Raw genomic sequence first — 144,179 nt, forward strand, 5'->3', positions numbered from 1 at the left:
GTTTGGAGGTCTGGAAGCATTTTAAGTTAGCAAAATACCTGCTAATTCCTGCTCTGCTTGGCTTCTGCAGCAGTCACCACTTCCAAATCATGGTTAAACTCAGTGATTTTTAGAGGTGTTTTCCAGCCTTAAAGATTCTGGGGAAATCATGGTTGGGTTCAATGATCTTAGAGCTTTATTCTAACCTAAGTGATTCTAAGGCTGTGTGCTGCTGCCTCTGGCTTGCAGTGAGAAGGTCCTGCCTGCAGCATCCAACTTCCTAGATCTGCTCTAAATGATTTTCTTCCCCAACACTGGATTGAAGAGTTTAGGACTGCAGTCATTAAGCCAGAGTGGGGATTTCTGCTGGAAACAGCCTGGTGCAGTTCCTTTGCTCAGCTTTTGCTGTGGAACCATCCAGTGTCAGCTGAGTCACTGCTCCAAGCTGGCTTGTCACTGTGGATTGGGAATGCTGGACCTGGGGTCACAGCATCCTGACTCTGTAGAGCCAGGGACGGGCGAAATGACTCGTACGATTTCAGAAGGCAAATGAATGTTTATTCAAAAGCACCTCTCTCTTTTATAGAGAACATCGTGAACATTAATTCCATTGGTCTTAAAGTTAAAACATTTCACCTGATTGGTACACTGGACTTAGGTCAGTGTGGTAGAACATATCTATAAACAGTTTGAACGGAAAGCAAGATAACAGATTGTTTACATTCCTCTCGGACTTTTTCCCAGGCTTAGCCTGGCAGAAATCGTTCTCCTTTTCTCTCTGACTGAACTGAGAATATCCACAGCATCCAGCCATTCCCTCCATGGGATTATGGCATTTTTCTTCAGCAAAGGTCTTGGAAGAACCTTCCACATCCCATCTTGGCATTAAAGCACTGGCGCCACTCTTCCATCCGCCATGTTTGCCATTTTCTGGTGGCCAGAGGGTCACTCTGTGCCATGTTGTGAGGAAAACAATTTTTAAAAGTCCCCAAAAAGTTGTATGACTCCAGGCTTTCTAAGGAATGCCGTGGACCCAATAAACATTTTAATGTTGACTTCAGAGCTGTGGTTGGAGAGGCAGTTCTACGTGCACTGGCAGTGGCTTCTTGCTCTGCCCTTTAGATTGTCACCTTCTTCCGGGCCAAGCACTGAAATGGGAGGGAATTCTGAGGGAAAACCAGCAGCTGGATTAGGCCAGGGATCTAAATTTTCACACTTTGGGAGAATGCTGGCTTTGGCCATGGTGGTGTGACTCAAACCCAACATGGCAGAATGTTGTTTTCTGTCGGGAGCGCTGTCATCTCCCCGTTGGATTTTTGGCTGAACTAAGAGCACCTTTAGGCAATAATGTGTATTTTTTTAGCCAATTCTACATCTACATTTATTTTTTCAGAGGTTTTCTGCCTTCTTTTCCTTTTAAAGAATTCCTTGGTGTCTCTTTTCCAGCCTTCCAAGAAACAGTTAAATGACTGAACCTCAAAGGTTTGAGCAGTTCTACATACAACAGTCACAGGGAGGAAAATTAATGGTTTTCTGTTAATGACTCATATTAGTCCTCTTTGGTGGTCCGAAGCAATGGATCAGATATTTTTTTTATTTTTCTTTTTTTCCCCCCATTTCTTCCACATGCCTGTCATTGGGGTGCTTTTCTGATTGCTAGTTTTGTTGTTAAAAATGTCACTCTCTTTATTCACCCTTCTCCCCATAGAATCTTTAAAACTAAATGCAGGAAAAGTGGAATATACCTGTCATTTAGACCAGCTAGAACAAAGGTTGATAGAAAATACATTCCTAGTTTGAAGAGGCTTCCCTGCTGATTTTGTTTATCAGAAAATGGCAAGTTTTGTTCCTAATGGACTGAAATTTAAATAAAATCTGACTCTGGAAATAAAAGCAGCCATTATGACAAAATAAAATTATATATTTTATAGGAGAAATTGAATTAAAATGCTAGTTTCCTTTGGTTAAATTCTTTTACATAAGGAAATGAATAAACGAGAGAGAGTGGAATAGAATGAGATAGAAAGCTGATTGTTGAAGTAAGCTTTTTAAAAATCAATAATCTCTTGTAATTTATATTTTTGAAAAAACTTTGAACAGACTTCCATACGATATCTTGAATTATAGCTACATTTCTATGTTTCCTTTCATTAGAAGTTGAACTGGGGGTTAAATAGAGTTTCCCCCCTGGGATTGCAAATTCTTATTGGGCTGTGGCTTTGGACTACAACCTTCTACAAAAGCAAAGCATCTCCAGAACCTGAGTTATTTGAACAACTTTATTTATTAATGTTAGTGAAATGATTATTTTTTTCCAAAAATCAAGTTATTTTTTGTCCCAGGATGGGAACTGAACTCTGAGGGGAGGTGGTGGAGCCACATCAGATCTGAGGAAGGTGATGACTGGGGAGCAATCTACCTGTTGGAGACTTGGCCTCCAGGGAGTTATTTCATCTGAATTCAAGAGGTTTAAGATTCAGGTCCAAAAAATAAGTGTTTAGAATGAAAATTAAAATTTCTGTACACAAATGTGTGTTCTTAACAGCAATTTGTGGACCTTACATTGGCACAGAATGCTTGAGAGACATCCTTGCATTCCTTGCAGGTGGAGGGGTTGTCCAGATTTTCAGTGGCACTGGTTTCCCTAAAAATAAATAGCTGGTTTTGAGATAGGCAAGTAAAGGAGTTTGTAAACCCTAAATTATTAATGAACTTTAAAGGGAAGTCTAGGGTTGCATGGACCTGTTATAATAAAATTTAAAATGCATTCACAGGTGGATCATGACTCTAATTTGCAAATTTCCCTCCACGAGCAGAAGGTGCTCATGGATGAGAGGTAAAGAGGTGGGGAGGGGTAGTTCATGCTTCTAATTTCAATTCAATTTTATTTCATCTGGGCCCTAGGTGAGACTGCATGGGAAAAGAAGTCCTGGCATATTGCAAATCCTAATTCAAATTTAAAGTAAAAATACCTTAAAAATCCAAAAGTACATTCTTGAATTCTCCTCTGTTCCCTCAAAATTATGACACTTTCCCAAGTGCAGTGTTTCTTACTGGGATGGAGGATGAGGGACGTCTGAGAGCACCAAAATGTTGGTTCCTGCACTTCTTCTTGGTATGATGGGAAGAACCACGTGTTTCCATGGAACCTGTCAGTGAAAATGTCAAATGGCAGCCACGAGGCCTGGGTGTGACTGGAATGGCATCGTTATCCCCCCAGGAATCCCTGCCACCCCTGAGTGTCAGCAGGGCTATAATTATTGTCTTTAACCAGCAGCTGGGGACTTCTGTCAGAAGATGTTTTAAAAGTGCTTTGAGGATAAAAATATCTAAATATTTTTTATTATTGTTAATTATTATTATGGCTGTCCACAGTGATTAAAGTGATCACAGAGTGCCTGTCTCACCTGTTCCTGATGACAAAATATCCTTGTGGGCTCTGAAGGGTTGGAGACTATTCCTCTGTCCCACAGGAATGTGTATAAGGTTCACATTTTGGGCAAAACTTGGCTCTGGCATAGCTTCAGATCTGCTTGTCCTAGTGGTTTTTGGGAGGATGGACATACCTGGGACATTTGTCCCCACCAAATTTCCATCTAGGGTGTCAGGGCTGTGGGCTGGCACTGGTCACACCTTCACACCAGTGGTTGCTTGATCCTTCCTCAGTGAGGAAATGTGGAATGAACTAAGGAAATTGCTATAAACCCACTGATTCCTACAATAGCATCACACAAGATTCTTATTTTTTTTTTCTTTTCCCTTTTTTTTCTCTTCAGCTTACTGAAGTTGTGGTTTAACAACTGGTTTAGCTCTTTCATTTCCAACCGAAGCCTAAGCCAAAACTGAGCTAAACTGAGGTTCCCAGGTCTATATTTAGACATCCAAATGGAAGGGGGGTGATGTTTCCCATGCACCCTTAATGGGCTTCACACAGCACCCACCGAAATGAGGGGTGTGAGAGAACATTCCACCTTTCCAGCTCCTGCCTCATGCTCAGAATATCAGGTTTCAAGCCTAATTTTAGCAGACTGAACTGAAAGATTCCAGCTTTCACAAGGACAATGCAGTTTCCAAGATTATTGCTCAGTGCTGGGGATATTGCTTGCACACAGGTGGGAGTGCTCCTGCTTGGTGGAGGACAGGAACGTCCTCGTCGGCTGTGTGAGGGCACCAAGAGCTTCACGCTTCCCTCTGAAGCTTTAAGTATTTTGAAACCCTTCAAAAACATTCTCTGGTCTCTTGTCCGAGGGTAATCAAAGCTGGAGGAGTTGTTTACATGCCCCTTCTTAGAGTAGTTCACCCCCCTTGAAGATTAAACCACCTCGAGTAACTTTGACCGCCCCGCGAGCAAGTCCTGAGTGGGTGTTTGGTAATCAGGAAATTCAGAAATCCCTGTAAGGTTTGTGGGCAAAGCCCAAGCTCAGACAAAGGGTTTCCAGAAAATAAATTGCTTGTGTTAATCCTACTAATTCATCTTCAGGTTTTCTTCTTCCTAAACAAACCTGCACTGGCTGAACCCCCTTGTAACACAGCCAGTGAATACACATGCTTGTATTTTAACTCTCATTGAAGAGGTTTCACTTTCTTCTTTCCCACTTGTCTTTTTTTTTTTTTTTAATTATTGTTATTTTATATTTGATTGCATCCTATTATATCTGATACTTACCAGAATTAATCTCTCCTCACTGTAATGAAACCTCAGTGAGCCTGGAGGGCTTTGGCAAAAATAACCTCGGGCTCGTTTGTCGCGACGGTTTTGCCAAGCCCACACAGCTCTAATTATGTCTTTTCACTGGCCTGGTTTAAACTGTCCCCTCTTTCCAAAGTCTTTTGTGTGTTGTTCAGAAATACATTGTTACAATGAACACAGTATGTTTAGAATAACTTTAATTGGATTTGGTAGCCAAGTAAGTGTACGTTTTTATTAGAGGTACTGACGGCTTCCAGTGGAGATAATATTTATACAGTGGTCCAGAATTGTTTGCATTTAGGAGAATAAATAAAATGAATAATATCCAAACAAGATAATTAAAATGTCAATTACAAAGTACCTTTAATTTGCTCTGGCTTTTGATTTGCATATTTCTTTCTTTACTTTGAAGACAAAGAAAAATACACTCGATACCAAATTTCCAGCTCTCAAATATATCACATAATATGATATATTAGCAAGTACCTCCCTTCTGCACTGTATTTACAGTAAGATTGCAGAAGAACGCCCATATTTGCATATTGAGCCATTTTTTTTAATGCACAAACATGTTCTGTCTGGCTTGGTCAGAAGTTGACTTTCATTTTCGTTAAACCACAGTGTTGTAGATGAGAAAAAAATTCCTCAAACCAAATCTAAATAACACACAGAGAAATCCTTAAAGTTTTATGGAGTATTGGCTAAAGGCTGTGATGGACAGGTAGTTGTAGAAAATGGCTTTTATTTGCCAGTGACCCCTCTTTATGTAGATATCCATGTTTTATTTTTTAAACATCAATGTTAAACAAAATAACTTGTCCTGTTATTATATATATATATATATTATTTATAAGACATCTAACCCTAAAGAAGTGGACTTTGAGAAACTATAGCACTGTTAAAATTTTGTTTGGAGCTTCCAGGCAAGAACAAGATGACAGAAGGCCATAAGATTCATTAGAACCTTTGTGAACCTGTTGCTTTTTACATACCTGGAGTTTAGTCTTTGTTTCCAACATAGTCAGCACTTCCAAAAATGTGTAATCTTGCAATACCTGGGGCTATGTTTGTGTTTTGAATGAGCAAATTCTTTCTTGTGATTCCTGAAAATGGCCATTTTTGAGCAGGTTGGACATCTTCTGTCTCTTTATTTTGCTGTTGTTTTGGTAAACCTGATTTTTTCAACTCCTACCGTGCCTGTACCATGAATTAGTTGTTGTCAATAATTATTGCTCTCCATTTTGATCTTCTGTGTGGGTACTTGGCAAAATCTGTAGGGACTACTCAAGATGAAAGGGTTGCTATGCAAATAGGAAATCTTGCTCCCCAGTATTTGTCACCAGTTGCAAAGCACAGATTTGGAATGAGCAGTTGTGTGGCATCCTAAGTAAATAGGGATGCTGGGCTAACACAGCCTGTGGGGCTCCGAGACAAGTGGGAAAAGCAAGTTAAGCTTTTTATTTTTATAATAGTTATTGCTACTCTCCATTTTTTTTTTTTTTTCTGGCGGGCTTTGTTAAGCAGATCTTTATTCCCAGGGACTGAAATGTACTCCTCTTTCTTTTTCCTTGAAAATTAAAAGCTTCTACCTTAAAGAAGTGAATGATACATTATCTGCTGTCTCTAAATTGAACCCATTTGGAGCTATTTGCATCCTGTAGAAACCTACAGCTGAGTGCTGTACTCAGAGGTGTAATGACTGGTTGTCACAACACGCTGGAGGTGGCCCCATAACAAAATGATCCCCTGTCAATCCCCTTGCAGGAAATGCTCTGGCAACCTGTAATTCAGCCTCAGTATTAACATCCTGCCTGGGTTTTGTTAAATAGCACTTTCTAGGAAGTAGATCTGCTGAACTTGTGCTTAATAATGTTTTAAGGGGAATATTTGATGGAAGTTTGAGAAAGCATCACATGGGGTTAACATTGATTTGTCATTTGTTTCTAATTAAAGGACTTAATCTCTTATCACTGGAACAGCCTATTTTTTTAATACTAAAGGCACAGATGTGAATAGAAACATATTAATGAGATGTCATACTACACAGTCATTTAGTGTTTTGTTTAACTTAAACATAGCAGAAAATGTGCATCTAAGTAGACACATGTAATGACATTGAGATAGAATTCTAATTCCCTGCATTTGCATAACCTTTCACAGCTTCCACCTTGCTGCAGTTACCCTATACCCAAAATTGCTGTTTGTTACAGCAGTGGAAAGGTCTGAAATCACACCATGACATTGTTTTCCTGTCTGAGGTGCTGGGGTTGGCCATAAACCAAACACGGGCCTGTTTGACTTGGTTGGCTCCTCTGAAGACTAAAAATAAAAAAAAAAAAGTGTGTCCAGTTTGTCAGTCATGGCAGCTGTTCTTGTAAAGTGCTGAGGAACAACGACTGGCCTCATCCTTAGATGTCAGACATTCCAGGTACGTGACATCTACTCTAAATATCTAAAAGCTGGAGAAAAATGGCATGAACTAGTCTCAGAATCACTAAATCATAGAGGCTGGGAAAGCCCTCCAAGGTCATCGAGTCCAACCAGCGACCAAACCCCACCTTGGTCACATCCAGTTTTTCCTTGGATACTTCCAGTTCTCTAGAGTAAATCTTTTCATGTGGGTAGGAAAGGTCCCTATGTATTAATTGAGTGATTTAGACCATGAATGAACTTAAACCCACATTTAGGAATATTTGGGCTGCTGTTCCTCTTTCCCTTAGTGCTTTGCTTTGTTATTTTCCTAGTGGGAGACAACTTATAATGGGTTACATCCCTTCCTTTATGACAAATTGGTTTTTTTTTTTGGCTAGGATGGGTATGAAAATTAAGGCTATTGATTCAAAATTCCAAGTTTTTACCCTTTCCTCACTTGCACCATATGTTTCCATTAAAAATGAATGCAATGACATGCTAAAACCAATCCTGGCTTATAAAATAAGAATTAGGAACAACTACAGAGCAAAATTAGATTGTTTTAACATGCAGAGATTTTTATCAGTTGACTCTAACCTTTGTTGCTCACAGTCAAGAGCAGCTCATTACTTGGGGACTCCATAAATGTTTCCTGGCATTATGAAACATCCATTGAGAGAAAAGGACAGAAATGTTTTATTTAGACAAACATTCTCCTTTTTTGAAGATGTTCTCTGTTTCCTAATGGAAAGATGGTGGTGCAAGTGAGAATATTTCAAATTTTTGCACTGGCTGTCAAATACAGCAGAACTGGATAGTCTTAAAAGTTAATAAAAAATAATTGAAAATTTGAGTGCTTATGTGCACTGGCTAAGAAGCAAAATTGGATTCAGTTTTGGAGAGGAGACCTTTGGTGTTCAGTCTTTGGTTTTCTTATTCTAGTCATTTGCAGGTTTTGATGTTGAGTGAAACTCAAAGGGCTGCACCAGAAACTGCAAACAAAATCTGGGGGTTGATTTGGCTTTTCCATTTCACTTGTGGTTATTGATGTGCTCAAGAATGTGATGATGTCAGAACTCTTTATTATCAAGGATATCCACACGTGTAGCAAGGAAAATGTTGTGCACTTTTAGGATCACAATGACAGCTGTGCTGGTTTTCATGAGCTTCATATCTAGGAAACAAAAATTAATTTGTGCCTACTCAAATGCAGATTATTGATTATTGATTATTTCTTCTCTTCTCCCCATAAAATAGCACAATAAAGCCCAGGCAGGACAAATATGTGCAGATTTGCCCCAGCCTCTCCATCCAGCCTGAGGTCTGTGTCTGATGGAGAGCTCTGGTCCTTTCAAATGTGCGGAGTAAACTTCAGCCCAGAGTTTAGTCAAGTGTTTCTGGCCCTTTTTGCCCTCTGTAAAAGTTTGAAAAGGGCTCATAAATGGCAAGAAGGCAGTTTGTATACAAGAAATGTAGCCTGGCAATAAAAGCCTGTTTTGAAGTACACAACATGGTTTCAGAATAAATATTTCTTTAATGCATGTAATTACCGGATCAGCAGAATAAATGTGGTCATGTCCTTGTAATTAATACATTGTCAAAAGTTCATTTAAGTATAATAATTTCACAGCAAAACTGCTGCCTATGTAGTTTGTGTGATAATTTGTTAAATTAAGTGCAATAAATATAAAATTATTGGTAGATATATATTTTTAAAGTTTTTATTCATTACAGCATGCTATCTAATACACTTAAAGGGATTTTTTTAATTTTCATTAAAAGAAAAGCCACTAAAAATAAAATTGCTGTAATGATGTTTTTCTTCTTTTTACTAAAGGAATTTTCAAGGAGCACCACTTAGTATCGCAGCTGCAATTGCCAAATATTTAGTTAAGAATTGTGTAATCAAGTTGGCAGAGGCTTCAAGATCCAGTGAGGAATGCACAAAGATGCCTGTTTATCCATTGTAGAAAAGCAAAATGTTTTTTCCTGGATTTGGTGTCAGACTCTTTCAGTTGTACCCAGAGCTAATTACAGGGCTGGGTTAAATGTTACAGCTGTACTGAGGTTTTAGCAATGGGGAGAGTGTTGTTCTTGACTTTTGGAGCTTATTTGGAATAATTCTGGAGAAAATTATTCTGATTCTTCACTGCCCATCTGAGAGTGATGACTTTGGGTGGCTTGTTTTGTGGTGCCCATGGAAGCAGAGGCTGTGCAGCAGGATGTGACCATGGATAGTGGTGGTGGCCAAGCCCAGGCTACCTGGAAATGTCATTTTGTTCTTAATCAGAGCCTGTGTTAATGAGTGAGAGGTTAAGCATTGGAAGAGGCTACTCAGGGAGGTTTGGAGTCCCCATCCTGGAGATGCCCAAGGAATGCTTGGCAATGGCTCAGTGCTCTGGGCTGGAGACAAGGTGGGGATTGGGCACAGCTTGGACTCCATGGTCTTGGAGGGCTTTTTCAACCTAAGTAATTCCATGAAAATGTCCTCAGAGCCTGGTCAGAGATTAGTTTCTGAGCTGACCACACAATGACTAATTCATTTTAAAAATAGAACTGGGATTCAATCCCCCAGTTTCCAGACCTGTGCTTGGTGGGTGCTCACAAGACCACACTTTTTCCATATGATGTAACCCATGGAATGACTGCTGAAGTTTATAATGTTTGTAGTCAGAGCCTTAAACTTATCCAGGCAGTAGAAGCTTCTTATTCTATTTATGAGACAGAAAAGTCAAAGTTTTAATCTCTCACTGAAATTTCCTAAAATTTCTTATCCTATCAGAGTTTAGTATGTGGGTCAGCATTCAACAAATATGGACTAGGAAGGAGTTGGTGTGTTTTCAAATGGAGCTAGGACCAAACCAAACCAACCCACCCAAACCTGGTTGGATGAGCAGGCTCAGAGAGGGCAGCAGTTCATGGGTGGAGAGAGCTGTAACCCCAGGATGTCTGTGAGAACTGGTAGAACCTGCAGGGCTCTCTGAGGCTTTTTTGCTGATAACATCTTTATCAGTGACCTGAGGCGGCCACAGAGGGAATTCTCAACATGTTTGTAGAACTTTCTGCATCTTTGTTTTTTATAATGAGGGTGGTGAGGCCCTGGCACAGGTTGCCCAGAGAAGCTGTGGCTGCCCCTGGATCCCTGGAAGTGTCCAAGGCCTGGTTGGATGGGGCTTGGAGCATCCTGGGATAGTGGGAGGTGTCCCTGCGAAGAGATGAGTTTCAAGGTCCCTTCCAACCTAAACCATTCAATTCCTCTCCTCTGTGATCCTGGGCAGTCTGAGCAGGGATGTGACCTGTGACCACCTCCCTTTGCTCAGAACTTTGTGTGGGGCAGCAGGATGAGGGACAACCAGCACTACTTGGAAAGGTGGAGTTTCACACCACACAGCTGGGAGAACTTTGTCCCCATGAGGATATCAAGCAGGGCAGGAGTTTTTCCAGAGTAGCCATTTCCACCCCTGGAGGTCTGCAGGGCAAGAGTGGATCAAGTGCTCAGCAACAGGGTTGGACCACAGCGCTGACCCTGCTCGGGCAGGTGGTTGTGTCTGAGTCCTCCCAAATTTTTTGTGAGGACAAAAAAAATCCCAATCCCTAAATCTGAGACACGCTCATCCGTTCTGACTTACACCCCAGGAGTAAATTACAATATGTAACGAGAATTCCAAACAATTTCTGACGTCTGTCAGCTCCAGTTGGAACCCATGGAGCGCTGCATTTCAGTGCTAACAGCTCCATTGCTCCAGTGAGATATAAATGTTCCTTGACCTCAAACACAGGTCACAGAGCACGTGTGACATCTTGTAATTAAGCTAAAAGATTCATTGACAAACACCGTTCGAGTGGTGAGACTTAGATGGTTACAAGAAACCATAAAAAATGTGATCCTGCAGGGAAATTGACTCCAATGGGTCTATTTTATGTCTTGGCTTGGAGACATTGTATGCAGCAAGAGCAAAGCAGTGCTGCTCATAAACAGTGGAACATTAATTATATACATTTAATTTTATGTAACTTGTGGAAAACATAAGAAAATTCATGTATCGTAAATGTAATTTTTTTTTCCTGAAGGGATTTCCCATTATTATTTTATGATGACAAAATAAGGTGTTCAGATGAACTCTCAAAATAATTTTTATATTTATTTTTACATATTTCAGTAATATTGAGTCAATAAAGATGGTATCAGGAAATCTATGAACTATAATGAATTTTATTTACATTTTTATTATAGCTGTAACTTCACATCAGTTCCCTTCAAGTGTACAGTTGAAAAAAAAAAAGTGCAAATCATCTCTTTTTAGCAAAACTACCCGAAACATCTCAATCACTTTTATAATGGATTTTTTATTGCAGTGATAGAAAATATTTACATTGAGACAAAACGTTCATCAAATGAGGTCATATTCTGGGAGAATAGGGAAAATGGATTAATGGAAGGGGAATTTTGAGAACTGGTCCTTGCTTCCATAGCCTTTTTCTGGAAAACAGTAGTATCTATATAGCAAGATGTGTATCCCTCAGCATGGAGAGAAGTTCCAGAACTTGGTCTGCCGCATAGTGCCAGTAGATGAATCTTTCTCTTAAAAATTGTGCTTCAGGTTTGTCATGAGTGTATAAAATGGGTTTGGTGGTGGTGCATAGAATCCCAGAAAAGTCTGGGGTTGAAGGGACCTTAAAGTTCATCAGTTCCACAGCCAGGGACACCTTCCACCATCCCAGGCTGCTCCCAGCCCCAGTGTCCAACCTGGCCTTGGACACTTCCAGGGATCCAGGGACAGCCACAACTTCTCTGGGCACCCTGTGCCAGGGCCTCCCCACCCTCAGAGGGAAGAATTTCTTCCTATTAATCTAAATTTCTAATTTTAACTTCTATTTAACACTAATTAAGTGTTCTGAAAGTATAGTCTGAAGTCGTCCTCATTGAGATTTAAGAACTGCTTCCTGTCCAAATGAACCAACTTTGTCTTCACAAGAGCTTTTAACAAAATTCCCGGGGAAACGAGTGTTTTGTTGCCTGCGAGAAATTTTGAGGGTGGGTGGACAGCAGTCAATTGGCAGAAAAGTTTCAGGACTCGATGTTCCAGAGCAGTTAATGCAGTGATTGTGGATTGGAACCTGGGAGGAAAATGGCATTTCTGGCAGGGAGGGCTTGGCCACCTCCAAACCGGTGTCACTTCACTGGGAAGCGCTGGTGGCACGACGGATGGCGGATTTGTTTAAGGCAGCCATCTGGTCAGCACGCGAGTATAATGCACCATATTGCACCCCCAATAATATTTAAACTGTTCTGCAATCACAATAAACTTTTAACTTTTGAAGCACACGCACAGGGGTGCATTCAGCCACCACGTGAACCTGATTTTCCTTTCTCTCTGCTGTTGGAGGGAAAATCAGGCTCACATAGCGGCTGAATAATTCTGTTTCCAAAAGCTGCAAAGTTGACAGCCAAAAATAAAAAAGCAGGCCAAGAGCAGCAAAAACTCATGAAAACCTCTGGTAGCTGCTTTCCAATTCTGTTTTATTCATCCTACCACTACAGCTTGGGGCTGGGCTGATGGATTGGGCCACTGGGAGCTTGGGAGCTGCAAGGTGTGGAACTCAGTTGTTTTCTCCACAGGAGAAGATTTTTTTGGAAACTGGTTTTGGGAGCGTGCAGAAGTATCTCCAATGGGCAGGTACCTCAAATCCTAAGTAAATATATAAATTTTTTTGTTCTTCTTTCTCTTTTTTTTTTTTTTTTGGCTTTTGCTGTGTATTTTCCACTCAGTGAATTTTTTACTGTGAGGATGGTGAGGCCCTGGCACAGGTTGCCCAGAGAAGCTGTGGCTGCCCCTGGAACCCTGGAAGTGTCCAAGGCCAGGTTGGATGGGGATTGAAGCACCCTGGGAGAGTGGAAGGTTTCCCTGCCATGGCAGGGGGGTGGAATGAGATGAGCTTTAATGTCCTTTCTGACCCAAACAGTTCTGGGGTTCTGTGGACGAAGAGATGAAGCATTCCTTGTTGCATTTCTACTCTTGGGAAAGCAACAGAAATGATGGAAGAGCAATTTATTTCACCTATTGACTCCTCTGCTTTTCCTTTTCTCTCCCATCCCATCCCAATCCTAATGTCCACAACTAATTCTAAGTTTTATCTGAACACATCTCCTGTATCCTTTGGTGTCGTGTGGCTGCTCTGGTCTGGTTGTGACTACCCAGTACAAGGACCCTGTGACTTCATCATGGACCAGAAAGAAATGACTGTTCTTCTAGCCATCCATATAAATCCAGAGCTGAAGGAATCTTGGATCATGTCAATTTTTTCCCAATTCCAAGCCTGAATTCTCTTTATCTCTCTCCTCTTGCACCTATTGCATTGAATGGACATTTTTGCAACCACGTGGTTATGCAGTAGGAGGACAGGGTTTCCCACACTGAACCACTGCTCAAGGTAGCAACAAAGAGTTGCCCTCTTGTCATCCATTTCCCGCTTTTGTCTGGATGTTCCAGTGTCACTTTTAGGACAGAGACCCATTAATATAATATGCCAGCTACTTCTGTCAAGGCATTGATATATGTCATTAGCACAATGGAAATAAATTCAAATTCATACGTTGCATGTCACACACTGAGTTTTATCTTGACCTCCTAAGGTGAGAGACAGATGTTTTCCATTGGAAATGCTTTGGTTATTTGTTTATACTTGTCAAATGCACATCTGAAACCCACCTATATAAAACTGGAATATGGGCTGCATTTTAAGTGAAACCAGGGAAAAATATGCAGACTTTGAGAGATGAAGGGGAAAAAAAACCTGCAGCAAGCACCAGGATATGGGAGTGAATAAGCATAATAGATCAGAATAAGGCCCTAAATCAATTTTATTTTCACAGTTCTAGCATCATAAAAAGTGGGTGGCAGTAAACCAATTATTATGCAACTTAATGAACTAATTAGGAAAATCAGAGCAATAATGGTACTGGTACTGACTGATCTGAATATAAAAAGTAGAATTAAGTTCTCAGTATTGAATTTTTCAATGCAAAGGATTGCAGAACAACTTTTAAAGCATTCTGAGTTTGGAAAGAGGGAGACTGCCTCTGTAGTTGCTGTGAGTACCCTGAACTCTTGGGGTATGTTCACTCCTGTACAGCTTTATAAACAAAAAAAAAGTGAGGAATAGGTCGTTAAAAGCTCTGCTTGCATTTATGTGCCCCTAAATGCTGTTGAAACTCTGGTGTCTGTTGGCAGGAGGCTCTTAAATACATTGAGCATGGGGTTGGGTGGCTCAAACCCTGTGCACTGGGATTTTTGAATAAACCCAGGCCCTGATTTGAGCTTTCACAGGAGTGGAATTTGCACCAAACCCTGTGCACAGGAACAGAAGAAAATAATCACAAAAGCACAGCTTCTCTCCCCTAATATTGGTGTTGTTAGCACATGCTATGCTTTAAAGTGTTTAAACCCTCACCTAATGGGGTTCATGTTGACAGAAGTTATAAATATGTTGGTATCAGAGCAGGATTTCTCATTATACCTCTGAGATTATGTATGGGTGTGTCAAGAAATTCAATAGTTTGTTGATTTTCTTTCTTTATGCCATTTCTGACTGTTCATACTTGATAATATGATGTGTGACTATGGGCCTAAACCTTTTCTCTTTAATATCAGGGGCAAGTTTCTTTTTGCCTTTGGTGCCGAAATTGAAATGAACCCTCATAAATTCCTCCATCGTTTCCTTGCTATTGTGAAATGCTCTGCAGTGTTTTCATTGATTTATAACATATTTTTTTTTATCATACAGTTGTAGCACAGGGGTTCCTTGCTGGTTTTCTTATAATTCCATGTCTGCCTTACCCATGTTTGGCAAATTGAGTAGCTGTTCTATTTGCAGATAGCACATGTTGATTTTTTTAATGGTCTTTATGGTATTTGGATATGGTATTTTTCCCTGGAAGGAGTTGTCTGGGCCATGAGTGTTTCATCCCAAAGGAAAGGTTGAAATCCTTTTCCTAAAATATTTTCATGGGTAAACACAAGCAAAAAGAGAAATGATTTCTGCTTTCCATGATCAAAACAATCGATGTGAAGAGTTTTGTTTATTTTCCTGGTCAAAAAGCCACTGTCAGAGTCTATTTAAAACAAATGGGGAGATGGGAGGGGCAAATGGCCTTAAAGCAAGTGTATCACATCCAATACTTTTTAAAAAAGAGAAGGAGCCCAGGCCAGCACGTTAAAAATGAGCATTTCCAATACAATTTGTCACCCATGCATAAATCTTGCTGACATTTTCAGTCACTTTAATAGCCTTCCCATTTTATAAATCAGTATGAACTTGCACAGTTGCAAAAAGTGTGTATTTTGAACATCTCATTTGCATACTTTACCAAAAGCCAATGAGGCAGTGGAAGCAACACTGGTGATCATAATAAGTGTTTGGGAAAAGGCAGAAAGATCACTAATGGTTTGCCTTTAGGGATTTCTGTACTCCATAGGGGACGAAAATGAGAAATATTTTTCAAACAGCAGGGGTAAAGGTTTTAAAACTAGAAACACATGGAGTGATAAAAATGTTAGTGCCACAGGGCGCATAGCAGGAAAAATTTACAATGTAAAAACTGTAATTTCAGCATTAGGAAGTAATAATCGTGTTTCATCATTGTTATTAAAGCATGACCCTTAAAGTCACATAAATTAGATATAACTTTCTAGAGAAGTGTATTAATCTTCAATGGAAAAATATTAGGAAAGTTTATTATTGTATGAAGATCAGAAGAAACTGGGTTTTATTAAAAAAAATGAAGTTAAACTTGGTGGGGTTTTTTAATTAATTAATTAATTATTAAATAAATCTCCAGCATTTTGAACCAGCAGACTGGCTTGTGTTTACTCAATGCAAAGTGCAGGGACCAGCTTTGCTCTGAAAACCAACAGCAGTTGCATGAGAGGAAACACAACCAACAATTAAATAAGGAACTGAGGAAATCAGGGCATAAATGGTTTCTATTTTGTTTGTCAGAGTCATCTTGGTGTGGATGCCAAATGCATCCAAATGATTAAATAGGAACATTGTAGTTGTTGGGAAAAAATAAAAATATCACAAGAATTTCCACTGGGAGTCTTGAAATGGGACCGGTTGTCCAAGGTGTGTAATTAGTGACGGAAGGAGTTCCCATCCTGCTGTAAAGTGCAATTTTATGAGGGCCTCAGAATTTCCTGGAAGTGCTGCTCAACAAGGGCACTTCACCTGCAAGAACTTTTGGGTAAACTCATATTTCTGGAAATCTAACACCACCATGAGTGGGTGTGAAGGCCCTTTCTCCTGCCCTGGGCTGTGGGAAAGTGGTGCAGTACGGTGGGACTTGGTGGACCACTGGGTGCATCCAGGATGAATATGATTTCTGGCTTTTCTGGCTCCAAAGTCCCAAAGTGTTTCCTGAAGTGAAGTGTTCTGGGTATGGATTCAGCACTTTCTGCTAAGAAAGGACTTGCCTGGCTGATATATACAATAATTTTATGGTTTTATCTTGCAATTTCTCCGTTTCAATTTAAAAAAAAACTAACTGCTAGCATTGACAGACTGGGCGTGCTTTCAATGAAAATTTAATTTTAATATGGAATGGAACAGTTTGATGTTACTGATTAAGAGTTTTGACTTCCTGCAAGGCAAACAGACAAACATTGGCACGTTGGGTTTGGGATACTGGATGTGTCCTGTGTCAGAGCAATGAGGATGTGCTTCCAGAGTGGGATCCAGCCAATTCGCTGCTCACTCATTAGAGAGACATCAGAAAGAACAGAAGAGTAGAGAAAAGCTCCCTTTTCATCCCTCACATTCGGTGCCCTCAGCTTTAGGACCCAATTCTCAATTTCCTCTTGCTCTGTGTTTCCTTTTTGCACATTGCTCACCTGCAAGAGGGAGATGTCCAATTTGGAAGGGCAGCAATTTGTAATCCGAAGCTTGATTTGTGGGTAGCCACTCTCCAGAGAAGAATAAAATCTTTCCCAAGTGGTCCAAACACAGGGATGCTATGCATAAGGAGGGCAGCATTATTGTCTCTCCTTACAGCTGTGTTCTGATGTGAAAATGGCTGTAGCTGTTGTTTTTTCTGCCCCTTCCTGCCAGTCCCTCAGGCAGTTTATGATGCTCATGCACAGCCAAAGATGAGGCATCGTGCTTCTGTCTGCAATTGGAACTAACAAGACAAACTTGCCCAAATGGGAATAATTTTTTTTTTCCAGGATGCTTTTCCTGTTTGCATGAGAGAAGATTGTAAGATTTCCATCAGTGTCAGAAACTGTCATTTTTCAAAGCAGAAAAGGTCAATTATTTTCATTTTGTAAAAAAATTACCTGTTCTCTAACGCCAAAAGTTTATTTTATGAGTCCATGTGTTGTAAACACCTGCAACTGCAATGGCACTGATGGAAAGGGGCTCCATCCTTTTCTCAGTGAAAAGGGAAATATTGCAGATCTTTATCTGGAATTCTCACTCTGCAGTGCAATCTACTTCTTTAATAATGATCTACAGAACAGAATTAAAATGGTAATTAAAAAATCCTTGTATATGGTAGATTTATGTATATTTTTAGAATTCCAGAGTAAACTGGGGGCACAGAGTCCAGTGATGAACTGCAGTGATTTTAAGAATTTTTAATGACACATTCCAGCAGTGTCTATCCAGGGATGGGATTAAAATGAGGCTTAGCTTTGGAGATCAGGAGCTTTGGTTTTAGATTTCCTTGATATTTATATATCAGTCTGCATCACTCAGTACAATGGGCACATAAAGTGTTTCTAATACAGAGTTCACTGTGGTTCTGTACCTTTTGGAGTTTGGCTCAAAAAAAATTCAGTCTTTTCCTCTGGGAATTTGATAACCTCTTAAAAAACTCTGATTACATTAATTCAGATGTTGATTTGGTAAGAATTTGTGCATTTGCTTGTATCTCTTTATTTACTGTATATACATATTTATACAGTCTGGACTTTGTGGTCTAACAGTTGTGCTTTTCAGGAACTGAAACCTCTAAGGTAAAATCAAATATTTATAACTCGAACCATTTAAATGAATAATTTCAGATGGTACCATTTAGAAATTGATAGAAAAATTGTGATAATTATGGTATATTTATAGGACCAGCTGTAGCAAATATAAGCTGGAGTGCAATAAAAGGAGGACAGGCTGGAAGAAAATTCAAGGAGATTATCAGACTTAAAACTTATTTTATGTAATATTTTCATGAATGATCTTTCCAAAACCACAAAAAAAAATTCTTTTTGCACACAAAATTTGAAAACATCACCAGTTCAAATTTGAGATCTAGAGGAATAAGTAGACACACTGAACCAGTTTATATGAAATTAAATTTAACACTACTGAAATGTAGCTGCTAGAGGAAGAAATTTCCTAGGAACTGGAATTTCTCAACACAGAACAACAGAGGGGAAAAAAGGATTTGATTGCACCAGAGTGTTAACAAATGATTGAGATCTACCAATACAAAACTATTATGAAAAAGATTAGACACGAGCAGAGATATTTCCAGCAGGAAAGATAATATAATTCTACAAGGCTTTTGTAATTTATTTTTCTCTCTCTTACAGTGCTGTTGTTTAATTTTCTTGTAATTTCTTTCTTCTTTCCCTGGGTTCTGTGGGATCAGTTTCCCTTATTGCATCCATTCTTTGGCATGAATTTACTGTAAGCACACTCAGAGTGATTATAGCTTATGACATGTGGAACTTTACCGGTCCTAAAAATAAAATTAGGGATCTGAAATAACCCCTCCAATCCAAGAGTAGTTGTGCAAAGGCAAAGCTTTTACTCCAAGTGGAAACGTGACAGTTTCTGGATTTCTCTGGAATGTCAGGCAGATATCTTAATGTCAGAGATATGTCCTGATTTTCCCTGGATAAAAACAAACCCAACTTCTGCCCTTTTATTGCCTTTGGCTGCTGGAGCTGAGATGAAGGCTTGGAGCTGTTATGTGATGTGAACTCTTTCAGGGAAAGCTCCTGGTAACAGCTGGGTGAATCCTCCAGGGAAGGATCTCTAAAAGGGAACTTTTCCTGATGAGACAAGGATTTACACCGAGGAGATCCCGACCAGCATCTCCTGGGCAGCAGGAGAAGTGTCTGTCCTTGGCTTGGACCCAGAGTGCTGAAAGACCCTGGGCTGCAGGTCAGACACTGATCTCCAGAGATCTTTTGTCAGAGGGCATTCATAGACATGGGCAGAGAGAAATAATCAAATTTCGTATTTTTTAAATACTTCTGACCCCCTCTAAAAAACACCAAAGCAAACCAACCCAAGCCCCCATCAAGCAGGCTGAAATGAAGTGAAATCCACTAATTTAGATTTGTTTTCTCACTTTTCTCTATAAAGTCTATTAATTTCTTGGTAAAACTCTCTGAAAATGAGGCACGGTAATCTTGTTTTTCCCAAGGTCAGGCAATCAGTCAGTAGTGGGCAGTCAACATCCATGGAAAACCCTACAATAAGAACGTTCATCCTCTAAATAACAAACTGGTTCCTATGCCTAATAGAAGGAAATAAATTTTGAGAGTGATTTCAGTATCAAGTGATTGAGCTGTTTATTGAATAAACCAGAAGTGAAACACATTATTAAAAGTTATGAAAAAATAACTGTAGAAAGACAGTCAAAACATCATATTTTGCCATGCTACTTAAATTCAGCAGCCTTTTCCCCATGAAATATATTTTCCCTGTGAGTTTTTAAGTAAATATTTTCCTGAGAAATTATGAAGTGTATAAAGAGGATCTAGTCTTGAATAAAATGATTTTTTTTGTGTTGGAAGGGTTGTGGTAATAGTCCCTACTGACCCCAAAATATACAAATAGTTTGGATTTTTACTGATTACCAGTTTTCACAGTTTTGATACTGAAACAAAGAAATATTTTTTTAATTGTACTTTGATCTGATACAAAATTTGCACCCTTCAAATTGAAAAGTCTGTGCTTTACACATGGCATGAGAAACAGAGAAGCTACTCTGGGACCCAGTGAGGATGAATTACACTGAGGGTTTTCTACAGCTGGAGGAAGAGAAATGTGGTTGCAATCATCCCCAAATTTGTGGGTGTGTAAAACATTTGCAGCTGGGAAGAAAATAGAATGGTCAAATTCAGCTGAAATATTCACAGGTTGAATTCTCTTCTGCTCTGTGATGGTTTGACCCGTTGTCACCAGATTCAGTCATTGTCCAGGAGGAAAACAATTTCTGGTAAATGTTGGCTCTATTTTCAGCCAGCTAAACATGCAATGAACCAGTTATTAATTTTTTTTTTCTCCCTACAGATTTTAGATAAATGACTCATATTCCATCAAAATTATGATTACTGATAGTTGAAATCACTCATTCAGACTAACATTCTGAGTCAAACCCCGTATTTTTTGGCAAAATATTAATTGAGATATAAGAAAATCACATTCCAGGTTCATCAACCACCCTCACGCTGGTGGTGTGAAGCTCAATATAGCTTTGAAGAGTAAGATATTTTCATATGCAGACAATATAATTTGCATTAACACAATTAACTTTTGCAAAATTCCAGGCTGATTTTCTGTAGCATTAAGTTGTAAATCCTACCCATTCCTACATCAAGCATCAACTCCTGCTGAACTAAAGCATAACCTCTTAGAAAAGTAGTGCTAAATTTTATTTTAAGTCCTGAAGTGAAGATGATGCAAATGAATTATTTCTGTGATTAATTATTAGAAAACTGTGTTGTGTTTCTGCTGTGGACTAGAGTGCACTCCTATTTACCAATGTTTGCAGCAATTTGTACCATTTCTCTAATAATAACTGAGTTTTCAATTTTGCCACAGTTTAACCTTTGCAGGAGATAACTAAGAAGGATTTAGTTTAGTAAGTCAATTCCTGAGAGAAAAAAAATTTCAAAAACTTTCACAAACGCCTTTCTAAACCTTTCCCAGGTTTGTCACCTCCAAACAGTAAATAGAGGGACACATTTTCCTGCCTGATTCTTCTAAGATGGAATAATGATGGATGTGGTCTCCCAGTACAGCAAGGTAAGACCTGGGCCAGACAAAAAGCCAAGAGATGGTTTTGGCAGCATTGAAGTGTTTAATTTGAGCTCTGATATCACCTCAGTGCCTGAATACTGCTTTTTTTTTAAGTTGTAATATTCAGACTGCAGCTCTTCGTGTGTCTGAGCTGGTGCTCAAAGTACCAAAAACCAGGATGGCTGCACAGTGCAGATCCCATTGGCTACTCCAGGTTGTATTTTGAAGTCTGGGCAAAGAGATGAAGCTGGAAATTCAGGTGAGGGGGAAGCTCAATCAGGAGTAGCATGACAGAAGCAAGGCAAATGCTTTGGGAAGGAGCAAGGAGCACGGAGCTGTGGCCAATGTCCCTATGGCCCATCGGGGCTGGAATTTGGGAAGGCATGTGTGGAAGGGGCTGACAGCTGGTCTGTTAGTCAGAGAGAGTTAGCTGAAGAAGAGAAGCTGATAAGAGTGGTCTTTGCCCCTGAAAGGAGTTCTACCAAGACTGTCAACATGGAAACCGAGGAGAAGAGATAAACGTGGGGGCCTTGCAGTTGGACGTTGGTGGAAAACAGTGGTGGAGACCATCCTCCACCAATGAACATTATGTCTATTTATTGTAGCCAATGAATAGGTATAAACTTTGTAGAAAGGTATAAAATACAGCATGCTGTTAAAATAAACAGAAAGAAGAAGCCTTCTGAAGTTCATGGTGTTCTTCTGTGGGCTGTGACTGTCTCAACAGCGTGGGCACCTGGAGAGCAGCACCAGCCCTGGAGAAGGAGTGCCCTGCTCGGGGAAGGAGCAGAAGGAGAGCAGCTGTGGCTGCTGGCACACCCAGCCACCCAGAGCTGCCCACCCTCGCAGATGAGGCTGGCAGCAGGCTGCAGGAACAAGGCTGGGGTGATGCTAACGAGGCTGGATTGATCTGCATGCATTACAGAGCAACGCCGCAACGCTGGCGTGATCACAGAGCTGCAAAGTGGGTCCAGGGGAACACCTTGACTTCCTCAGGAAATGAGGAGGCAGCTGTGAGTGGTTTTATGGCAGAAAAGTGCTGCTGCTTTTGAGAATTGTCAGCCCGGTGTTGTTGGCTCTCCTCGCTCGGCATTGCCCCACCACAAGATTTAGTGGTCTCTGTTATAGACCTGGAAGGAAACTCCTGCCTGAAAAATCATGTTACAACACCAACACTATAAATGTATTATGGAAAGCCTGCTTTGAAGGAATAGAGAAAAATGTGGAGCATTTGTTTTGTAAATGGGAAATTCTCTCTCTCTCTCCCCGATATAAAATGAGATTGCTGGTCAAGAAGAGTTATATAGATTTAAAATATGTTTTTTATGAATGTATGAACACTCTCTGGAGACATTTGCCCGGTAGTTTGAATGACAGTGGTGAAGTTACAGAAAGCTTAAATGACAAAGAAAATGGAGAAAAATGGAAAAGAAAGAAAAGAGGGGAAAATTTAAAAAGAAAACAGAAGCAGACAGAGACAAGGAAATCTCTTATCCCTTTTTTACCATAAAGAACAAACCCTAATCAGGACTTGCTGATAAGCTGTAAACTTCTGTATTCTGCATTTCCTTAGGCAACCACAGTTGTCCTCCATAAGGATTGTTTCAGCAAATCCTGCAGGATTTGAGGGAGAGCAGGAGGCTTCAGAAATGCCCAGAACTGCAAGCTCAGTCTTGCACTTGGTGAAGTGCAAAATGTAAAGTGATGCCTTTGGAGAAAGCAGCCTGTAATGCAAGAAGACAAATCACTGATTTGGAATTGATATGTTCCTTGTACTTGATATGCTCATTTATATGCAAGGAATTTATTTGATCCCAAATTCAGGAATTTAACCAAACAGGCAGATAATTATGTGGTCATTGAGTGAAGAAATGAGGAAAAAAACCCCATCAAGATCCCTGTTGCAGAAAACAAGTCTAAAAAATTAGAGAACAAGTGAGGAATCCTGAAGAGGGAAGGAATATCCTAAATAAAGTCCCATTCCAGAACCTGTGTAACATTAAGGCTGTGCTTGTACAAGAAGTGAAGAAACTAAAACTGGAGAGAGACAAGTCAGCATTAATGCTGAACCCTGCCCTCCTAATTTCTAAAATAAATTTATTTTTATGTTTCCATGCTCATAATGCATATGCCAATGTAAATGACAGAGCATTATTAACACAAACAATATTAAGGCATTGAAATATAGAGAGCTTAGATGTTATTTGGTTTTCAGCTCCGAATGAACAAAAACAATGTACAGCTCCCTCCTCCCTCACACACATTTGTTAGGCAAGTGTGTTTTGGTTCTTAGTGTGAATTCTTTTTTATTTTAGGTTTAATTACTAGTTATATAGTTAATGCATTTATATTTGTAGATGATATATAGTTTTATTTATAGCTGTAAAATGTACTACATTTTTAAGCAGAGATATGAAATAATTATGAAAATTTCAAGGTCACACATCTATTCTCTTTGGGTTTTTGAATAGCATGTGTTGGCTAATTTTGAGACTAATTTTCCAACCCTCAGGAAGCATTTTAAAGTATTTCAGCTAAGAAGGAATCTCAGAGTCAGGAACAGTCTGTTGGGTTTGGATCTGAAAGGACTTAGGTCATAGTGATTTATATTTCCTTGCCTCTTTTCCTTTTCTTTTCTTTTCCTTTTCCTTTTTTTCCTTTTCCTTTTCCTTTTCCTCTTCCTTTTCTTTTTTTCCTTTTCCTCATCCTCTTCCTCTTCCTTTTCCTTTTCCTTTTTTCCTTTTCCTTTTCCTTTTCCTTTTCCTTTTCCTTTTCCTTTTCCCTTTTTTTCCTTTCCCTTTCCCTTTCCCTTTCCCTTTCCCTTTCCCTTTCCCTTTCCCTTTCCCTTTCCCTTTCCCTTTCCCTTTCCTCTTTCCCTTTCCTCTTTCCTTTTCCCTTTTTTTTCCTTTTCCCTTTTTTCCTTTTTCCTTTTTTTTCCTTTTTCATTTTTTCCTTTTTTCTTTTTCTCCATCCTTTTCCTTTTTTTTCCTTTTTCCTTTTTTTCCCTTTTTCCTTTTTCCCTTTTCCTTTTTTTAATTTTCCTTTTCTTTTTCCTTTCCTTATCCTTTTCCTTTTCTTTTCCCCCCCCCTTTTTTTTTTTGTAAGAAGTTTATTGTAAAATGCTTATTTTTTATAGATAAATCAAAATTGACTAAATATTGCCTTTAAAAGTATAAACTCTTCTTACAAATTAGCACTTCACAGTGTTTGATAGACAAACAACACCCAGGATTCTACTCAAAACTGTGAGGAAACATATTTTATGTGAGTACTAATTATTATAGTGAATTGAAAGGGCTCTACATATAATATATAAAATTGTAAGCATAGAAAGAATTTATACTTGAAAAAACTGACTGGATCAAATATTGTTTTGATATAATCTGATTTATAAAAGCTGTAAATATGAGCATGGAAATGATCTTGTTCAAATATGGATAATTTTAATTGTCTTCATTTAAATTCCATAAAAAACCCATCAGATTTTGACAAAGATGGTAAATTGAAAGGTTCATTGTTGGTGTTTTTGAAAATACACTTAAGAAACATGTAAATGTTTTTTTTTCAAGTTTTACCTGGGTTTTTTTGGGCTCTGAAACTGAAAAAATGAGAATTTCATGCACTGAGAGAAGCGGAATTGCCCAACAAGTCTGATGGTCACATCTTTAAATTCTGTGGGAAATTTCAATGATCAGAAATTTAACCAAAGAGATGAGAAGACTTGGAGTGTCACTTTCTCCACGTAAATTCATATTAAGCAGAGCAGACATGCAGTGTGACTCAAATCATTAAATGGGAATGTTTGGAATAGTCCACAAAATGCATTTCACTCAGGTTATTATTTTTTTTTCTCTAAATACCGAGGATGCATTAAGATAATTGCAACAGAGTAATTAGACTTTCTCCTAAAAATCACTTGTCTACAAGTGGTTTAATAGATTAAGGATTTTAAAGGGGTTGGAGAGAACCAGTTACAGTAATCAGAGAAGAAAAAGTGCTGAAGGTATCACGAAGGCTCATAATTAAACTGAAGCTTACAGCTCAATTAAACTTGAGCATCATTATGCATAAAACATCAGTGGGCATCAAGAGCCCCATAAAAAGAGATGGGATCCATGTGAAACAGCTAAAAGGTAAGGCAGGGTATGGATTGATCCAAGACTTCCAGATGAAGTCAAGGAAAACTGGGAATAAAATTGGTGTTTTCATGTTCTCTTTTCAATTCAGAGTCCTGTGTTAGTTTTTGTTAAACCTGCAGCAGTCAAATAATTAAAATATTGTGGAATTCCTATCAGTGTAACAATGTTAGGAGCAGCACATCAGTCAAAACTGCTGTGCCATAAACTCCTTGGGATATTACAGGCATACAAAGTTTGTTGCAAAAAGAAAATTTCATATGAAAATTTGTTTCACAAGAAGGCAGATTTTGGTGCTTTTCTCTGAAAAATATCATTACAGTTTCAACTAAAAAATTAAAAATGCATTGATTGTGCATGTTGTGTTTCTATAAAGGGAAATTTAAGATGGTGAGGACTGGGAGAAGTACTGTGGAAATTAGAAGTTGGAGACTAGCACAGGAAGAATGAGGAGATCCTGGAATAAAAGGTTTGACTAAGATCCTATAAGATTCAAAGTTATTAATAAACTATTACATTTAGATATTCTTGCCCTTTTTATTTGTAGCTCTGGATGATTTAATATTCTTTTTCCCTCTGTGCTGCCCTCTGGATTAGTACCTGCAGGAAACCTCCCAGCTGCCCTTGGAGAAATATGATATTAGAAATCAAATTTCATTATTAAATGCAGAGAAACAAGGAAAATCTCAAAGTGAATGGCTTGGAAGTACAAGTGCCAGCACATTTCAGATCCAAGCTCTTCCCTTACAAATACAATATAAAATTCCCATTCTCCTCCTAGGAAGTGCTTTGTAGTGTTTGTTGGATATTTTTGGGCAAAGGTTTTTAGTCAGGAGTTAAATTATCACTTAATACTGGTTTTAAAGAAGTTTCATCTGGAAGAGTTTCCAGGTACCAGGTGGAGCTTGTGAGGCAAAGTGAGTTGCACTAAAAACTGCAGGAGGCCTGCTGTGGTCCAGGTTCGTGTCTCTCCTGCATCCTGATGGGATGTCCCCAGTTCTGGAATGTTCCTTGGGGGATTCTCTTTTGAGGAGCAGAGAAGGAGGTGGAATCACTTGGTGGCTCATAACTCTAAGCAATATCCAGAGGGGTGGGATCACAGAATCCCAGATCTGAGCATTTCTTTGACCATGTCTTAATTAGTGACCGTGTGTCTTAGGTTGGAAATGGGGGTGTGTGTTCTATCCCCACCTGTCAGAGGTGGGGCAGTTCTCTGCTGTTCATTGGGCAGTTTTCTTTGTCTCTCCTACAACCCATCCTCCCTCCAGGAGATCTCTTCTGTTCATGGCCATTAATTATTAATTATCTTCTGTCAATGGCCAGAGAGTGTCCCTGCATGGCTGAGAAAATTCCATCATCCCATGGGGAGATGCTCCACCCAGGGGGAGGAGCCAAACATTCCTACCTGGATACAATCTGAGACCTGGAACACCACAGCAGCCTTTGCCCACTGCATTCCCAGAAGACCAGGCCCATCTCCAGCAGCCCTGGAGCTTCAGAGGAAAACTCCACCCTTGTGCAGGATCCTGCTTCAGTAGAAGCACAGCTGGCACTGCAGGAGGGCTGAGCCACCATGGGATGGGACTGCTGCCACCTCCCTGACCCACAGGCTGTCAGGGCCTGTTCTCACTCTGGCAGGGGTTTGTTTTCTTTTTTGTACTATTGCATTTGTATTTTTAGTTTTCCTAGTAAAGAACTGTTATTCCTACTCTTGCATCTTTGCCTGAGAGCCCCTTAATTTTAAAATTATAATAATTCAGATGGAGGCGCTTTACATTTTCCATTTCAAGGGGGGTTCCTGCCTTCCTTAGCAGACACCTGGCTTTTCAAACCAAGCCACCGTGTCTTTGATCATGTCTTAATTTTATTTGTCTTTATAGTGAAATGTAGATGCTCCAGTGTTAATTGAGAAGGGTCTATCAGGCCCTGTAGAAATTCCCTCCTAATTTAGAGCTCCAGTGTGGGTTAACTGGGCACGGATGGTTCTGCAGTGTGTGGCCCCGTCCCTGCTCTGTGGTAAATATGAATTTAGCTCAACTCACAAAGAGTGCAGGATAAACCAATTTAAATTTGTCCTGCCTGGTTAGTTCCTGTGAGGCAAATTGGTGCTCTTTGATAGTACTTAGATTTTATTGTGAAATCAACAGTTAAGTGTACATTGTACATTAGCCAAAGCAGCATGTTTGTTTCTGCTCAGGACCTTAAATATTATTTTTGTTATTATACTTGTTAGAGCGTTGTTTTATTACACTAAATAACATTAGCTAAAATTATAATTACCATCATTATGTTCTTATTGTATTAGCTGCTATGTTGTGATAATATGATCACAATATTATGGCACTATCAGTGATGGAGGTGGCGATAAACAGGCAATTCTGTAAATTCTTTGTACAGCTCAAGCCATGGTAGGAGCATGATGGGATAAAATCTTTAATGTTTACACTGACATCAGCTCAAAGAGTAAAGATCTAAAATTGGCCAAAGCCAAGCCTTAGAAATTTGGATGCTCAGGAAAACACATCTGAACTTCCTGAAGGAAGGACTCTTCTTTTAGGGCCATTAGAAAACAAAGGCTGAGGTGCCCAGAGCATCACATTGGTGTTAAATTTACTCACCAGTCCTTCAGGTCAATTTGTACCTTTTGTTTTGCATCTCTTTGAATAAAGAGAAAACCCCAAGAGAAAATACAGTTACTAAAAGCTGCAGAGGGACACAAATTCCAGCCATGCAATGTCCTTAGAGTCTTTACACAATCCCATAGTTCAATAAAACACTTCTAAGTGCCCATACAGACAAATCTTCTGAGTTTGGCATGTTTTGTGTGAGCCCTCTATTTCTCAATTTAAAAATACACAGGATATTAATATATTAAAGAATTTCAAGGGTTTGCTAAGCCAACAAAACACGTGAATTTGTGAATCCCATTATCTGTTTCTTCATAGGTAGTTCAGTGTGCTAACAAATGTTTGGACCATAGTATTTCAGTGGCCCAAGTGAATGAGCAAGGAATGAGCAGAACAATATTTCATCCTGAGGCTTTTTTCACTCTTTCCCAGAAGATGCTGTTAGCAGCGTGCAAAAAAATTGTATTATACCAAAACTGTACAAAAATAAATTCCCTCCCCCCAAGCCAATAGGTATTGTTTTACAGCTGGGAGATGGAAAACATATTGGTTGAAAACATTACAATATTTAAAAACCACATGGAGTTGTAAAAATTGGAATGAGTCCTCTAAATCTTGGATAAAATGGTTAATCAGTTGATGCTTAACAACTGCTATGTACAGTACAGAGAGCTTATAATTCACAAATGCAGGTTCAAGAAGTGTTCCCCAAGGATGGGGAAAACAGATTGAAACACTGAAAAGAAAGGGGAAAGAGACAGAAGGAAAAAAATAATTAAATAAAAATGTCAAATTCTGCATTGGCTTTTTCTTTTATATTTTGTGTTTTCTCAACTCTTGTTCTCTGTCTCTTAGCCCTGAAAAAAAAATTCTCTCACTCTCAATGGAAATAATCAGTTCAGTATTTTTTAAATACTAATTATTAAACTTACTTGCTGCTTTTTCCATCTCTTCTAAGAAATCATCTGTATTTTGCAAAATTTAAAGCCAAAGGCTTGCTTGTAGTGTAAGAAAGCAAAGATGTATTTTTTTTTCTTTTTAATGACAGTCAATAGTCCCACAACTCACCAGTGCATTCCAAAAATTTCATGCTGTCATCATAAAAATCTGACTGTAGCAGAATCTGTCTGGCACTAGACAGAGCCCTAATGACCCTAAACTCACATACGATCCCTGGTGATCAGAAGAAGAAAAATACAGTAAAAATAGAGAAATATGTAAACTGCTTAAGTGACAGAAAAATATCCTCTGGAGAATGTCATTCATTTTTTTTTCCTGTCTTTCACAACTGTCAGAGGTACCAGGTCTCTGAACTTGTCTTTTGTGTTGTTTAACAGGAAGCACTGGAGAATTTTCCAGTCACTTGGAAAGTAAAATTAGTGATGAAGTGGGGTTGTTTCCCCATTCCTACAGTTTTAGCTGCACATTCCCACTGTTTAAACAGGAAGCCCAGCATAACTTTTACAAATGCTGGGAGTGTCAGATTTCCCTCACCACACTCCTGTTTCCAAGGGTTCATTTAATGAGAAATTGTGTTGCATCACAACCCAATAAACAGGGTTTTATTTGGACATGGAAATAATGGAATATACTACATTTAAAAAAACTACATTTGAAAAAATATAAGTATTTTTTATATGCTTTTCCCTTTTTTTTTTTTTTTCAAAATAGCTTGATAGCTGATTGATTTCTCACGTTGTTATAAATTAAGCAGGGAGGAATTGATAGGATTCTTTGAAAGTTCAAAAGCATTCCAGAAATATTATGCTGAAGAAACAAAGAATTTCATAGAGTTTAATAGATTTTTTGCCATATTGTGTGACATTTGATGTTTTTACCTCCAGCTTTTGAAATCAGCCTGATAGTAGAGGCTTCCTTCTGTCTCTCTCGACTGCAGAGAGATAAGACTGAAAATATGAATCATAAATGTGTTGACCCCAAAAGAAATGAGAAATATCAGTATAGAGTTGTTTTGAATAAATTACAGGCACTTTAAAGCCATTTGGTGTTTAATTCATTGTGGGTTTTAATGCCAGCAGTTAGCAGGAGCCTTTCTGTGCTCTGTTGTGTTTAGCTCTGCCACCACAATGTGTTTTACACATTTTCATGAACTCATTGATTTCCCTGTGATTGGGTCTTGCTCTGGATTTTGGATTGGGCTCTGAGTACCATGAGCAGGATTTTTGTTCAGATCCCCTTCTTCTTCTCATGGGAATCCTTGAGGAAACAATTTGGATTTTGTAGAGCACTTCTGAGATGGACAAAGTCAAACTTCCCTACAAATGAAATAGATTGATCAGTAACAGAATCCTGGAATGATTTGGTTGGGAGAGAACTTGAAGCTCATTCAGTTCCAGTCCCTGCCTTGGTTGCTCCAGGCTCTGTCCAACCTGGCCTTGGACACTTCCAGGGTTGGGGCAGCCACAGCTTCTCTGACAAACTTCTGCCAGGACCTCCCCACCCTCATAGAGAAGAATTTCTACCCAATAACCAATCTAAACTTATTCTCTTCCAGTTCAATATGTAATTTTCTATTATTAAAAGTGTACAAAAAAAAAAAAAAACCCAAAAAAAAAAACAAACCCATATGACCAAAGATCTAAGTCACAGTTCAGACTGTGATCTGCATTGGGAGGGGAGGAGAAAAATCCCTCTTATCTGCAAGTTCTGTCCTTTAAGGCTTGGAAATAACAATACTGGGATTCTTCCTCTGTGTGAGCAGCAGTTGGGCAAGAGTCTCTCAGGAAAAGGCATTGTTTTAGTTGCTGATTCATCAGGAATCTTGGTATCTTTGTCTCCTATCAGATAAGGTAAAAGTGGGCAAATTGTTGGCTCAACACAGTCCTAAGCTCCATTTCAGCCTGGAGGATATGTTCCCAGCAAAAAGTGATTTCTTCCCATAAAAATTGATATCTCAGCATACCAGGAGCCTGAAGAATGAGAAATCCTGATGTATAAATCCTAATTAAAGGTGTCAGAAATCCCTGGAATTGTCCAAGGCCAGGTTGGAGGGGGCTTGGAGAAGCCTGGTCTAGTGGAAGGTGTCCCTGTTCATGGCAGGAATGAGATGGGCTTTAAGTTCCTTTCCAACCCAAACCATTCTGGGATTCTGTGAAGCGCTGCACTCCCCGTGTGCTCAGGCTTACGTCAGCATTGCTGATCCCACTCCCTCCTGCTCCAGCCGTGCACATCCTCATGTTTAGCTGGAATTTTATAGGCCTTTGTCCACATCCCTGTGGTATTTAATGCCTTGCAAATCTTAGCAGATCAAGCTTCCCAACATCCTGAGAGGCCTTGTCAGGAAAGCTTCATCTAAATACTTTAATCTCTCTTCTTGCAGTGGAACTTTCACTTCCCTTGCACACATCCTTTATGTTTGTTGAACTTGTATTTATAGGGCTAAGTTTTCTTAAACCCAAACAAAACAGTAATTTATCTACTTTATTTCTTTCAAAATGGTGTTCTTAAAGTACATCTTGCAGATAGATTATCTGTCCCTCACAGCAAAGCCTCACAATGGGAGCCTAATAATTGCTCTTTTTCTAATTTCACTAAATGAGTTATAATTATTTTACGTCTGCTTTATGGTTACGGAATAGTATTAACCTAAGCTCTAATTATAATATAGCTTTCAAAGAAATGTATGGACACTAAATTGATGGACTGCCAGCTCATGTAGGAGCATCACATAAAGCAGATATACAGCTGATGGTTTAAGGCATAGCATGTTGAAATTCAGGGGCACAACTTGTTCATGAATAAGTAACAGGGTGTAAATTCATTGGCTATTTTTTTTTTAGTGGATCAAACAGAGAAGGGCACGGTTAATCCTTGTCAAAATGCAAGTAGAGTTGAAGTTGGATGTGACTTGCACCAATGGGATTGGGAGACTCAAGCAGAGCCTGGAAGTCAGGTTAGTCAGCACTGCAATGGTAATAATGGATATTTTACCTGTTTTCTACTGGTTTGCCATGTCTTGGAGCACTGGGAATGTTACTGCCACAAATTAACCCCTTGCTTTTTATGTATAAAGTGATTCTTGACCAAATATCTTGCAATTCCCCTATTGCCAGAGGTGGTAGAAAGCCAAAAGATTAAGAACCAAAGTTTTTAACATCTCTGTCTGCTTTCCAGAGCCTCTACCTACCCCTGCCAAGGTGAAGCCTGGCTGCAGATCTGCAGCCATGGAGCTTCCTCCTGTTCATCACTGGAGGGTGAATCTCCTCCCAGCAGAGCTTTCTGCAGCCCCCAGCTTCCCACACACACTCAGCTGCCTCCTCTATCCAAAAGAGGACTACGGCATGCTGCTCTCAGAGTAGAAAATCAGATATATTTGGGCATTTATCAGCTTTTCACTGGGCTCTGCAGCAGAGAGAGGTTATTTGGGCCTAAATCCCTGGAAGTGACTTTCAGGGTGGTTTTGCCTTTAGTATGAGAGGATTTATTGGACAGCACTGACTTTTTGCTGGTCATCTGGGCCATCTGATGGAGCCACCATCCCTGAAAATGTCCAAAACACGAGTAGATGGGGGATTTTTGCTTTAGTGCAAGTGGTGGTGATCAGCTGAAGGTTGGGCTTGATGGTCCTGGAGGTCTTTTCCAACCTTCGTTAATCCATGATTCCACCTCAGCACAGCCATCAGAAGGATGCCTGACCACCCTTCAGCCCCAAAACCAGCACACCAGAAATAATTGACAATTTCCTCCCCACAAAGGTGATCCCTCTCATTTAGGGTCCCTGACTATATCTGACTGAGATTTTAGATGTCGGGTGCAAACTTGGAGATGAAAAGTGCTGTTTGAATGAGCTTCAGACTAAACAAATTAGATGTGTAAAACACACCTGGCTCTTATCTCCTTCACAGCTAAACCCTGGACTGTGAGAACTAAATAAAACCTACAAGCCATTTCCTGGCCACTATGGGAGATTTCTCCTAAAGTTTATTTTTTAAGCCTCGGTGTCTGTTTCTTAATTACTTAAAGGTCCATGGATTCGTTCTGTTGTATGAAATTTGATATAAATTGTTTACCAGACTTAAGGGGGCGAGCAGATTATGCACTTTTTTATTTTTAATATTTCTCTCTCCTATCTGCTGTGACCAGACAGAAATTTCAAGCAACAGTTCTTGGAAAACATATGGAGACCAGCCTGGGAATTTTGTAAGGTAAGAGACTGTCCATGATGCCAGGATGTCTGGCTGCTGCTTCTGCTGAACAGCTCTGCATCCTTCATATTTTGAAATTATTCTATTGTAACCATTTCCCATTCAGTTTCATTTGACAATACATCCTTGTTTCTAAAGGTGTCTACACTTATTTGACTACAGAAAATATTTACTTTTCTAAAGGGCAGCTTAACCTTTGTTTAAATTTGAGGTGAGCAAAAGGGCACAGCAATTATCTGCTGTATTATTTGTGTCACATCTAAGTTACTATGAAGGCTCAACATGCATTGGCCTTTATTAGGAAACTGCTTAACAAAACCCAATATAACCACAGGTTTTGCATCCAGCAAATATTTTATTGAACCAAAGGCTTGTCCAGGAAACTTGGACTCTTGAGAGCATTCAGGTGGCAGAAAGCTGTCCCAGGGGATGGGATAGAGATGGGTGGTTTGTTATGGCAGCTGTAGCCAATTTTATTTTAAATATCTTGCAGTCAGGTAAAGGGGAAATGTGACTTCAGTGTTTCCTGATACAGAGCTGCAGAGTGGAAAAACTCCAGTAGTGATGGAGGCATTATAGCTAATGTGGATTCATGGGTAGATCTCACTGCTTTCCCATAATATTCCCAAAATATAACTTCTCCATTTAGACGTAAGGAAGAAGAAATATTCAATGTGGTTGTAAGTTGTAACTAAAAGTTACACAGGATGTTTCAGTCATGCTTCCAGGTGGGAACAGTTATTTGTCCTGAAGAAGGACAGTTCAGGGCTGCAGGAGGGGGCTCCACCCTTGTGGGCAGCAGGGATGGCTGTGGGGCTCCTCCTCACTCAGGGGAAATGTAATTCCCAGAGGGAAAGATGAGATTACTCTTAGGTTTTGTTGCTATTGGTTTGTTGCAGTGTTTCTTGTCTCATTGCTGTCACATAGAATCATCACAGAATCCCAGAATGGTTTGGGTTGGAAGGGACCTTCAAGCTCATCCAGTCCCTGTCCTTTTTATGAGATGTTACATTCCATAAATAAAGCTGCTGCCTCTACCTCGATGGGAAGTTTTGATCCAGTGAATAATGAAATGTTAATCTCATTTGAGACAGAGACATCAGTGCCTTTGCCACAGAAATTGTCTTTTAAGCAGAGCAAACAAACATTTATGTACCCTTAGATTTGTGTCTGGTTAAAAACTGAAAAAGTTTTACCTGATAGTGTTGTCCCCAAGGAAAAATGAGCATCAAAGAAATCTTCAGGAGCCACAACCCCTCTGGGAATTTGTATGGATTCACAAGTAGTATAGGAATCATCATTCAATAATACAAGTTACCTTGTGATAATGCAAAAAAGAAGTTTCTTAAATGGATGAAAGATATTACCAAAGAAAGAATCACATCCTTTCTCCAGGTGGGAGCCTTGTTTGTGTCAGTAATTGATCCTACTCTCATTCATGAGGATGCAATTGGGATTATTTCAGAAAAGAAACTGGAATTTGGTCAGGTTAGGCAGGTGACTGCTTGGTTAGCTGGGAATGTCCCTTCTAATCCTGGACTGACAGATGAGCTGCCTCTCCTAACAAAAATCCATGTCCCCAGCAGGAGCCCAGATGCTGTGGTAGCAGAGATGCTCTGAAGAGCAAAGTGCACGGAGAGATCCAGCTCTGATTTCAAGTCAAGAAACTTTGTGTGAATCTGTTGCTTGGAAAATATCCCAGGAGCAGCTTATTGTGATGGACTGTGTGTAAATAACCAGCACCTCCCAGGCTACTCCCAAGATAAAGCACCATGGCCAGGAAGGGTTATTGCTTCATCCCATCACTCAGCTGGTTTTATATCTCCATGGCAAAGCAGCAAATATATATGGATCTGGAGGATCTTGATCCATGGCATGCTCAGAGCAGGGTTTTTGTATTTGTGTGTATTTATGGTCACTCGCTAAAGGAGCAGTGACCTTTTGATAGATTAATATAAAGTACTTCAGATACAGTGGCACAAGGAAAATGACTTTGACAGTGAATCCACTTGTTAGTGCTGGAGTTGCCATGCAAGTATAGGAAATGAGAGGCCTTCAGCTTAAAAATCTGTCCTAAAAATCAGCCTGACCACCAAAGTCCACCACTACCCTGAGTAAAGTGGAGTTTACATTGAGTCAGCCCTATCTTCCCAGTAAATAGAGTTCCTTTGTCTTTCGCTCAACACGTTCCTTTTAACAACATCCATTTATAAGCATCAAAGAGAAGACAGAGGTGGTGGTAGGACTGGATTGCACAGACCCCTAAGGGTCAGGTGAGGGGATAGCTCCATGGAGAGCTGATGTGAGCAAAGGGAAGCAGAGGGACAGCTCCGTGACCCCGCAGCGGGGCCAGGCTCGCTCGGCGAAGGTGCCCAGCGGGGAAGCTGTGCTGGTGGAGCACCAGGGCTTTGTTGTTCCACTGATAACCTGATGGGCTCAGCTGGAAACCTTGCCATTTCTTCCCCTCGCTGAGGATAAAGCCAGGGCTCTAAAAACACCAAAGGCTTTGAGAACATTTTCGGAAGAGCTGCCTGAGACAGAAGTCTCGGATCAGGAGATGTCTTGTAAAAATCCTGGGGAGTGTTGTTAACCCTCAGAGCGCGTTTGGGGATGTGTCAGTCTTCCAGGGATGCTGCTCCTGCCAGGAAATCATAATTTATTGAGGTCAAGCAGGTTAATGGGCCGGACTATGTGCTACCAATTGGAAGACATAAAATATATTTAGTCCTGTGACAAACCTAAAAGGTTTTCGATAGAGGGAGGCTCACAATAAAACCCGTGATGAGTCGTTCTATTTTTCTCTGAGAGCGTTTTTTTTTTTCTTTCAAAGATAAAGGAAAAAGAGAGAAAGCTGATGTTTAAAATAAAAAGAAAAAAAGCTGGGTATGTTGCAGATGTGCGTTTTATAGTTTAATATTTTTTGCGTGAAAAAGCAGTTGGGATTCTAAGCAGACATGATGTAGAGCAATTTAAAATTAATAGAGCACTTCAAATTTTAGGAGTGCTTTAAGTTAGAAGTGATCTTGGTTTTGGGCAGGCTCGGTGTGAAAGATGTAAAATTATGCAAGATTTCCAGATATAGGAGAACATATTGGCATAAAGGCAAACGCTAATTCAGCAGATTAGGACAAAACAGAATATTTAAAATTCAGAAAAACAAAAATCCAAACAACAAAATTTGTCTTACTCTGTTATTTCAGTATAATTACTCAGCTTCCATTGTCCTGTTACTTTAAATATCCAGTGCAAAAGGGATGAAGAATCTCAGATAAGAATATTGAGAGTGAATATTACTGAAAATGAAGAAATTATGCTCTGAGCAGAATTCTGGGCTGAGTGGCCCTCCCAGGGAGATGCAGATTTTGGATCAGCAGTGGAGGTATCTGTCTATCTTTCCTAGGTGGAAGAGCAGAGGAGACAAGCTCGTTATGGACTCTCTCAGAGGCCACAAGGGCAAGACTGGGCTAATAAATTCTCTTTTAAAGTAAGTGAATGCTCCTGCTGCCCTATGCCCTCCCCTCAGCCTCACACTACCTTTTCTGGATGCTGCACCAATACCCAAATTTTCTTCCTCAGCACAGATTTTTTTTTGTACTGTGTCAAGTTAAACGGAGCATTTGGTTTGCTGTTTGCTTTGTGGGTGTGGGGTTTTGTTTGTTTGTTAGTTTTGAAATTATTGTTGAACTATCAGCAGCAGCATCTGTACAGTTGGAAATAAATTGAATAAGTGAAGATTTGAACATTAAAAAATGTGGAGAGGTGGAGGATAGGGGGCATGGGGTAGAGGTGGATTTGGCAGAGCTGTGTTAGCAGTTGGATTTGATGATCTTAGAGGGTTTTTCCAAACTTAATGATTCAGTGATTGCATGACTCCATACAGAGCTGCTCAGTTTGCCTGTGTGTGCTGTGGTTTGTTTAAACCTCCCTGGAGCAGCCTGTTTTGTGGCAGTGGGAAGAAGGGAAATCTCTGGAGCTGGAGGATACCTGGTGGGGAGCAGGGCAGGGGATGCCTCCAGGGACTAAAAGAGGGTCTCCCCGGGTTGATGAAGGTTCTAAAACCAGTTTAAAGCACATCCACACAGCATTTGGTTAAACTAGGCCTGAATCACCGTTTGAATTAATCCCATCATCACCTCATCTGTCCAGATGAGTCATTCAGTACCAATATCCATCATGGTCCTGCCAAAACACAGGAGCATCTGTCACCTGTCACATGTTTGGGGATGGAGCTGTGGATCAGATGTAAAAGGCACAGAGAGAATCCCTCAGGTGCAGGCTGGGAGAGAGAAACACTGACTCTGCTGAGCCTGGTGAAAGAAATAAGGATGGTCTGGAGGGTAAGACAGGAAATCTCAGCTCTTTTTCCATGGGAAAACATCATAAGTGCCCTCAGTTTTGCAAAAAGTGGGTTCTCTGTTTAACAGGGCCATTTTTTCCCCATATCCTTTCTTTACTAAGTAACAAACCTAAAAGCATGACCCTAATTTATGGTGCATGGATACAAAACATATTACTAATATCCAAACCTATAAGGATAAAATCTTTAATGGGTTTGAAGCAGTTCTCTGCCAACTGGAGCACACAATAAATACCTGGATATACAGAATTTGGGCACTTTAAGCTTTTTATTATATCAGAGAGATCAAGTGACTTTGCTGCATCCCAAATAAGTTTATTCCTTCAGGATTCCTGTGAGTGATTTAGTGTGTAACTAGATATTTCGTCACTCCCAAGAAATTAAAGATAATGTATTACATGTCTCTTCCATGCCTGGTTCGTTATCCTTTTGTATTGATTTGCATTCTTTGCCATTTTGACATGCACTTTTTTATATTATTAAATGATGTGTTTTTGTGATAACAATGGATGTTTGTATCCCATTGGATAGGGCTTGTTGCAAACGTGATAATGAAAAATGTGATCCCTCCCTCCAAGTCCTGTTCCCTCTACATTTATTAGAGTTGCATACATTAAATGTTGTAGAATTTTTCAGTGTCCATCTGTACATACATACACACATTTTTATCAGAGACAAAAATCCTCTGTATTTTAATAGTTGTGCCAGCCAGCAATGTTTTATACAAATAACAGAAAACATGTCAAATTTAATAGAGGATATATCTATTTATTTTAATCTATCCCCTATATTTCCATATATGTAGTATGATTTTATGAGCTAAACTCTAGTGGATAATTTGGAAAAAAATCTATACGAAATGGCAAAGAAATTTTCCCAAAGTGTTTAGTTTTACACATGCAATATAAAGATATAATTTTGCGTATGCACACTTCGTTTTTCCAATTTATAATAAAACTTACAAAAGGATTTTCAAAGCAAATGGTTTCAAATCAGACACTTGGGTTTATAGCTAAAGCAAAGGAAGAGAGCCGAGATTCTCTGCTTCTGCAGAACTGGGAAGCGTTTTATTATCCAAAGTCACACAAAGTTAATGTTCTCCATCACAGACCTTGAAATGCTTGACTTCTTCCCTTTTCCTACACTCCAAAATGAATTGGTAAAAGTTTTGTGGAAAACCTTAAAGCAGAATCAAGGCAAACCTTAAACCAAGGTCAGTCTTCACGTGTGGCGCAGACAGCGGTCACTAGCTGGGCGTAGCAGGAGATCTGAAAGAGGTTTAAAAAATAAATAATTATTGCAGCTGCCCCTGGCCTTCTGACATGAATCTCCTTATAAAAGACAAGTCATTGAACAGTGGTGCTTTGTAGGACAGGAGTATTCCTACATGAACAGGGGGATAATAAACCTATAGCAAGGACGGGCCTCTCCTCTTTGCGCGATAACTCACGCGCCGGGGCTGGGCCCGGCCTAAGGAGTCAGGATTAACTGCCAGCAGCAAAGGCTGATTTACAGAAACCACATGAGGAGTTCCTGAGCACAGCCCAGATAACAAAAATATTATTGCCGCTGTTTACAGTGAAGGCGGTCAGTTTATTTCTCTGAGTGCTTCGTTATGTACAAAAGATGCCAGCGATAGGCTCGCAGTCAAAATAAACAGGCAGAAAGTGTTCCACATACACACTTTGGAGAGAACGGTTACTTTGCTATTTATTTAATAATTGACCATAAATGGAGTCAAAGTGCAAAGGGAAAAAAAAACCCTAAAAAAAAAGCAGCGCACTAAGGGCTTTTTGAAAGATTGATAAATAATGTGGAATCTCAATTAGGCTTTAGAAGGAATGCAGATATTAAAAATTTGGTCAAGAATCTAATTAGCTGGAGGTAATTAAACAGTCTCACACGGGGTCATTAATCTTTTCCACAGACCTTTGATGTTTTGCACACTGTCTTCTAGTCATTAATAAAATTCATAACACTCCTCTTTGTGGTGTTTTATCATCGTGTTTTTCTCTGTAAGAGCATAGAGCAAGTGTCATTGTATCACAAGGGCCTTACTTTAGTTAATTTCTTTTTTTCTGCTTGTTAGACTTAACTCTTTCTTGCACCAAGCATTGCCAATTCACACCAGAAATTTTAAGACAGGTTTTAAATCCTTGTTTTGCCATTCCCCACAGCTTTCAAAATTTGTACATTGAGAATTAAAGCATTCTGATGCATCTGGTCAATAAACAAAGTTTTTGTCAAATTTAGCTCATCTGTCCGGTGCTTAATTTTGCAACCTGGTTCATTCATTATTCACAGGAATGATAGAAAAAGTATTTTATTTCGCTTTCTTCCTTTACCTCCCGTTTCTCTTGATGGCAAGTCCCTGGGAGACATAACCTGTAGCTTGTGGTTAATTTTAGTGGCGTAACCAGAGAGCTCTTGAGGATGGAGTTGTGATAGAAGTGAGGAATAATTATGAAAAAAAAACCTAAGTAAAATGGAAATTTGTTGAACGTGACTGATTTTATGTACAGTCTCAGTACAGTACTTCAATAATGCATTACCCTGACATATTTCAAAGCCAAACTGTGCTCAAGAATAGCTGAATTTAAAAGGCAAGAAATCTACAAAGGACACCTTTGGAAGATAGAGCTGATTTCTATTAAAATATTAATATCCATACATTTTTAGCCTGTGTGTGTTGTGTATTTTTATCTGTTTGTATTACAAGATTTTTTTACGCGGAGTTGTGTGAGTAGTCAGAAATAGAGGGAGATACAAAGCGTTTGTTAATGAAATGTTTGTGTCTGGAGGGAGAAATTTCACATTTTAGGTGAATTTATTTCTGAAACAGGCAAATCCATTGTTTCATGTGGTTATTTGTGGGGTTTGTATTTTGGTCAGAGCTGTTTCAGGCAGTTTGTGGCAAGAAGGTATTGAGTCATTAGAGGGTGTGGATACTGAGGTAATACTTCAGGTAAGAGAGCAGAAATTGCAATATCTGCTTTAAAATCTGCACCTTCCCTTTGTCAATAAAAAGGGGAGAGGTGCAAAATGCCCCTTAAATGCTGTTAAGAATGGCAACAATTTCAAACGTTCCTGGGCATCATTTTGGTGTTTTTATGATGGAATTGCAGAGCAGATTTGTGCCTAAAAAACGGGTGATCTTATAGGCTGTTTCAAAAAGAGTTCCCACTTGATAGCACTTGAGGAGTAAGAGGAATTAATGAGAGAGAGGAATGAAAATCTCTGGCAGTTTACAGTCATCCAGAGCAATCATATTCTGAACTTGTGAGTGTTGTTTTGTTCATCTCCTCTGTCCTCCCCTTGCATATTTGTTTGATAAGTCTCTGTCACTCTTGTAGCTGCTGCTTTCTGCAGCCTTTTCTATTAAGTTCAGATCCAAAATGCAGCAGAGACAACAGACCAGAGGGGAAAAAAAAATAGAATGCACAGCTCCAAGGCTTTGGGTAAAAAAATACAGTTTCTTTCTCAATTGAATTTTAAATATAAAATGCTATGTGTCATTTTCTCAGAGGAAGGAAGTGATTGCAGTTATTTTATTTCCACATTACTGAGCAAAAATGTTTCCCTCTAAAAATATCAACCCAACAGCAGAATATTTTTCAGTGATCCACTTAAAAGTGAGTGGGAGACGGCCAGCAAGGATTGTTCTCTTTTGTGTTTACTTGTAATTTATAAACAAGTTCTGGCAGTCTTTTTTTTTTTTCTTTTTCTTTCTGAAAACATGGGGAAAAGAATTTTTATGCTTTTTTATTCATATAAATAAAATTTCTTTTTTCTGCTTAAGACTATTTTTATAGCTGGAAAACTAACAGACACCTTTAAAAGATGAAATTATGAAAACTGAGCAGTTGCTAAGAGAAAGTCCTGCTAAAACTGCCTTTTCTTTCCTTTTTTTTTTTTTCCCCTTAATGCTCATGCATTTTCAGTGACTAATTAACTTTTCAAAAGGACTTCATCTTTAGTGATTTGACCTCACTTTCTTTTACAGTGTGAGCCACCCAGTAACCTCAGGAGTTCCACCAGGAAAACAAAGGATGGATGATCATGTCCCTGTTACTTCCAAAGTAAACAAAAAAAAAAAAAAAACAAACAAACAAAAAAAAATCTCACAACAAACAAACAAAACCGAGCAGAGTTCTAAGGTTGTTAATTCTCCTTTTTACCATGAGAAATTCACTAAAATAACTTAAAGACTCTCTAAAAAAAGGTTATTCCAATGATAATTTTAAAGTAAATTGCAGCTGTCACCTTGTGACCTTTTTCCAAGTGATGCTAATGAGATCCATAGGTGATTTCAACTGCTTAATAATAATGAGATTGATACAGGGAACGCTCAGATTGGCAACAATTTGATAATTGTGTGAGCAGGAAGAACTAGCCCTCCCTGGTGGTTTGAAAACATAGCTGAGATTTGAGGAGCTGCACAGAGCTCTTATTTAATCTAAGCAATTCTATAATGATGTGAAAAGGTAAGTGTTTTTGATTTAGTGATGTCTATATTTCAAGAGACAAGATGTTGGTGATAAAGGAAGAGAAGGAAAAAAAAAAGGCAAAAGATGAATGGCTGGTTTCTGGAGACATCTTTTGGCTTAATATCTAACACCATGTCTGTCTGTGAGCATTTCTCTCTGTTTTCCCACTAGGAAAAAAGAATACTAATTAGATTTTGATTACAGGCAATTTTTAAAGTGTGGAAGACACACTCACATTTGTGCTGTTAAATTCTCCTTTAATAGCTGGACACAAGGCTTTGAATTTGATGTGCTATCAGGGCCGATCAGCTGGAAAGAAACCATGTACACGTTACATAAAACATGTACTTTTTTCTCTTTCCTGTGATCAGAATTGCCTGAGAACTTCCTGGTGATGAATAACAACCCCCATGAAACACTTCTTTGGAAAATTGATAATTCTTGGGGTTTTTTGGCACATTCATGGCTTAAAGGTTAAGAGGTGAGGATAAAATCCTTTGCTATAGAGATTTCTGTTAAAAGTGACTGTGGTTTAAATGGATAAAGAACTGTGAAGATCAGTGTTAAAACATAAAATACAACCTACAAGTGCCCAGGGGTGAATAAAAGTTCCAGTGACTCTGAATTCAGCACCTGAGTGTAGATGTTGCACTCTTTAATCACCCGGGTCCCACTTTTATCCTGCTGAGGAACCAGGAGAGAGGGAGAGACCTGGAAAAGTCCTCATCACTCCCTTGACCAGCAAATGTAATTGAATTTTGTTGATGTAGAATAAGAAATACAGAAATATACAGAAATATTTATAAACATATAACATTCCTGAGCACAGATGCAATTTTTTAATATTCTAAATCCATTTTAGATACCACACTTCCACTTCAAACTGGTTTTGGGGTGGAAAAAGAAAGTAATCTTAAAAGAAGTGCTGCTGAATTTGCATTTATCAGGGTGAAATTTAGCAGTTTAGGAAGCAGTCCAAAATGCTGAAATTATTTATTTTATATACATGGACTTCATTAGACATCTTTTAATTTAGGGAGAAATGTTGAAAAAAAGGTGATGGAGGAGTTTTTGGTGTAGATAACTTTAGAGAAATGTGATTAATAGCAATAAGCTGTTAGAAAATGTGTGGTGTGGCTGGGAAAAATAAGTAGCCAACGGATGACTTAATAGGAGCTTCATGTAACACTGATTTTTAAAGCAATGCATTGTGTAACAACAACTGATCTGAGCCAGATCCCATCTTTAGAAAGAAAGCAGTTCCTCAATAAGGGGAGTTAAAAAATCCTCCAGTGATAAGTTTCCCTGGGAAGTCCATAAATACCAATTAGAGTGTCCATTAGGTCGCATCCAGTATTTCCTTTCACTCCTCTGAGCCCTCCCCGGGCTGAGTTCTGAGCAGTTTTTGTGCATCCCTGCATGGAAGCTCCTCTCCGAGGAACGAGCAGACAAAGGTGTAATTCTTTGGGGGTTCAGAGCCACCTCCAGCTCCCCAGTTGGCTGTAAGGTCATCCCACAACCAGCAGGGCAGGGAGGGAACGTGGGGCTCTGGAGCCATTATATCATTTCCTCCTCAGTTTCCTCTTCTGCCAGAAAATGGCTAATAATGGGCTATTTGCATAGGGCAGGAGGAGAAGGCAGGCTGGAGATGGGCTTTAATGCTGAATTTCCTGCTAAATGTAGTTATAAAAACTGGACTAAAGAGGGCAGGAGATACTCTATTTAAAAAAGAAATGCAGGCAAGCAGACAGTAAAACTCCACGGAGAAACAATAATATATATTTCAGTATATAATAAAGTGATTTATTTTCAATAAAATCTGTAAAACTGCTTTAGTTACTTTGACACCTTGATTAACTGGAGTTTCAAAGATATTTGTGTGTGTGTGAACCTTCTTCATACCAACAGTCCCGAATACTTTATTGCATCTGCTATTGAATATGTATGTTTTAAAAGCATTTGCTACACTGTAGTTTTACTGGATGTCAGGGACAAAATAGATTAATATTAGACCTCAGCCAGAAAGCATTTCTGTGGCAGCACATGAAATGTAGCACTCTTCACTGCCGACGCTCTCCCTGACTTATTCCTGGGGATGCTTTATCCAGAGCTATGGGCTCAGGGAGAGATTTATTCCCTCTAAAATCGCTGATTACCATTATAAAACCCTAAAAAGTTTGCAGCCGTTGAGGAAATTTCAGAGCTGGCCGTGGCAGGAGTAAAAGGATTAGAGAAGGCAGGGTGCATTGTGTGTGCACAGTTAGAGGGATCTTCCTATGGGCTGTACATCAGGGAGTGGAAAAACTTTATTACTCGTCCCTGTGATGCCTTGAGGCTGCCCTAGAGCAGGGGCTGGGCCGAGTCACAGAATAAAGCAGGGATTCATGAAAAGGATCTCCTTCATGGATCCACCTTGGGCAGCACCAGAGCCCAGCCAGGGCTGCACCCAAGATGAACCCAAATGGTCCCAAAATGCACGAGCGCTCCCGGGGGCTCTCACTGGGATCAGCTCTGCTCCATTGGCACATTGCAGTTCATTGTCCAGTTCCAGCTTTAGGTGATCGAGTCCCATCCTGCTTGTCTTTCTCTCTCCAGCCCACGGTGTTTGTGCTCCTGGGCTGGGATTGGGATCATTTGTCCTTGGTGCCCAGCTGGAGAAGGAATTGTTTTGTCTCCCTGCTCTGTGCAGAGAGCTCAGCAACACTGAATGTGAAGCTCAGAGCTGCACACTAAAGCAGCACACAGTCTGAAAAATATAAAATCTCAAACCTGAGGCATCACTTGCACCCCACAAAGAAGCACAGCACTGACAAAGAGGTTATGCTGCACCTTCCAAAGGTCCCAGAGTTTTTTCCTGAAGCCTCTCTGAGGGATTTTTAGGGATTTCAATGCACATGACCTCACACCCAAAGGATGTGCCGCAAATACTTTCTCTTGCACTCAAGCACAGCGGAGAAAATTTACATCAGGAGGAAATCCTAGCATTGAGAAAGGCTTTTTTTCCCCTTTCCTTCACACATGCAGGCTCTGTGGGAGCCTGTGCTTCCAGAGGGTGGAGGAGCCTGTGGGAACAAGATTTCTCCTTCCTTCTCCTGCCTGGCACGGAGGGTAACCCAGGTACAGAAATTATTTCATGCAAGGCATCCTTGGGCATGGAAATGGCAGTGCAGGGATGTGGGAGATGCAAGAATCGCCCTGTCAGGATGTTCTCTTCCTGCTCCTTTGGAGCCCTTTTCTTCATACAAATACAAGGGCAGAAAGAACAAACACTCCTGGAATGGTTTGGGTTGGAAGGACCTCAAAGCCCATCCAGAGCCACCCCTGCCATGGCAGGGACACCTCCCACTGTCCCAGGCTGCCCCAGCCTGGCCTTGGGCACTGCCAGGGATCCAGGACACCCCAGCTGCTCTGGGAATTCCAGCATAGCCAGGAATTCCCAATTCCCAATCTCCCACCCATCCCTGCCCTCTGGCAGTGGGAGCCATTCCCTGGGTCCTGTCCCTCCATCCCCTGTCCCCAGTCCCTCTCCAGCTCTCCTGGAGCCCTTCAGGGCCTGCAAGGGGCTCTGAGCTCTGCCCAGAACCTTTTCCTTCTCCAGGCTCAACAGCCCCTGTTATTTTAAAGGCATGACTGAGGGGCACTCATCTGGGTCTAGACCCCACCAAAAGCTGAGTCTCTCCTCATTCCTGTGCTTAAATAGTATGTAATCTTTCCAGGAATTTTCTGGTGCTGGATATGACCAAGTAACGCAGCAGCATGAATTTGAATCCTACTATTAAATGCAGTTTTTGTTTGATTTGTTTTGTCCACCGTGTGTATATTCACAGACTGTATCTTACTGGAAAAAAAAAAGATAAGATGGATTTATGTATTTTATATCTACTTATAAAATGTATAAATATTCTTTATATATATAATTTTTATATAAAAATAATTACTTTTAACATGGTAACGAAACACATTAAGTTTCATAATAAAGACTGTATTTTTTTTTTGAGGGGGGAGAAGAAGCAGGATTTATTTTAAAATGATTCAAGCCCCAACACCTTCAAGAATGTTGAAAATTTGCTGTCTTGTGTATATTGACAAGCTGAGTGGTTTGTTTCTGTTTGAATACAGCAGAAGTTTGTTGCTCTTGTTGGTTAAGTGCTTCCAGTGTGTTCATCTCAGACAGCATTAATAAGGAATAAACAAGACCTCACTGGAGGTTTAGAGAACCAAGCAGTATTTATGTGTTCAGAGCTCATTTTAAATAAAGACCCTCTTTTGGTCATGTCAGAAGGACAGAAAATCAGGACCACAGGTTTTCCCTGTTTTTTTTTTTTTTAAACTCCTGAAGCTTTTTAGGTTATTCCAGCTCTGAGCGTGTCAGTCCAGGGAATGAACCAAAGAGTAAAAGCCACGTTCTTCTTGTACAGAAAGATTAGGAGCTGGTCTGGGGAAGAAAGTCCAAGAGTAAACAAAGGTTGCACGATTCCCTTGGGAAAACACCAAAGTTCCTGCCATATGTTAAATGTTCCTGCAAACCTTACGGTGCTGGTTTGAATTTCATATGCTCTGTGACACTTTTGTTAATGTATCACCACATAAAGCTGAGAGGGGAGAGACACTAAAAATGTACAGACAACTATGCATAAAAAGAGCATTAATAACTTCCTGGACTTTTTCCCGAGGTTGGTGATAATTTACTCCACAGAATTAAAGCTTTTTTTTTTTTTTTTTAAAGTTGTCAGAATGCTAAAATGAAAAGTATGCAAAATTATTCCAGTTTGAGATGGAAATTATGCTGCCAGAAGGATGGGTGATGTATGTAATGGAAGAATTAGGTCTCTTAGACTAAAGCAGACTCTGGTAAATCATAAAATATGTAAGGAGTCTGTGTCCAATCCTGGATTTGCTAGAATGAATATAAATGTGAGGAGCATCTGATGGTGTGATAACTGCCGGGCGTTTCCATGGACAGACAATTCCCAGCAGCACAGAGACACCTGAGCTTGGGATCAGTACTGCTCAGGGTGTCCACACTCACCTCTGAAGGAGTTTTGCTCTTTTGCCATTATTTTCTGCTATCCAGCTCTGGCCCAGCTGGGTGTGTGTCCCCATCCCTGGAGGGGCTTCGAAGCCATGTGGATATGACATTTGGGGACAAGGGGCAGTGGTGGCCTTGGCAGTGCTGGGGAGTGGTTGGACTTGATCCTTAATCCACATTCTTGGGCTGTGACCACCACCAGGAAATCACTGTCCACCACCTGGATGATGGACAGGAGGCATTTCCCTGTTTGCTCTGGGGAAATGGCAACTGGGAAGTTTTTTTAACTTTTACTGCAAAATGCCCTAAAGCTCAAGCTTCTCTTACCATTGAATAAATTCTTTTAGCCTGTGTTTATATCTGTGACATGTATGTATACACAGAGATACATAACAATCTAACTCTGAACTTTCCTTCATTTGCTTTTCCCAAAGCAAAACTCTGGAGAGTTTGCTTGCCATCATCAGGATTTTCTTAGATTTGGGTTGAGTTCACCTCTCTTGTATTTGTAAACTGGAAAATAAAGTTACTGTGGAGCCTGTTTGACAAACTCCTTTCGTTAGTATCATGGCTTATAAAGTTTATTTCCAAGAAATGAAGACATGGCAGCGTTTATACCCATAGACTGAAGCCAAGTTTCCTTCTTTTTCTTGGCATATAAAGCTCAGGTTCAGTATCCTCAAGATACATAAATTACGCAGGTTTGACCAGAAAGCTCTAAAGAATTGGCACCCATACCTCCCATTTATGGATGATTTCATTTTACTGTCATATCTTCTCAAAATTCAATCTCTAACACAGCTTTTGAACTCTCAAGGTGTTAAAATTTACTTTCTGTTCCTCCAGGAAGACAGAACCTTGCTTGGATGGCAGGAGCAGGCAGCTGGATGAAGTGTCAGCTCTCTGACACTTTTTTGCACCACTTTCCCATTTGGAAGTGGCCAGTGTAGAATTATTTTAAAAGCAAAATGCTGGTTTATCCTCTTTATCCAAAATGCTTTCCCAATTTTTGTAGCATTAGGCAATGCAGCCCATTTTTGACATCCATGGTATAGCACCCATGGCAGCTCTATTTTGCTGTTTTTCTGGCAGAATTTGAGCTTCTTAAACCTAATATTCTCAAATTTCTTCCTCTGCAGAATTTTTGATCCACAGCAGGTCCCTGATTTCAGGGCTGGCCTGTCCTTTCTTAATCACTTTGCAAATGGAGTAGCTTCATCCAGGTGATAATTTCAAATTGTTTTGTGGAGGATTAATTAAATCTGTGGTTCTCCACTGAGGTGGAATTCCTACTCCCTTTGGGGTGTTTTATTTGAATTCTCTCTACTTGTTCTTTTAAAATTTTATGCTATCAATTCTGTTTCCATGTTTATGTGAAGTGCCAGAATCAGCCAAGGGCTGGTTTTATGCAGTAGTTTCATATCTGTGCTCCTTGTCTTTCCCAGCTGAAATCTCTTACACAAATGAAGTTCCTCAAATCACTTTTTGAGTTGAATGACTTTAGTACTTTTTTTTTTTTTAACTTTTTACCCTGACCTGCACTACCTGTGGATTCAAAGGCCATTTAAACATTTATCTATTTTTTCCACCCTATTTCCAGAGTATTTTAATTCCCACTAGCCCATCCAACTTCTGTATTCTTCTAATGCATCTCTTTAATTTCTTTTGATTATTTTTAGCATAGTGATGTGTTCATCCATTACTTAAGGCCTGCATTATAACTTTCCTGTATTTTTCTCCACTTTACACCCTTTTGCAGAAGATTTCCAAGATCTCCACACAACCAGGATTCATAAATCCATTCCTGAGGAAACCAGAAGTATATAACTGTAGAATGTGTCTGTGTTTACACACAATTGTTGGGCAATTTTGGCCAGTGAGAAAAAGAATCATAATGTTATTAAATCCCTCCAAATGTAGTGAATGTGGGCACTTGGGTACATGGGACAGACTCAAATTAGTGAGGAAAAAGCTGCAGCCTCAGTTCAGCTGTGACAGAGTGAGGAATCCAGGGTGGAAAGAGGAGAAACCGAGCTCCACAAATCCTGCTTCTCCTGGAACCTCTTCTGTTCCACTGATCCCTTTTATTAAACCAAATCTTATGTTGAAAACATGCAGGCTGCAAAGTCAAATACTCCCAGACTGATGCATTTCCAGAAGATTTTGCAATTTCTGCTTTATGCCACAGGCTGAAAACACACAACCTGGTCATGTCTTCCCTGGGATCTGTGCGAAGAGCAGGAACTCTTCAGCTGAGTTCAAGAAGTTTTGGAAAAGGATCTTGGGCACAGGGTGGGATTCTTGGGGTTGCCCTGTGCAGGCCCAGAACCTGGACTCCTGTGATCCCTGTGGGTCCTTTCCAACTCAAGATATTCCATGGTTCACTGATCCATCACTGTCTTGGTTTGAAAAAACAGGTGTCTGCTAAGGAAGGCAGAGCTTCCCTTGAAATGGAGAATGTAAACCCCCTCTTTCCAAATTATTACAATTTTGAAATTAAGGGGCTCTCAGGCAAAGATGCAAGAGTAGGAATAACAGTTTATTAGGGACAAAATAAAAGTAAAATAAAAATGCAGTAATACAAAACAGCACTGCCAGAGTGAGAGCAGGCCCTGGCAGCCTGTGGGTCAGGGAGGTGGCAGCAGTCCCATCCCATGGTGGCTCAGCCCTCCTGCGGTGCCAGCTGTGCTTCTGCTGAAGCAGGATCCTGGACAAGGGTGGAGTTTTCCTCTGAAGCTCCAGGGCTGGTGGAGATGGGCCTGGTCTTCCTCTGGGAATGCAGTGGGCAAAGGCTGCTGTGGTGTTCCAGGCCTCAGATTGTATCCAGGTAGGAATGCTTGGCTCCTCCCCCTGGGTGGAGCATCTCCCCATGGATGATGGAATTTTCTCAGCCATGCAGGGACACTCACTGGTCAGGGACAGAAGATAATTAATAATGAATGGCCATGAACAGAAGAGATCTCCTGGAGGGAGGATGGGTTGTAGGAGAGATAAAGAAAAAACTGCCCCATGAACAGCAGAGAACTGCTCCACCTCTAGAGATGGTGATACAGCAAACACCCCCAGCCACATCTTGCATTTCCAACACAAGCCAATCACCCACAAGGCTCATCCGGAGCTGAGTACCGACCTCTCCTCAAACCTATTTTGCTCTGAAGTTGTCATCCCTAATTTGCTTCATTTGCTGTCTGGGAGATAGCTGAGTGCTTTAGGAATGGTGGTTAATTGTCAGGACCCCCTGGTGGGGAGAGTGATTTCTGTGCTAATAGATCAGGAGCCACAGCATGGGAATGTCAGCAGAGAGCAGCTCCCCCAGGGCTCCAGGTGACACCCAGATCCTGACACCCTGTTTGGAGCACATGTCCAGAAAATCAGGGACTCAGAAATAACAGCCTCCTGGGAATAGTTTGGGTTAGGGAACTTCACATCCCACCAGAATCTGTGATAGAGATGATGAATTATCTTTCTTTTCTTATATACTGTCTAAGCTTGTGCACTGAGGCTGATGGAAATCAAAGATAACACAACGAGTTATATACAATACAAAAATTCCTGTACAATTATACATATTATAAAATTACACAGGTAATTATTTCTATTTAATACTTTTTTTTTCCTCTCATCTTAATACACAGAACAAGTGTTTGCTGTGAAGTGAATAAGCAAAAGTTTGATAAGAAGTGACAAACAAATTCTGCATCATTACAAGTATCAGGGTACAAAGTTGAAACTGGCCACAGTTCTTAAAGTCAAAAGACTGGATTTTTTAGTTTTGCTGTTCTTTTGACAGCATGTGGGTGAAAGAAGGGCAGAGACAGGCAGAAGTGAAAAGAGAAAGGGTCTGATTGCTGCATCCCTTCTCGAGTTCAAACTCAATGTAATTAAGCGTTAATTTTTCTTAAATTAGAAATTATTAAAAACCTGTGGCCAGGGTTGTAATGTGAGCTGATCCGAAGAGGGGGCTCTGCTTTGGAGCCACTGCAGACCGAGTTGCAATCTGAACAAAGTAAATGGCTTGTAAATACATCGAGTAATTGGGTATTCATGGAGGCTGTTGTGCACACACTGCCCAGACCCCTCTGGAGCTGCAGAATTGGGTTGTCATTCACAGATCTGATTGCAGGAACCTGGCTTTAAAAATCTGTAAGGAGTGGGAAACTCGTGGTTCAGAGCACAAGCCAGGAAAGAGGCAGGTCACGAATATTTTTTCCTAGGCAAACTATTCCATAATAGCTGATTTCAAGGCTTTGGGTTCTCTCTAGGAAACACCCAGCAGTGGGCATTGCCAGAGAGGAGGTGCAGTTCTGACCTGCTGGTGCTGCATCTTTGGCATTCTGTGATCTGGTTTTACAAGGCTTCCTCATTATAGAGCAGAAATTGCTAAATAGATTTTAAGTTAAAGCAGACAAATACCTAGACAGCCTACAACATAATAGGGGAAAGATCAAATTCTACCCTTGCTTAAATTCAAGCAGCTCATTAGCATTAATAGGGCTGCATGTGTAACTGATAGCAAAATTTGGTTAGTAAACCTTGAAGGACTTCAGCTTAAAACCAGATTTTTATGTACAGGCCAGGGAAAAAAACAGCTGAAACTGATAAAATGCAATTTATACCACCATAACAACAGTGCCTAGGAGTAAGATGTTGGGATTTTTCCCCCTTCAAGTGGGTAAAGATTGTTCCCAGACTGAAGCCTTCATTGCAAGCCAACTTTTAACTGCAAGGGAAATGTCTGAACTGGTGAGTTAAGCCTTGCAGACCTTTTTTTTTTTTGGATGTTGAAAACATTACTGTGAAGTCATATGGTGCAAAAACCACTGTGGTGAGCAGGGACTTTGTTACTGTGTTGTCTGCAAAACTGGGAAGATTTTAGGAATCATTTCTGTTGTAGTTTAACTTTTCTCTTAAATATATTTTGTAGTATTGGGGGTTCCATTGCAGGGAGGTATCAGACCTTAAGTATTACCTTCATAAATAGGAAAGTCTCAGTTTTAACTCTGCACTCCTAGGAGTTTTTAGGGAGGTTTAGATCAGATGTGAGCAAACATTCTTCGCTGAAAGGGTTGTCAAACAAGAAAGAGATGCCCAGGGCAGTGGTGGAGTCACCATCCCAGGAGGGATTTAGAAGCCATCTAGATGTGGCACTTGGGGACATGGGTTAGTGGTGGCCTTGGCAGTGCTGGGGGCTGCATTTGAAGGTCTTAGAGGACTTTTCCAACCCAGGTGATTCTATGTTCATCATGAGAATGTCAATGTTTTTGTGCTTTGAAGAAATGTTGGGATTGTCCTTTTGTGCTTCCACTCAAACACAAACAAACGTGTGATTGCCATTTTCACCTCGTGGCAGTTCTGGTCAGAAATATTTCCATTCGTGGCTGGGGGAGTCACCATCTTAAATATCAGAAGTGTGTGCAATCACAGAGTAGAGAAACCATAATAAAAGAACTGTAGATCCAAAAATACACTTTTATTCCAGAGCATGAGACCCAAAACCTGTGAAGTTTTGTCTTTCCCAGCTTTGTGCACTCCCAAACACATCTTCATGGCTCTTTCAGCCCAGGTTTTCCTGGCTGGCTGTGCCCAGAGGATAAAATGATGGTCGGAAGATATAAAAGACATTCATTATTTGCTTTACACAGAAACAGCCAAGGGGCTGAGGCTGCTCCATGCTGCACTTCCACACTAAAGATTTTTAATTATTGGTACTCTGGTGGTAGTTTGGGTGAGACATATCCCTCATATTCCCAAATACCAAATCCCTTATGTACAACACCAAATATAATCTGTGGCCTTCAGAAGAGTTTCCCAGAGTCCCTTATTGTCCCCCAGAAATTCAGAGCTTGGCCAGGTCACTGAAAATCAAGTGCAAGGCTTGGCAGCACCTTGCAATACCTGCAGTCAGGAATGACACTTATTCAAAACTTGGCAAAAACCCAGCACAGGGTGTTATTTGTGCCACCCAATCAGCTGCTTGAAAAAGTCAAAAAAATCTCAATTAAAACAAACAAAATGGCATGTTTTAGTTGGGTGTTTTTGTTTTTTCTTTTTTTTTTTCTTTCTTGTGAGCAATAAAAACAGGTACTTCAGCAAAGCAAGATAACTCAAGACCTGATGAATAAATAATACCCCGTGGATGAATAATTTAAATGTAGTGGCAGATGCCTGGAACAATCTTTATCCTTGAAACAATAAGATGTGACCATGTGCAGTTGCTGTGCCAGACAGAGAGGGTGGAGGATTAAAACCCTGACTTGGGGAGCTGCACTCCAGAATTCCAGAAGGTGTTGAGCAATGTCCCATGCAGCACTTTGCAGGAAGCAAGAGCACTAAATTCCTGAGGTTTAGGTAGGACAGGTGACTTTTCCCAGGTGGTGGTGCTTTCCCTCAGCTGCTGAGGATGGAGGAAAATGCTTTCAGGTGAATTTGACTAAAGTATTTCAGCCATGCAGGGAACTTAAATCACAGCTGACATACAGGTGAGAAAAAGTTTTTCTAGGTTTTTCTCCTTAAAAGAGAATTTAGAAGGTTCATGAGGCAAAGGGGAGTGTAGCCTCTCTGCTTTAGTTAAGGTAAACCATGAATGCTGCTCCTTCTGGTGGTTTTGGTAATTGAAAATCCAGGAATTTTTGAACTCTCCTCCCTGGGTCTGTGGTGTCCCTGCTGCTCTCCAGACCTGTCCCCACCACAGGCAGTGGCTCCTCTGCAGGGGCATGTCCTGGTGTCCTTGGTAAGTCTTGTGCTTAGGGGTGGCTTTGGATAAATGTGGGGGATTTGGCTTCACTCAGAAAAAAGAGAGAAAGAATGAGGTGCTCCCATAATTTTTATTATCTGGTTTATTTCTTGAGAACTCTGGTTTATTTCAAAAGTTATGCTTTGGTTTGTTGGTTTTTTATTTATTTATTTTTAATATAAATTGAGGATTTTTTTGAAAATTCCCACAAGGAAAACACTTTTCCCTTGATTTTGTGTGCTGGTCTTCACCTCATCTTCACCAAAAGAGGGTTTTTAAGTTATCTGAGTAATTCCAGGCTCAGATGAAGTGTTGTAGTGAAGGAAATTCAAAGTGTATTGTCCTGCAAAGAATTTATTTGTGGAATAGGTATGAGAAAATGGGAACACAAGAGCTCCTTGAACCTGGTGTAATTTGGAGTGAAAACACGATTCTGCTTTATGAAATTAAGGATTTTGGCAAATGTTGTCTTTGGGCTTCGATTTGAAGTGTTAATAAATATAATGAAAAAGTAGGGAGGAAGAAATATTTTGTGTTGGGTGAGGACACTTTGCTGAGCTGCTTATGCTGAAGGAGTTTAAAATGAAAATACACCTCATGCCACAACTCCAGTGAGCACAAATTAAGATTGAGCAAGGTTTGAGGCTTTTTGTTCAGTTCACTTTCCCCACATAAACTGAAATACCTCCTGAGTATTTTTTTACCATTGGCAAATTACCAGGCTTCTAACAGTAGTTAAAATCTTATTATCAGCATGATTAATATTTTATTTATGTTGTCGTGATGACTACTAAGATGTCTGGAGCTGTGCTAATATTTTTAATACTCTGCAAGTTACAAAAATGCCCATCTCATCAAAAAGCCCATCACCTACATGATGGAAAAATCATAGGGAGCAGGTTAGGGGGAGGAAAACTGCCTTTTTTTCCTTCCAGTTTAATCTTAGGTTTTGTTTCCTCCTTTTTTCTCCTTCTTGTGCTGCAGAAAAGATCTGGGTTTTGTGACAGGGCTACCAAAATTAATTTAAACCAGAGAAATGCCACTGTTCATTTATATCTACATAAGCCAAAAGGCACATGAAAAGTTAGTCTAAATCCAGCATGTTTCTTCTTTTTTTCTTTCTTTTTTCTTCTTATATTTCCACAAAACCAAAGACTTCTGGATCAAGGATTATGTGGAAAAGCAAGATTTAAACTTGAAAAGAAGATATATAAAGTGTATACAACATTATAGAGTTAGGGGAAAAAAGATAATAAAAATCAGGGGAGTGTGGAAATATCCCTGAAACTGGAATTGCTGGAATTTCAGCAGGTGAAATCCAATGCTAGCCAAGTTTAAGTTCTCTGAGGTCAAAATTGCAGGGTTTTCTACTTTAGAGGATCACACCCAAATGTGCTCCTTGATTTCTTCTTCATTCTTTTTACTTCTTTTTTCATTCTTTTTACTTCTCTCTGTACTGTCTCCAGGGTGCCTACATTTTTCTTCAAGTATGGTGCCCAAAACAGTACTCTTTGCTGCTGGAGAGTGTCAAGGAGAGTGGAAGAAGCACTTTGCACACCCTGCATAAAATGTTTGTACTCCAGAACTGCTTTATTTGGCTTTAAATTGGTGGTAGTTGGTGGGAGTTTTTTGAACAGTTCAGCTGAAGATGTATGTTATTCTGAAACATAAGACGTAGCCCACTTGTCCAATCAACCTGGTGTTTAATTAATCCTTGTTAATGAAGCAATTTTAAGTCATGATGTGACATAAAACTTGTGACATTTGTGGAGGAGAAAAAAGTGTGGTGTGATGCTGCTTTTTTTTTTTTTTTAACATCTGCAAAAATGCAAATTAAAATTCTCTGTGTGTAATTATGGAGTGGATGAGAACTCAGAAACTTTAGTGGAATTGTGTGTGCCTTGGGGGTCTGTTCCTTCACTGAAGATCCAAGGATTCCTTGATGCACAAGTTGTATTATCTCAGATCTCAGTTCTTATTGGACATCTAACCAAGTGATTCATCAGGGCTCCAAAATGAGCTCTTCCCCCTCAGCTTTAGAGAAGCAGAATGCCAAAATTAAATACCCCAGACCAAAAATAATTGAGAAAGTCACACAAGGAGAGAGCTCATGGGCAGGTTTTGTTCTTTGACTGTTCTGTTTTAGGGACCAATTTGCAGTTTTCTTTTAAGGAGTATTAATAGTTCCACTATCAGTAATTTCTCTTTACCTATTATGACGTACACAAAATTCTCTCCTTTTGTGGCAGTGGTTTGAGTTTCGATGGGGGGATGGTATCAAACAGAAGATTTTTTTCAGTCTAATTTAATTCAGGAGGATTTTCCATGGAATTTAACCCAAATACTCAGAGTAGGAATGTTTTTTAGGCTGGAAGGACCTGCCCAGGCTCACCATCTCCAAGGTGAGATCCTGGCAGGGACGTTTGAACCCTCAAAACCCCTTGGTTACATCTAAAACATCTAAACCAGCCCACAACTCTCCTCCCTTCCCTGTTCCCCTGCACAGACTCAAACTCCAATATTTTAAATATCAAAACAGTGTGGAGAGGTAAATCTTCTAAACAACAAGGAAGAATTAAACAGGCAACTTCTCTGGGTAATAACAAAGTTTTGTAGCCAAATCTCCCCACATACTGTGCAGAAAATGAATCCCATAAAATACAAATAACTTCTCCCTGAGCACCTGTAGCTTCTTGCTAATATTTAAAATTTATTTATGTTTCATTTAAATAAATTTTAAAATTGCACCACAAGCTCTGTGTGCTTGTATGTCTGTATTGCTCCTGGAAGAGGAGTGGCTGTGGCACAAAGTGCAAAGGTAAAAACTAAAGCACTTTTGTCCTGAAATGTTGGTGGTCTCTCCTGCAGTCTGCTCACTGTTTCAGCCTGGGATTGTTAAAAACAAGAGTCTATAGCTGAAAATAATCCTAAAGAGTGCAGGTTCAAAGTAAGTGAAAGAGTGAAAACCTGGAACAAGAAATAAGTGGATTTGGTGTTGATTTAAGAAGTGCAAATACAAAATCCTTAAATCAAGGTCTTTTTAATGAGCAGTTGTGGGTTTCTTGTGTTGCTACCCGTTGGATTCCATTTTGTGCTTGCCTTCCCCATAGTTAGGGCTGTGCAGAGATGCTGTGCAGTTCATGAGATTTAACCTCACTGCCACTACCAGGTGAGTCAAGCTCTTCAAAGAATGGTGGTACTTACAGCACCTATAATTTCCAAGAGAATTAATTTCTTAATTAAATGATTTACCTTGATTCTGTACCAAAAATCTGTGCTGTGAAGATCAGGAGGGAATGGGGGCAGGGGGAAGAATATTCTCCTTTCCAGTTCCTTTCTGGTATCCAAGTATCTGGGAAAACTTTGTCGCTCTGCATCTACTGGATGAATTTCTTTTTGTATTTCTTTTGGAAATGAGGGAATCTTTTAAAAACTTTTTCTTTTAATTTTTCTTTAACAAAAATCACGTGGTAGGCATTAAACCCCATCCCTGGCAGTGTCCAAGGCCAGGTTGGACAGGGCTTGGAGCAACCTGGGACGGTGGAAAGTGTCCCTGCCCATGGCAGGGGGTGTGACTGGATGAGCTTTAAGGTCCCTTCCCACGCAAATTAATCCATGATTCTGTGATCTCATTTACCTGTGAGTAGAGTGTGTGCTTAGAAAGTACAGAACAGTACAATAAATAAATAAATTGCTGAGGTTTGTGCTCCCAGCACTGTTTAGATGAAGTGTTAAGATGGCTGATGGCATTCTAGACTCAGTTTTAATCTTGCCCAGGGTAAGGTAGGCTCGTGCTATTTTATTTGACCCTTCTTTTATGTTGCCTTCAGTGTTCTGGTACAGAACCAACCCAATCTAATTCAATTCACCACTACTTTACCCTTCAGTTAGAGCAAACCTACAGTGAGCACACAAAGGCCACTGTGATGGTATCTTCTTTGATCTTCAGCTTGCTCAATCTACTTCCTACTGTGCTGGCTCACAATTTCATTTTAATAGTTAAGTAGTTTGGACATCATTAAAAGAACTGTGTCTGGAGGCAGTGATATGGCACTGATCAGTTTGTCAAGTAATTCCATTAAAAAAAGTTCACAGTTCTGTCCTGATATGATGTAGAGAAAATGTCTCATTAAAAACAACTTTTGTAAAATACTTTCACCCATTTCAACTTAAAAAAAAATGAGGATAATTTCTGGAGACTTGCTCTTTCCCATCTAATACATCATCTTCTTTTAATCTCCGCTACTTCCTGCCTTTTTTTTTTCCTAGCAATTATTAATAATTTTGTTGCTCTGCTTAATTTTCATAAGTGGGCTCAGATATATTTTTGGAAGCTCTGCTAACGATGGCCTGGGTTGTGATTTGGGCTAAATGCATGTTCAACATGAAATGGGGGGAGGAGGGGGTCAAACATAAGCCTCCAAGCCCTGGGCAAGATGAAACCCCATTCGTTCCAAACTGGGTGAATTCCATGTGCCCTATAGCCTCACCCCATGGCTGTGGTCACTGAAGGAGCCAGTTATGTGTCTGCCAATGAATTTATCCCAAAATCCCTCTGAATCCATGCCCCATCCACCACCTCAATCCCTTCAACTCCCCAAGCTTCTTCCTCCAAGCTCTGGAAAATTCCTTGTGTGCTCATCCTTGGGACTTTCTTCAAAAGGCACATAAATAGTCTCAACCTGAAGCTTTTCTTTACATAGTTTGATTTTTTGCAAGTGATCTTCCTTTCTCTCAGCCATTATTGAAGTGGCAACAAGATGGTGATGAGCTGGTGAATTATTTCTCTTTGTGACTGGGGTTTGGGGGAGTCAGTCTGGAGATGTGACCTGTTTTTGCATTGCATTTGGCCTGATTTGAGGCAGATCCTACTATCTCTTTCTGAAATATCAAGAGCTCCTTTACATATTCTGGGTTGAAGGGTGGGTTATTTGCTTGGTCTTTTTAAATCTAGAAAATCTGATGAGTTGGCTCCACTTTTTAACATTTGTATTCCTTAATAGCAGCCACGTTCTCAAGGCAGAGCAAGTAATTTTTGATCATTTGTGCAGGGAGAGGGCTAAAAACTGGTTCCAAAATGCAGATTCTTGTCCCTGGGGCTGCTGGGTTGCAGCAGCAGGGCGGGATGAGATGCTGGCTGACGTGAGGAGGTGTTGTGGTTCTCCAAGAGTACCATCCCTGCTTCCATCCCTGTGGAGAAAGGAGAGGAACAGGAGGGGACACAAAGTAGCTCCAAAGCAATTTGCCTTAAGATGTGTCACTCTGCTTTATGTTTCTGCATTTGCACTGGGACTTCGACCTGTCTTTTACATTTTACCCTGTCTCACAGACAGGGGTGTTTCAATTCTGAGAGTGAAAAAGGTGACGGGTAGGCATTGGTGTTTGGTTTTCAGCAGGTTTGTTTTATCTGGGCTGATCTTAACATAAAGCATGCAGGCTGAAATTGAATGTGCAATTTAATATTATCAGCCTGGTTTTGATAATTTTCACCTGGCACACACCTCGAACAGGGTGCACACGTTGTAATCTGAGCTCAGGTGGAGACAAGCTGCTGCCAGTGCTGCCTGCATGAATATTGAGGTTTGGTTTTGATGGCATTAAAATCAGTTTAATCTCTCCACCCACCTTCTCTGATGGAGCTGTTTTGCCAGGTGGGAAGGAATAGATTTGAAAGAGTTAAAATAAAGTAGGAGCAATTTATGTCCAGCAAATCCTGTAGAAATAATAGTTGTTAAAGCAAATAAAAGACTGCTATCAAGAGTGCTACAGTGTTTGTTTTGTTTTTTCAAGAAGTCCTTTAAAAAATTCCTTTAAAAAGTAGTTGTAGATATTCAGCTTTATAATTCTGATCAGTTTGAACAGGTATGCTCAATTTTCAATGCATAAAAGAATGTGGCTCTCCAATTTCCCGCCCTGAGGAAGATACAAAAAAAAAAAAAGGCAAGACAAACCCACAGAGAATACCTCAAGCCCTGGTATCTCTTAAAATAACAGATGAAAAAAGAAATTTGAAAGCAAAACAAAGAGATAAAGAAGCATCAGCCGCTGAAACCCCTTAGGTATTGTACCTTCCAGTGTGCACCATCTGACTGACACACTTCTCCATATGCTGAGGAGGAGAAAGAACTATTCCCAGCTAACCCACAATTATGCCTTCATTATTTCTTTTTAATCTCCTCAGAGTTCCCACAGGGCCTCATATTTGGTTAGATGAATGTCCCTGCAACAGCCCAACTCCGAAAGTCTCCCAGAAAACTTTCATGTTACGCTTCGTGCAAATTTGGTCCGGAGATATTTTTATCTTCCCCTCACTCTTTTTTCATCCCGTCATTAAATAAATTATTTTCAGGGCTGCTTTCAGGCTCTCTTATGGTGCTGAAGGATTTGTTAGGACAGAATTAGAATAGGAAGCATTCTGTAATATTTTTTTTTCCCCTATAGTTCTTTTAGAGGTATTTGTATTTAGATTTTTTTTTTTTTTTTAACAGACGAGTTGCTTTTTAGATGTAGAGCAGGATTTGGACCAGTTATGTAATTCTGAGCCAAAAAATCCCTGGATTTCACTGGAAGGAGTAGTGTGACCTATTAGTCATGTTGAATATACTTTATATTTTTCACACTCTGCTCTGTGCAGATCTAAGATAAAAGGATATAAACAGAGATAAGTATTTTTGCCTACCTATTCTGCCTGTAAAGTTATTTTGCTTGGGGGCCCAAAGTATGAGCAGTATAGTATTAATATGGTGAAATTGCTACAATTATGTTGTACTCCCACATTACCTTTGATGTGATATTTTGCAAATTGTTCTGTGCAGAATTATTTTGCTATGGTTACATTGTAAATGTCATTTTGTGATGAGATACTTGGAGATGTATATAATGACTTATAATAAACTTTATGGAAGAATCATAAATAAGAGATTAAAATCTTATATATAGTAATTTTTTTTGCATCCTTTTTCTGTACCACCTGTCCTGGTTTCTTGGCTTTGAGAATTATCTTTCGTTTTCAATTCAGAGTTTACTTGGTGAACTTAGAGCTGAAAGGAGGTGATGGAAGGACAGGGCTTGCTCTTGTCTGTTAATATCCTTGATTTTTTGTTCATACTGTGGATTTTCAAGTGTTGGACTGACCAGTAAAACACTCAAATCTTCCTTTGACTTCCAGATTATTGTTGTTGGTTGTTAAATCCATCTGCTTCTGTCTCTGGGTCTCAGCTTTCTGTCAGAATTTTGTTTTCTGTTGTGGGGGCTGAGAAAATGAATTAATGACTTGTCTTAGGTTTTGTAACTTTAGGGTGTCATCTAGTAGTTAGAGACAGATGATTTATGCTTGGAGAATTAATCTCTGCAGGTTCTCACCAGGTCCAAGAGAGTTATCTCCTTACTCCCTGTTCATTTTTAATACAAAAAAAGTTTTAAAATGCAGGAACTGGATCCCCAAAGGACACTTTGCATCAAGCTACATGAAAGCCCAAACAGACCAAAATACAGGGAGTATTGACTGGAATAATTGTGTGTGAGGAAGAAGATGAGAAAAAAATAAAATAAAAGAGCAGCAATTACAGTTTATTGGAAAGACCACATTTCTGTATTTCCAGAAACTTAAAGAAGAAATCAAAACCATGTTTGTGGTTTTGCTGCTAACTGGAAGCAGGAGAGTATCACATCTCTGGAGCAGGGTCAGACAGAACCTTTTACTGTGGCTTGTGGATGAAGGCTGCAGAAATACACTTAATGGGCTGAGAAAGAGGGTGTTGAAAATAGATCCATGAATGATAATTTGAAAAAGAAGTTGCCAGTCCCAATAACTTTCTTAAACCCACATCTTGGAAAGCATTTATGCTATTTTTGGAGCATGATGAAGTCCATCAAAAAGTGCAATCAGCTTTGAACGTAATAAAATAAAAATCAGGTTTGCAATTATGGTCTGGTGAAAATCCTCAAAAAGTGGGGAAAGTTTCTCCATGAGACAGAGGATTTATAATGGCTTTTGTAATGGAAGATGTCAGTAGCTATTGGTAATCTTTGTATTTCATTAAGAGTAATTGTCTCAAGGTGTTTTACTGTGCTGTCCTTAGTAAAATTTTTATTTCATTTTTTTCAAGTGCATTAAAGCCATTAATTTAAGTGTTTAAAGGACATTTTGTCCCCTTAGATACATACTGAAAGCATTAAAGATAAGTCAATGAAATCAAGATGTGTTTATCAGACCATGAGAGGATCTTGAACACATCATGGAATGCTGCTAATGAAGAAGGAATCCCAATCAGTCAGATATAAAAACTCACCTTTCATAATCTCCCCATTCCAGGAGACTGAGTCACAAATTGCAATTATGGGTCAAAATTTGCCAATTTTTTTTTCCTACTGCTTTGGAAGCCCTCATGTCTGTCTGCAGCTTGGGTTTGTTGTGTTGCTCATGATTTCTGCACACTTGGACTTGCCAGGTGGGGTTTTCTCTGGCAAAATAAGAAAATAAACAGGAGGAGAAGGCAGCTCCATTCCAGTTATTTACTGCCCAAAAGGTTTTTGCACCTCTTCCTCTCTCTGCCCCCTTCTGCTGCTTCCCAAGCTGATGAGGTGCTGGTGTGTAGTGACTCCTGGAATTTCTGGTTTGGATAAGCAGGGAATTCATTCGGGTTGAAGGTGGTGCAGGTATGGCTGGGCTGGCAGGAAGGGTGGTGGTTTATGCTGTAAACCCCTGTTTAAATGCCATTTAAAATGTGTCACAACACTCCTGGGACCTGCCTTGCTGCTGGCCCCGGTTACCGTTGGGGAATTTGGATTCTGGGAGCTGATATTGTCACTGTTCCTGTGATAACGTTGGACATGAGCACTGCCAGTGGATTTTGGGGGCGACAGCAGGCTTTGGCAAGGCAAACACAGCCCTGAGCTTTGGGGGTGTATGATTTTTGGCAGCTTTGCTCCAGTTTTGGGGTTGTTTGGTGATGGTGTAAATCCAGCCATCGCTTCTCTCACAAGTTCATTCCCGCCCCCAGGCTCAGCCTAGTAAGGACACATTGTGAGCTGATGCTTAATTAACCACCTGCCTCCCCAATCAGAGCTCACCCCAGTACAGTCCTGAAGGGGCTCCTGATTGAGAAACCCCATTTTTGAAGTTATAATGACTCATTTTGTATCGTTTCAGCACTCTGTGTCACAGGCAGGGTGGGGGAACGGTATCTCACTGAGTTTTTAGCTTAAGCTACAAGTGTTGGAGGTGAAAGTTGACTTTGAAGGAGTTAACTAAGATATGCCAAGTGAGTAAAATCAAATCAGTTTTTAAATAATGGGTTTTATTTTTTCTTTGTCATGAAGCAAGATTGCTTTAAAATTTACAAGTCCAAGCTTCAGTCAAAGAACCACAATCTGTGGGCTTTAAACCCAGGCTCCTGGCCGTTGCTCTAACTCAAGTTTGTTTAAAGGTGAAATGCTTCAAATGAAGTGGCTGCAGCAAAACTAAGTTTCCAGACCTGGCAGTGGAATAGATTCAATGAAATTTCTGTCTGAAGTTGTGCTGTGAGGGTGGTACTATGGGCTGGCACGGAGGGCCACCTCTGTGTTAGGTGGAAAATATCATCTTGTGTGGCTGAATTTTCGGGCAGGGCCATCGCTCAGCAGAAGGGAACGAACACATACAAATGATGCTCACAGCTAATGATGCCACTTTTTCAGCCCAAATACCTTGGAATCTACGAAGACAGCTCCTAGACAAAGGGGACACCAGCAAAATTCCCTGCAATAGATTTCTCCCTTCCTAATGACAGGAACATCTCTCTCAATATTACTCAGCTAATGAAGGAATAGATCTGCTGCGAAGTTCCTAGGAGGCTCATTTTCTTGAGTACAGTAGTAAAAGTTAGCTGATGGATGACCTGAACTGCTTAATGCTTCTACTTACAACTTCTGAGCAGCAAGGCGTAGCTGGGAGGGAGCTGAAGGAGTTATCCTCGGGAGGCCCCAGTGTCCTTGTAGGTTGTCAGAGTCAATGAGCCAGGTTTATTTCAAATGGCTCCTTAAATGAACATTTATTTTGTGCCAGTAACACGTTTTTGATTAACAGCTCCTTTTGACTAATTTGCTTCCCAAAACAGCCCAATAAAGGACTCGTTTAAAACATAATTAAAAGCGTGTTATTGCTAGTAGTTAATACTGATTAAAACAGGCATTAAGACAATTATCGTTGAAGGAAAGTAAGCACCCCGTAGTCAGTATGGAATCCATTCTTACAGTTTTTATGCATTGCATGCACAAGTGGGCTGCCTGCCAAATATGCAGGAGTTCTCATTCTGCACAGAATTGTATCAAAATTTGATTAAAAATAAAATTAATTTTATTTTTTTAAGGGACAAGCAGCCCAACAATATTTGCATGGAGTGTTTGGATTAAGGTTTTTAGAACTCGTGTTGAAGTTCAACTTCCTCTTGCCTGGTTACTCATTGAACTGGTAACAAAAACTATCCCTGTTATTGTGCCTTGTGCTGGGACTTTAAGGAATGGGATTTCTTGAATGGACTTCAGTTTTTGCATCTTTATTTTTGGGACTCTGCAGCTTCACACTCTGAGTTAATTGTTTATTGTTTTAATTAAAGAGAAACAAACAGAACCAGTTATTGAGTGGTAGAGGTGGGAGTTATTTTAGGTGCAGAAATAGGAACTAGTCAGAAGACTTTTAAGCCTTAATATTTGTTGGTAGAATTGTTTTGGTTTTTTTTGGCTGTGTTGGGTTTTTTGTTTGAGTTTTTTAAATGTGGCTTTTTTGAGGGGGTGCATTTTGAGGGGCTTTTTTTGGTCTTTATTTTTTTTTTTTTTTTGCAGCTAGTGCACAGGCTTTCCTTCAAATATGTCCTGAACTCCTTAGAAAATTCACATAGAAATAATGTCATGCACTCCTTATTAAAATAATGGAATATTTTTCCATCTGATGGAAAAACAAGGACAACTTTTTAAGATCAAGGGCTTTAATTATGACTCTGTAGCTTTTTATACAATAATTATACCAAATGAAAACATGAAAATGTGTTTTTTGCCACTTTAAATTTTTATGTGAAAATTCTACTTGTCATTTCACACTTGCATTTCTGCTTTGAACATATTAATTCCTTAATTTCTCAGCTGCATTCTGGATCACGATTTTGCAATTTGCAGAAAGAAAAATGTGTATCTCCTGTAATCCAGTTTAATTTAATACATTTCTTAGAATGGATGAAGACTTCTGAGGTTATTTTTATGTTATTTCATCTGAAGTTGGAAATTTTGAGGGATTTTAACTAAGGAGTTGTTTTCAGCATTGATTTCAGATTTTTCTGCCTTACCTCAATGTAGCAGTAATATTGGAGAATGACCAAAATTATTATACAAGTTCTTAAAAATGGAGTCAATGAATTTTGTTCTTATTTCCAAATGTGCATTTGATTATGTCCAGATTTATTTATTTTTTTAAATTAAAAAAAGGAAATTAAAATATACTAGAGGTTATTTAGCACATAGTTTTACACCTTTGGCTTTAGAGGTTTTCACAGTAACAGCTAAAATAAATGAATGTTTTCCTGAAATTTTAGCACTATGGGGACTAAGGCAAAATCAAAGCTTCACTGGGCACCCTGTGCCAAGGCATCACCAGCCTCACAGGGAAGAAATTCTTCCCAATATCCCATCTAAACCTCCTCTTTTCCAGCTTCAAACCATGCCCTCTATCCTGTGACTACATTCCCTCTTCCTGAAGCCAACCCACACAAACTTTAAGCTGTGTCTGGAAAAACTTGATCCTGGTTCCACTGTGGAGCTTCTTTGCCCTCCCTGGCTGGAGGCTGGTCCTGGGTTCCAGGAGGAAAGGAAAATCCATTCTGTTGAAAGGGAAAAAAATTATAACTATGACTTTGCGTATATTTGAAATATAATAAATATTTTCCCCCAACACCCTTCTTCTGAAAATATCAGATGTGGATGTAATCCTCTCAGGGGAACCAACATCTCTCTGTTTATCTGTCTTAATTAAATTGTTTGTTAATTCTTGGGCATAAAGAAGGGAAAAGAAAAAAAAATATTCAGCTCCTATAGTTTAATGGATTTATGACAATGTCAGATTGAAAAGCAGCAAAAATAAATAATACAGTTGTTAAAACTAATAATGGAACAAAGATAACAAGACATCCCTGTAGGCTGGGAGAAGTATTTACACAAAGAGACAAATACCAACAACTCTGCAATTAAAAAATAGCCATTTTTCTTGTTTTCCCATTACATGGTCTGGTAATTAATAGCCCATTTGCAAGAGCATCAGAGGAGTGCAGGGCAGAAAGGGAGGAGAAAAATCCCAAGGATTTGAAGTTGTGGCAAATAGGTGGTGGAAGTTGGATTGAAATGTGGATTGGACGTGAAATTTGGGGGGTTGATAGTAAATTACAAATGATGGGTGGCTATAGCCCTTGCAAATGGTCAGGAGGAGAAGTGAGGAAGGGAAAAGGGGCAGAAAGAAATAATTTGAGATTGTGGGGAGGAATGGTTTCAACAAACTGCAGGGATCAGGTGATTTCCATGGATAAGAGAGGCAAACATGGATCTGCCACCAGCACAAAGGGCTTGAGGCCTGCAGGGCTTCCTCTTGCCTTCCAATGGGATGAGGAGTATTATTGTTTACTGATTTGAATGAAGGAATGGGGCTATTTTCAAGCTAGGAAAGATTTATTACCCAGATAAACATTGTGGGGTTGTGAGATTTTAGAGGAGCAAAAATTTGGCCATAGCTCAAGAGTAGTCACAAGTTTCTTCATTACAAGACAATATAGAACTTCCTAACCCAACAGACAGTTGTCACTGGGTTTATTTTGCTTTTCTGAGCTGTCACCTTTGCTTAATTTTGGTGCACTGTGGTTACTTTTATTTAATGGGCTTCTGTCTCACTTGCACACATATGTTTTTATAACTTCTAAACTCTTATTCTCTATGACCATACCCCTACATTATAAACCCTTCACCATATTATCCATACAGTTTCTCACTTATTTAAGGCATATTCTTACTTACAACTATAGAAACATAAGTTGATGATTTTTCTGCTTATTCTGTGTATTGTATTTTTACATCAATCCAGGCTTCTCCCAAGGGTGCAGATCAAACCCTCCTGTGTCTGTGGAGGTTTCTGTTTTTGATTCCCACAGAGGAGGACAAGCCCAGGAGGAAAATGAATGAGAAAGGAAAGAGAAAAGCCTATTTTCCATATGAAAACCAATGTCCCAAGACCTGTAGAGGCAGGAAAAGCCAAGAGCATGCAGAGGGGTTTTTAGAGATGGGGACAAGCTCGTTGGCCTGAGGAGCCCATGGAATTCTCAGTGAGGTGGAGTCCCTGGATGCTACAGGGGACAGATCCTGTCCCCAAGGGCTCCCTGGCTGCAGAGGGGGCTCAGCAGGACTGGCAGGGTGGCACATGGGTACGAATGTCTCCACGCAGGCCAGGAGGAGCAAACACCAGCCAGGTCCCAAAGCTGCCAGAATCATTGTAGGAATGAGAGAGAATTGGGCAAAATTTTCTGCAAATGATTTGAATCAAATAAGATAAAGCCCACAAGCAAGGACAGAGGGAGACAGTGGAGCAGAAACCTTTCTACTCCAGCCCTGCCTGCCCCAGCCACTTTGAGCTTTCTCCATTTGAAAGTGAAATTTCTAATTTTATTCAAATAAAGCCTGGCTTTCTTGTGTTTAAAAGACTTTTGGTCTTTGGGGATCTCACTGTAGGTGATGGCTTCAGCAGATCCACTTCAAAGCTTTGGCGGATTCAGTGTCCTATCAGAGCAGATACTAATTAGTGGAGCTGTGGGCCCATTTCCTGAGGGATAGAACCCAACAGATACAATAGCTTTATGCTGGAATTAGTCCCCTAAACCAAAAAGAGTAAACCTGCACAGGCACAGCTCCATGGCAAATTCCCAGTCAATTCCAGTAAATATAGGATTGTGACTTAATGAAGAGACCGGAGGGAAAAAATTGTGGTTATTCTCAGATTGCAAAGAGAAAGATCTGGAGTCTTTTATATCAAAAGGAGAAGAAAATGTTTGCTTAACAGCTCACAGCACTGAGCATAATAAGGCATTCTTGTATTTGCTCAATGTAAAAGAAAGTAGGAGATGTATAATGTGTGTGTATAAACATATAAAAATGGGATTTCTCACTTACATACAGAAGGGGGGGGGGAAGGAGTAATCTGTGAGAGGAAACAGGTGGGCAAAAATGGTACACAGTAGAATAAACTCATTATTTGCCATTGGAATGTGTGGTATTACTGCTGATGTCAGATGCATTTAGCATTTGCCAGTCTATTAGGAGAGAAAATGAAGAGCATCTGTCTTAAAACTTCCAAACAGAGACAGCAAGCTCTGAAAGTTTGTGCTTTGATACCTTTGCTTCCCAACCACTCAGCAAGCAATTGCACATTGGAATGTTTGAGATGTCCATGCTGTGGCAAGGCTTCCCAGCTCCTCTCAGGCTAATAAGGAGATGGATTTGTTGATATATTTTAGGAGGAGATTGTGTTTGGAAGGAGAAATTGGATGCTGAGCTTTTGTTGTGATAGCTCTAAGACTCTGTATTTTGGCTTTGAGTTCTAAGACTCCATTTGAAGAAGGGGACAAAGGAAAGAAACCAGCAGAAATTATTCAGGTGTCAAACAAAAGTTTCTTCCAAGAATAAGATTTATTTCACTCTGTAACCCCTTGCCAGAAGTTTGTGTTTTTGGGAAATGAAAATTTCTGTCTTGGTGGTATTAGTAAAGCAAAACCAGCTGAGCACATTCAAACAATGGACAGAGTCTGTCTCTGCTAATTTTGAATTTTCTGGCTTTTGTCACTGTATGTCACAACCATAATTATTATTTAAACATAGAGGTGAACTGCAAAACAGAAATGAAACTTTAGCTGAGAAATGCTGTATGAAAGAAAAGTTCCTGCTAAGTTGTGCAAAACTCCAGCACAGCTCTATGTTTTAATTTATCCTTGTTTAAAATTCTGCATCTGCCATATGCAATTACCCCATTGAAATGTTTATTTACCAATGAAAAATAAGTTTATGGTGTGGGTTCTGGGGAATTTGGGCATTTTTTGAGATTGAATGATGGGCAGAGACACTGGTGCTCACCTGAGAGCCTGGACTAGTGCCAGGGATATTTCCTTTTGTCTTCCAGTTGGCAGATCACTTCTCCCAATCAATGTGCAGCAGGGTTTTGTGTTTCTCTAGTCTGGACAACTTCACATTTTAACTAAATTGCAGTAGAGTGTGTTTGGGTTTTTTGGGTTTTTTTTTTTTTTAATGCAACAGAATAACCCACCTATAACAGCATATTAAAAAATAATCTATGTAAATTAAACATTTTCTCTAAAACTGGTAATTTGAGAAAATTAAACTTTTCAAGTGGTTTCACATTGGCTTTCTGACACAGCCAGCTTTGGTGTTGGGAGTGCTGATGGTCTGCCCTGCTTCCTCCTCTCAGATTTTGGGAATGTTGGTGAGAATTCTTCAAACTATTACAGGTTATAGTTTTGTTGTTCCTTCTCTGCAAGTCCAGGGCTCTTTCTAGTAGTCCCTATTTGCATAACATGGATGATATTCCAGGTGTGTATGGGGCTAATTCCATCCCTGATGGACTGGTGAGGCTGCAGGAAGGAGGAATTCTGTCCTGCTATTCAATTGAAACCCTCATCTGGGCTCCCACTGCCAGAGGGCAGGGAGAGATGGGATTTTGGGAAGGAATTCCTGGCTGGGAGGGTGGGCAGGCCCTGGCACAGGGTGCTCAAAAAGCTGTGGCTCCCCCTGGATCCCTGGCAGTGTCCAAGGGTAGGATGGACAGGGCTGGGAGCACCCTGGGACGGTGGAAAGTTTCCCTGTCCCATGGCAGGGGGTGGAAGGGGATGAACTTTAAGGTCCCTCCCAACCCAAACCATCCTGTGATCCCACGATTTGCTGCAATATCTTCCTGCTGTTAAATATCCCTGCCTTGCTTGGGCTGGGTTCTGAGCTGATCATTTTGCTGTGTTTTCTGCAAACATCTCTGTAGAATGTTTCATTTGTGAAATTAGTTCCTCATCCTGTAAAATCTTGTGCCATATGCTTAAAACCAAGTTCAAATTTGAGTGAATGCTTACTTTAGATGTTCTACACCAGGACAAATTAACTCCTGCTTTCACTTTTCATCTGTAACCAGGTGTGATATTTTGCTGCTGATCTTTTTTATATAAGGATTTTTATTAGAAACATTAGGGGAAGACCAATGGAAAGCTTGAAGCAGGAATCATGTCCATGTCACCTTTCCATCACTCTCCTATCCACATAGTTATAAAAAGATAAAGGGACTTTTAAAACTAGGTATATTTAACTTCTTTGTTATATTTTAAAAACAACCCTTTTTTTTTTTTTTTTTTTTTTTTTTTTCAGTCCCCCAGCAATTTCTGTGCTGGGGAAAGCACAGCACAACTGAAAATTTGGGAGTCCTGGCCTGGGTTTGGTTCTTAACCTGGGAAGTGTAGGGTTACTTTTGTGTGCAAACAGTGGGATTTGTGGATGGATTAGACATGGGAGCTGCTTCAGGAATCATCACATAATGACATGATGTGCCTTCCTTAACTGGACAATAATGTGGCCTTTGGGTAGTTTTGTAAAAGCTATATTACCTTTCTGTCCATATAAAGAGTTCATATGCCTGTCCTCAGAAATACCCTTTTGTTTTATCTGACATATGTGTTCAAATAAGATTTTAAATGTTATAAACCAGAATCCTGCATAATGGCAAAAAATTCTATTGGTAACAGTAGGCGATGTGGTGTCAGGTCAGTGATGTTCATACTCTCTGAATCTCTGTTGCATTTCCTTATTTCCCTCTGGAACAAACTAAAAAGGCTTTGGCAAGGCAGGATCTTACAACATCAAACCCTACCAAAGGCAGATTCCCACAAAGTGCTTGCACAGCACAGAAAAGTTTAAGTGCTGGCACCCAGACAGGTTTGTGTGGTACAGAAGAATTCTTATATTTGAATGTTTCTATCTTATGAGCCTTTAGATGTCAAACTTTAAGTGGAATTGACTGTTTATCCCAGTTGATTTTGACTAGTGACGCCTTCCAGGTTGGAGGGCGCTCCCTTCACTCTGTTTCCCATCAGCACTCCTTGACTACTGGCATGTGGTGCCAATTTGTTCCTTCTGTACAGAGAAGAAAAGAAGTTTGGATTTAATTTTAAGCCTTGACACAAGGTTTAATTTGCTAAAAAGGGGAGCTGTGCCATTGTAAATCTTGGAGGAGACACCAAGGTTGCAAAAATTGTCAGCCCAATCTGTTTTGAGCACCATTTCAGACGTTCTATTAAAGGAACAATATTCCTTTTCACAGCTTGTTCAGCTGTGTCAAACCACACAGGTTAGAGTGGAGCTGCCTATTTATTGTACTTTTTATTGCTTTCTGATCAAGTTTTTATGCTAGGAGAGAAACTTATGTGCTGGAAATGATTTATCAATACTACAGATGGGAGAGAAAAAAGTTGTTTTTTTTTCAGGTGAGTGGAGCTCAAAGCACAGCAGCTTAAGGCTTTGCCAGAGAGACTCATAGAAAGAATAAAATCACTTTCCCATTAATATCTCCCAGAATAATCACATGGTGGGTCTGCTACCATGTTTTTGAGAAGGAAACTCTGGTAGAACATGTTGGCACTCAAGCAGTGGTTTATCCCTGGTGTTGACTCAGACCACACTCAGCTCTAAAGGCTCTTTGGCCCTGTGTGCAGATTCTGATCTTGCCTAGGATGATGTAAAAGGTCCTTCTGCCCTCACTGCTTACATTGCAGAGGAGGAGAGGCTTTAGCATGGAGCTCCACATCTCTGCTGACAATGTGAATTTGGTCATTGGCTTCGGGTCAGGGTTTCAGCCCCGTTCCTAGTTCTTTGTAAATGTTTTCTGAGCCATGATGATATTACCAGGGAAGGGCAGTATGACGTGATGAGATTTGGTAAATATTTATTTCAGCTAGTCTGTTTTTTTTAAAAAAATAATCATTTGGAGCTGGTTAAAACCCAGAAATTTCAAAGTATACCAGCAAAGCTCTAATACAATAATGTATACTAAACCCTACACAGTATCTTGCTGCAGACCTTTTTTATTTTGCTTTTTAAGAAATGGATGTCTGACCCAATAGTTCATTTATGCTCATCTGTCACATAAGTCCTTTTTATTTCTTGGATTAAGTACTACAGACCTAATAAATCATCGCTGCTCTTCTGGCACCATCCCAGCTCATGTTGTCAATCTGGGCAGTGTATGTGTGTGTAATGCTCTAAATTCTGCAAACCAGCAAGTTTTTGTCAACTTTAACTTATGCATTGTAGAGAAAAGAGGAGAAACGAGAGGTGTGCCCTGAGCTGCACAATTTATCAAAAACGTTGGTTTGGGGCGTTTAGAACTGGCATGAAATGGGACCTGGCTCTAAATTTGCAATGGATTTTTTTTTTTTTTTTCAAACAAAACTGGCACTGCTAAACCCTTTGCCAAAACAGAAGGGAATGTGGATCCCATATTTTCTCTTTGCATGAGTAAACCAGGTGGAACTGGGGAGAGTGGCAGCCATGGGTGTGTCCCTGTGAGAGTTTAGGAGCACGAGAGGCAGCAAGGGTGTACAGTTCTCATATGTGCAGTTCAAATCTCATCTCTTACACCCCTGAGCACAAACATTCTGATTTTTCCCAGGCTGAAGCCCATGCTCTGTGTTGTACATCACATCCCTCTTCCAGAGGATGGGATTTATGGAGAGAAGGTGTTGGGTGCTTTGTGGAAAGCCGTGTAGCCAGTTTATCTGTGCACAGCTCCTGACTTACCAGCTCCGTCTCCCAGATCTTTTCCCCTGGTATTTAGAATTTATATTTCTATTCCCCATGTATTTATAACAGGATGGTTACTCCTCCTGAAGGTGAGGGAGGAGTGTAGTTAGAGCCACCTCTCCGGTTACTCTTCCTGCTGCTCTCTGACTCCTCAGTGGGAAGATCCACTTAAGCCTTGAGTCAGAAATCCTGATTTCTGAGTTGCAGCTGTCACTGGTGTGTGACATGATTTTGATGGAGTTAAGGAGATTGGTTTAATCACACACAACAAATAACATTTATAAACAATATGCCACATGTAAAATTTCACCTGAATTTGTGGTGTCCTCCAGCATTTCAGTGAAGATGGATACTGCAGAAATTAGGCTGTGATTCATCATCTTTCTAGAGCTAAGCTGACTACAAGAGGCTTTCTGCTGATGAGCATCATGTGTTTCTTTTATCCAACGATGGCACCATGGATTTCAGTGCAGTGTGAGTCTGTGTCCAGCTGACCTAGAAACCAGCCTCAGACCTGAGCCTGAGCAAACCTGGTGTCAGCTGCTGCTGAAAAAAGCCTGATGACCCAGGGCCAGCCCTCCCTCAACGCCAGGCACAGGATTTAAGTCAGCTGCTGAAATCCAGCTGGGGCCCTGGGAACACTCACCTCCCACTGCCCGCCAGCAGCAGGAGATGCTGTTAGAGAAGGGAAGTTTCTCCTAGGAGACCTCTCCAAGCTTCCTTCTCGTTCCAGTTGTCCTAATATTTCCATTTAGGGCAAGGCGACAGCTCTGTTTGGGACTGGAGTGATCTGCAAGGTCTTGTGATGAAGTAAAATGTTGTTTACCTGCAACAATCAGAGAAATCCTCTCCCACGTGACTGCTGGGAATGTGTCAGGCATTCTGAGACATTCTGCTGGTCCACGCACACAAATTGCATTCAGAGGCACGCAGTGTTTGTGCAATTAATCAAGCCTGTTCTGAAGCCAGAATCATTTGGAAAGATGACCATTTATAGAAGATTTGTTGTTTGCTGACCGCAGTTACAATTATCTACGAGAACAGATAGGTCAGATTTATTTAAGTTGCTTTTTTTGGTAAAAGCAGTATATTCTGTTAAAATTGGCCAGCGAGAAGATTTGTTTCCATGTGGGTGTGTATTTCAACGCTGCGGAAAAATGGCTATTTCACAAGCTTGAGCATCAATCTTTGGATTTACACAAATTCAAAATTATATTCCTAAGAGTTCGTAGCAGCAGCCAAGAGTTATTTTCTGGTTATTAATCTTTCTCCCCTATCCAAAAACATCCCCAAACTTTGTTTAGCTGTACGATCTCCTCAGACTGTTGATTGTACTGTGCTGGGGCTGAGAATGTTGGAGTTTATGTAACCAGTCTCTCTGTTTAAATTTCAGTGACAGATCTTTTCATTTTGTTTACGGCCAAATAACAATGCAAACGTGTCACGCTACGGCCGTGGTGTGCGGCCATCGAAAAGGGCACTCGCCAAATTGATTCCTTGATCTTACCCTCTTAAAAACTTATTAAAAGCATTTCATTGTTGTGTGCCGGCTATTAGTGAGCAAAAATAAGCTTTCCTTATTTACATAAGGATGATGGCCAGTCGCCGTGTCTTGTGGGTTATTGGTTGTTTGGTTAATCACAAAGCTGTGTTATTCCAGCCTGTTTGGAGTTTTGCAGCTAGGCAGAAAAGCCACACATGGCACCATGGCGAAACGTTTTGCTGCAAACCCAAATACTTCAATAAAATAATATCTTTAATTTGTTTATAGCCTTGCAATATTTAAATTGCTCGCATGGCTTTGATTATAAACTTTTACGTAGATATCACCAGGCTGGAGTATTTGGTAATGCGAACGTCAATGCGGGGCAGATTTCTGGGCATAATTAATGCTAAGTGATAATTTGCAAGTGAATTCATGGAGTCTCTTCTGGGTTTTCCATCTGGTCCTTATCATGCAAAGATGTCCAGTCAGCAGTGTTCAAGTTGTTCGCCAAATTCTTCCCCAGCATCTCCAGGCACAGAAAAGTCTCCTTCTATGTCTTCCATTAGGTTTCCTGACCTTCCTAACTTCTGTTTGCTCTTAAGGGAAGTATAACAACTTCCAGTTGCTGTATTATAATTAATTTCAGCGTTTCCCTAGGATTTGAACAGATTTTTGAGGTAGGCTAATGACGCAGGCTTAGCTTAGGCTTTATTTTTGCCTACTGCAAAAAACCAGCTCGCATCCTAAAATCCTGTGCAGAAATTCCTCAGCCTCTGTGTAGAAAATGGTTGAGTGTTTTCCTTCCACTGCTTTGCCTGTGGTGAGGAGCACTGAGCAGCTATTCAGGAATGATGCTCCTCTTGTGCTTGTTTCAGGTGTCCGGCCTAAACTCAGTGGCAGTCAGTTTATACCTGTTTATATCCATGCCAAGACGAAAATGTCTTCTTAGTTTACCTTTCTTAGCTTACCTTTCTATCCTGAGCAGTAACATTCCTCACCCACTACCGTTTTTCTAGGATTAATGTGCCACCTTGAACTTGTACTTTGTGTAGCTACATTTAATTCCATTTATATTAATCTGATCAAGGACACATGACACATTTATAGGACATCTTTCCACCTTTCTGGGTATGGATGATATCCGCTGATTTTTATATCACCAGCAAACTTCACGTTCCTCTTTAAGGCAAAATCATAAATGAAATGTGAAGACTTATTTTAAAAGCCTTATTCAAGGAATTTCTCCAGTATCTCTCCTCCAACTCAGAAGCATGACATATTTCAATATGTTGGTACTTCATATTGTTTATTTTTCACTCTTATTTTGCTGCTTTCTGTCTCATTTTTCTTCCCTCCACCTGAATTTCTCTGTGATGAGTGCTGTGTTTACAAGAGATTTTCATGATTCTTACAGGGTTGACTATCACTGTCTCATAAAAACATTAACTACTCTCTCTCTTTTTGCAGAAGTAAAGAAGTACAGGTTTAGCATATGTTTAACATTCCCCAGATAAATCTGTATTTTTCTTTTTTTCCTCCTCACTTAGAATTTTTTAAGCGTGAAATCCAGTGATTTAAATACATTTGTTCAGGATTTCTGGATATTTGAGTACCTGGGGAAAACAGTAGATCCAAATGGTCCCTTGGACATCTGGAAATTTAAGAAATTTCACCTGCAGAGAACAAGTGGTGTGGGGCTTGTGATCCCAGGAAGGGTCCAAGCTGCATGTTCAGGAATTGGGAGTTTTATAGACCATATCCAACACAGTGTGCGCACACAGAGTCCTTTTAGAAAAATATGGATGATCTGGGTAGTAATTGTTAGTTATTGCACTCTGTGTGTTCTGGGAAAAGAAAGAGAAGCTGTTTCAGTTTTTGCATTGTATTCCCTCTGTGTGGAGAAATGGATGGGAGTGAGTATCCCCAGATAGGGAGAGAGGGTTTAAACTCAGTTAACTCAGGTAACACTGCTCAGTAAACTCCAAATTTTGCCTGATTTGGTTGTTCTAGGAAACCTTTGCCTGTTCTCCATAGAATTTTTATTTGGCTATTATCCAGTCTGGGAGGCAGCTTCAAAACTCTTCTTATAGCCCAGTGTGGGCTGTGGATAAAATCAAGCTCTGAAATGAAGGTGTGTGCTTAGGAGCCTTTGTAGCTTCACATAGGCATAGAATAATTTGTGCTGGGTTAGGAGGGACCTTAAACTCATCAGATCTCACCCCTGCCATGGGCAGGGACAGCTTCCACTGTCCCAGGCTGCTCCAAGCCCTGTCCAACCTGGCCTTGGGCATTTCCAGGGATGCAGGGGCCGCCAGAGCTTCTCTGGGCACCCTGTGCCAGTGCAGCATCTCTGGGTGCAGGGTTTTATGTGTCAGTAAGAACCTCCACAGAGATGAACTCCACCCTCATGCTGAGATGGAGACCAGAAGCCAGATGGATGAAATGAAAGATGAGAGGCAGTGCTGTGGAGATGGCACAAAGAACAAAAACTCGATGAGGGGACTGAAAAAAACTTGTCATGCGTGGATATTGTCAAATTCCTTCAGCTACTGGCCAACACATGATTATGTGCATCACTATTATATAAAAAAATATTTGCAAAGGAGCCAAAAATCTGTTAAGTGAACTTGCAGGAAGTGAGGGAGAACATGGCAAATCTTTTGAATAAAGCACCCAGGAAACAAACTCAGATCTCCAAGAAACACTTTTTCTTTGGAAAGAAAACACAAACACCCCCGACTTTCTGAACAAATGCATGTGAAGTGTGAGTGACTAAAGGATTAATTCTTCCCCTGCATAAACCCAGAATGAAATACCCAAATTCTCAATTATATGAACTGCTTGGCACCTGAGAATGCTTAATAGCTTTTGGGAGGGGAAAATGTGTAGCAGAGCTATCAGGCCAAGCGAAATCCCATTCACATGCCTCAGAAAACTTCAGGCCATGTCTCGAAAGGAAAGTTTTGGAAAAGCTCTGGTAAGAAAACAGAAGCTGTGAATCATGCCATGTGGTATTAAAGAATTTAGAGAGCACACTGAGAAGTTCCATATCAATGCTTTTTCTTAAATATATTCAACAAAGGGCTTATTTCCCTTCAACACTTTCAAATTTCGGTTTTCTCTCCCTTCTGCTTTTTAGCAGAAGAACTACTGAAAAAAAAAAAAAAACTTACACAGTTATAGCTTTTACTCCAAAATCCCTGGATTTCTTGCCTTTTTATTTTTCTGCTTCTCAATTGGTTTAGAGAGAATTTTAAAGTTATAGCCTAAAAAGGGAATATTAAAAGAAAGGGATTATAAAAGCAATTGTAGAAAAGTTTGGGAACTCAGAACTTGTAACTTTTGCAATAGCTACAGCAGGCCTGCGTATCAGAACACGTCATTTTGTACTCCCACAGTGCTCCAAAGTGCAAAAAAATAACTTACTGAATCTTTGATTTCTTATCAGTGCTTTGCTGATCCATCAGTACAAATTTATTTCCAATAATGATGGTAGAAGAAAGAAATTCAGACTCTCGGGCTCCTTGAATAAAGCATTTTAGAAACTCATTCTCTGACCAATCGAGGCTCAATTTCAGTTAATATCTGTTGAATATTGCATGCCTAGAAGTGTAAATAAGTTAAGGAAGATGCTTTGGGGTTCTTTGTTTCATCTGGTTCTTTGGAATAGTCCAGGGCATTGGGATTGAGTTGCCTGGATCAGGCTGAAAACAGGAATTCTCCATCTCTGCTTTGGGTTATTTCCTATTCCTAACCAAAGCTCACTGCTGTGACCCACAAAAATTGAGAGGTTTTGTTGTTTTTCATGTTAGTTTGTTTAGGGTTTTATTAATGTATAATAGAAAATCATTACTGTGGGCCTGGCTTATGCAGGGGTTGAAATGGATCATTCTGAGGTCATTGAAATATTGTCAGGGAGAAGAACATCACACAACAGCAGTCCCAACCTTCAGACAGGTCAACAGCTCTGTCTCACTTGTGATCTTTTTGTTCCATTTGCAGAATATGTTTAGTTTCCATTTTTTTTGTAAGATCCAATGAGATCTTTAAAACAAACGTTCAAATGGTGGATTACTGAAATTGATGACAAAAATTTAGGTTTTCATAGGTTTTTATTCATTAGACACATAAAGTCCTGCAACAGTAGAAATAGAAGTGGTCCCCAAAAAATGTGTTTTCCTGTGTACATTAAGTAAAGATTCTATATTTTGATTTTAATACCATAAAAATATCCAGGATAAACTAACATTTAAGGAAAGCTGCATTTTATCCTCTCTGGCTTTTCATTTGCTGTAATAGATGGAAATTTTCACTTCTTCTCTATCCCCTCAATTGAATGCTGTAAAACCTGTTAGAGGCACTGAAGATTATATGGGTGCTTCTATGGAGAAATTCAGTCTGCATTTTGCTTGTAGCAAATTGTTAAAAGCGGTGTCCCATTTTCAGTCCAACCCGGGTTCACACAAGAGGTTCACAAGTGGATTTTATTAAAGTAGAAATCTGTAAAGTTGGTGACACGTTAAACTGTGCTCGAGATGCATCTTTTTGTCATGAAACACTGATGTGTCTCTGAACTGTATTTTTCTCAGTAGAATATTTAGAAAATAAAAGCACAGCTTAATTTTATTTTTAAGCAGGTTTAATTGAACTAATGACACTGTACCTTACTGCAATATATTGTATGTCCCAAACTGACTATTTTGAGGAGTGATTTTTTATTAGGCAAGACTTTTTCTTTACATTCCTGTAGATCTGTCTTACTTTAATTATGTATTCTGCCATTTCCTTAAGATACTGAAAATATCTGTTTTTTCCCTCAAAGGTTTTCTGAATTATATTTTACTTTTAGAATTGAATTAAATGGCAGTAGGTACAACAAATGAGAGCTGCAGCCTGAATCATTAATTAATTATTACATTTAAAAGAGTTTCTTATTTCTACAGTGATTTAATGTTGCTGTATGGTGTGGGATTACTGATGTATTGAAACATTATTAAGTTTTCTATGAGGAATTCAGGCTATTTATAATTTTTCCCCATTGTGAATCAATGGAAAAATACAAGGAAAACCACAAACCCTATATAGTGTGCTTTGCAAGACTGAGAAATTCTGTTGCAGTTCATTAAAAGGAGGATTTTAGGCAGAGTAAACCATGCTGGCAGTCACTTATTATTTCCTTTCACATCAATGCTGTTTCTGGTGTCTGTGTTTTCCTCCAGGCTGAGCCTTAACAAATATATTTTCTGTTTTAGAGGTGGCTAAAGTAGAGATTATTCAAGCTAATTGTATTGATAATTTCATTAACCAGGACCTGAGTGGCAACTTCTGGTGTAACAACAATTTAATCCTGGGGTGTATTTAAATACAGAAAAGATATTAATTTATACCAGCACAAATCATTGCAACATGACAGCTACTGGTAGTTCTTGCTTTATTTTTTGAGTTTGGCAAGTTTTTCCTCTCTACATATTGCAGTGGTGCATTTTTTTGTTTGTTTAACACTTTGTAGTACAGATAAAAGAAATTTCAACTTCAAGGTCTCTGAGCATGTCCTGTGCTGCTTTCCTCTATTAAATGGCATTATTGGACTCTTTTCACACAAATGCTGAAGTTTTCTACCTGTCTGTCAGTGCTACTGCAGAAAGAAATTTAATGTGCACCAAACAAGTAAAACCAAGATAATTATGATATCTAAATGATGTTGTTTCTCTAAGTCTTAAACTTGGGCTCTGTCTGCTGTTGCTGACTCTCCCACCAAAGAGTTTGGCCTCTTCCCTCTGGCCAGAGAGCATTTCTGGAATTATAAAATACATTGGGCCTATTTTTCTTTCCCCTCAACAGGCAAAGCTTAACAAGCCCAAAGCCTGCTGGACAAATAAAAAGAACTAAAGAGTTGAAAGAATTTGCAGAAAAGGCAGTTTCAGGCTTCTTTAACAATCCACAGATGCCAAAAGGCACAATAAGGAGGAGATTCATATCAACAATGTGACAGATATCTTTTATTCTGTGGTGATGCTGTCAGTAAAAACAATTTAATATGGGCTCTCCCACACTCTCTGCCATCTCATTTAGGTGTCCAGGTGACTCAGTAATGCACTCCAGGAAAATTGATCTTCAGAGATTTACAGAATCTGTAATTTTCTGATATAAATAAAATGCACAGTGCTGAAAAAGGGCTGAGGAGAAGCAGTGCTTGCTCAGGGTAGGGTTTTTTCCAGGGTATGGAAATCACAGGAGTAGCAGCATTAAAATATTTTGTGACATTTGAGAGATTTACAAGCTTATTTATGATTATCTTGTTGGTTGAGACATAAAGAACTGCATATTTTGCAGCATTTATTCATTCAAAGGGTTTATAGTGATGCCTTGAGGCTGCCCTAGAGCAGAGGCTGGGCCGAGTCACACAATAAAGCAGGGATTCATGAAAAGGATCTCCTCCATGGATCCACCCTGGGCAGCACCAGAGCCCAGCCAGGGCTGCACCCAAGATGAACCCAAATGGTCCCAAAATGCACGAGCGCTCCCGGGGGCTCTCACTGGGATCAGCTCTGCTCCATTGGCACTTTGCAGTTCATTGTCCAGTTCCAGCTTTAGGTGATCGAGTCCCATCCTGCTTGTTTTTCTCTCTCCAGCCCACGGTGTTTGTGCTCCTGGGCTGGGATTGGGATCATTTGTCCTTGGTGCCCAGCTGGAGAAGGAATTGTTTTGTCTCCCTGCTCTGTGCAGAGAGCTCAGCAACACTGAATGTGAAGCTCAGAGCTGCACACTAAAGCAGCTCAGAGTCTGAAAAATAGAAAAGCCAAAACCTGAGACATCAATAGCAAAGCCTTCTTCCCTCCAGCAGCCAAGGTTATAATCTGTGCTCTGAGAATTTGTTTTTATGTGGAAAAAACTGGGGAGAGGGTCCAACCCATTTTTTGGGTTCTTCTCACTGGGCTGGTCACTTCTCTCCATCCCAGGCTCTCAGTAAACCCTTTTTATGGGAAAATTGTCCCTTTTTATGGGATAATTTCTACAGATCTTGTCTCTTTTCCTAATGCTTGAAATGGTACTGATTTTCCAGCTAATCCAGGTGCACTGACACTCAAACCAACACATAAAGAACTTTTTGGATACAACTGGGGCAGAACACAACCCTTTTCTTTCTAAACTAATCCTCAGTGCTTGAAAAGCATCATTTTTTTTATTCCAGTGCCTTAAGGAGTTGGTGACTGAAATTACCAAAGAAGTGATTTGCAGGATCTATGGAGAAATGTAGGAATAGGGGAGAGAGATGTAGGCAGAGCTGGCAAATTCCTTGGGATGCACCTAAACCACCTCCTTTCAACTAATTTTCCCTCAAAAACGCTCATAGGATGAGCAAAAAATGCATGTCTGAAAAGTTATGCTTTAGAGCAGGGCAGTTTGTAAGAGAGAGGATATTCTAGAATCAAGATGCAATAATATGTCAGAATTAGGAGTTATTGCTCATCTTGCTAGGCACAAATGTATGTAAAGATAGATAAAGAGTTGCTGTTTAGGAGATATTATTACGAAAAGGAGTCATCAAAAACAAGCCTTAAGTTCTCCAATCTGAAAGAGAAATCTGTGTTCTCATTCCTCTTTAACTGGGAGCGAAAGGTTTAAAGAATGTGGGTAAACACTCAGATTAAATCCATGGTGCAGAATTAAACACTGAATACCATTAAAACCTTTAACAGCAAAATCCATCTTTTAAATCAGTTGTCAGTTTACATTGCCTCAGACTTTATTTCTGGTTGTTTTCTTCAGTGCTAGGTATATTCAGTGCTAGTCTATTCTGCTCTTTTGACAAAATAAAAAAGTAAAAGCACCTTTGAATTTAAATAGACGAACAAAGAGATGCTGCAACAATCAAAATTATTCTGTCTCTCTAAAGACTCTTCAGAGGAGCTGTACCGACATGTGCTTGTCTCACATTTGAAGATTTTAGGAATATTTGCTGGTTTGCTTTGGGTTCTCATTGAACTCAACTCCCTTTTCTCATGGGCATCACTGATCCATGACCCCCAGACCAGGTAGGATGGGGAAAATCTCTTTTTCGTGAGATTTCCAGCCCAATGCCCACGTTAAAGATTACTGTAGAGTTGGCAGGGAGTTTCTTTAGGCTGAGGGACTCAGTTCAATAATATTTTTTGAGGTTTTTTTTTTCACTTCTGTGGAACCCAGGGCATCCCAGCCCATGGAGTTTGTTGCCATGGTTGGATGTCAGCTCCTGGAAACACAGGGATTATCTGGGAAATGCACTCTTCTTTCAAACTTCTCTCTCCAGCCATGTTTAATAAATGATGTGTTCATGATCTTTTAACATCAGTAACAATTTGTTAGTCATATTACAGTGCAGAAGAGAGAGGCTGGGAAGTTATCTGAACCATTTTAAAACTTAAATTAGCCACCATAAAGTGCAGAATAAAATTATAAAGACTTTCTTGTAATACAAAATTCATAGAGACAAAACTCTAATTTCCTGATGGATATATGATATTAATGTAACGGATACCTCAGTGTAGTTAAATTGCATTAAATGGTTATTAATGCTTGAATAAACTTCAAGGAAGTGGGTACTGGTTGAAATGGGATAATATTTTGTTCTGCTAAATTATACGTTAATTGGTATTTCCTCTCTTGTAAAAGGACCTAAAGGGCTTAATAAAATATGTGGTAGAAACATTAGTTTTTCTTCTTGAGATGTTAAGTCCAGAGCTTAACCGGAAACATTTAAAATCATTCCCAGAAAATTCATTGGCACTTGTGATGGCATGGCTTACAGGACTTCCCCAAATAAATAATTATGGATTTCAGAAAGGAGTCTACAGGGCAACGAGCAAGGAAAGGGAAGAAAATCCACGAGTGGCTTGTTTGCTGTTTTATTTTTATTTTTGAAATGATGCTTTGCTTAGATGTAGGTAACTGCTTCCAGTGGAATATAGTGGGTGAGGAAGGCTCTTGGCATGGGAGGCCACTGTTCACAGGATAACAGAGGAGGGGGCAGAAAACGACCCCCAGTGCCCATCTCTGCATAATTCAAAGAGGTACCAGCAAATCAGGAGGAGATTGTTTAAGAAAATCTTATTGAATAGTTGAAACTTTCCTGGAGTGATTTTTTTTACCCAGTTTTTGTAGAACTGCTTATTCCTCATTGTGTCAGAGCTGACCAGAATTGTTATTTGAGGACTAGGTATGATATCCTGCATGGAAATATCATATATGAGTAGTCTTTCATTTTGGGAAGGAAAACCTCTCCTCCTTATGAATATATGTATTTTATATCCATACATACATATACATATATATAAAATATATGTATATATTTTTTATATATGTGTATATAGACATTATATATGTATATATATAAAATATAAATAATACTTATATGATTATAATAATTATATATCAACACATGCATAATATATATTATATGTATTTATATAATTTATATATGAATATATGCATTATATATATATACATAATATTGATTTATTGGTATTATGGATAATCTTCCTTTGACTCATATATCCAATAATACTGGGCTTAATAATTACCAAAAATGAGATATTTCCAAGTTTTCTTCTGGAAGAACTTCAGTTGATGGCTGACTGAATGCCTACAGAATATTATCTACAAAACCAAAAGGAAGTAAAGTTATTTCCTTAAGGGCACAGGAACAAGAGAGGATGTCTCAGCCTCTGGTTTTATAAAATCCATTCATGTTTTATTGCAATGTTTTTGGGCTTTCCAAGGTGGGTGTACAAGGTTATGTTTCTTCTGCTCTTCTTGGCCTCCTCTCCATGTTAAAATCAGACCCTTCCCTTACAGTGCTTCTCATAAATATTTTGTTTTTCAGGTGATATTTTCTGGGAAGCACAAACTGAGATATTCATTCTATGTAACTTAAAGCAAATCACTGAGAAGAATGAGGTTAGCCAAAGTTTTTGAAAGTCTGTGGTTTGTCTTAGAAGAAAAACACCATAGTGGAATCAGATACTTTTGATTCAATATAAACAGTTTGATATTTACAAAGAATGGGCAAGTTCCCATTTCCTGATTGCTGAAAGAATCATGTAGGAGACAGCACTTTTGTTTGCAGCCAAGTGTGAACCCTTTCATAGATTTAATTCAGACTCTGGCTACAACTATTTCTCTCTCCAGGCCTTGTCTTTTCTCAGCTTCACTCCTCTTTCTGCTTGTTTTCCCCCAAGGCACATCTTAGACAATCCCAGAGTGGTTTGGGTTGGAAGAGTCCTTAAAGTTCCTCTTGTGCCACCCCTGCCATAGACAGGGACACCTCCCACTATCCCAGGTTGCTCCAAGACCTGTCCAACCTGCCCTTGGACACTTCCAGGGTTGGGGCAGAACTGATTCTAAAAAAAAATTATTTTATAAAATCCAGGTGCTGCAAAGCCCTTATTGCTCACTCTGTGTTGGCTCAGAGAGAATGTAAATAATTTCTGGCTTGATATAACTTTTCAGCAGTGTAAGATATTTGGTCGTGGAAGAATAAAGCCATTGACTGAAAAAACTTCTCTGAGGGGGAAAAAAACCCTCAAACAACATTTTATTCTGCTTATTTTAAGTTCTCATCCCCATCTGGTGCCAGGAGAGCATGTGGCTCTTGGGGACACGGTTTAGGGGTGGACTTGTGTTGGGCTTTATGATTGGTCTGAAGGGTCTTTTCCAAACTTCTCCATCCCAGTGAGTCTCTCCCACAGGTTTACCTGGGGCAGCACGGAGTGTTGGGAGAACTTTGTGTGCAGTGAGAGAAAAAGCTGAGCCCTGAGGGACTCAGAATTGCTTAAAATCCCTGGGAGCTTCATCTCTTTTTTTTTGTCTAGCAAAGCTGGGTGTGAGGGAGACCCCATGCTATTCACTGCCTAAATTCACTTCTGATGGGTGTCCTAGACATGGGGAAAACCACAAAAAAAATCAATGCAAAATAATTCTGCTCTTAACAATATTTTTCTTTTTAATGATAGAAAAAAGGAGAACTGGAATGGGATGATATCTCTGAGTAGTGTGAGGTTGTCTCCATGCTTGTTGGGTGTTGCTAAGTGTTTTTTAAGGAGCAAATTGCTGTTTTGGTGTGTTCTTACCATTTCTCCAGAGCAGAGGCAGCTCAGAGCTAACTCTTGCTCTGCCAGGGAGGAATGATTTATTGGATGATCTCCCTGAGCTCCCAGCCTTTGCCTTCCCATCTTCAATACCCTGCACAAGAATGGAAACACTTCATGGTCTTCATCTTAATAGAGACTCCCCCACTCCAAAACAAGATCTTTATCCAAAGATTTTAATTAATTGCAGAAGTTAAAAATAAATCGTGCTGGAGTACCATTGATAATCCTCCTAGGCTGGCTTTCATTCATGTTAATGTGTAATACAGCCACAGTAAGATTTAATTTTAACCATAATTATAAAAGTTTGAAATTAAATCTTACTAGGGATGTGTTCTCCATTAATATGGACAAAAACTGATCTGGGAGGATTATTATGGGGGACACAAGAAAGATTTAATTTTTAACTTTTATAATTAATTCAAAAATGTGATAAAGGATTTTGTTTCAGGGGAGGGGGGAGTGCTCTCCAGACCACTAAGACATCCCAGCAGTCTTTCAGAGCCATCTTAATTACAGCCACAAAGAATTATTTGTTAGAGAATGGTGGTCAGGAGCTCAAACTGCTTCTTTTATCCAGAAATAAATGTGCAGACACTTGGAAACTTTCACTGAATAAAGGACTACGGTTGGTGAGGAAAGAAGATCAGAGGGATGCATTCATATGCATATACATTTATATTTTTGTGTTTATATCTGCAAATACCTGAACACATAGAGGTAGAAATGCACATCTATATAAAAATGGATATAGATATGTAAATATACATTGATTTTATGATGAAATATGAGTGCAATTTTATAAAAATTCTAGCAAAAATACATTTGTTCTTTACTTTTCTAATGCTTCACACAGATGCATGGACACATGTACCTTAAAGGTATGGATGGGAATTTTTCCTATTAAAAAGGAGCTCCTGCAATAGGAGGAAAGGAAATTAATGGAAACCATTTCTTCCAATGCATGTGGCTGCACAGAATTCTGGTGTACTTGTCATGCTTACAGGATGGGCAGAAATCAAGGAAATTTCCTGAAAATTTTCCACTGAGGATCAGGTGGCGATAAAATTAAATGAAAATGCTGCAAAGGAGTGAAGTGTTAATTTCACAGGTACATCTTTGGGAATCACTTTTGGCTGTAAGTTCCAGCTGTGCTCTGGAGTACCAAGCCTTGAGGGTTTCAGCTTCACTTGGTGTCTGTGATTCCACATCAAACACACAATTTTCCAGTGCAGAAGGGTTGGATTTCTGAGTCCAGCTCGTGGCCACTTCCTTTTCTTTTTGCTGCTCATTTTTTTTTTCTGGCCTCCAGTGTTGAAATTTTAACATCCAGTCTGAAAATTCAAGAAGATTCTTTCCATATGATACCAAGAAATAGGATTTAATGCTGAGTCTTGGTGGGGATGCTCAGAGTTGAGAGTCAGGTTTAAATCCTAATCCTGACAGTGTCTCATCTACCAGGGTTCAGTTCTAATTGTTCTTGAATTTTTTTAAATGTGGTCATTCTTTTTATTTAATTAGTACATTTTTATTATAGTAAGAATAATATTTAATTAGTACATTTTTTATTATAGTAACAATTTTATTATTGCTGGTGTTATTTTAATTTTGAAAGTTGGGGATTTTTTTGCATTGTCCTATAAATCTAACAATGTTTATTTAACAAAAAAATAGAAGAACAATGACAAAATTTTAAAACTTAAAAAAAAAAATCCCTAACATTTTGGAAGCATGAAAAACAATACTTCAAAAGAGCAAAGTAGGGAATGTATAAATATTTTTGCAAAATTCTACATCTTTGCAAATACATATCAAGCTAGTCAGACATTTTCTCTTCATGTTTTTAGAAAATGTATCTGTATTTTTGTCTCCCCTCTTATTATAAAAGTAAAATCTGAAGAACTCCATCTTCTATTTCTTCATTCAATGTGATGTTTAATGCAGGGTTGGTTTTTTTCATGGATATTGTAGCGTTTTTTATGAGCATCTGCTTTCATCCTTTATTGTCCTTTCTACGAGTAATCAGGTTTGGACCACACTGTAAAACACATTATTATGAAATTTTGCAGTTATAAAGGGCAGATTCTTCCTGCATTAGCACAATAACCACTCCGTGCTGTAATTTACTTTAGTAAATGGCTCCAAGTAAGTGAAAAGTGCAAAAATTACAGTTACAAACCCTTTCTTATTAGTATTATTTGTGACAAACAGCTGCTATCCTTTGCAAAGGCTTTGGAATAATAATGATGATAAAATCAAACTTGAGGAAAATGCTTTTTTTCTTTCCTACAAGGCACTGTTTGTGTTCTGTTAGAGGCTGTTGGAATGTTCAGACAGTTTGATATAAATGAGGAAAACCATGGAATGACTTCAGTGGTCTTTGGACTGGCACATAATTAGTGTTTATATGAGGAATCATTTTGATATTGGGAAATGCTGAAAAGTAAATTTGTATTCCTAGGGCGAGGGGTTCCTCTTAGAACTAAATATCTGAGGGAAACTTGCTTTCATAACCACTTATCACTGTACTCACTGAAATTTCTGTGCTGAATGAATGAAAATTTGAGATATTTAGTAAATTCTGAGGATCCAGAAGGTCTGAAATAGATAATAATTGTTCTGTTGGCAAACAAGGCATTTATTTGATGTTCTAAATTATGGAGGCTATTTTAAAAATAGTGGTAACTCCATTGTTATTGTATTTTCATTGACACATTGTTTAATCTTGCTTTGGCAGAACAAATCTAATAGGGCGCAACTCTTTCCTCTCTTCATCAAAATTCCTGGATTTCCAAGATCCTTCCAAATAACAACGGAAACATTTCATAAAAATGTACCAAACCATGAATTTTGAAGTCTGTGCATGCCATTGGAGATATTTTAGGTTAATTATCGACTATTTAAATTAAAATATGTGGTATGTGGTGTATACATTTGGATGCCTGGCAAAAAGGAAATGGTGATTTTAGGAAGTCCCAACCTTGTTCGAAAATGCCAAAGTGCTTCTAAATCTTTAAAAAATTAGTAAAAGGTGTTTTATGACAGGTCTCTTTGGCCTGGAGCCAAAGCACACTATGAAGGAAGAGTTGGAAATGACTCCCACTCCTTCCACTCTGTTTCTTTGCCTTGCATTAAAATTAATCGTGTTTTTTAAAAAAATAACACGTCAGACATTTCGTGGTAAGCCCCAGTTTTTACTCATCATGTGTCCAATGACACCAAAGTGATATCCCAGCCCACGCTGGCGCCACGATGCCCTGCAGGGGTGATGGATGAAACACTGGCATGGAACCTGGATCTAGAGCTGGCAGTTCGTGGGATCTGGGTGTCAGGATGACCCCAGGAGTGTAAAAGTCCTTGTTCTTCCAGCCCACGCAGCCAAAGAAGGAGTCTGAATGCGCAGGGTCAGATTCTCCAGGTTGTTTATTTTCCCTTATCTGTCACATTCTCTCTCTGCCCTGCTGAGCTCTGTCCAGCAGGTCGGCCATGGCATTCTGTCTGCCCTCAGGCAGTGTTCCCATTTTATACCAAAAACTCTGTGTGCCATGTTTACAATAGCGTGCCAATATCTGTCATTTCTGTTGGACAGTGTGTCTGTACCTTAAATCAACAGAAAAGTGTCACCATCACAGGAAGACATGGAGGGCAAGGAGAAGGACAAGAAGGTCAGGACACGCCCAAATCCCTCCATCTTGTCCCCCTGAACCCCATTCTAAAAACCCCAAAATTCTACTTCTTCACCCTGTGTTAACTACCACACCACTCAAACCCTTGTGGCTTGTAATTCCTCATACAAAGCTGGCAGCTTTTTCCACGGGCTGAAATCAAAGCCACAGGTGTTTCTGACTTTGTGCCAAGATCTCTGAGTCCCCTGCCAGGGTCTGGAGACAACCAGGGCAGCCAGAGGGATGTCCTGGACTCTGACAGGCAGTGACAAAAGGAAACACAATTTCACATCCTCCATGCCACCCTGCCCACCCTGGTTGCTCGGGGTCATGTCTGCCCAGTACATTCTCATTATTTCCAATGGAACATCCTAATGTTTCCTAATTTATGGAAACCTACCAGAGTCCCTCAGTGGAGGTGTTTTGTGCTTTACACAAGAGGATTTCTGATATGACGTTTTTGTTACAAAGGAAAACCTCTAAAATGATTTACCCTGCTCATATCTAGAAGATAGGACAATGCTCAGTTGAACATGAGGTCATTTGAATGATGATATTAGGTGCTAGATAAACTTAAAATATATCCTAGCCTGCAAAAGCTCTCAAATAATCAGTGCATGAGTTGAGTTGTTTTTGACTTGTCTTTGACTGGTTCTAAGAATTACATATTGTGTTTATAAACTCCCAGGGGAGCCTTTGGGTATGAACTGTCCTTTACATTTTCACTTATCCAGCCCAATATTCCCCTTCCCATCGTGTCTGCTTGGCTCCAAGCTCTTCCAGAACTCAGCAGAAATGTTCTCTGTCAGACACAGGCAGAAGTTATCACACCCCTGAGGAAAGCTGAGCCTTTGTGTTCCCACAAAGTCCTTCCCCCTTTCCCAGGGGTGCTGAAGTGAAAATTTCTGATTTCTTCCCAGCTGTTCCTCCCTCTTTCTCCATTCCTCAGCACCAGGTTGGAGATCTCTGCCTTTTGACCTGATTAATCTTCTCTCCTCTCCAGAAAAAACAAGCAGCATACCTGGAATATTCACTTTTCTTTTCTGCGTGTTGGAGCCTTCTGTCTTGCTCTTTTTTGTCAAAGGCAAGGAATTATTTTTTCTTTTTTTTCCAACAAATAATAAAAGCTAAATTTCTGCAAAACTGAAGCTCCTTAATTGTCTCAGAGCATTGCAAAACATTTTTTAACTTGGCCATGACATGACTTTGTCACACAAGTTCTGCATTTCTGTACATGTACAGTTTTCCGTACTTGTCTTTGTGCCTATTTTTCTTTGAGATAAGTAAATCTACTTTTCTAAGAGATTAATTTAGGTAGAATATCCTCCTATTTTGCATTAACCATGTAAGAAAGAACAATGGCTTCTACAACCCCAACAATGTAGCTTAATTCCTTGTCTAAAAAAATTAGTTTTGTCAGCACAGTTTGCTTCCAAATTTACTGTAAACGTGGAAGTGGATTTTTTAGGGATACCTTCTAAGGTGGTTTTTTTGTTTCCTTAATTTTCCCACCTCTCCTCAATACCAGGGAGATTTTTTTAGGACACTCGGTGATGTATCTGGTAGCAGTCTAAATTGTGATTAGCCAATGGAATTCTGCATTTCCATTAAGGCTGAAGCCCAGTGTCCCTGAGATTTATATCCCTGAATCTCTCAATTGATTTATAACCTGGTAATCCTTTTATCCCCATTTATATGCAGCATAACTTGACATAAGTGCTCCAATGTCTCCATTAATCGAATTCAAGAGTGTTGGACTGAGAAACTGGAGTAAAAACTTTTAGGCCCTACTGTAAATACACTTTGTGTCAGGGGAAGGCAGGAGGGCATATGTCCTTGAGTTGAGCTTTATGCGAAATGAAGGAGAAAAAAAAAAAAACTAACACCTTTTCATGCTATATTTGGAGTAGTTTTTGTGGTAAAAATATATTAAAATATATATATATTATGCCTGTTCCTCAGTGGATTGCAAGGCTGCAGGGAGATATCCACATGGATTTCCTGGTTTGTGGTGCACAGAGGACAGTCTAGGTCCCAAACACAGGGTTTTCTAGGGCTGCTCAAACCATTGGAATAACCAGGAATGATGTGTCTGGATTTTGAAAAACATCCCTGGAAACCAGTTGACTCCCTACTTGCTTTTGGAATGTGTCTGCAGCTGTTAGAAATGAGGAAGTTTCCCTGTCCTTCCCTCCAAACCTTGCAATATGAACATTTCTCTTGTTGCAGAGCACACGGGCGTGAAGTCCCCACACTGCTAATTTTAATTTTGTGATGCGAAATTTAGCAGTTCCAGCAGCTTTGCATTATTAGTTCTCCTTCAGCGTGGACACAGGGATGAGATGAAAACCTCTCCTAGAAGCAAATCCGTGGAGTTTCTCTGGAACAAAGGCTCCAGCCCCTTTCCCAACCTTTCCTGGCCACGTCCACAGAGGATGGGGCAGCCCCCAGCCACACTTAAATCAAATCTGTGGCACAGCAAACCAAGGAGATATTAAAATATATTTATTATTCATTATTAGTAAATTGCCTGCATGTTGTTTAGTGGAGAGTGGCAAACTTACAGTTTTGTTGACTCATGGAAAGTCTACGGTGTGGTGTCCTGCAAACCCCAAATTTGTATTTATAGCATTAATTTTAAAGCTCCGTTTAAGCAATTACATCTGTGCATTAATGAAAAAATGCAGAATAAAGGTAAATGTTGCAGAGTGCTGGAAATCTGCTGGTTGGAAACACCACTGTGTATCTTGAGACTGAATGCGTTGCTGGGACAGAACCTGATTTAACCCAGAAATTTGCAGGTGAGACTGTGGAAGATAATGTGTGCCACTACTGAAGATGTGTTAATAAATTATAATTCTGAATGCTGCATGCATCCCAATTGCCTCTTTAGTAAATACTTAACACATTAAAGTCTGCCAGGAAATCAGATGAAATGAAACCAATTTAATTCCTTAATTTGTATTATGTTATGCAATACTACATCATGTTGAGGCCATAGAAACAAGAAATTGATATTTTCTGAAGTCGATCTCCTGTTTCTCAGCACTTTGTTAATGTGCTGCTTCTCCCTTTAGGGACAGAACGATAAGAAAACTTTCCATATTTTGGGTGTAATCTCATTTTATGCTGTGGGAAGAAAGGAGGTGTAAATAAAAAAAAAGAGGGACATCATTCTTACCCTCCATTCTTATCATGAAATAACTTTACTGCCAGAATAATTCCAAGAACTTGCATTAAATTCCAAGAACTACTACTAGATTTTTATATTTAATGCTAAAATTCAACGTTTTCCCATCCTGCTTAAAATTTGCTGTGAGCACTTGGGATGGTGGAGTTGCTTAAAATGAAATATGAAATATTTCAATATTTCAAATACACACATTGTTAATCAGGAAATATCTGGAAATAAAACCAACTGACCACAACCCATGAGGGAGAAATACTTCTCTGCTCACTCAGGTGTGGGCTGAGCAGAAAGGCCAGGAGAGGTCTGGGAAGTGTGATGGTCATCAGCACCAGCATCATCAAAAAAGCTAATTAGCCTGAAAAATAACCACGTGAAGGTTTGGGTGAACATTTTTGAAAAGATAATTCCATGAAATTAAGGGATAGGTTGAAGAATGAGCTATTTGTGAACATTTAAAAAAGTCCTTAGTGATTTTCTGAATTTTGAAGGAAACTGAGTATATTTTATAAAATTCTCGAGAATTCATTTGAAAAGCAAAAAAAAAAAAAAAAAAAAAAAAAAAAAATTAATACAACAGTTTTAGATTTCCTCTGTAGTGAAGAGGACTGGGACTGGGACCTGATATGGGTCTCAGCAAACAAAGTGAGAAAGGAAAATGAAATCGAGCCTGGGATGACCCTTTGGTTGTTGGGTTCAGATTTTGGAGGGGAATGCCAAAAACCATTTATTGGGTATCTGATATAACCTGGTAATAACTCAAGAGGCTTTTTTTTCTGAGTGAAACCAGGAGAATTTTTCTGGTCCTGCCTAAAGGGAAAAGAATTGGATTTGCAATACCCTGGACAAAAAAAAAAAAAAAAAAAAAAAAAAAGGCATTGCAAAAGATTTAAATATTACCTTAATTTTCTAAAAGCACTTTTAATATGCTTTGTTGCTCCTAAACCCATCTGAGTGACTGTTTAATGATTCATAATTTGGTTTTCTAGTCTCTAAAAGAAGCCAAAGTCAAAAGAAGAACTGCCTTCTGTGTTTTGGCTGTGAGCTGTGTAAAATAATTGACTGTCTGCTGAAAAACTGTCTTGTCATATTTTGTAATAAAATAATATTTTTTGTGCATAACTTGACCTGTCCTAGTGAGTTATGCTGCTCATTGTTTCACAGTAACAATTTCCAATGGGGTTTTAATAATACTCCTGCTTTGCCATCTTGTACGATGTAAGCTGTTACATTCAATTTGTGAGGAAAATATTCAGGTATAAAACTGGATAATCTGTATCCCTTTAGAATCAAAAGTCACTTTGCCAAAATATTTTAACACATGAAATTGCTTCTTAAGAGATGTTTGCTATGATAAAACGGCAGAAAACTACATTTCCATTATAATTATAACTGACTAGTGGTGCTAAGTTTTTATAATTTAAAGGTATTCTCAAATCTGACAGCTCTTCCATGTTGAATTATGCATTTCTGGCTCTTAAATAGTTCTGCTGGCATGAGACAGCTGAGATGAAGTTGTCTTTCTAAAATAATTGCTCCATGGAGCATCCATTATACCTTCAGAAAAAATGTATTACTTGACTTCTACAAATTATAGACTAGCCTATAATGGGTATTTTTGACAGCTATTAGCTTTTTTAAAAAAAAGAAAAACCTGAGCAGTAAAATGAGTATTGATATCACTCTGCCGTGTCTTGCATGTTAATACCAACCTTTTCTGTGCTCCTTTTCTAAAGCATGATGTAATCATTAATTACAATAATATTGATGTAATTGCACTCATCCCAAGCTCCCTCCTGTAACAGCAATGTGTGATTTTTTTTTTTTTTTTAGAGTAGTACTCAACCCATATTTCCTCTTCTTGGAAAAAGTAAAAAAAAAACCCAAACACTTAAGCAGAAAATTCTCTGCTGTATTTTGACATCATCATTGCTCAGGATGAAAATATCTGGGAGGTGAGTGGAGATTTGGACCTTTCCTGTGTGTAATTGTGCTGTGGTTCTTGGGACTAATCTCACCTTCTAAAGTCATGCAAGAAGAGGCAGGACAAGAGGTTCTGCTGCCTGAACCTCCTTTTTTTGGATGTTCAGGCACTTCCAGCAGATATTTCTGCCTGCAGCAGCCAGCAGAGCTCGTGGATTTACCCCTTCAGATCCAGCTGTAGTGCTCTGTCAGTTTGTGCTGTGTTGATGCTGGCAGTTCCCAAAATGTTAAAAGTTCCTGGGGTAGGGGGAACAGAAAAACCCACTGAACATGCTCAATAAGGTGAATTTTCTATGTTAAATATATATTGTTCATATTTTATCTTGTATCTAGGAAGTGATGTAGCCAAAATATAACAACACAACTGCATGAAAAATAGATGAACACTGTCATAACAGCAGCTGAATATATTAATTTACAGTGGTCTTCACCACAAAAACAAGGGGTCCTCCAAGATTCTCTTCACTCTGGCCATTGCACATCAGTCCTGTGGGGTGGAACAGCCGGACTGAGGCTGATCCAGATTTCTGGGTTTTGTGTATTTGGTGCCTGAGTGAGAAGTGTGTGTCTGCGAGGCTCCAGCATCTGTTGGTGTGGGGAAACAGGAGGGAACAGAAGGTATGGCTGGGAGGATTATTCCTGCCCTAGGACTATTCTGGCAGAGGCTGGATGCTGCTACCAAGTGTTGGTCTGTGCTAAACCCTTTCCTGTGCTCCTGGAAAAGGCTTTTCTGGGTAAGAGAAACTTGGAGCAAAGGGTGAAACCAGATTAATTGAGGAGAAATTCACTCCTGGGTTCAATTTTTCCCATGTGCTGAGAACATTTGAAATTTAAAAATCCCAGTCATGAGGTGCTGGTAAGCACATGTGACTTTAGTTCCAGTGATGCACAGAGACAGCAGGTAAAAATAAAAGATAAAAGATAAACTCGTGTTTGGACCTGCAGCTCTGTGGGAAATGGGTTTATAGAAAATTTTTAAAGTTTGACAGAAGGTTCATATAGTGTGTGTTTATATGTAAGCTTTGAGATAAGAAATGTTGATTTAGAAATGTTATGGAATAGGATAGATGTTGTTGAGAGAGAAGCGGAATTAGAAATAAGTTTTAAAGGTGGTTTTATAAATAAGATTAGATATTTTGGAGGAATAGAACTATGAAAGATTTATTGTATTCGGACTCATGAGGGGTAATTTTGGATTATTGGCTTTAAGGCCTTTACAGCACGGTGTGGCAAAAGCTGATAGGCCAAGAAACACTTATAATATATTGTAATTAGGAAATAGTTGGCTTCTAATTGTAATAACGTAAATTATAACATCTGTATTGTCTCACCCTTCATATGAAACTAAAAATAAAATAATTTTTTTTTTAAACACCTCTCAGTTACCCCATCTCTAAATCAGAAAAAAACCTCAATCTGACACAGCTCCTTCCAGTGTCCTCTGGTTTCTGGTCGCTATTTCAAATGCCCAAATCAGCTCGTGAAGAGCAGCAAGAAAAAAAAAGCCCAGACTTCGTTGTCCAGGTCAATATTTCCCTTCTCCCCAGAACAAGGCCACTCCACATGCTTTGAAATAAAGTCATAATTGGGAATATTCTCAACTGCAGAACTGCTCAGTGTTGATGGAGCAAACCCCAGGAATTCCACTGAAATCTCACAGAATAGATGGCATGGTGCTGCAATCAGGGCAGCACAAACCATGTTTAGAAGCACCACAATTATTACACAATAAATCATGCAGACCCTCCAGAGATGGTTTTACCAGAGATTATGGGCTGCTTTGGATAGCCATTAAGGACCTATTAGTTGCCCAGCTGGTCCATCCATAACTTTCAGTAATGCCCTCTCTGGAGCATTATTTTCTTATCATATGATATCTGTAGTAAGGGAACTTGGTAAGCTTTCAACTCAAGACTGTTGAAAGAAAAGGTAGCCTTGACATCTTGGCTATTTTATAATTAATATCTTTATTATACTTTTGACCTGAGTTTTACAGTTATTGGAGGAATAAATCAATGTATTTGCTGAGATTTATGTATTATTTTGTTTGTTTTGCCTTTTTTTTTTTCTTGCTCTCCATTAGGTAATTTCTGAAGTAAAAACCATGATATGTATCCCCATGCTAATAGAAATCTGCTGGGCTAAATACAAAATAGATAACGAGTTCAGAATTTGGCACAGTTTTGTCAACTGAAACAAAAAATTGGTGTAGAATCATAAAGCCCTGTGTTGGTGAGTTTTCCTTCAGCAGGAATGGTTGAAAGGTTATCACCTCCTGAGCACACAGTGCAGAAAATTTGATTACAAATTTGGAAAAATCAATATTATTGTTTCAGAGCCACGAGCCAGTATCCTGTTACATGAGGGTCTGCAGAAGAACAGCCCACAGTTGAATAAATTTTGACTGCTACAACTTTTAAAACAAGCTGGGTTTTTGAATTGAAGCTCATTAGAAATTACATAAAACTGACAGAATTTACACCTATAAAGCAATATTCTTCATAGTTTTTGGTATTTGTGAAGAGATTTTTTGCAGCCTGATCTTTTGGTAGATCAGAAGTCTTTTGATTCCCATTCCATTCTCTTATCTGAGCATGAGAAATTTTGGATTCAGTTGTGAGAGTGCCTGAAGTGGTTCAGGTGACCTCTTAAATGCTGTGACATGGATCTGATTTCACTTGCAGTCATTCACCCAATGTCTGATTCCATCTTGAATAAATATGTGGAGCAAATGTTATTTTCTACTGCCTGTAAAGCAAATTTTTGTAGAATGATGTTCACTATGTAGTTCTGTGAAGAAATTCTTTTTACTGCAGTGCAAGAAAAAGCCATTCTTCTAAAAAGTTGGTAAGATAATTAAAATAAGAACCTGAAAATGCATTCTTGGCATGGTTGCACTGTTGCTAACACCTTTAGAAATGATATAATCTATATTCTACTGGTCCGATGGATGCAGAATGTTGGCACCATACATGGAATTGAGGAATAACTGAGGATATAAGTGCATTCATAAATAAGCTGTTATACTTTGCAGGTTGCTTATATAAAATAATAGAGAACCATTAATGCTTTTCTAGTTTTGAATATTTCATATAATTTTGCATCTACTTTACAAAAGAATAAATGGCTGCATACAGTGAAAGTCAGTGAAGATCCAGGACCATGAGCATTTCCAAGCACAGAATAATAATTTTAGAAGTGGTATTCATGCCATTAATTAGGAAAAGTGCGTGGAATTTAAAGTTTGTTTTATTCTTTGCCGTAGGTGTAAAATCAGGGCTGTTCTAGGCCAAGTGGGCTGTCAAATCCTTTAATCCTGGGATAGCAGAGTGTACTTTGTGTGAGTCTGAGATTTTCCCTGGCCTGCACAGCAGCTCCGAGGTAATGTGTGGGATGCAGCTTGTCACCGTTTTATTACCCAAAAAAAAAAAAAAATCAAGAAACGTCTGATTAAGCCAGAGAAAAGTTACTGCATTATTGAAGTCGGTGAATCATTTTTTTTTCCTTTCCTATGGTTTGTCAAATTTCTAAAATATTATATTTCTCTTCAGCTCGAGCTGCATACTGTGTAGCTCAGAGATAATCCCTATGGTCTTGGCATATGTTACTTAATTGTCTCAGAAGGAAATACCATAAATACCATGCTGTCATCTCCCATGGGCATTTGCTCATCTGTCACAGTGGGAGCTCCAGACTGGGTGAGGTGCTCTAAGACATTTCTTAAACTATGTAAATCACAGCCATTTCTCCTTCCTACCTCCCAAATGGTCAATTATGTATAAACATGTGTTAATAAAAATTTGCTTCTTTTGCCTCCGAGGTACACACCCAGAAAGCTAAGGATGATAAACCATAAAATGCCATTATTATGTGATTCAACCTATGACATAAATTACTGCTTTAAAATGCCAGCATAGATAGGGAAGTCTGGACCCAAAGTAGGAGCAAAACAAAACCATCAATAAAAGTCATTAAAGAAACAGGAGAAGGTTTCTGTCTCTCTCTTTTAAGGCAAGTGGTTTGTACCTACCTACGGAGAGAAAAGCAATTAGAAGATGATGCTGAAAGTGTGCTAAAGGCTATTTAACACATTTGCTGCTTAATGACCTCTGCACAGGTTCTGCTGCTATAGGAGAGAGAAAACAGCCCAAATCCAAGGGATGCAGACCACTGCAGTGGAAATTGACACAACCAGGTAACAGAAAGACAGGTAAAAAGGTGCCCTGTGTATGGCTGTATCAGTGAATAACCAGGGAACCCCAAGAGGTGGAAGGAAAACACCTCATATTAAAATAATCCATGTTTTTGATGTGGTTTTAGTCTCTACACCAGCCCACGTCAAGCATCCCTTACTTATCAGAAACTTCTCTCCCTCTCTAAATCCTTCCTGGGCTGTGCTTGCACAGGTCATCATGGGCATTTTGAAACAGAATCTCTGCTGGGATTTACACTCATCCACATTTAGTATATAGCCAGTCAATAAGGTATTAAAACTGATACCATGGTATTGATTACTGTTCCTTAAATATCTTAATGGTGAAGCATTTCTGATGGGCTGAGAAATTGGATTGGCCACATGTGTTGCTGCTCTAGCCATGGGGAGTATGGAACTAATGTTGGGTCAGTTTATGGACAGTTTTATATTATTATTTTTTTCCTGAGGTACATTAACACTTGAGAAACAGGTGTGGATAAGCCAAATATCTTCAGAGCAACTCATCAAGACACAATTTCAGAGGCAAGGTAAGGAGGATATTGCATAGAAATGTTGCAAAATCTTGGTCTGAAAATCACTTAGAAGAGCTGAGGTTGAGTCATTTGTAGGAAAAATGGGGCAGTGAAATTTCTCTGAGTGAGGAGAGACTTTCCATAGCTTTTGTTAAAAGTAGAAGGTTTGAGCTCTGAAATGACGGTTTAGAAGTGGAGGAGCAGAGCATCACACCAGGAAGAGATGGAGCCAGGATGTGTCACTACCTTGGAACTGACTCCTTTTTCCAAACCTGCAGTGCAAATCTGACAGGCTGAGCATGTAGGAAATCCTCTTTCTCCCCGTTCCCAAACAGCAGCAGCTCCACTCTGAATTCAGGCTTCTGTGCTGGGGGTTGCTCTCTTTTACCTGAGCCCTTAGAAAACTTTTACAATGCAAATAAGTTTTTTTTTCACCAGAGTGCTATCATTTGGAAGAGGAGGGGGGGATTGGAAGTGGAGAAATTTAATTTTTTATTCCCCAGTCATGTTTCATGGCTTAACAAGCCTAAATGTGTTACTCTTTATTTTGTGGTAAGAGCTCTGTGAGATAAAGATAAAAAGGATAACTTGTTGGAATTGTTGTTTTTTTGTTTTTTGGGTTTTTTTTTTTTTGTTATAACTTTTTGGTCCTACAGGGTCAAATAGTTCAAATTATGATGAATTTTTAGGTTTCTCCTTAAAAAAAAAAAAAGCTCATTGTAATATGAAGCATTTGACTTTATTACCATTTATCAAAACTGGCTTTTGGCAGCATTTTATCACCACCAAACTCACTGGCATATAAAAATACCAATACATGGTATTGTTCTGTGAAGCAGGGGGGGAAATGGGATGGGAGGATCTCTTAAATCACTTGAAAAAGTGTGGTTTTTTTTTTTTTGTTGTTGTTTTTTTTTTTTTTTTAATTTTCCAACCAAATAAAATCAAAGCGGCGCCATTCAGGTTTCTGTAGCTGAAGGCCATTGTAAACCCCTGTTTTCATGGGGTTGTAGATCGTTACTAAGCCATTAAAAACTAAACTACCTTTAAAAGTGGTGTTTTGTGGAGGGCGCAGCTTGGGAAGGGGAATGGGCTGGCAGGTTTTTAAATTAGGAAAGATATTTGTCAGTTAAAAAGGTCAGGCAGCAAACATTTATTTACACTGCTCACTTTTAAGGCCATTGCATCTTAGTGTTCAAGCCTCTATACATGAGGAGTTTTTTAAAGTGTCCATTTGTCTTTTTTGTTCCCAAAATCTAGTTTTGTGGGAAGGCATTAACTTAATAGTAAGATTTATTATGTCCTGATTGCACACAGACATGAGCTTATGCACAATTTTATATACTTGGAATTTTACCAGGGATGGAGGAAAGCTCCATCCATCCCTGCTGCTTGTGTGGGGCTGGAAAAGGAACATTTTTCCACCCAGAACCTTTTTGTACCCGGAACCTTTCACTCTATGATGACCACTAATATCTGCCATTGCAACTGCGCTTTAATTACGGTAATAATGAATTGCCATTATTTTATTGCATATCCATGGTTTGGTTTGCTCAAGTGTCTGCAGAGAGATCCACCAGTTTGTTAATACTGTTTTCCAAACATCCCTCTGACTGTGGAACTCTTTTCTCCATCATTTTATAGGATCTCATAAAATCTTATTCTATCCTCTACATAATTATGAGCCCTGCAGATGCAGTTGGTACTGTAGTGCAAGCAGTATATTTTCTTGTGAAGTAGGTGAGGTGTTATATGTACTGTGGGAGGAGCAAACATCTTGAGAATTTTATTGTGTCACAGTGATGTAAAATTATTGAACAGGATTGTCTGAACACAACATTTTCTACGTGTGTTCCATGTAATTCTAATTTTCCATTTCAGTCATCTGCCCTATCTTGTCTAACAAGGAACTTTTATTCTGCCTTTCAGTGGCATTATTCACAGAATTCCTTGCAATTCAAAGAATTAAATCACCTAAATAATGACACTTCAAAATGAATAAAAATAAGGGTGGTGAAGAAGGTCCTCTGAACTGGGTATCTGCTTATGGGATATTCATTCCTTAACAGGGATGCAAATTGCATCAGCTATTCTGTGACCTTCAAATCCTAATTATTCTCCTGTAGCAATATGCACCTGAGTTTTAAAATGAAAGTATAAAGTGTGTGGCCTTGTGATTGGAGAGGAAAAGTGTCACTCTATCACTAATTTGCTAATTTAAGTCCAGTTAAAATGTCTGATGAACCATATATAAGCATGAACCATAGGCTTTTTTATTATACTGTGCTGCTCTATGAAAAATATTAGGAAAAAATGGAGGATAGGTGGTAAGGAAAAGCAGGGGGAATTTAAAGTGAACAGCCTGTGCTGAGGTGAGACTGTCTGAGAAGGTGAGAAGGTGAAACAAGCAGGAGGACACGGAAGGATGTGCTGGAGGCTCAGTCTTTCTTTGCTATAAACTGTGGGATAAATGCAGTTCTGTGTGAAGACCCCACAAAACTGCTGGGCATTTTCTTGAGGGGCCAAAAAAGCACGAGATCCCCCCCTTCAAAGGCTCCTTGGAAAACTTCCAAACCCCCTCAGCTTGGTGTAAATAAAGGGTAAAGCCCAGAAACGGGACGATTTCAATTTGATGCTTTTTCAAACTGGACCTCAGTGCTTATTTCCCAGCCTGATTCCTGCAGCTGCAGCGTGGGTTTAGCAGTGTGGTTTGGGGCTCTGGGGCTTTGCCATGGGAAGTTAATGTTGGCTCAGAGAGAGCAGGAGGGCTGGGAAGTGGGGATGTGTGTGGAGCCCAGTGCAGCACATGTGGAAGGAGCTGCAAAATGCACCAAATCTCCGTCTCTCCCCACATTTCTGCTGCTGAGGTTGAAGCTGCAATTGTCACGCATAACTGGCAGGATTGTGTTGAACGTTAAAAGAAAAATATTTATTTTCAAGCACTTTTCTTTCACATTTCTTGCCTTACAGTGATGGTATGTCTGTTTGCAGCTGTAGAAAGGCAGAATTTAGCACTCGGTGGTAGCTGCCAGCATTAGCAAGATACTTGGGATGCTCGAGGGGCAGGGGAGGGATGAAATGCCCTCTGTGGAGCTCCACCTGACTTGTAAATATTGTTTATTGTGTGGCTTTGTCCAGCAGCTACTTGCTTCTCCTAAATAACCTCACAACTGCCCAATTTTGAGAGAGAAATCAGCTTGCCTAGCTCAGAATGCTGCATGTATATCTCATATATATATATATATATATATACACACGCACATATATACATAGATATTTTAATTTTTTTCCCTGCTAAAGCCCCTATAGAAGCACATTAACACACTTGAAGAATACTAAAAATGCACCACATTTTCAGATTCTCATTATTCCGGGATGAGTTAGCCTATCCGAATGAGATATACATTAGCAAAGGGATTTGGGTAGACATGTCTATATGGATTAAACAGAGCTGCACTTTGCTTTCCTGAGGTTTTTTTTTTTCTTCTTCTCCCCTCCTCTCCTCAATCATAATGAGAGGTGATTGCATTTATTTGGGCAAAATCCAAGCTGAACCCAGCAGAGGATATTTTCAGATTTATCCTTTTTAGATATTTGCCATATCAACCAAGATCTGTTTTTAGGTCCAGTTATTTAAGGCTGCCTTAAAGACTAATGAAATAGAGTGTGATGGATGTTACCCCGTTTCAGGGACTTTAAAGTAACTTACTTTCAGAAATAGAGAGAAAAAACCCAACCTTATAATCTTCAAGCCCCGCTTTGCTCCTACTTTTCCAGATCATACATTTATTTTCAGTAGGAAGATGCTCTGTGTAATGTATATGTTAATCTTCAAAAAAAAAAAAAAAAGGAGTTGGTTCTGAATTTTCCTAACTAAGGAGAGATTTATAATCGAAGAAAAAGGCTGGAAAGGCACTTTAAAAATGTTGCTTTTTTTTTTTTTTTTTAAGCTCTTGGCAAGGTAAGATTTTGCCGGTGCCCAAGTGAATTAGGAGCAGAAGTGGGAATCCCCCCTCAGTTTGTGCCTTTTGAGATGTGACAAACGGTGTTATTCCCATTTTGTCACTGTCTTCTTTGCAAAGCCAGATACATTCACGCTTTGAAACCTGGAACCCTGCTTGGTGTGCTCTGAAGATTATAATTTTTAAAAATTCTTATTATTTTTACAACATGGTATTCTTAAAAAAATAGCCTGAGATCAATTTGTCAATTTTGAAATCACTTTTGTGTTATAGTTTTAGGATGACACATATATATTTGGGAAATTTGTTTATAGATAACACTATGCAGTTATCTTGGGAAAATTCCCAGAAAATAATAAGTTATTAGAAGTGACATTGCTTTAAAAAAAGAATTCTGTGACCTTAAATTTTTAAATTGTGATATAAAATACTTTAAATTTTTGGCTTATACACTTAGCTTATAATGATAGAAAAATCCAGCATTTCTTTGCTGGATTATTTGTTCTTTATTTAATCTGAGCTTTAATTTTGATGTTTCTATTTCCTTATTATAGAAGAGCAGTTTGCTGTTTGGTTATATTTTAATTTAAAAATATGGCACATATGTAAAATTGAGCGAGCCCAGTGGTTTCAAGGGTCTTTTTTAGTGTTCATTTGTATTTCAGTGGCTTGACAATTGCTCTGTCTCTTCTGCTCAAGTGCAAGCATTCCCTATCAGGCAGAAACATCTTCATGTAATGCACCAAAAATATAATGGAATGATTGCTAACTTTGCAGAGAATAAAATAAATAAGGATGACACTTGAAAAGCCTTATTTACACCTGAAGAGGGCCTAAAAATGAGGGGAAAAAAATAATGATGTCAATTCTGGGTCTTCAGTCCAACTGCATATTCATAAAGAGAAAACGCTGCCCAAATGAGGTTTAAGGATGTGACTTGAAAGGTCATGAAATTCAGATTTACATCTAAAATTCATCGTGTTGCTCCTCGCTGTGGCAGAGATCTTGTAACAAGGAGTGATGTTACCCACGGAGCTGCGCTCTGGAGGATAAACCCAAGTGGAATTCCTTTGGAGAACCATTTTATCAAACTCTTATAACTCCTCAGCCCACCACCAAACTCAGGCTGCTTTTTATACGAGCTTCTAAAATGGCCGTTTTTTATCAGCAATTTGTGCAATATAAATTTTGCTATTTTAAAACACCGTTTCCATATTTTCCTCCTCTGTTAAAAGACCTAAAATTAAATGTTGTTTCTTCCTCACAGCCCAAAAACTTTGTGAACTACACCGGAGGAAAAAAATGATATTTTAATAAGAAAACCGAGGAGTGCATTAAAAATTGCTCCTTAGGATGAATTTGAGTTAAATTTTTCAGTTTTTTCCGGAGTGTCTTTTTACACTGCTTCCTCCACGTTCTCCATATGTCCGTCTGTGAGTTTGGTGAAAATTTGATTCTGAGTATGAAAACTTTCTGGGTTTATTCCTGTGTAAAGTTTTGATTTTGACGGTTTGGCATTTTCAGCCGTTTTGCTGGAAAAATCTTTATGCACTTAACGCAAAAAGAATGAAAACAGTGATGCAGAGACTGATTCATTTAATACCTTTTTTTTCCCTTTTTTTCACATGCAAGGAGCCTTATTTGATGAAATTCAACCCACAGTGTTCAAGAAACTGTCTGCATTTTTTAACTATTTTTGTCTGTCGCTGGAAGAGTCGTGGTGGGTGATGCAAGTGCAAAGTCAGTGCAGATTCTGCCATGGAAAAGGAGAGAAAAGAGGGAGAAATATAAATAAAATCTCAATTGCAGAAATGAAATATTTAGCTGCAAAAGAGGAATTATCTATCTTGACAATGCTCTAGAAAAATTAACTACTTTTAGACTTCCTGTTTCTGTGATATCTGAGCAGTTCAGATTTATTTTCTTCTTCAGTTTTTCTTTGCCTGAGCTCAAATTTCCATGAATTTAGGATAGAATTGTGGAATCATTAAGTTTGGGAAACATCTTTTGTCGAGTCCAACCGTTAACCTAAAACATGCACCTTTACTTTCAAACAAAAACCCTCTGGTGGAGAAAGCAGATAAGCCCACCAATCAAATATTCAAAATCCAAATCATGATGTCAGTCCTCAGAGTTATAATTAATCTTTCCTCATTCAACACTTTTATCAACACTTTCTCAAGCAGCTCCACATCCCTGTGTGCAAACAAATACTCTTATGTCTACCTTGATGTCTTTCATTTCTTAAAAAAATCTACAAAAGAATTCAAATTAGGCATTTAGGGATAAACTTGGGGACACTGCAATAGGGGTGTTGTTTTTGGCATGTGATAACTTTTTTATTCTGAATTCAAACTCTTTCTCTTCTAAACACATTTACCTTTTATCAGTCTAAACTAAATATTTCTTTAGCAGAGGCCTCACGAGGCATTTTTTTTTGTCCACAGTGCATTGATTTCAGCCCTCTGGCTGTAACCAATTTATTTCTGGTTGCAAGTAGTTCTTGTATTCAAATATCGGGTGTAGATTACCTTAGTTAGCAGACTTTGTCAAGAAATAGTCCTGAAAATAATGTTAATCATTATTCTGCCTTCGTTTCGCCACATATTTAATTTACAATAGATTAGTGCAATGACTTCATTGCAGGTATTTAGAGTAGATTAGTAAATTCATTTGTGCTGATTGAGGCCACATTGATTTGTGATGATTGGTTCCATGGAATACACATCTGACCTGAAAAAGTACAACCGTGCCAGGGCTGTCTTCCTGTTCTAATTGTATGGGCTTCTTCATTGGGTTATGTGGACATTATTGCAATTGAGCTAAAACAGGTCTGTTTTTCACTGTGCACAATTTAGTCATGCATCAATACATTTTTAATTAAAAGTGTATGACAGGTACAATAGTAGAGTACTCTACATAATTTTCTAAAGCAGGCCATTCCCTCAAAGACAAGTAATCAGAATCTGTCTCACTTCAGCAGGGAATGTATGATTTTTTATTAAGATATATGACTAAGCATCTAAAAACTTTCTGCTAGATTGTCAGATTTCGGTTGCAAGCGCTGTACTGTGAATATTTCAAGTTTATAATAGCAAAGTGAGGCATTCTTCTTGACAGGAGGAGAGGAAGAGCTCCCTGGACAGCTGGATTAGCTCATTTTGTAGAAATGGTCAACATTTGGGTCACCTGGCTGGCTGCCACAGCAGAGGGATCCAGGGATGGCATTGGGAGATCTTCTCCCAAGGTCAGTGGGACAGCACTGGAAAGGGATTGTTGTTTCTCCTCAATTTCCTTACCTCGCACCATCTAAGGAGCTGGAAGAGAAGAGTGTTTCATGTCAGAAAGAGAGGATTCAGGAGAAGCTGCCTCATGAGACCCACAAAGGGTGTGGCTGCCCTGGATCCCTGGAATGCCCAAGGCCAGGTTGGACAGGGCTTGGATCAGCCTGGGACAGTGGAAGGTGGCCCTGCCCATGGCAGGGTTGGCACTGGATGATATCTAAGGTCCCTTCCAACCCAAACGAGTCAGGGATTCTATAACTCTTGTGAGGCAGATCATGATCTACCTCAGGAGTGCAAAGAGCTGTTGAAGGATTTTCCCCCTGAAATGACTTTAAATGGTTTTATGAGGATTTAAAAGAGTTATGATGATAAAAAAAAAAATCTTTACCAGCCATTTGTATACTTCTGACTTAAATACCAGACCTGAATACCTGCTGGGACATTGAAAGGCTGAGAGCCTTGACAAAACAGGAGCCTCCAGAGTGTCCTGAACTGTGGCTGTGTGGCCGTAACATAGGAATAAGTAAAAAAAAAAGTGATTCCATGCCTGTGCATTTCCTTTCACTCTGGGTTGTCATCACAGGGATGGTAGAAATCTGGTATAAAGCAAAATGGAAGGTAAATATTAATTATGAAGGTTATGAAGGTAGAGGACATAAAGTAATATATATGTATGTCTAAATAAATTGAGAAATAATAAAATTTGGGCACCCAGAATAAAAAATAAAGTTAATTAAAATGAAATGTTTTCCCTTACTGTATTGAATGAATTTAAAAATCATCAAAAGCTTTTTTTAAGGCAAACCCAAAACTCTCTGTTCAGATTCATTGCTCTGATAAATGTGAAAAAAAGGACAAAGCTGCCTATTTATCATTTCTCCAGTTAACTTTTTCTGCAATTTCCTCTTACTATGTTGCCAGACAAAGGCAAAATGATGAGTGGCATTTCTGTGTCCTGATATTTGGGCAAATTATGATTTTGGTTGTGTGAAGGGTGTAGAAAAGCTGTAGATACTCTCCCTGCCCACATAATATTTCTCTAGTTCTGACTGTTTAATGAGAGCACCCTGGAGGAGTTTCCCTGATTCTGGTAGATTAAGAGTCATGAGTTTTATTTCTACATGAATTTTAGCATGGCATCTTTATTCAGAACTTCTCAATTTTCTTTATTTCCCTTTTTTTCCCCCATTTAACAACCAAAACCTTTGTAGGAATGTTACCACCACATCCACTGGCTACCAGAGGCAATTGGGATTTCATCTGCTCTGTGAACCAAAAGAGGTTTGGCCAGCAAAAGGTGATGAGGTTGTCCTCTGTTTTACTATTTCTCTATCATGAAAATATCAGGAGTAAAGTAAATCACAGCTGCTGCTTGTTCATGTGCCAGGATATCATTGTGGCATTTTTCAGATAAATAAGTTGGTATAAATTTTGGAAGCGTTCGAGGCTGGATGGGAGTCTCGTCAAGTGGAAGATTGGTCCAGTGGAAGATTCCCTGCCCATGGCTGGGGATTGGAAGGACATGAGTTTTAAGGTCCCTTCAACCCAATTAATTCTATGATTCTCTGATTGGACTGTGCTAATTATCTTTCCTGTAGATGTTGTGGCCTGGAAGACCACAAGAAACACGACCAGCTGTGATTTGAATCTGCTTTAAAAAGCCTTCCCTGGCTGTAATTATACCGTGGTGGCTGAGGGAAGAGAATACAATATCCTTTAAAAAATCACTTTCCACTTAGCTAAGTGTATAAACTCTATCACTCATTAATAGTAAATGAGTGGATGATTTTTGCAGGAAGTCGTTTGAGTACACACTTGAGGTTTTGGGTGGCAGACATTGCCATGCATGTCTGGAGTGTTAAAAATTCTTTCATTCCCATAGCTCTCAAATCAGAGTCTCTCAAGCAGGTTCTTAAAAAGGAAAAAAAAATTACAAATTAAACGCTTTGAGTTCTGGCTTTTGAATTCTTGTTATTTGTTTTCTCACAGAAATCGAAGGTAAAAAAATCACTCTAAGGTTAAATGAAGTATTTGACTTTAATTGTTTTCCTTCAGTTTTCTGTATTAAAAATATTTCACTTTGAAATAATATTTTTATAAGGTATCAGCAATTATTTTAGTGATTTACTTCCTAAATTGTACTTCCCATTTAACATAATTTTGTTTGATCCAGAATACGCGCTCTAGTACAGACATAGGAAGTGCACAATGAGATTCCTTTCTGCTCTTAGTTGTGCTGTTGTAGTTGCACTTGAAATACTCAATATTTGGGTAGGATATCCTCCCTCTTCTTCCTTTTTTCCATGTACATCACATTGGAGAAAATACCGAAAACTTGGATTCAGTTTCACTCTGTGTGTGTCCACCTGCACCTGTCACCCCAGAGAGCAAATAAACCCCTAAAACTCAGATCTGGATTTATCAGAGAATTCTCTCATCGGGCTGGAGAAATCATGTAAGCTCCCCACGTCTCTGGGAGATGAAGATAACACATTATTTCTCTCTCTTTTTCTTGGTCTGACTGAAAATTTCTCAAGGCAGAGCTGCCAGGGCTGTGTCTGTGCAGAGAATGTCTCACAATGAATTGGAAGTTCAGCTCTGGGCATATCAGCATTACTACAATGCAGATTAATATATTTTTTTCCCCTCTTTCATTTCTTTAAAGAAGATACAATCTACCTCTGCTTGAGCTCCGCCTGAGGTATGAAATAAGTGTAAAAGTTCATGTTTTTAGCAGCAAGATGTTTCTTAATTAGAGCTCTTCTTATCAGTCGACTTCTTTTAACCATTTAGATTTAAATTTAGGCAGGGTCTCCCATTTGCCATTCTTTTAATTTCCCCCCTCCCATTTTAGTGTATCTAGATTATATGTATTTCTTTGTGGGTTGCTGTGCAATAATTCTTCCTCCTAACTAATAATGGCAAAGGGAAGATGGAAAGGTACATTCTGCTCCTGATGTGATGAATATTAATTTGGTGCAGAGCAAACAAGATCTGCACTTGCATGAGAACTTTGCCCATGACTTTCTGGAGTGGAGATAGATTTTCTACAAAAACCTCCAAACGTGAAAGGACACCTCCCAGCCCCCCCAGAGAGCCAAGAAAACCCCTAATTAAATGAATTAGAATACAAGGGCTATAAAATTATGTTTCTGCTCTGCCACAGCAGAGTTCCCAACCCTGGGGACATTGTGGAGCCAGTGATCAGAAGTATAAATGAACTCTGACTCTGATAACTTCGAGTCCTAACAGAGAAAGAACAGTGGAAAGTTTGCCAGAGAGGCCCCAGAGATAACAGTCAGAATTATATAATGTGCATATATAGGACAAAAGAAAAAAAGATACAGCGATTTTCTCCTTGGGGATGACAGGAATCAACTCAGAATGTGGCTCCAGTAAAATTTGTTGTGATTTGGAGACAAAAATGATGACTGCTGGCCAAATCTGGACCCTTGCATCGAGGCTGCCTGGCTGGGGATTTGCAGGGATGCTGTTTGCAGGAGGCTGAGGAGCATCAGAGCTGCTTTGTAGATATTGCTAAGCCCCTTAGTTCTCTCCAAAAGAGGGGATTTGGAGCAGGGAATCCTTGGAATTGACACATTAATTTTCTCCCATCCATGCCCTGTGCTCAAACTTCTGCTTGGGGAATGTCGAGATCGCTGCCTTTCCTCCTCTTCGTGGGTCCAGGGTGTTCCTACTCTGACATTGAACAGGATATTATCTCTGAAAAAAACAAACCAGAACTGACTAATCCAAAAATTAAGTAATTTCTTTAAATTTTATTGAAGGATTTTTCTGTGAAAGATTTTGAGGTTTTTTTAACAGATATTTAAATTATGTTAAAAGCATAATGCATGTTAAAATTAACCCCAAATATATATAGAATTCACTATTCCTTAGCATCCCAGAAGTATTGAAAGGAAGGGAATTCTTTTCTGACATTGAAAACTTTTTGGAGTCCATCTGCCAAATTTAGGGGCAAATTTTATCTTTGGATATACATCCTGGGTTGTTGTCATGCTAACCTGGAGGGATGGAGTATGCACTGAAATCCAGAAGGCTGTCTTTATTTTGAATGTTATTTACAAAGCCCATGAAAAAACTGACATTCATCAAAAGCTACGGCTTGGCCATGCTGAACATTTGCTTTGTTGTAGGGGAGAGTGGTCACTAATCCTTGATTGTCTTCTGAATTATTTGAGGACTTAACTATAGTTAAAATGTGACCTGAAACCAATGCCTTTAAGGGAGATGAAATTGCTTGGCTGCCACAGAAATACCAGTACAAGTCAAGAAAATCAGTTGCTTTCTCTAATCTCCTTTCCTTTGGAAACTTTGCTAATGAGATCAATTCCAGAGACAGTTGCCTTGATCCACAGTGGTAAAAGTCTTTCTGTTGGCAGCTAAATAAAGCAGGATAACCCAAAGCTATGTTAAAAATTGGGAGTATAATGTGAGGTGAACAGACAACCTGGCTTTGCTGAGGCAATACGGAGCCCTGAGTGTGTCAGATTTGGTTTGACTGCTAGAAATGGCCCCTAACTGTGCTTTTACCACAGCATCCTCTCCTTCTGTCCTCTGCAAACCAGAAGCCTCAGCCTTCATCAAGGTGACGTGCAGTTCAGATGTGGTCCCAGCTGGTTTTGTAACTCAGGGGGAGGTAGGAGGGAAGAAAGCAGTGAAAATCATTCCCTTTAGCTCAGTCTTTAGGGGCTCAGCTGAAAATTCAGATCTTTGAGCATATTGGGGGCTAATTGTCCACTCAATACCTTTCTGTGAGCTGTACCATTGGCAAATATTTGTTTCGAAAAACAGAAATAAAGACATTTTGTTCGAGGTAGGAAAAAAATCTACAAAAAATCCCAGACAAATGCTTCTGTTTTCCTAGGCTAAAACTAGCAGAGGGAATGTATTTTGGGGGTTGGAATTAGGTGATCTTTAAGGTGTCCTTTAGCCCATACCATGGAATAGTTCTATTAGTCATCAGAGCGATGTGGGTCCTGGATTTCGCCCCACACAAGTTTTCCAAGCTCTTGGAACACTGTTGGAAGGAGCAAGAGGTGCATGGGGAATAAACAGGAATTATGAGCCTGGACATCTGTTTGAGAGGCCAGTGCTTTTGTGGTTGTGTCAGGTCTAAGGGATTCTGGAAATGGTCCTCTGCAGAAAAAGGAAAAGCTGGGACATCTTCTCCTTAGAAATTTTGCAGTGCAGGGAAGCAAAATTAAGGATGTTGATTGTGTTTTTCTCTAATAGCAACCCCTTTGTAACAATAAAGATAACTCAGCATAGTTATAAATATTAAAACCATGTAAACAGGTGTTCATATTAAGTAGGCAAAAGAATACAAAGTTCTAATGATCTCATTCTTACCCACTTCTATCCTATAATATTTCTGTGGAAAATTTTGGAATTTACTTATTCTGCATGTCTGCAATTCCAAGTGAAAAAGGTGGGTTTTTTCTTCTTGTATTTTTTCCCCCTCTGTATCTTATTAATGAATTTTACCTCATTAGGAAATCCTTTAAAATGCTTGGATTGCTATCCTGGAGAATTAAGTCTTCCATTTATCGACAGAACACGTGCAGCTTTGGCACGAGGGGTGTAAATCCCCCGCTGTTTCCTGTCAATGATTTCTGCCTTCCTGGGGAGAAGCACATCTAGAGAGGATTGCTCAGGCTGTGCAGACACCCTCACTCTGACCTGACTCCTGAGGAGAGCTAGCAAGAAGGGAGAAAGAGGTTTCATGATCTCAAGAAATATATTTTATTTGTTTTAATGGATTAGGGCACATTCCATAACCTTTTTTTTTTTTTTCTTTATCGGATTTTTTTTTAAGTTCTGTTACGTTTTCTACAAACTCGTTGTAAGGTGACAGTGCCAACATTTCTGAAATGTTCCTTGATGGTCAAGAGGATCTAAACAGGAATAATTTATTCATTTTGGAGCTGGTCAGGCAGTAAAATTAAAATAGTAACAGCTTGTGTCCTAGTCTTTGTGAAAGGGAAATACACCTAAACCCAAATTTAATGCAAATAAAAGCTCAGACAGAATTTTGGGCCAAATTCTCAGCCACAGGTAACTGTCAGAGGTAACTTCAAGCCTGTAAAGTTCCAAGGATGTAAATCCACTGAACATCAGTTTAAATTGCCTCTAACTCTGAGAACCCCATAGTTCACAGATGCTCATGTGCACGGCTGAGATTGAGCCTGAGCTGATTCCAGCAGTTCTGGGGAATTTCTGCCCCCCAGTAAATGAATCAACAGTGCATTAGCAGAGGAAAGGTTTCCCAAGAAAAAGCTGGAATGGCCTCTCTGCTGTTTCCCAATTTTTGGTTTTGATTATTGATTTTCTACTCTAAACACAGCTCGGTGTTTTCCTCTTCTTCAGTGGAAGCAGAGGCTGACACAAAAAAATCCCCCTGAATTCTGATGAATGCTTGATTGGTAAGGAATGCACAAGATTTAGGGAGCAGAAATTACCTAATTAAGGCAAAAAAGCTGAATTAAATGGTAAAACCCATGTTTGTTACACCAACCTCTAGGATTTGCTTTAAGCCACCCTTAAAATCAACATTTATTTGCACAGAACTTTGGGGACAAATACTTCATTGGCCTGATTTGTACTAAAACTTGGGAAAGCAAGCAGAGATATTTGTGGAGAAAGGGCAGCAGCTGAGAACAGACTGAGACATTTTTTACCGTGGGGTCTGAGATCCTGGGATGTAAACTTTGCTCTCACTGAATTAAACTGGAGCAACCTCAGGCTCAAATCTGGAACTCTGCACAAGGGTGCAAATGAGGTGTTTGGCCACTGGGCCAAAGGACAGTTATTTTGTGCTAATAAAACTTTATTAGATTGATCTGCAGGAGAAAGCATCGATCCCCAAATTGGCATGTCCTGAATGTCCATATTTCTGAATTTAAACATGCATGTTAGGAAAATACCCGTAAGCAGAAGAGAGGATAATTGGCATCATATCAGTTAGTACATTTGTAATTGGGAAGATGTTTATTATCAGTCCAGAGGTTCCATTTTGCTGTAAATTCAGGCCTATTTTGTTCCTGTCAGATATGAGCTCACGTATTATTACATGACAGACCTTTGAGTAAAATGATACATTTTCCTCCAGATCAGGCTGTCTGGCCTCAGCAAGTTTATTCAGGCAGTGGAAATCCCTTATTAAATACATTTTTCAAAACTTCCTGCACTACTGTTTATTTATAGATTACAGGGGAGATAATCAGTGCTTTCCACTCATATTCGCTTAGTTCTTCCTAATGATACCTAGTCACACTCAGTCATGGTCATGCATACTCTGTTCCACTCACAGTGAATTCCATTCACAGTAAATTTGAATTCACACTTCATAGTCAATCATTTAACTCATTCACATCAGTCACACTGAATCAATACTCCCTCGCTCCTTTTTTTGTTTTTTTTTTTTTAATGCTCATTCCTTTCCTTTCACATTTGCTCCTAAACATCTGCAATCATCCTCGTTTGCTTGGTGTCTATCCTTAGAGCAAGAACGTGGCTGTCATTAATGGTAAACCCTCTGCAGCTCAGAAATTAAGAGGGTTTTTGCAGGGCCAGACAAGCTTTGGAGAACCACAGGTGCTGCTCAAATTTCTTGCTGAGGGCAACCAACCTCAGGTGATGTTGTGCTCCTTATTTTTGGGGGTGGGAATCTCACACCCACGTGTGTGCTACCTTATTCCACACAGAGCAGCCTCGTGTGTGAGGTGGATTTTTTGTTTTGGTCACCCTGGGGATGCAAATTTAAGTAGAGCTGATGCTGCCTTTATTTTTTTTTATCCAATTTAATTTGATTCTAAATAAAGGTGAAATACTGTGAAAGCAGGACTGAGGAGGGAGGCTGAGGGTGTTGCCGTGGTCAGAAATCATGGAAATGAGTCGTGTGGTGAGTAAAACAGGGTTTATTTAATAAGCAGGATTTTATAGAATTTTATAGTTGCCTCCATGGTACATCTGAAACCTGGCTCAGAAGACAACGACCCCACACCCTGTTCAGATGGATTTGGTCCAGTGTCTCTGGTCTCAGGGAGCTGTTTGATGCAGGACTGAATGGGGGGCAGAAAGGATTGCAGATATATTTGTGCCTTCTTGTCCTTCCAGATGGCATCAGGCAACTCTTTTTCTGTGAAGGCTTTGATATCAAAGTGCTAAAAAAAACCTTAAAGCTCTAAATTTCCCATGGAATGTTACAGCATGGAAGTCACCAGGAAGATAGCTGGTTTTTAAGGGCTAGGATGTGCAAGAATATTAATGCAGATGTTTTAGCCAAGTACTGAATTTACTGATGAGGAAGATATTAATTTGCTTTTAATTTTTTTTCTCCTTTATTTATGTCTATATCAATAATTGATTGATAAAAAATAGCTGAAAAAGATAGGGGTTGTATTTAACCCAAGGACGCCACTACTGAAAACTGGATGTTGTTTATGAGTCCACAAAAATAGTGAGAAATGGGGGAAGAAGGGCAAGGAGGAAGGTGTAAAGGCTTTGAGGAAGTTGCTCTAGAAGCATTTGTGGGCAAGACCTTGGTGTGCAGAGCCTCTCATGGCACCCACGAGTGCTCCAAAAGGAGGAGAAGCCAGCCTCACTCACAGCATATTGTGACTTCCAGGGCAAGGAAAAAGAAACTATTGCATTGAATAATTAGCTTTGTGTTTGGGGACAAAAAAGACAAAAATCTTATCCCATGAGACACAAAAGGATCGTATCTAGCATCTTGAGATTGGCCTAGGAGGAGAGAAAGTGCATTTGACGGACTATTATCCTAATTTCTGTCCTGAAAATCATGGGCTGTGGACAGTGGAGCATCAGCTGTTACCTCAGTCGCAAACCTGAAGTAAAAGGCTGTAACTGGGTTCTGCTTTTCTTTTCTTTTCTTATTTTTTTTTTTTTTTTAATTCTGGTATTTCTCCTTAAGAAAGAAAGGAAACAAGACAATTACATGCTCTGAGGAGTCACAGTGATCAGTAGCAGAAGCCAGCAGGGAGATGGGTTTGGATAGCTGAGGCCTGAAGGGAAGGAACACAATGCTCTCAGGACATTCAGATTTTGGGGATAAGCAGCAGAGCTGGGGAGCACCAGACCCCTACATGGTACCAGGTATGGGGTCCTGGCAGAAAGGTTGAGATGGCATTAAATTAACATTTTCAGGCAGGATATGACTATAAAGTTAACAGTGGAGGGTCAATTTGTGTTTCCTGGTCTCTAGGGCAGCACTGGGGAGATTTTATGGCTCCTTTTTTTCTCTCTTGCTAAATTTGTACCTTAGAAATAATAACAAAATGAGAAAGGAAGAGCTGAACCGCAAGCAAGAAGCGGACAACTTCCATAATGTCTGCATCAACAATTCCTTTCACCCCCACCAAATTATTCTTTTCACCCTCCAGTTGTTTTATTTTAAGGTTTGGGTTTTTTTTTTAGTCACATAGTCCTTAAACAAAAATTTCTGTGTCAATTAGCGGGGTGCATTTGGACTTTGGTCCCTCAGTGTGTGCTTAGCAGATGTTCACAGAAAAGCAAAGTTTACCCAAACATTTCTGAGGTTGGAGTTTGTATATTCAGCCTCTCTCTTTTCTTTCCAAAGGGTACCATATTAACAATTCTTTTCTCGCCAGTATAAATATTTTTCCTGCAATTAACTGCATAATGGTGCAACACAGATGCTTGAAGAGGGTGTACTTATCCACTGCAATTTGAGTCATCCCTTTACAGTAGCACCCACCCCTGATGTATTAGAAAACAACTCAATTTTTATTGCAAAAACATCTAAATATGGGAATAATTTCCTAACCTGTTTATTTTGAAAAATGCTTTGCCTTCTAACAACACGGCCGTGGCGAACATCTATTAGCTTTGCTTTACTTTGTTTTCCTTCTTTTTTTTTTTTTTCTTTTTTTTTTCTGAGTCACTCTTTGATTTTCAAAACATTTTGGTCATCCACAGACTCCAAGTCTCCTTCCAGGAGAAAACACTGAAGAATCAAGTGCATCTCTCCTTGCCTTTTAAAATTACCCTTCAGGGCAGTGCACACACAGAGTGACCCTGGCTTTTGACAAACCTTTGCTGAACAAAACGTAACAAGCCCCTGTATATTTTGAGCAGCATTTTCTATTCTGACAGAGACAGCTCGGCAGCATTTGATGTCTGCTTGCTGGTCATAGATAATGGTGCATCCTGGGACCATTGTCATCCCTGTCAATAAGAAGGCCTGGGGGGACGTTCAACAAAGCTACCTTTTGATTCACCGTTTTCCCTTCCTTCCCAAGACATTTGTAAGCCCCTGGTCAGCCAGGTCACTTTTATTTCATCCTGATGTGCCTTGATAATAGCATCATGTCTGACAAAAAATTTTGACAGGCCGTCGATGTGTGTTTCTTTGGTTCCTGGGTTGTTTTCTATGCCTCCTCAATGTCAAACGAGCTTTGAAAGCTACTGATTATGTTTGTTTGGACTGAATTTGACAAGATTCCTATTCTTTGAAGCAATTAAGCTCCTGAGGATGGATCTTGGGATTTGAGCTAATTTTTTTAGCAGTGCAGGAAGCAACCAGAGCACATCCTATGCTCTGGCTTTCTTTTTTTTTTTTTTTTTTTTTTGTTATTGTTTCAAGGTTGCGGTGCTTTCATTGTACCTTTAGAAATACCTCAACCCAAAGGAAACTTTTAAGCTTTAGAAGAAAATCAAAAAGGGAAAAGAAAAACGTGCAGCTGAAAGTAAAAGTTTTGCATATGTGTATTTTATCTGAAAATGGCAAGTTTGGCAAGCTCAGGTGGTGAAATCTCTGCAGAATTTAACTCTTCTGAGGCCACACAGGCTGTCCACTTGCAGAATAGGTTTTAGGAGCTAAACTATCCTTATCAAGAGATGGCAAATAATGTATTTTTCTCAACTGGCCACAGATAACAGCTCACAGCCTGGCTTGTTTATTGTTTAAATTAGTTGCAGGCAATTTAGCATATTACAAATGGGAATTAGCAGCATTTTGAGTTTTATCAGTTAGCTACATTGTTAAATGGTGTTGTTGGAGTTCAGCAAAGCATCTCCACAGCTACACAACCTTTTCTTTTTTTTGGCAGTCACAGATGGAAGTTTGCATCCTGCCCCTGTAGCAGCGGGCATGCAGCACACACACTTTTAATTGGGTGAGGGCTTTTCTTTTTTTTCTGTGGCAAATAAAGATTAATTTATCACGGTTCATGTGATACTAGAAAAGGAAAATGGCAAGTTCCCATTGCAGAAAAGAAAGAAAAAAAAAAACACACAAAAGCATTTCTGTTCTGTGCTGTGTTTTAAGGTATTTTTGTTGCATTTAAATATATTTAACTTGAAGTCTTTATCACTGTACTTCTGTTTTGTAAATAACCACTAGGTAAAAATCACTTTTTTTTTCATATTTGAAGACATTGAAGGCCTTAGATCCCACCTTATGAATGAAAATCTGGAGGTCCCTGGAAGTTTCTCAGAGTCTGACAGCAGCTGGGCAGGGATTTTTGTCTTTATGTTGCAGAGAAGCTTCAGGAAGATCATGATTGGTCCAAATCCACAGGGACGAGCAGCCTTTGAAGCTCAGCTCTCCCTTCTTTCTTGGGAATCATCAATGAAAGGAAACGAATCTGAGCTTAAATCCCAAAGATGGAGTGACCAGCTACCATTCAGGGTGTACCCACACCTGCAGGACATTCCTGTGTCCCCTCCCACCAACACCCATCCCAACATCCATCTTCCCGGGCTCTCCTTCTAGCACGGTTCTGCCTCTATGACCGGTGGAGGCAAAATTCCCTGCCTCAGTTTCCCTGGAGATGGAAACAGGCTGTAAGTGTTAATCTCCTTTTCAAAGGGATTTGACATTTCTTGTTGGAAGCAGCGCCGTGGGTTGGTACCAAATGTAAACCAGACGATTTTCCTTTTTATTACAGTTTGTGTTTAGTTTTAATATTATGACTGAAGTGACAGCCTCTCATTTTCATACATTTCTGTTTTCATTCCCAGTTATTATTTAGGTTATATTACCTTCAAAACATGTTTTTATGGAGTTATAATGACTGCAGATGAAAACGCAGCTAATAGTTACCTACTGCAAATTTATGCACTTTCCTTGCTCAGAACCTATCAAAATTGCAAATTTTCCCAAGGAATTAATCTCCTTTTGCATTTGGCCAGGATCTTCCTTTTCTCTCCTACATTCTGAGTCAGGATAACGATTTCTATCCTCAAAACGCCCCCAGAGCCATGTCTGAAGTCTTCCAAAAAAGGACCAGAATATGGAAGAACAGGTTGGTTTTGTTTTCTTTTCACTGGTATTTTTTCAGAAATACATTATTTCCTTGGAATTATTACCAATGCTTTTCTGTCTTTCATATTCAGTGGCTTTCTGTCAGGCTATCTATAGTTCTTCAGGGCAGTATTGTCTAGTTATTCTTTCATATTAAATGATTGGGTTATTACTTTTACATCTTTAGAGTATTTCATTTTACTGATTTCTCCATATTAAAAAGATGATAAATTATAGCAGCTATTAAGGGCCCAATCCTGAATTCTTAATGTAGTCATTTCCATTAAAGTTCTCCCTGACGTAGATTTATATGGAATCTGATAAATTTCTGCTTGGCAAATTCCTAGAGAAACTACAGAAACCTGAATTAAATTAGTCTGTTAAAATAATCAACATGAGCCCAATCTTGTCGAGTGAGGGGGAGATGAGTGTGTTCTGTTCATTAATGTCTAATTATTGAGCACCAAGATGGGAAAAGTGCAGTGGGATTTTCAGGCACATGAGGGATTTAGGACTGAACCCTATTTTTGCTTTAAGCCTTGCTTGTCCACGGGGTTTTTCCCCTCAGATTTCTAATCTATTTTCCTCTACTATGAGAAAAAATGTAGAAAGATTAATTTCTCTGTTAATGACAATTCTGGAGCAGTGCAGGACACAGAATGGGCCCTCCTTGGATGGGGTTTGGGAGCAGGACGTGTGGATCCCGTGGTGAGGCTGACTCACTTCGGGTCCCTTGAGCTGGACCTGGAGATCACCAACATTAAAATGAGATTTTCCATGGCTGACACAGGCTCTCACTTTGTCCTGCAAAGACAGCTTTTGGCAGCATCTAAAACAATTGTTTTTTGGAGCAAACCTTCCCAAGCCAACAAATTGGATGAACCTCCAGAATTTTGGTTGGTGAGATTTTTTTTTTCCCATGCTATTAACGAATTGGCAAATTAATGAGTAAAACCCACACTGTCCTTTGTGAGATGCAATAATGGTGTGATGCCATTGAGGCAAAAAATCCTTAATTTTTCTTCTAGGTCATTTCTCATGAATGAATGAATAGTTTTTTAGATGTAAAGGTCAACACAAAATGCAGTAAATGCAAAAATTTTTTTCTGATATGTAATAATTCAAATGCAAAGCACAGGCCACAGATGCTGAAGTCTTTATTTGTGCCATAACCATACTGGAAATAAATGCATTTTATGAACTTCCTAAGGTTCATTTAAATAGCTGTTGTCCTACCATGTTGAGAATGGCTCTTGCTCTACATAACTTTCTAAGTAGCAAAATGTTGTTTTCAAATTTCTTCTTACAATTTTTCAATGACACAAAGACTTTAGCTGTAATTTAATATTTTAAATTACACTTCATTTAGTCTCACTGGAAGATATATTAAATAATTTATTATTTAATAATAATAAATTTGTTTGTACTTAACCAAACAAAGCTTCTACCTGTATTTTGTAGACTACTATAATATTTCTCCTTTTCAATACTATATTTTTATTATTTTATATTTTTATTACTTGGACTATGCTGCTTTTCAAGAATATGGTGATTTTCAGAAAACTTCCCAGCAAAGCAAATTCTGTGTCCTTTGGACTTTAATCCTGAACAATTTTGATGAGTTATCCTTATTCTCCCACTTGATTTTAGGTTTTTTTAATGATGAAATTTCTCATTCTGCCCTTTTTATTGTTGTTTATTTCGCAGGAAATTTTCTGATGCTTCATAATAAATTGGCCATTTAAAACACATCAGGACAGAGCACAGGGGACAAACATGGGTGAGTTCAAGACTTTCATGGGTAACACTGTGCTGTATTTAATACTAGAAAACAAGCAGGAGGGCAGGAGATATAATTGTGCTCGTTAAATTTAAAAATAAATGCTTTAGTTTTGAATATTTTAAAAAAATTCAAACCAATTAATAAAATACATGCTTGTTTGGCCTAAATTGTATTTTTTCACCCCGTTTTGCTATTCAAGCTACTGAATTGGAGAACAAACTCTTTAATGATTCTAGATATGAAAGTTTCTTACATTCATGTTCTTTAACTTTGCCTCAGAAGGAACAAAGCACAAAGGTGGGCTTACCAGTTTGTCGGTAATTAATGAAGTACTTAATTCAACATAGGTTTCTTAGAAGGAGTTAATTTCAAGAAGAACGAAAAAGTCCCCTCTTGACTAATAATTCTCTGTGGCAGGAAAACCCTTGGCAGTGGAAGTAGGGATTTATCTTGAGTTGGAATGAATTTTCTCTGTCAATTGGCATCTGAAGGAAATTCGGCAGGGAGAGTTAAGTGACTAAATAGTTCTCCAATGACTGAAACAAATGGATACTTTAATGAAAATCTTTTGAGTGTCACTCAAAATTCAGTCCCTGGCATGGTGGCTCAGATTTTATAATACTGTACATATGTGGTGCTGGGTTGTTGTTTTTTCCTTTCAATCTAAGCTGAATTTGAAGTTTTGTTTCATAAAACTATATCCCATATCTATTTAGCTTTCTTTGATCAGTTCCAAATGTTGACCATATTTTTGGTATGTTTAGGGGAAACTTCATCGACCATTAGGTCTAAACCAAGGGTGGCTTTTTAATTCTAACTTTAATTCATTAACAGGGTCTCTGGGTTATGAAATATCCTTGAGCCTTCATGCATGGTACAAGTCGTCAGAATGAATTGGTTGCAATGTGGTTTTCAACCATCCTGGGCTTTTATAGGGTATTAGTTTTGGAAAAAAATGTGTACTCTATAGTTTACTTTGGCCTGACAGTGTTTATCCTGTATGTTTGTAGAAATAAACAGGAAAACCCTTAAACACTAACAATCCTATTTGATTCTTGATGCTTCTTGGCAACTAATCACAACAACTCCTTGGTGAGGTCCTGGGTATGACATGTAAATATTTGACAGAAAGGTAAAATATAGATATCTGAGCCCCTTATATATTTAATGATCCCAAACAATTTCTTGGACAATAGGCACATAGCAAAATGTCACTTGTTTGGAAGAGAAGAGGAAGAAAAATCCTTGAACAAGCTGTTCATTTCTTATATTTGCCATTATTTTTCTTGTAGTAGCTGTTACATCTTGTTAATTAATATGAAGGGTAACCCATTTCATTTTAGTTCTACATTTGTACAGATATTTGGCAAGGCCAGGTGTGCTTTTATTTCTGATTTTTCTTTTCAGAGTGAAGGTTTCTCTGAGAATTTCTGTGATTTTTTTTGCTTTCTCATCAGAGGCTCTGTCAGCAGCTCAGACCCCTCGTTTCACCAGCATCAATTCCACCTCTTGTTGTGACGTTGGGCAGTCCAGGTTCAAGTCCGCTCTCTGCTCTGTGATACTGAGAATATTGCCTAAAACCAGTTCTGATCATGACCTTCAGAATTTCCTACCCTCCCTAGTTATTTTGCTTTCATTTAAATAAATACATCTTTCCTGTGCTCTCAGTAGTTTCATACAACCATTGCTACACCCTAAGTCTGTGTTCTCAATAACACTTGATAATCTTATGTGTTTGCACATTGAATGCATTTAGAGATTGAAAAATTGCAAGATATTTCATCTTTTGCCTGCCTTTAGAGTAAAATTTCCTACATTTCATCTTCCTTAACCTTCTATGCCTCATATATTGCTCTCCCACTTTCCCCTTTTGCCTGACCTCCATCTTTGCAGGATCACAGGATCATTTGGTTTGGAAAAGACCTCTGAGATCATTAGGTCCAGCCTTTGAATGATCACACCCTGTCAACCATATCGTGATTCCCCCCATTAGAAAATATCTATTATTGATTAACTTGGAATGGGAAAGCTGTAACAGGTTTGTGGCCTGCATTCTCCTCAAATCCATGGGGTATTTTCTGCCCCTGTGGAAGTGCCTCTCAATCTCCTGCTCACCCAATGACTTCAAGTAGAAAATCCTCTCCTTGGTACCAGAATTCACAAGGATTTGCTTGTGCTGAGAAAAAATGTGTGGCTGTCCATGAAGAATTAGTTGGAAACTATTCCTCAGATACTTAGTGGGAATTATAAAAATGAGTGATAATGTGAGATCAAAACGAAACTTTCAACAGAGTGGAGTTTCTTAAGAGGAAACAAAGCAGTTGGAAGGAAAAGTCTGATGTGTTTGAAGCCACAGTTAATGCAATAAGAGAAAAAAAATGAAAAAAAGTCTTTGAAAGCGTTGGTTTAGAACTGCACGAAGCTCAACAAAGAATTGCTAATATGGAGAGTAGGAATTGTTGGATAATTACATTGACAATCTAGAAAACAAGCTTAGAAAAGGAAGCTTGTGCGTTGTTGAGGGATGGGCGATTGGGAACCACGGATTTTCCCCACCCCTATTTTGTCTCTGGTTTTTATGCTGCATTTTGAAGATGTATGGAACATGCAAATCTGCGGTGACTGTCATTTGCTTTGAAACGCTGCACACTTATTTCATTAAGGCTTTCAGAGAAGCCTCAGCCAGCAAAGTCTTCCCAACAGAAACTTTGATTTGTATTATTTTTGGTGGCTTTATTTTTCCTTCCTAAAGGTTACTGCCACTGTTGGTTTAACGGTGTTTATGTGATCTTATAATAAGTGTTATCACTTTGTATAATTATTATGTGTGATTAATCCGGTTCACACTTGAAAGCTGTGGGTTTTTTTTTATTATTTTTTCATTTTTTACCAGAGGGTATGTCTTTAAGCCTTTGTGTTGTTCACTTATAATGATAGCTGACAAGAGTTATCATAAAGAGGGAGGAGGATGGAAACTGGAATAAATTGTTGAGTGAAGAAAGGTTTCTGGGAATTTTTGTTTGGATTAGCATCTTCTATAGTAATTATAGTGAAAAATGTTGGATGCAATGTATAGACCCCTGATAATTTGATATTTGCATGGATTTCTGTAGCAATCAGACCATGCAAGATTGAAAAATTTGAACAATGCCCTTTTTCCCATAATGTCCTTCTGGAGAAATTCAACCTGTTTTAAAAAGGACTCTTAAAAAAACCAAAAAACCTTTTAACAAGGGTGCATTGTTCCCAGCATGAGAGACTGGGGTTTGTGATTTAAGGGGATTTAGGACCTAAGGTGGCAGGGTTTGGGAAAGCAGAATTGCTTATTTTTTAGGCTGAATGAATTCACATGGGTCTGCTCTCCATGGAGAACTTTGACCATTTCATAATGTCCTCCTTTAAAAATCATGATTTTAGTACATTGGCTTTGCAAATTTTGTGAATCTTTGTTACTGAGGATGGAATTTCTTCATTTTAATGAAATGTTAGAAATCTCAATGTGACCAAAACCTCTCCAGAAGCAACAGTGGTTGTATGGACACCTCCCACGGTTCTCGACCTTTGCCAGTGAATTTGTGTGCTTAAACTGGCTACAAATAATGCACTCTATAACAAATCTTCTCTTGCTTTCTGAGGGCTAAAATCCACCTGGTTTGCAATTCTATGTATTAATATTCAGTCCTTGGACTGAATTCATTTGGGAGTCGAGTTTTTTTTTTTTTTTTTTTTTTTGCTTTCTGAAGCTGTAATTGCAGCAAATTTTAAAACTGTAATTATTACTTGATATCATTGTATAAAATTGTTTTTATTGTGATTTGAATTTGTACCACAAATTATTTGACTCCTATTCAGAACAATGAGCAAGGATGAGCACCCTAAATATAGACCAGCTCACAGACAAGCCAGTTGTGAGTATGCCTTTGTAAACACTAAAATACTCTAATTTTAACTGACTATAAATTGAAAGGAATATCTGTAAGAATTATAATATTTATTTATGAGTACAGTGATGATGCTGTTTTATTTAAATGCATTTTTATGCCTTTTTTATATATATAACACCTTCATATTGACTTCAGATGTCGAGCAATTTAAAATAACATTTGCAACTTTAAAAGCTAGTTAAAATTCCCTAGAGCTCTCCAGAGTTTCCATATTCCAGGAGCCTGAACTCTTACAAAATACGTTAAGAAAGATATTTCCCACATTAATGAACAATCAATATTTCATATATAATTGTTTCATATGTAACTGTAGGTAAAAATAGCTAATCCCCACAACCAGATTAAACCAATTAACTTGGAGTGTGCGGTTTGCAAAAGGGCTCTGGAAATTGAAGCATGGGGCCAGTGATGTGATGAAGTGAGAGAGAAATATATTTGTATTTCCTTGAAGAAACATTTATTTCAAAGATGGTTATAATATTAAGTATTACTAAAAGGACAAAAAAATGTTTCAAGCAGGCGATTTAACCGAAGTGTATGAAAAGTTTGGAGAAAATTTTTCTGGCACTTTTTAATGCCTTTTTAAAATATACATCAGTCCCATCATTGTCTGGCATTGATTTTACGAGACCATTTGTGGCTCTGCATTGTTCACTGCACTTTCAGACCAAATTCTGTCCTCTTTGACTCAGGTTGGGAAGTGTGATTTGTGCAGAAAGGGTATTGAACCCCTAATATCTATAACATTTATGGTATCATCAAACTTAAATTATAAAATTGTTTCAACTCAGATTATATTTAACATTGATTTATCAAGCTTAGCAACCTGAGCAGCTCCTTTGGCATAATGTAAAGGAATGCAAGAAGAAGGGGAAGTACTAGGAATCAACATATTTCTATTTCAAGAAATTATTGCCTTCAATTACTGTGGTCTACTAAATATGACAAATTTCCCCATTTTTTACACAGACTGTAGTTTGCTATTCTCACAGGGCAACAAATAGATTAGCTAAAATCTGAAAAGAAATTTCACATTTTGGAGCTGGAGTGTGTAACAGTCACAGCCCTTCACTCTAATTATGGTAAAGTTTAGTCCACGACAGGGAGGCTGTCAAATAAACATTTGTAATGTTTGCTATTAGCGAGGGCTGACCCTCCAAAAGGTAAGGAATGAGAATCCATAGAATCCCAGACTGGTTTGGGATTGAAAGGACCTTGAAGCTCATCCAGTCTCACCCCCTGCCATGGGCAGGGCTACCTTCCATTATCCCAGGCTGCTCCAAGCCCCAGTGTACAACTGGGCCTTGGACACTTCCAGAGATCCAGGGGCAGCCACAACTTCTCTGGGAATTCCACTTCCCACACTCCCAGCCAGGAATTCCCAATTCCCATCCATCCCTGCCCTCTGGCAGTGGGAGCCATTCCCTGGGTCCTGTCCCTCCATCCCCTGTCCCCAGTCTCTCTCCAGCTCTCCTGGAGCCCCTTCAGGCCCTGCAAAGGCTCTGAGCTCTGCCTGGAGCCTTCTCCTCTCCAGGTGAGCACCCCCAGCTCTCCCAGCCTGGCTCCAGAGGAGCTCCAGCCCTCAAAGCTTCTCCATGGCCTCCTCTGGTCTTGCTCCAACAGGTCAACATCTTTCTTCTGTTGGGAAATGTTCAGTTTAATCTCCCCTGACCTTGCAGAGCTGCTGGAGAGCTCTTCTGATCAGACATGTGTGATCCATTTCCAGGCTTTAACTGCAACAAATGCTGAGACTGAACCATTTTCTGACCCCTGTGCCTGAGGAGTTGGTAAATCTTCAGTTCCTTGCTGTAAGTTGTCAAATCCTATCTCATTTAGTTTTCATCCTGGACAGAGGATATAAGTTTTAAATCACAGCCTGTCTTATTAGTGGCTGAGCATAAAAACAAACTCTTTATAAGCTCTAACTTTTGTTATGCCAAAATCAAAACCACAAACACAGGTTGGGATGATGTGAATGTTGCTTCTCCTGCTGACTATCAAGCAGAAATTAAATCCAGCAAAAATGTTTCATGTGCTCCATGAGCAACTCGCTAATTCCAAATGATGCATCAATAACACAGCCATGGCTGCCTTTTCTTAGTGTTACGGTTATCTGTTTTGTCCTCAAAATATGCACATAGAGCAATTTCATCTGTGAGAACTTGGGAAAATTATATTAATCATCATAACTGAGTACAGCTTCTTTCTCAGCATGAGTCATAAATATCTTTGAGCATTAAACCTCTTTACAATAACATTAATTTAATCTATAAGAGGACACTGCGTGCAATAAATTCCATTTACAAATCTGAGTGGGCAAGAGAGAGAAAGCTGGAGCATACTTTTTTATTTATTTATTTTTTTATATATTGAAGATTGGGAAACAATGCCTCAAAAGAAGTTTCCCTCAGCCTGAAATACATAGGACTCGGAAGGAAAACAGGGCTTCCTGATTGATTTGCCTCTGTGCTATTGCTTAGTTTGCTGCCAGTCAAAAGCTTATATAGCTTAAAATATTGTTATTGATTGTTCAATTTGGTGTTCATATATTTAAATTTTATTCAGGATAGAGTGATGTTGAAAATTGGGGTCCACATGCTAGATTGCCAGCACAGTGGTTGACAACACAAACGTTAAAATACAATAATCCTTGTAGTATAAAATGGCCATTGACAGTCTAATTTCCATTTTGTGGTTTATGGCCTCTACTGAATATCTGATAATGTAATTATGCTTCAGTAAAGAATGAATCCTCTCTGGTAAACTGAGCTGTGTATGCAATGCCAATGTGAATTAAATAAAGTGACATCAAAGCTCAGTCAGGGCTTATTTTAGGAGCACATTTTTAAACATTTACTATGGTTTGTTCTACAGTAATGCTAGGGAGCAGATTTATGGCTGTTAGCATATTCATGTTGAAGAAATGTGTTACTTCATTCTTTATTTTAGCCCAGGAGAGCAAACAAAACAGCCTCAGTCAAAGTGGATGCTGCTCTGTGGCTTAGGTATGAAAGTTTTCAGATGATGCCACCACCAGCCTTGCTAAGCAGCACGGAAAGGGAAGTGGCAGCTGTGCAGCTGGGAAATTAAAATGTAAAGAATACTCCCCCAAATTATTTACTTGCCCCCCAAATGAGACAATATTTGCTTCTTGGCAATAGGTAGATGCTCAGCTTTTCTGCTTGGCTCTTTTGCTGCTGGGTTTATAAATGTATAGGAATATACAATATGATCCTATGGTTAAAGAATTTCCTCCTTTTAAATTCCAGTTGTCAAGTTATGTTATGCTGTTTATAATGCAGTGAATTATGTTCTGTCCTATCCCATTCACTGCTAGCATAATGCAACTTAACATCAGGCCACATAACAGAATATGACAGTTAAAATTTAAAAGTACCCTCATTGTATTTGTGAATTGAATACTCAACTGCGTGATTTAAAGATGGACTGGCATCTTGACTCCAGAAACAAGTAATGTTACTTGAATGCATTTTTTTCCCCCTAATATATTTGCATTGCCGTTTTGACCTTCTTTCCAAGAGGAAAAAAAATAACCCTAAGCAACTGGCATGTATTGACATGGAGATATTGAAAAGTTAGCGTGATGCTGCAGACATGTTTAGAGGAACTTCTGAGATCATGAATTTGATGAGATAGACTGAATCAGAATGTCACTTTATCATGTAAACAGCAGGGAGAGAGCCAAGCCTCACATGTGGATTTTAAATGTCCCAAAGCATTAGCATGAAGAATCGGGGGCCTGGTTCCACCCGCGATAAAGAGAGGTGTCAAATCTCATCACGGTTTGTCCTTCCTGCCTCGCGACCATCGGCACTGTGCTACGCGGATTCAGAGCTGCTTGACAGATCCTTCAGGACCTGTCAGTGGTTCAGGAGTCAAAGGTGAGTCCCTCCATCTTCACCTGCTCTTTTCTGATGGCCAGAGCTGTTGGATAATGAGGACTTTTCCTCATACTTGTACTGATAGAAATAATTCACTGTTGCGCCTCAATTCCCTCTGCTTTTCCCCTCAATGTGTTTTGCTTTCAGAGCTCTCAGAGTCCATATCCAGGAACCGACCAGTTTCACCCTCCAGCCAGAGCAGCCCCAGGAGGTGCAAGAAGAGAGGAGCAGCTCCCTCCGCTCCTCGAGAAATTGTAGGTGCATGAACTAGGACTGGATAGAAGCACAAGCACATTAAATACAAGCATCACCCTACTTGCTCATCCCTGCTCTTCCCTTTCTAAGGTGAAACATGCATTTGACTCCTTGGGTAAACAAAACAGCTTTGGAAGGAGAAGATGGAGGTAGCACATGTGCAAAGGCCTGGCTGGTTGGGAAACAACGTTCTGTTGTAAACTATGTGCATGCATGTGAAGATGTTATTAATATAATATTTCCTTTATAATTATAGTATTATAATATAATATTTGCTTTTCATTCACTGTAGGAGTGTCTCTCCTGTGTTACACTTGGGTTGGTAACTTCTCATGTAGGAGTCATCAAAGAGTCATAAAATTCCAGAATTATTTGATTGGGAAGGGAACTTAAAGCTCACCCAGTCCTACTCCCTGTCATGGGCAGGGACACCTTTCACTATCCCAGGTTGCTTCAAGCCCCAGCCTAGCCTTGGACATTTCCAGGGATCCAGGGGCAGTCACAGCTTCTCTGGACAACCTTTGCCAGGGCCTCAGCTCCCTTACAGGGAAGAATTTTTCCTCATATCTAATTTGGTCCTGCCTCCTTCAAATGAGAAAGAGCAGGTTCAAAAAGAGCCAAGATTAATACATTTAGGTTGCAGACAGTGGAGGTAGCCAGTGAGACAGTGTTAGTCAGCATGTTCGTGGTTTAGTCACTGTTATAAGCATTAAAAATATTAGTTGTTATTATTTATTACTTATGCAACACCCACACACTGTGCAAGACATTTAACAAACCACATAAAAGGCAAGGCTGCACCACAGAGCGATGGCTGGATGGATTTTAGGTGTGACAGATTGCTATTAGCTACTTGTTCATGTTTCTTGGTGCTGAAAGAAAATCCTAAAGGTCCCAACCCAGGAGATCTCAGCTATGCTTGGCACTTTTCAAACAAGCCATTAAAGAAAATGGGCTCAAGACAGAGAAAAATCAAGGATTTACATGATGATGCCAGGATCTGCTCAAAGAACACCTTGCATCCATTAGCAGAGATTAAACTACATCAGGGTAAAGGTGTTTGTGGAGCTGCTGGATGTTCTCACCCAGGTGCAGTTTTTTTGACCCCACAAATGTGCTTTCTGCTCTAAGTTCTGGCTCTGTGTAAAGGAGTTTGAGATGTCACCTCTGCACAGTGTGCACCTACCATCAGCAACTTCTAAAATCCCAGTTTAAGACTTAAATCTGGGGTAAAGCTGGGGTACAGCTTACATGAGGCTGGATACTCACCTAAGTTGTAGCTGAAGGTCTCAAGGTTTTAACACTGGCTCTTGCCTAAGCCTTTCTCTGCGCAATCCTAAGCACATAAGAAGTGCTGGCAGCTTTTGGCAGCCCAAACTCTCTGGTTTGGTCCTGTCTATGCTCAGCACCTTATGGATGTAGGTACTTGGAACATAATTAATAAATGTCATACATTATTTGTTTGGTTCTTAGCTCTTGAACTGTTCATTGTCTCTTTGAAATAATTTCTCGGAGGTGTTGAGGCTGCTTGTGCCATTTCTTCACACTGTGAGCTCTTCATGCCTGGTTAAAATCTCTTCCCAAGCAGTTATCCCTTAAAAGCTTGTGCTGAAAAAAAAAAAAAATCCAAAAGAACCACATCCTTTTGGACGTTGGGGTTTTTCTTTACATGAGTTCTTTGTCACAGCAGACAGGTTCCTGTTTTCTCTAGATCTTGCCCTTTTTGTAAATGCAGCATTTTCACCTCAGACCTTTCTTTTTATACTTACTGTTCCCCAGAATCTTGACAACACCCTAGTGATATTCACCCTCCACATTTCACCCTGTCCTTGGTGCTTCCTTTGCAAAATTTAACCCTTTGCAGGGATTAATTAGGAATGTTTGTCTCGAGACACAAGCATAATTTCATCAACATCCAAGATTTAGTGGGAATCTCAGGACTGGGAAGGAGGCTGGCTCTTAGTCTTGGATCAGTCCCACTCCTTTGTGGTTTGACTTTGTCCCTTCTGTTTTCTGAGGTATCAGTCTTCCTTTTTTATAACACTTCTTGAATATCCTTTCAGAGTTTGGTTTTTCTGTCTAAATTTTAAAAACATCCACAAGTTGAGAATCAGCTTTTGTCATGAAAAATATATAGAGAGAAAGGGTTACGTTTGTTTTCTGCTGGCACCCCTTGCTTGGAGAGAGAGTGAAACACTCCTTAAATCTTTTCCAGCTGTCCTCTAGATATTCAGTGTCTAAACTTTAAGGCTTTTAGCTGCTCTGCTCTCCTTTCCTCAGCATTTTTGTGCCCTTTGAGGGTGAATGATCACCTAGACTTGCATCCCTGATCTTGGCTGTTCTTGGGAGGCTCTGGCCATCGACCTTGGCACGATGAGCTGATAAAATTCAGGCTCGTTCAGAGCTGCAGTTTCTCACTCACCACTTGGTCTCTTTTTAAGAAAATTTGTGCAGCAGAAGTGCTCAGTGGCAAGGGAAGGGGCAGTGGGAACCAGAGGAATATATGGTTAAAAAGACAGGATACGCAGAATATGCATATTTGATTTTGTTCTAAATGTCTTGCAAGACACACTCCAGTTTTGTGTTTGCTTTTTAAAACTTTTTATTTATTTCTTTATAATTTGAAACTCTACTGGACAGGGATATCCAATATCTTAACATTTAAAGAATGAACGAGCTTGAGAAAGTCTATGCTACAGGCTCCCCAGGGAAGTGGTAGAGTCACCACCCCTGGAAATATTCAAAAAAAAAAACAAGTAGATGTGGTAGTTTGTGGCACAGTTTGGTAGGTGTGGCATTATCTGGTCAAAGGTTGGAGTGCATGATTTTGGAGGTCTTCTCCAACTCAGTAATTGCATCCTTCTACAAGAAACTGTGTTCCCTAGTAATTTTTCCTTTTCATTTCTTTTCCTATCAGAGGTGCTTTTTCTTTACTAACGCTGCAAAAGGGTTTATGAACCTTACAGGTGAGACTCCTCAAGCTGTTGTCCTTAAAAACAAGAAAATATTTTTTACATTGTGTTTTAGTTGCATTTAAGCACTTAATCAAAGTTCTGTTGTTGGAAGATGAGTACCACTAGATTTGGGCTTTTCAGCAGGTGTAACCTGAGCCAGGTTTGTCAGCACAGGTAACTTGTACTCCATCTGCTCCCAAATATTAGCATCCAAAAAGGCTCTTAGAGAAAGAGAAGCATCAATTAAAATTCCTATTTTAGCTGTTTGTCATATAAATTCAGTTTTTAGATAATCAGTGCAATAATTCCTTATTATGCATATGGAAAAGAGTCTATTAAAGGCATTTTTAACTTTGTGGGTAGAGTTTCTTTATCTGTATTTTACAGTAAAGTGAAAAGTAATTAATTCATTCCTAGATATATAACATATGGATAATTTTTTATGGATTTATGGCACATTTAGGGGATGTGAAAACGCTGCAATTATTTTAAAAGTAATGCAATAGAAATTCAGGGCTGGTTCATAGATTTATGACTGGATTATATTTTCCACAGCCAAGTGCCAAACATGGAGTAGATAAAATCTGTGTTTCTTTTTGTCCAGTTTACCTCTTTTATCCCATCTCTGGTTTACATTGCCACGTAACTACAGATAAATATCCTGAATTTGACTTATTTATAAATTGGAAATTTTGTGAAATGTATTAACCCTCAGAAAACAGTTCACAGTATTTAATTAGTAAAGAAAAACATACTGCACATAAAATGTCAGCAGAAATTACAGTAATAATCTATCTTTCAAAACACTATTAATTGCAGTTGATATTTAACCATATATTTCTCAATAATAATAAAAAAAAGAGCTCAGTTATTGGCTTGAAAATTCAGATCTGAATAGAGGCACCAGTCTGTGGAAGTAGAGGGGTATTTATTCCATGGGTAACATTTAATCTGTGGTTTAATTTTACTTTTTAGGGCTAACTCTGACACAAGGCTTTTCTAGTCATCACACATTTGTAAGCCTTTCTTGAGTAGCAGGGTGAATTTTGACGTACAGAAAGTTATTTTTAAATCATAATCTTATAGAATCAGAAATGTTTTGGGATGGAATGAGATGAAAGCTCATCTCATTCCACCCCTGCCATGGGCAGGGACACGTTCCACTAGACCAGGTTGCTCCAAGCCTTGAACACTTCCAGGGAGGAGGCACCAACAACTTCCCTGGGCAGCATATGGTGTTTCTGCTCAAATTACTAAAATATGGACTGCAACTCTTGTCTAAATTTAAGGAATTGACTTGATCACATAATCCTTGAAAAATCACACCATCATCACTCATTAACAGCCCTGTACGAATCCAAGCCTTGGAGATTTATCTTCTCTTACTTTGAAGGCAAGTAACTTTACTGACATATTAACGTTCTAGCTGTGAATAGAATATCTCATTCTGTTTGAAGGATAGTTCCCTTGATCCATTAAATAAATACTGCATTCAGGGGGGAAAAGGGTGTTAGACTGATCTGCAAGAGCCACCATTGCTGGGTGCAGATTTATGGGGTAAGGGAGTGAAAGGAAGTGATATGGCTGTGAAAAGAGAAATGAAACGACACTTATGGGCACTAAATCCTGCAGAATTGAAAAATATCAGCAATTTGTGTTTAGAGTACACAGTATTTTGTATAAATGGGTTTTCATCGATAAATCAATGGTTTCTGGCGGTTGCACCAAAATGTGCCATTTCTGCCGGGGCATCGGCTGAGAATTCAGTTGTGTTCTGGTTTGATTTGAAGGCAGTGAGCTTTCCCATGCTGGATGGTGTGCTGCCCCCATCCTCACTGCCCTTTTTAGCATGGGTTTGCCACCAGCTTGGCAGCGCTGTGTTTGAAGGGAGGACTTTGCACTCTCTCCTCACGGCAGCCGAGCCTGGCGATCCCGGCAGAACTTGCTCGCCGGAATTTGCGATGCATCTTGGGTGAGCAGCTCAACACAGCCCTCATTTAACTGACTCGGAGGCTTATGCGCCGATGATTTCTGCTGGTAAAGTGTTATAATTGGATTATTGAAGTATTAGGTAAATTCAGGCGGATTTGCTGTTTGAAGTGGAAATATAAAAAATGCTGGGATGCTATTACTGCTTTGTCATACCTATTAACAACAGATCCCGGTGTTGCAGCAACAACAGATTTGCTTTCAACTGTTTGCACTTTCCAATGTGTAAATTTATATCATTTAGGTGGGTAAGTTGGCAGATGCTGGTGACCTCCACAGAATCTGATGGGTCACTTTTTAAAGAGCACAGCTTTTATTACTTGAAATTTATCTGAAAACACTGCTGTGTGATGTGATTGTTCTTAGAACAGAAATATGTTGTGGCTAAACTTTGAGCAGGTGTCAAAAAATTATAAAATTCAGCACATTTTACAAAATACACAGTCTGAATAGCCTTATGGTCATAATTCCTGGTTGCCCAGGTAAAAGAATAAACCAAATGCTATAAGCTAACTTTAAAATGTAATGGATACGAACTTGTCTGTCAGTCTTTATCATTCTTTATTAAAACCCTTATTCTTCATCACTTTTAATTGAAACCTTTATTTTGAATTAAATAACCTGTGACATGAAGGGCTATTCAGCCAAATTCACCCAGCAAGAGACAACCATGCCTACTCTGTGTTTTAAAGAATACATTTAGTATTTTCCTAACACTTTCAAATTACCAACATTTATTGCGACTTGAGGGTTTTTCAGGTGGCCTTGAGAAATTTACATTGAAGCATGAATTAGATTAATAATTGGTTTTAATATAAATCTGGTTTTACCTAATCTGTGATGTTCGGGTTTGAATGATTGAAGCACCGTGCCACCACCCCTAGTTTTCAGTGCCTAAATCCTTATATCTGTGTCTTCTTTCTATGCTAATATCATTTGTCCTCATTCATAAAACCATACCCTTTATACAGCTTGGAAGCAAATCTCAATGCTGCCCAAGCAGCTCACGAGAGAGCTGCGTGTCAGAGATGCTTTGAAACAGCAGTTCCAAATATTCCAAAAAAAACCCTACAGGCAATTTAGATCCAGATGCAAACTGCTCAGGTCTTTCAGTATAAAACACAGCGTGGGGCAAAGCATCCCATGTGTTCCAACGTGTGCAAAATCCTGATAGTGATTTATTATATCAAGGGCTGCAACCTATGCTTCCCAGGTGACTGCGAGAAAATGTAACCTGATTGTTAAACAAGCTCCCTCGCCTAATAAATGTGCTTTATTTGATGTGGAAGGCTCAGGAAGGAGGTTTGTGGGGGCCAGTCCCCGCACTCAGATTTTTTCATGGAGACATCAGGACTGGTGGTTTGAGCTCTCTTTCTCAGGAGCTGCGCTAAGCTTTGGGGTGCTGTAGATAAGGGGTCAGGAGATGATGTTTTTCCTGAGGTCTGATCCCCTAAATCTGCTACACAACTGCATTTTGGATCAGAGCATGTTGTTGCCTGCTGTGAAACTCTCACTAAGATTTGGGTGTTCTGTTACATTAAGTTTGTTGCTCACAGCTCGTGGCACCAGGGAAGGCATGACAAGCACATGGAGATAAAATAATGGATTTAATTTTCTGGAGTGCTTTAAAAAGCGATTAAAAAAAAAGAAAAATCAGAATCACAGAGTGGTTTGTGTTGGAAAAGACCTTAAGGCTCATCTCATCCCACCCCCTGCCAGGGGCAGGGACAGCTGCCACTAGAGGTTGATCTAAGCCCCATCCAACCTGGCCTGGAATTCTTCCACTTGTTAATCACGAATTCTTTTGTTCCTGTCTCACTTTTTGTCACTGTTATGTAAATACATCATGAAAAATCTCAAAGTAGAGTCCTGAGGTGGAAAAGTTGCCCCAAATCTTAGGAAAATTACGGACACCACCCAAAAGGGATGAAATTTCCTTTGGACCATGATGTAAAATTCAGATGCACAACTTCTGTCCAAGCCTGGGTTGTGGGTCCCTTCTATGGGATACAGTCTGTAGGGAATTGGGACATTGTAGGACCAAGGATGCAGCAGACGAAGATGCCATTGTCCTCACACCATTGTTCAACCCATGCATGAGATGAGTCTGGTGATTCTTGGGTCCTGGTTCTGGTGTTTTCAGGCTGTTCGAGCTCTAAAAAAAATTCCATCCTTGTTAAGCCTTTCTTTGAAAAAAAAAAACAAACAAACTTCTGCCAATTTTTTTTTTCTAACAATTTCTCTTTTCTAACAATTTCTCATTGCAGTTAATAATTTAAAAAGATACACACTCTGAGTCTGGTCCACATTATGGACTAATAGTCTACAAAAGTCCTTTATGAAGTCTTTTTTTTTTTTTTAATTATTATTCTTTTCATATTAAGCATGTGCTAAAAAAAGCCTCATTGTTTTTAATGTAAACCCTTAAAAAACCCCAAACAAAAAGTCTTTGGAGAGAACTTTCAGTGCCTTATTTTAGCCTGTGGCTGGTTTTCACAGCTAATTCAACAGCAGCATTGGTTTAAGGTGGAAGTGTTCTGGCAAAACCTGAACTCCAGCAAGGTTTGTGGGCATCACTCTAAACCCATAAATCTGGTGTAGGCACACAAAATCAAATTTAGACTAAAAATATGCTGCAAAACATCTTAAATGTAATCAAGATTGACAGTAATTGTTGCATTGGTAAAGACCCAGAGCATTCTCAGCAATAGTTAAAAGGAGAAACAAAAAAAAGGCAAGTAACCTGAGACAATTTCTGCCCCCTTCATTTGAATAAATCTGACACCAGATTTCAGAGCTTGAAAATGAGGCATTAGAAAGCATCCAGATATCAATCAAATCAGCTATCAGAAGATTAGAGGCTTTTAAAAATATTGATAAATACCAGAATCAGACAAAATATATCCAAGAGAGCAAAAGGAAGTAAGAAGGGAAATTGGAGACTCTATTAGAAATTTCAGATCCTTGAAGGCTGGTGAAATTTAATAAAGGAATTATTTAAAATTGGTCCAGGGACATATGGGGAAAGAACATATCGCTGGCATAAACTGTGGAGAATGTCCTAGTTAATATTTTAAAGAATCAAATGAAAAGGTACATTGAGACAAGCACTGCCCGATTAGATAAAGCAAATTTAATTTTGAGGGGAGGGAAGTTCTCAGGTCTGACAGTTCTACTGGAATCCTTTATTGTTATTATTTCTGCCAGGAGAGACAAGGCAATGCAGCAGACATCCTATACTTACATTTTCAGACATCCTTTGACAGGGTTTCCTAGAAGAGGTTAATGTTAAGATGTGGAGCCACAGAATGAGTGGAAAGTTGAGTTTAATGGATTTAAAATTGGCTAAAAAACACAAAACAAAGTGTGGCACACCAGCAATTAATGGATCCTGTACCAGCTGGAAGGGTTAGTGGTGGGACATATTAGAAATTATCCTGGGTCCACAGAGGTTTATGTTAAAAATTACAGGGTGCTACATCATATTGAAAGCAACTTTTCAAATTTTGTTGATTGCATTAAATTGCAGGGAAATATAACTGATGAGAAACAATGACACAAAACTGCTCTGTAAAATCATCTCCTTTTTCTATCAAATGTTCAAAATTACATGACAGAGCCTTCAGTGCAAGGCAAAACTGGCAATTTTTTGGTGTAAATATTGCATCAAAAGAAAGTTAACAGACCTCGAAGTTTGTACTGAATGTTTTCAGGATATCAGGCGACTCTACCATCGGAATTCCAGAAAATTTTAAGTGGGGATAAAACTTTCTAGTCCAAAGGAAACCAAATATGTAGCACCTTTAATATAGATGCTTAACAGGTGAAGTTGTGAAATTTGGCTAAAAGAAAGAGAGACAGTCTCTGGATTTACTGCAATTTATTAATTTATGAGCTCATTGATCCATGATACAGCTGGGAAAATAATTAATTTGTTCTGTTTAAGGTGAGACTACAAAAATAGCAGAAACCTGAGAAGGTTCAATTTAAATAGGAATCAATAGAGAATAAAAGGGAAAAAAAAAGGATCAGTAAAAATTGCTAAGAATTTTTTTGCTATTAAAACCTGAAGTCAGCTGATATAACTAACCAAGGTGAAATGTTTAGATTAGTTTTGAATTTTTTAACATTTTAATCTACTCTGAATCCATTTCTTTTCAAATTTCACTTCAAAAATAAACCCCCAGCAGCTCCACTTTGAAAGCGTCAAAACAAACTGCATCATTTCTGAAACACATTTCATTTCAAACAAATGTTGGAAAAAAATCTCCTTCTTGTGGTCCTTTTTATCAGATGAGATCTGAATTTGTGATTAGATTACTTCCCAGAATTTTTTATTTAGTTTGTGTGAAATGTATTAGTAATTAGAGAAAAACTTCATCCACTCTACTCAGGGAAGGCGGGGGGAGAACAAAACATCTTTTAGCTGATAGGCAAATAAAAAGGACCCTGTTTACTAGCAAGTTTGATTTCTGAGTGATTTCCCAGCCTGTGATCTGAGATAAATTACATCCTTTCTCCAGTTTTAATACACCAATTGAAGCCTTTCAGAGCTGCTGGGTGCCCTCATTTCAGGGTGGATCCATCAAACATTAACTCAGCCTCAGCCTGATTCTATATCCTCCCTCCACTACTGGTATTCAAAAAAGATTTAAACCACATGAACTTTTCAGGCAATCTTCACTGATACCTGTGTGTGAGAGAAGCTGTACTAAAACAGGAGGTAGCTCTCAAAGAAAAATATCTATTTTATCAAATTTTGAGGGCAGCATTCATTGAAGTTATTGGTAACTCAGAGATGGGAGAATTTAAAAGGCACAGTAGAGTTTCTTCAGCTTTTTTTTTTCCATGTTTTTTTTTGTTTTTTTTTTTAATTCATGGGCCTATCCTGCCAAATACTCCTCTGAAAACGGTAACAAAAGTTCCATTCCTAGGATGAATTGTTTCTACAAAGCATGATCCCAGAAATACAAACATGGATAAATGGTCCCATTTTAACTTTGAATGCAGTATAACTTACTGAAAACAATCTGACAGTCTGCCAGCTTGCCTTCAACAATGGCACAGTACCAAAACTGAGATTTGCAGCTGAAAAAAGCATCACATTTTGGAGATAATTTCTCAAATGGAAAGGTAAGAGTGGAAAAAAAATCCCCCCCCCGCCAATAACAACAGGAAGAAGAGACGGGAGGAAGTGAGTGATATCTCCTGCAACATCTTCTGGATGGAGTTTTGTGTCAGAAGCTCCTGGATGTAGAGGAATGTGGCACAGATGGCAAGAGCCAGAGGTTAGGATTTTATCCCTTAGACAATGGCCATGAGGATTTACTAGAAAGCATCATTAAAACAGACCTGTAGAATGGTAGAACCATAGAATATCCTGAGCTGGGAGGGATTCACGAGGATCATCAAAATCCAACTTCTGTAGCTTCATGGCGATGAAGATTTTAGGTCACTACCCAGCCAGCTTGTTTTTGTGAGTATTTAGTAAATCACATTGTGACTCAGAAGATCTTTCTCTCTGAGTTCCTTCCTGTCTCCCCAAATCCCATCTCCATCTGAGAGATAGTTCTCTTATATTTAGGGATCAATACATTTTTATGAAATCCTTTGTTATTGACACAAAAAACATGTTTTTGTGGAAAAAAAACCCAAGACCATTTCTGACTTGATTAGCTCATAGAGAGAAGTAGATGAAGCTGCAGTTCATACACTGTAACTGTGGTTTATCGTCTTCTTGTTCAGAATGTAAAAGGAAAAAAAAAAGACATTGATAATCTATTTCTAGTTCTCATGAACTCTTTACAGGAGTACAACCCCATCACGTCAGAGTTCAAGTACACAAATAATAATATTAGTCAGAATATTCACTCCCAAAGCAATTTTAACACCATTCAAAATATAATCCTTCTCTGCAATATACCTCATTTAACAACCATTAGTGCCTTTTCCATCGCAGATCTCGTGTACCCAGTAATGATTTATTTTTACCCATTGTTTGAGCTGATTTCATTCTACCAATGGACCTGTACTAATCATGGGGAGTGCAATATGCAATGCGAGCTTGCCAGATATTTTTTAACTTTTGGTGCCGCACAATTTACAACAGAAAGAACAGAAATTACAAATGTTCTCTTGACTCGCAAGAAAATAAACTAGAGTAAAATAAAAAAGCCAACCAACCCCTTGACCAATTTTGCATTTGAGAAGGAGAGTTCATTTCTTATATCTGAACTAAACCGGTCCCTTAATTATACCACAGTAGGTTGATTACAGGCAACACTACACAAAATCTATACATCTTGTTTGGCAATGTATCAAACTAAGGCACATTGTCAACGCCACGTTAACTGTTTTCCTTTCCTGGGACTCCAATCTTTCTGGGCACCCTCAGCTCCCACTGGGCCAAATCATAAGATCCATGCTCTGCCCAGAGCAAGGGAAACTCCCACCCGCTCTGGCGCGTGGTTCGCTCAAGCAGAAACCACAGGAATAAATACCCCGCCATTAACCAGCAACGTGTAAACAGACAACGAGTCAAAGTCTTGCAAATGATGAAATATTTCATTATGAAATATTCCCACAGCTTGGCTGAGTGGGCCTTGCAGCCGAGTGGATTTCTGGTGCTTTATAAATAGGGAAAGTGCCGTGCGGCGTTTGTGCAACTTCCTCGCAGAGCCACGCGAGCGCTGCACCCGACAGATGATACAACTCCCAAGCCCTGTTTCCCCGTGATAATTTCTCATCTAAACTCCTAATTACACATCACTTCACATTCTGAGATATATAAATACATTTTTTCAGATGTACACTGTGCTAATGGTATGCATGGGAGAATGGGAATGTTCTTTGGCATGGGTGCTCAGTAGCAAAAGCGAAAATCGTCTCTCCAAACTCTGTTTCAGAGAAGTGAAAGCCCCCAAACTATTGAGAAAAGTTGAGATACTTTGCAGCAACCACGTGCAAAAGCAGCTCTCAATGATTTTCTAGGTCCTGTGGAGCTGCATGGGACATGTTCATCAATCATAGTATGGGGCAGTGGGAGCCCAATCACACAAATCATGATGCTGAAGCCAATAAGTGCTTCAGAAACTGGGGGTTTTTGCTCAGAAGAAATCCAGTTTGTTTATTTGGAGACTTGGCGCTATTAATGAAAATCAAGGAGCAATCAGCAGGGGACACTGGAGATCTGATCTAACTCAGTCCTGTAGTTGTATGGAAGAGAGTCTACAAGGAAGTCAAGAGAGACTCTTCACCAGGAGCTGTAGTGACAGGACCACGGGCAATGGGCTCACACTGAGACTGGGTTCAGATTCAAGATCCAATTTAGGAAAAAATTCTTCCCTGTGAGGGTGGGAAGGCCCTGGCACAGTGTGCCCAGAGAAGCTGTGGCTGCCCCATCCCTGGAAATGTCCCAGGCTAGGCTGGAAAGGGCTTGGAGCACCCTGGGATGGTGGAAGGTGTCCCTGCCAATGAGCTTTAAGGTTCCTTTCAACACAAACCATTCTGTTTTTCTCTGAGGTCATTGAACCTATTCTGTCCTGGGGTACATGTCCCAGTTAAATGCACCCAATCATAAACAAATGTCTATGGAAATATTTTAATTTTCTATCATTGGTTAATAAATCCTCCTAGAAAAAAATTAGGTTGGCTATAGATAATTAATACTTTTTATATCATAATGCTGTAATATTAACCATTAAACTCTGCTTAGAACCACAAATGTTTTCCATAACATCGAAAATTCCTCATTTTCATCTCTAAATCCCCAAACTTTTTACAGGTACTGCGATGGGTGCCATCTGTATGAGGAGCTGGTATCTTTTCTCTCCCGAGATTGATAGGTACCACCATATGGTAGATAGGATGCTCAACTTTGCAACACCGAAGGCTTTTCTGGCAACTTTCCAGGAGCTTGAGGGCCACACCTAATTTGCATACACATTTACATACAATTTTTATTTTAGATAAATGCACACAGGATGGTTCGGTGAACTCGTGTGGCTTTCTCTTTGATAGATGTTCTGGCATTATTTGTTGTTTGAGTTCCTCAGCAATAAAATTGCTGGAGTTGGATCCACCCTGCAATTAATATTATTTATTGATGCTATTGCTCTGCTCAGGGTAAGGAAGCACAATCCCATCTTGAAGAACACCTCTAATTAGTCAAAGAAAGTTCCTTGGCATACTTTATACCAAAGGATTAGAAAACATTGCAATTTCAAAATTCCATGATTGTTTTTTAATTCATGGGCTTCGTGGGCATTCATTAATTCGTTTTTTTTTCAGAAAACAAATTTTGTGCAGCAAAATTTTTTATCAACTTTGCAAACAGTTGAAAGACAAGCGTGGGTGTAAAAGACATGACAGAAAAAACAGGCATTAGCCCCATACAGGTGCACTCTCTGTGGATTGGGCACCTCTGACCTCAGCCTAAAGTGCTTGTCTCTAAGGCCAAAAGATTTTGTGTTTGCCCAGCTGTGATGACTTAGTTGCCATTTTAACCATGTTTTACCATTTATTTAATCCTTCCCTGGCCTCCACAAAAGGCTTTTGGGTAACTGATCCTGCCCTTTCGGCCTGAGCTGCTGAAAATCTCCCAGGAAGGATGCTGATATCTTCAATTTTCCTGTCTCGTGGGAGGTCAGGATTGCCACATGTATTCCCAAGGTAACTCATATCTCCCTGGCTGTATCTGGTCCCTTTGTAGAGCCCAGGTTTTTCAGTAATTTCCTTCTAGTAGGACAGTTCTTAGTAATAATATGGCATTAGAAATAAAATCACCTTAAGAGTGAGAACAAATACTTTTAAGTAGAAGAAAATCAATGTCAGGGACTGCTGATGGAGAGGCTGAGCCCTTCAACTACCATTGCTGAAGATGCACAGGCCTCCATCTCTCAAACTCAGTGAGAGTTTATTGCTGTTATATTTGACCACAGAAATTCATCAGCAAAATTACTGTATTGATCCTGGTTTATATTTGAATGTATAGTCTCATTGGAAGCTATTTTTTTCAGGTCTAAGATGGTCTAAAGGACTTCATTTTGTTTGTGCTTTAGTGAGTTTTTTGTGAAGAGCAAACTTGCAGCAGTTGCTTGGGCAGGTAACTGTCTCTGAGGCTCTGTTTTTAAAGTCCCTCATTATTTAAATTTATTATTTACTGAAAAAAATTATTATTTACTGAAAAAACCCAAAACTCTTATGGTTAGGAATCTCATACCTTTGTTAGTCCCTCTGGGAAATATAGATTAAAGTTGACATATTTGGATGTGCAATTAAATTTGTAGAAATTTTATACATGGCTACAGAAAATGGAAATGATGTAAAAATATTTGATTTGTCAGTGGTTCTTGGGTGCTCTAATCCCCAAACAGGTGGCGAGGTGGTATTTTGTTAGGATATGGATGCAGTAACTGAGACTTTTGCAGGAATTTTGGGAGGAATTTGGAAGCTGGAACATTTTGGGATCTGATCAGAGGCCAGGCTCAGATTTATAGGTACAATCAAATCCTGTGAGGGAAATTGAATTTCAAATGTGTTATCGGGAAAATTGGTGTGCTTAGAAATGGCCGGAGGAGAAGCTGAGGACAGGAGGAGTAAGAGATTTCAGTGTTTTGGACATCCCTCTAATTCTTTGGTATGAATAGCAATATGATTGATGCAGCAATAACCACAGTGCTGTGGGTATTTGATACCCAGAGGGAATCAATTAACTGGATTTTGGATATTGGAGCGTTATGACCTTTGCTTAGATCATAATGTTGACAAGTAGAAGCAAATGGAAGAATATGAGTCTTTTCTGATTGTAATGGACTGGAGGTACTGAGAGCAAGGTGGAGATCCAGATTTGCAGACAGTGTGTTGATCCCAAAAGATGTCTGGAGAACAGAAGTAAGCCTTGCCCAGACCTCCCCTTGTGAGATGGTAGGGGAGGAAAAACAAATTTAGGAGCAGCTCCTGGCTTCTTTGCACTCTTTAGTGGTCAAATTGCATCCATCTTACACCTTCATTATTAATTTACAGGTGAGTGATGCTGTGCCTTGCTGCAGAGTGCCACTGAGTCAGGGTTTATTGGGAATGTTTATCCTGTTATCCAGATGTGGTTTTGTCCAAACTCCTTGCAAGGAGCTTTGACAGGGGGGAGCTGTTGCCAGTGGTTTATGAATCTCTGCTGAAGTAACAACCTCTGCTGCTGCTCACCTGTGTACTGGGAAGACAAGGGAGTCCTGGTGGACTTTTCTGGGCTGGAGGTCCCAAATGGGAAAAAAATGGGCTGTATTAGGAATGTTATGGTGATGGGCTGAGCTCAGTCAACTGAGCAGGGCAGTTGCCAATTAACAGGGTGGAGTTAATGAAACCACAGCTGGCATGGCCAGTGAATGAGGAAGGAGGAAACTTCAGGCATGATTCTGCTGTTTAGCAGTCAGGCATGATGATCTTGAAGGCCTTTTCCAACCTTAATGATTCTGTAAGTAAAGGACAATATTACATTAGAGAATGGGGAGAATTTGTAGATCTCAGGTGTGAGGAAGGAAGAGATTTTGAGTGTAGATCGAAAAGCATTGTGATTGGTGAAAAAGTTCATGCTAAATATTTTTCATCCATTCATTGTTTATTGAACTAAAGCAGAGAACTGGTAAAATCAGAGTTCTAAAAGCTGGATTTCTCAAAAGATTGCAATTTGTGTTTTACATTGGGATGAGTAAACTTGTAAGTTGTATTTTACATATATAAAAACATTCTTATTTCTTTTCCTTCACAATCGTGCCAGGCTGATGATTTTCCTTTGAGTGCTTTTCCCCACTGCATTAGGACTGTGTGGTCAGGTAGCCTTTTCCTTTTCTCAGACTAACTCTAAATTAGATAAAGACAGACAGCTCTGGCCTTCACAGAAATGTTTTCCTGCTGATCCTTGCATTTTCCATCTTCCAGCTCATCTGCTGAATATTCCCAGTTTTTCTCTATTTCTATGAGTCTTACTTTTTACTGGAGAAGCTCCATAGCTGAGGAATGAAGAATGACAGGTTTCATGGCAGCTTTTTTGGAGAGCCTGGAGATGGAGGATTAGATTCCTGTAAGCCATTTCCACACTGAGGGAGTTACAAAGAAAGAGACAGATTTAG

At 39.2% G+C, this 144,179-nt stretch overlaps 5 long non-coding RNA genes across 19 annotated transcripts in view; all 5 read left to right on the forward strand.

Annotated features, from left to right (window-relative positions):
* Positions 1-30,941: 30,941 nt before the first annotated feature.
* LOC137477578 (uncharacterized) lies at positions 30,942-40,002 on the forward strand. Its single transcript, XR_011001058.1, has 3 exons — positions 30,942-33,040; positions 36,441-36,524; positions 38,701-40,002. It is a non-coding gene; the product is annotated as an uncharacterized lncRNA (long non-coding RNA).
* A 13,531-nt stretch (positions 40,003-53,533) lies between these two features.
* LOC137476784 (uncharacterized) lies at positions 53,534-120,067 on the forward strand. Of its 3 annotated transcripts, XR_011000581.1 has the most exons (7): positions 53,534-53,604; positions 97,211-97,326; positions 98,063-98,155; positions 105,756-105,882; positions 107,131-107,216; positions 113,764-113,843; positions 119,937-120,067. It is a non-coding gene; the product is annotated as an uncharacterized lncRNA (long non-coding RNA). The 3 variants fall into 3 exon arrangements; XR_011000579.1 differs by lacking the exons at positions 113,764-113,843; positions 119,937-120,067 and adding an exon at positions 107,518-110,773; XR_011000580.1 differs by lacking the exons at positions 113,764-113,843; positions 119,937-120,067 and adding an exon at positions 107,518-110,773 and having other exon boundaries at positions 98,063-98,140.
* On the forward strand, positions 60,657-61,785 carry LOC137476786 (uncharacterized). Of its 2 annotated transcripts, none has more exons than XR_011000582.1 (2): positions 60,657-60,722; positions 61,001-61,785. It is a non-coding gene; the product is annotated as an uncharacterized lncRNA (long non-coding RNA). The 2 variants fall into 2 exon arrangements; XR_011000583.1 differs by having other exon boundaries at positions 61,076-61,785.
* On the forward strand, positions 70,526-83,921 carry LOC137476787 (uncharacterized). Of its 2 annotated transcripts, none has more exons than XR_011000584.1 (3): positions 70,526-70,635; positions 83,126-83,180; positions 83,847-83,921. It is a non-coding gene; the product is annotated as an uncharacterized lncRNA (long non-coding RNA). The 2 variants fall into 2 exon arrangements; XR_011000585.1 differs by lacking the exon at positions 70,526-70,635 and adding an exon at positions 82,927-83,034.
* Positions 120,068-141,575: 21,508 nt separating the features above from the next.
* Positions 141,576-144,179, forward strand: part of LOC137476788 (uncharacterized) — a 20,663-nt gene continuing 18,059 nt past the window's right edge. For 9 of the 11 annotated variants that reach the window (XR_011000587.1, XR_011000586.1, XR_011000590.1 and 6 more), the window contains exon 1: positions 141,582-141,726. This is a non-coding gene — a long non-coding RNA (uncharacterized lncRNA). Of the gene's footprint in view, positions 141,727-144,179 lie in introns of all 11 variants that reach the window. The other 2 variants (XR_011000595.1, XR_011000594.1) reach the window with 2 other exon arrangements.

This window comes from Anomalospiza imberbis, chromosome 7 (genome assembly GCF_031753505.1).
Source record: "Anomalospiza imberbis isolate Cuckoo-Finch-1a 21T00152 chromosome 7, ASM3175350v1, whole genome shotgun sequence".
In the NCBI taxonomy this organism is placed as follows: Eukaryota; Metazoa; Chordata; class Aves; order Passeriformes; family Viduidae; genus Anomalospiza; species Anomalospiza imberbis.